The sequence below is a fragment of the Candoia aspera genome, chromosome 1 (assembly GCF_035149785.1).
Source record: "Candoia aspera isolate rCanAsp1 chromosome 1, rCanAsp1.hap2, whole genome shotgun sequence".
NCBI lineage: Eukaryota > Metazoa > Chordata > Lepidosauria > Squamata > Boidae > Candoia > Candoia aspera.
In genome coordinates this window covers 250,356,022-250,491,391 of record NC_086153.1, presented here as the reverse complement: position 1 = coordinate 250,491,391, position 135,370 = coordinate 250,356,022, and the positions used below count along the sequence as shown (strand labels likewise).

At 38.9% G+C, this 135,370-nt stretch overlaps 2 protein-coding genes across 4 annotated transcripts; one reads left to right on the top strand and one right to left on the bottom strand.

Annotated features, from left to right (window-relative positions):
- Positions 1-37,303: 37,303 nt before the first annotated feature.
- On the top strand, positions 37,304-77,269 carry DKK3 (dickkopf WNT signaling pathway inhibitor 3). Its single transcript, XM_063289475.1, has 8 exons — positions 37,304-37,500; positions 40,971-41,207; positions 47,630-47,767; positions 48,956-49,036; positions 59,272-59,364; positions 61,016-61,160; positions 72,356-72,512; positions 75,495-77,269. Exons 2-8 carry the CDS (start codon positions 40,995-40,997, stop codon positions 75,718-75,720), a joined length of 1,053 nt encoding a protein of 350 aa, XP_063145545.1. The 5' UTR covers positions 37,304-37,500; positions 40,971-40,994; the 3' UTR covers positions 75,721-77,269.
- On the bottom strand, positions 77,054-134,732 carry USP47 (ubiquitin specific peptidase 47). Of its 3 annotated transcripts, none has more exons than XM_063289472.1 (29): positions 134,474-134,732; positions 124,621-124,680; positions 118,728-118,931; positions 117,421-117,534; positions 116,148-116,286; positions 114,872-114,968; positions 113,779-113,924; positions 112,844-112,923; positions 108,417-108,566; positions 99,533-99,628; positions 99,285-99,437; positions 98,604-98,771; positions 96,992-97,123; positions 95,954-96,030; positions 94,790-94,845; positions 94,024-94,136; positions 91,845-91,949; positions 90,925-91,132; positions 90,613-90,728; positions 90,407-90,526; positions 89,360-90,140; positions 88,188-88,363; positions 86,811-86,891; positions 84,234-84,349; positions 83,604-83,722; positions 82,563-82,693; positions 80,831-80,878; positions 80,253-80,383; positions 77,054-78,528 (listed from the first exon to the last, which is right to left on the bottom strand). In XM_063289472.1, exons 1-29 carry the CDS (start codon positions 134,510-134,512, stop codon positions 78,354-78,356), a joined length of 4,131 nt encoding a protein of 1,376 aa, XP_063145542.1. In that variant the 5' UTR covers positions 134,513-134,732; the 3' UTR covers positions 77,054-78,353. The 3 variants fall into 3 exon arrangements, with proteins under 3 accessions (XP_063145542.1, XP_063145543.1, XP_063145544.1); XM_063289473.1 differs by having other exon boundaries at positions 98,604-98,768; XM_063289474.1 differs by lacking the exon at positions 124,621-124,680 and having other exon boundaries at positions 134,474-134,730.
- Positions 134,733-135,370: the final 638 nt, after the last annotated feature.

Genomic DNA, 135,370 nt, shown 5'->3' with positions numbered 1-135,370 from the left:
TTTTTGAAGAATGAAGAGATCCTTGGAAGAGCTACAGAAAAAATACTTCCTTGGCTGAGAAGTAAATCATTTGGGTAAGACCAAGCAAACTGATAATGGCCTAGTTAGGATCATTAAATTGTGATTTGTTGGAGCTATAATAACCTGGTTCACATATTTCACATATAATATATCTAATTTTTGCTCAGCTTGATATGTGAATCCATCCTTTATAGGTTGTTCAATAAATCCTGACTTAGCATAATAGTTTAATGTTATATGTGAATCAAGTAACATTTCAGTCTAGCTACTTGGAATATTAGAACTGAAGCTGCTGAGTTACCCCTGTAATACTCCAGTTGCTCAGCTAAAAGGAACATTTTACACTTTAGCTCTGTTTGCATAGCAAACTAGGCAAAAATAGAACTGGCTAGTTTATAGCTCAATGTGTTGAACTCAGACAACTGGTTTAATTCAGAACCATGGTTCAGTTGATTTGCTGACATTTTATATGAACACTGACAAGAGAAGAGAGAGATAGTTTTCCATCTGATGTTATCTTTTACATATTGTGTTGTGGGTTCAATACAATTGACTCACAAATTGTGCTGAAGGACTGATGCTTTCTTCTCTAGGTGATTTTCTTCACAGCAGTGATTTCTGGGAGTTGAAAGAAGAAAAATCCTCTGCATTTATGAACCCAGGCCATAAAAATCAGTATATATATTTAGGATTGATAATTAGGATAATACAGTAGATTGCAACAAATAGCTTCATCTAGACCATAAGCAGTCTGGGAACATGGATTTCTCATTCAAATACATGTCTCCCATTTTTGCATTACATTACAGCAGGATACCCAAGACACCTTATAATCAATATATTTTTGAAATGATTTCATATTTCCCTTGCACAGAAATTACATGTCAACTTGAGATTATTAAAGGCTCAGCTACAACAGATGTTTCTGAGCAGGTGTGGTCTTCATTGAAAGCAGTGGTTCCAAGACCACAAGACACTTATTTGCGTTCTTGCCTTTTTTGAAAAGAATTTTGGATTCTTAGCTAATTTTGTGGGGGTTTCCCCCCTTCTTTTTCTCATTTTGTATGTGGATGGTTACCCATGTATAGCATTTTAATTACTTATTGAATTTTTAAAAATCCAAATTTAACAATATCCCCCCACCCAATGGGTAAAACGAGAGTTATGGAAAAGTCAGAGCCAGATAATGCTGGAAGAAAACAGCATTTTCCTTGGTCACTATATTCATCAGAAAGAACCTATTACCTAATTTGTATATGAGAACTGATGTGATGGTTGCTGTCATCACATCTTTTATTGCTCTTCACTGAGCCTCAGTGTCAGGACTTTGTACCTGGTATGGTGATCAAACACTCCTTGTTCCACATTCTCAAGCCAGTACTAGAAGGTTAGATAAGCAGATTCCTTGCAGAGAATTAGGAAGCAATATATACAAGAAGTTCTTGCTTATCAGCACCCTGGAATCTTGTTTCTGATACAGTATATATTACTCCCTAGATTTAAATATGGAGCCTTTTCCTCCCACATTTTCAAATACATGGCCATGCGCCGCTTATTTCTCAGGCTTGAAGGTCTGCCATCCAACCCTCCTTCCTTACAAAATGACTTTCTCTGGCATAAGAGTCAGATTCCTGCCTCACCAGTTTCAGTCCTTTCACCCAGCATCCTGTTGTCTAAGCTCAAAATTGTTGTGTGAATCACTGCATGCCTCTTGAACCCACTTATTACAAAATAATCCATGTCAAGTATATCACCAACAGCTAGCAAGCAATTTCCCTACTGCAGCCAATGCTGACAAGATCGGTTTGAGTCACGTTCATTCTGCAGCATTCCTGGACTGACCTCTTACCCACAACTGCAGCTCTCTGAAACTCCCTTTCCCATTGAGTCTTTACCTTAATCCCTTCATTCCCAATAGAATGAAACCACTGCAGCTGCCCAGAGTGTTTAACCCAGCCTTCCCTAGCATGGAACACAACCTCCAGAATCTCTAGCAAGCATGGCCAACACATCTGCAGGGTATCCTGTTGAGAAATTTGGGTTAATCCCACATTTCTGTCAATTGTCTTCACGATCTGTTCTAGCAGAAGCTTTTTGAAAGATATGAAGGAGTAAGGGTGGAGTTTGGTCTATATGCTGTATAACGCATTAGGATTATGCAAATTCACTAAAAGCCACTCAATAACTGCTCAGGGGTGGGGAGAAACTGATTTCCACTCTACAATTTTTTTTCCTCCAAATGTTCTCTTTAAAATCTGGAGGAAAATAAGTATGAATTGAACTATTAGGGAGTTCATATTAGCTTCTGTCCCTTGTGTGTAGTAGTTGGTCGGGTAGTATCTTCCACTTTCCATCAAGATGCTTTTTTGCAGTACTTCCTGGAATGAGGCATGTAACTGCATGCCAAAAGACTCAGGAAGATGTTAGTAATTAGCTTCAGCTTTCTTTTCCTGGCCCACAGTTGTGATTGAACCTGGGCTCATGTATATTCAGAAGCAAAGTCTCCCTCAGATTGAGCTCAAATCTGGATAACAAGTTGGTTGCCTTTGAGGATGGGTGTGTTTTTTTTTACTCCTCCATTTAGCCAGTAGCCCTGTGATTTCTCCTACATGCAAACATGCTTAGATTTTTCAAGAATGGAGAGGTGGGATACATACTGTGCTATCTGTTGTAACTCAGCAGGATGTCATTGTCCCAGCCCTACCCCATCCTCATTCCTGGTCCTTTAAGAGTAGGCTGATCTATAGGCATTAAATGTCCTACTGTATGTGTAGTATAAAAGGTTTATCCTTCTGGAGTTTGGCCTATTCTTTTTCTTTTACACAAACTTTATTAAAATTCTACACATAAAATAAACATAAAAAATACAGTACATGAACATATACAGAAACAAACCTGGAAAATACAAAACTAAACATCTAGCTTAAAAAACATATAATCCACTTTCACCCTTCACTTTACTCACAGATCCATTAAACATTTCTTATTCTTTTATACCATTGTAATCACTATTTATATTTTTCATTACCTCCCCTTAATTAATCTATAAAATCTTTTATCAAGTATTTTTCTCTACTTTTGTAATATAATCCATAAACAGATTCCAGTCTTTAATAAAAGCCTCTGTAGATTTCTCTCTCATTAGACATGTCACTTTTGCCATCTCCGCCAAGTCCATAACTTTAAATATCCAATCTTCAACATTTGGAGCTTATTTTTCCATTTCTGCACATATAATAATCTTGCCACGGTGATCATATACAACAATAATGCAACCATACTTTTTACTCAGTTTTTCTTCCATAAACCCTAATAAGTACAGGTCTGGTTTCATCTGAAAAGGGATTCCTATTATTTTCACCAATGTCCTGTGGATCACTGACCAAAAATTTTTGGCCACTTCACAAGTCCACCACATATGATAATAGGTTCCATCCTCTTTTCCACATTTCTAACATTTACTTGAAATGTTCTTAGACATTGCTGATAGTTTCACAGGTGTCAAATGCCATCTATACATCGTTTTATAAAAAAATTCTCTTAAATTATTGCACAGAGTAAATTTAATATTTTAGTTCACATTTTCCCCAAATATCCATGCCAGTCCTGTGCCCAAAATGTAGCATCCATCTAATATTACATTCTTTAACTTGTTCAGCTTCTGTATCATATTTTTACAGCAATTTATAAATTCTTGCAATTAGGCTTGTCATCTTTGTATAATTCTATTTCAAATCCATTCTTACTCCCTCCTATATCTCCTTGTTTTATATCCTTTTCAAATAATGCCTTTATTTGTGGATAGGCAAACCAAGTCAGATGTATACCTTCTGTAGTTAACTGCACTCTAATCTTACATATAGGTTTGCCACCTATAAGCATCAGCAAATCCTCATAATTTAACCATTTTTCTTGGCCTGCTCTCTCTCTCCTGTGAAAAGCTTCTGAGCTGAAGTGTATATGACAATCTCAAGGACAACCTTTTCTTATATTTATTCCAATAAATATATGTTCATGTACTGTATTTTTTATAGGGAATCTCCGACATAGTGATTTTTAAACTCAACATTTACTTTAACCTTATCATACCAGAGATACCCACGTAGACCATATCGGAGGTTGTGTGCCTCCTAATTTAACAATCTTCTATTCCTCAACAAGATCCCTTCCTTTAACCATACCAGACAGCTTGCTACAAAATATAATTTGAAATTAGGTATTGCCAAACCTCCTCTTTCTTTAGCATCCTGTAACACTTCCATTTTAACTGGTGGGTTTTTGTCTTGCCCTATGAATTTACTTTTTGCCATTGTACCAAGGGCACATCATTTTTCAAGATTCTGGCCTATTTCTCAATGTCAGAGGCAAATGATTCTTTGTACCCAGCAGGAGGGCTAGAGATAGGGGGTCCTGACAGAGTTGCACTAGAGGAATCATCAGTCTGCTTCTAAGGGGTCTAACCAAGGGAGAGATTGCATCTAGAGCATGGCCTCTTGAATTCTTTTCAGACCCTTGACCAGCAGTGACCATAAAAGGCATCTGTATGTTCTTCTGTATAATGAAGTACTGTAACATATTGTGTGTGTGCACACGAGCATGTTCTCCCCAGGGACTAATCAGAGCATGGCTTCTGTGTGGGTTTTTCAGATTTCCCTTTGTGTTATGTCTGGTTGTCTTTGTATCTACTGTACATGTACACTGGGAGATGTGAGTGGGAAGAGTCAGCAGCTTGCCAGTTTGCTGCCCAATTGCCTCTCCTATAGGGAAGCACTGAGGAATTTCTTTTTCCTGGACAATGTTTCTCCCCATCCCTTCGATAGATCCTTCCCTTTTGAAACTTACTCTTTCTTTTACCAACTTTTCCTGCCGCATCAAGTTGGTTCCTGTTCTGTTCAGTTTTCAGAGTTATCCTGCTGGCAGACAGAGTTCGAAGCCCCTTTACATAATTTCTTTCCAATGTTTTACTGGGTTGGAAAGAAGGAAAAGGAAAAAGAGCATACTGACAAGCCCAATTCAACATCCCTGTCCTTAAAATGAGCAGGGAAATCTTGCATTCACGGATAAAGCAGGAATCCCAGCCACACAGAAACTTTTATTTACATTCAAGTGAACTCAACCAGAAGCTCCCTTCAGACCTTGACTAGATGAGGAAAGGTATCTTGGGGGTTGCATGCCTCACACAAACAGTCTGAAAGCCTGCGTGATGTCTGTCTAATTAAGGGGACTCCTTGTTACCTTGTGTAAAGTTGGACACTGCCTTAGATGTCTTTAAAGACAGATTAAACACATTCATGATAGATGAGGCATATTTTCCCAAGGTCAGGCAGCACCTATGATAAGCAGCTGTGCAAGGTCAGGAAAAGAAGCAATTGCTTTAAGGTGTAGCTGACATGCTCTGTGCATGCCCACACATGCTCCAAATCATATTTTGCCCTTTGAAGTGGATTCTGTGTACACGTGCTGAAGAGCTACAGTAGGAGATGACCTACTGTTGGGCTTTCCACAGGCATCAAGTTAGGCATTGTACATAATTGTTGCTGTTTTTTTACCTAAGCTCTTCATATGTTGTTTAAAAAAATTAGCAGAGTTCCTTATAGGTTCAGGATAACGTGCTAAAAATTTTCTGCAGTTTTCATTTGGTGGAAAAATAATTAAGTTACACAGTGTATAAGCAGACACACATCTGAAGTATGTTCCCCTTCTCCCTCTGAAGGGGAACATTTGGGGCAAAAACTTCATAGGTAGGATGTGAGGTTGAGACCAGGGCTGCAACTAGGGGGAGGCAACCGGGGCATGTGCCCCGGGCGCCGCACTGGGGGAGCGCCAAAATGAGCACGGGGGGCGCCAAAATGAGCACTGGGGGGGTGCCAAAATGGGCGCGGAATCCATGTTTGCCCTGGGTGACACAGACCCTAGTTGTGGCCCTGGTTGAGACACTTTATCTTAGTTACAAGGTGATGGTGTGTCTAGTGTCACTGTGTGTAGAGGGCATAGGGAATGGCCTTGAAGGACGGGAGGAAGAGCCACTAGCAAGGCAAAGATCAGACAAGCACGGCTTGAACCCATTCCATGAAACTAGTTTGAGACACGTCTCCAACAGGCCCTCCCTAGTTCGCACTAAGATGAAGTTGCGGGGTGGGAAGCACATTCAGACTTGCAAGTAACTTCTGTTACCACAGCTGTTGTAATTGAAGTAGTCCTGACCCACATGGCATTAGTTTCTTAGTCTGGTCTACTTTATAGGGCTGACACTGTGCAAGCATCTCTCCAGCCCTCTGCAGCCTTTCTGGCTTCTCCCACTTCAATTAAATCCCAGGAACTCCCTTCATGGACTTTGGGAAGCTTCAAAATAGCAGAGATGAGTGATGAAAAACAACAGCATCACTCCCTGATACCCGAAAGCATGGGAAAAAAAATAAAGCTCAAAGCCACCACCACATTAAATCCTATGGTACTTTAAAACACTCTGGAAATGACCTAGAAAATCAAAAGTCACTTTCAGAGCAGGAAGCAGAAGAGAAATTTCAAAACAGCATGTGCACATAATGCTATTCTGGCCATGACAGTAGCTAAGACTTGACCCCAATACTTTTTTCCCCCAAAGACACATTCCATGTGTGCATTTTAAGGCCATGTCATCACTAGTGATTACTAGCATTTTACGGCACCACTCTGCTATCCTTGTGTGGGATCAGCAGAGCAAGGGTTGGATGATGCTGTAAGGCGCTATAAATCACTACTGTAAATGTGTGTTTGCTGCTCTAGGATGGGATAAAAGCAGGGTCTCAAAATCAGGATTCAGGGATGAAATCCTCTCACTCCAAAAAGCCCTTCCTTAGTCTTTTCTGAACATATCCTTAAAATAGGCTGACCGTATTTCCTTGAGACAAAAATGGGACATTGGGATGGCAAAACGGGATGGGGTTAAACTTATGTAATATTCTGTATTCACAAAAAAGATGATTAAAAAAGTTATCAACAGTAAGCTGGGAAGGTGCAGGAGGGGGAGGGGGAGCAATGGTTGGGTCCAGAGAGGCTGGTGCAGGGCTGGCGTTGGGCGGAGAGGTTGCAGGAGGGCTGAGGGCGGTGGCGGACTGGGCCGGGAGGACAGGAACGGAAGAGTCTAGTGAATGGTTGTCCCCGACAACCTGTTCCTCTCTAGTGCGCCCTTTTATTTTATTTTCTTCCCGCCTTTTTGGCCTGAGAGCCAATCGGCTTCTTTTCTGCTGGGCACACTTTTCCGACCGTCTTCCACTGCACTGATTGGTGGCAGCGACTCTTCCTCTTGCTCACCGCTGATCAGCTGTTCCTGTGGTTCCGCTCTAGGTTTTCTGCTAGATTGAGAACTACTGCCAAGTCAGCCTCCTTTTCAATTTCAATTTCAATTTCAATTTTTTTCCTGCTTTTCCCAATAATGGCTCCGACATTTTTAAAAAACGGGACAAAATTGACATTTATATTAAAACAATGGGACAGTCAGGAAATGTTAAAAAAATGGGACTGTCCCATTCAAAACTGGACATATGGTCGGCCTACCTTAAAGGCAAGGGTAACAGACTACCGACAAGAGACACATGTTCACTGAAAACTATAAGGCTACCAGATCTGGGCTGCAAACATCCAGGTGACCATTACAAGGCAGCAAAGTTACAGAAACTTCGTTAGAACAGAGTTGCTACCATCTAGTGGCCATCTGGACATTTGTAGCCTATATCTGTAATCCTAGAGGCCTGTTTCTATGATACATTAAATCTGAAGAGTCCGGAAGCACCTTTTGAGACTAACCAATTTTATTATACGGAATATGCTTTCATCCACTGCAGTTTATAGCCTTGTAATATACTCTGGTTTCTCTTCAGATCGTATAAATCGCCTTGTAATAAAAATAGTCTTAAAAGGTGCTTCCAGACTCTTTCTGATTTTCAGCTACCATAGACTAACACGGCTTTCCTCCTACAATGCAAATACAGAAGAAACTTGCAAAACCACAAATGGCCAGATCCAGTAATCATTTTATATCAGAAGTCTGTTGCACCTTTTCTGATTAACGCATTTTATTAAAAGGCATCAGCTTTTCTGAGAGGCAACTCACTTCATCAGATGCATGTTGGAAAAGGTGCTACCCGACTTCTCCTAATGTATTGCTACTGTAGACTAACCCAGCTCTCCTCCCATGCTGTCATTTCACATAAAACGCTTAGAGTGAATGTTAACATAACACCAGAGCTAACTTCATCAGCCACGTTTCAAAGTCAGCTTTGGAAAATATGAAGTAATAAAAGCATAAGTAGACTAGAATGCCTTCTTCTGGCTGCTGATTTCACCACAAGCACTTCCCACACTTTCGATATAGCGGGAAATGCTGTCCAGGACTCCAGGTCAGAAAAGATGATGCCCAAACGGGATTTTCATTTTTACAGTTATGCACTTCATCCTTTAATCACCGTTCCACTTAGCTTGCCAACTTCTGACTCAGGAGATGCTGCTCATGGCTTTTAGGAGTTCCAAGGCAGCATGCTATTATCAAGAAACAGCCACTCTCACCTGCTGCTGATTTTTTGATATCTTGGTACTTAAGAAGTGAATATGATTGACTGCTATATCTTGTTTAGAGACCTCATTCACACAAGTATAATGCCATATTTGATTTTGGCTTAGCCTGTGAGGGAACTGTGAGCCGTGGGTTAGCATGTGTGAACCCAGCTGACTGTGGTTATTCAATCAACAGTGACTAACCAAACAATGATTTAGCGTGATCTGTGAAACCATCTCAAAATCAGACTCCTCTCATTGATTGCTGTGAAAACCAAAACAAAATGATCTGACCTTTTCACTTTCAATTACTGTCTGACTGTAACTGGTTGGATGGGTTCAGATATCATACTAAATCATGATATGCCACCATAATCAATCTACCCTCTGTTTGTCCTCCCTCATAAGCTTCAGAAATTAAAGGAATTAAAGAACAAATTCTTGCTGTATCCAAATCAGCAAATTATGGTTGCATCCATACATTGTATTAGTCAATTATTTACTTAATCATTATTTGATTAATTATTGTCAATTATTAACTGCCCAGAGTCACTGGGAGTCAGATGGCATATAAATTCAATAAATAAATAAATAAATAAATTTGCGGAATAAGCCGTAATTGGCAGGAATTGACATCACATGCTAGCCATAAACCTGAATATGCAATTTATAGACTGCATTCACACAACACAATGAGGCATGAAGGTAAAACTGTTTGGGTTTTGCACATTGAATGAACCCAAACGATGCCTTGCAAACTGGAATTGTAAATTATAATTTGACCCTGGTTTGCAAGGCATGCTCTTAAAATCATAGTTTGCCAATTCAGTTGTAATGGTAAATTTTGATTTGCCGCATACTAGGAAGTAATTAATTTACACTGAGACCATGAGCACTGGATTCATTTCCATAGTTCCAAACACAGTTATCTTGATGGTTGTGATTACACTAAATTAAGTTATTGACTCAGAATGTCATAGCAAACAAGCCATGTATAATGTGCACAGAAAAACCCTTTATTAAGCCATGGCTTAGTACAAGTGTGAGCCTGACCATCTTTTGGCTTGTTTCACACAGGTAAATGGCCAAAAGCTATCTGCTGCCACTGACCCGTTAACCTCGGTAGATGATTTCAGAGGTCACAGGCAGTTCAGCATAGAACAGGACAATGGCTTCTTGGCCTATTCCATGCGCATGAATGAGATGGTTCTCTCACTGTTCCACAGGATGAAAGAAAAGGAGCAGATGCTTCATCCAGTGAAATAATGCATAGCAAAATGCAGAAGTTGTCCTAGGTGAATCTTCTGTGGGAGTTTTTTGTTTTGTTTTGTGTTGTTTTGTTTGTTTTGGCAAACATTTCAGTTAATATTAGCTTTCTGAAACTGAATAAAAATGACAAGAGCCCAATAATTCAACTCTTTTTTATTGAAAAAAAAATCATACTAGATTTAGAAAATACGTTAAGTCTCACCATAGAAGCAAAAAAGTGGGAAAGTGGCCATTTAAAAATGCAACTAAAAATAAACACAAAGTGGAATAGAAAGATTTGAATAGACACATGCACTAATTATACTGTAAGTATTCACCAATGTCTTGTTTTGTTTTGCCTTCAGACCTAAAGCCAGGGGCTTGGAAGTAGACAGAATGCCCCCAAACCCTTTGAAATCGCTTAGTTTCAGCTGTAAAGACCCATCCTGTCTCATTACTGCATGTCAGCACATAGGATCTACAAAAAGTGATGACTCAGGAACATATGCACCACTTTCTGAGCTAAAGAAGCATGTGCTTTAAACCCAGCATTGGGGAATTAGCTCCTTTACAGTATTGTGAAAAACAAGTGTTTGTGCATATGAGTGAACAAGACAAGCATTTTTTTCCATAAATGGCAAAATAAAATACTGCAAAAATATTTGAAATATTTGAAATCAATTCTCAGATGATTAAGGACCAAATTATGAACACATTCTGAGCTAGACAGGATATAAGTAGCTGCAGCTACTTATTCCAAATAAAGAAAGAATCACGTTGGTTTCCAATATTATATTTAGCAGTGGTGACTGCCATTAATCGTTTCCTCCCATTATGAGTAATAACAAGGTCTGTTCTATCGAGAGGCACACAGAGCATCAAAACAGACTATTTGCTATTAACATAGAAAGCATCTCAAACTGAACTCCCTGCTTGCATGGTAGCCTTTCTTGCTATGAGGATTAAAAGAGTATTTTCACAGAACTAGCTTAAAAAACCCAGGACTCTTACTTTGATTTTGCTATAGCTACAACATGGATTATATTCTGAAATACTGTGATGCATATCAGGAAATTTACTAAAGTGATGCAGAAGACCAGAAAGACAAAGGAAAGATGGCATGCCAAGGAGAGGGCAGGGATACAGTACGGCAGGTATATATTGAAATGCACACAATCCCCCATCCATATTTTTCTACCCAGAGAAGTTTTATTCCTTTGACTGATTTTAACAATCCTACAAAAAATCTTATCCTCTGATGAATTCTTCACACTTCAAGATTTGACTGTGGCTTGTTCACATTAACAGGTAGTGTGTGCTTGGCAGTATTTTCTTTTTTTTCCCTAGTGAGTGTTATATGGGGTTCTCTATAAAGACTATGTGAAAGGTTCAACTGGTTCAAACTGCATCTGCCTTGCTACATGAAGGGAAAGGCAATGCTACTTCAATGGTGAAAGGGCTTGTGCTTTTCACAGCTGCTAAGATATCAAGTAATTTTGATCCGTTTTGGCTTAGTGAATTGTCCATCTCAGCACCTGTATTTTGGAAACATGACTAATGGCCTCTAATTGTGATTTATCCAATTAACTTGTCCCATCCAGATGCCAACAAAGGTTATACAGTATAACAGAGAAACCATTTCTGTCCTGCCCCATGACCAGACCTGAAACCTGACTAGAAAGATCCAGATAATCCATGACCCTCTGAAGTTGAATTACCATCACCTTCTCCACAACCTTCCTCCAAAAGAGGATGTTGGAGACTGGTGAAAGTTGCCAAGATCAGCTGGATCCGTGGAAGGCTTCTTCAGGACAGAGCACATTACCATTTCCTTGAAGGTAGGCAGATCACACCCGTCCTCAAAGAAGCATTAACAATCTCCTGTTTCCAGCCTCACACACCCTGCCTGGCCATCCAGAGAAGCATGGGTCAAGCTTACAGGTGGCTATATTCAAACCACAGAGGACCCTGTCCACTTCCTCAGACATTACAAGTTCAAAAGATTCCCAGAGAATTTCACAAGTTGGCATCCAAACCTAAGCAGATATGAGCAACTTTATCTACTAAGAAGTCTTCAGCTACATCCAGCCACCTGTTGGAGATGTGGTTTGCACATCCTTCCCTATAGGGTTTGGGATGATATGAAATAGGACTGCCTGTTGGATTCCATGAATGCAATAAGCATGGAGAAGAATTAATGTGCCACCACTCTTACCACCACTGGTTCAGTCTTCAATTCCTATCAGTCCTCAGTTATGTCCACTTTTGGTTTTACACCAACATCATTCTAGGTGTCTTTTCAGTTGTCTCATTTCTCTCTATTTCTCAGTAAACCAATGATCTGTCTGCAGCGATGCAGCACTGGAGCAATTGTATCAGCTGCTGTGGCTACCTCCCCATTCCACAGATAAACCAGGCATGAGACAGAACTGCCTGCCAGATTGTTGGAGAACCCCCCAAACACCTTCTGGAAGCTATCCAGATTCATTAGGCGTTTGGTCTGGACTCCTTGCAGAACTTTCACGGTAACCTTGATTCACAGTTTGACAAAGGAAGTGATCTGCCTATGGCAAAGGATAAACATGTATTGTCCTCCATCTTCACATTACATCTCATCTGCTCCAAGTTACAGTGTGTGCTCAGCCACATGTGTTGAGGCCAGGTTTCCCTGAGAGAAGCCCATGGTCATCATGGAGGCCATGAACTCACAAGCTACACCAGAACCCTCCTCTAAGGTATGGAGGTTGAAATCCCCCAGGACCAATGGCCTTGAGATCTCCACTAGCCTTGAGATAAGGGCAGATGGGCAGAGTACAGTTATGAATATGGCCCAGTTCCATGCAAAGGCACTCATACCCCATCACCTCTAGAGCAGTGCTCCTCACCACTGTGTGTGTGTCTTTAATAATTGCAGCCTCCCCTCCTTCCCATCTTTAGAGTCATGGCTTCTACAGACCTGAGGGCCAGTAGGCAGATTTTTGATACAGCTCTCTCCTTATCTTGGCCCAGCCAGATTTCAGTAATGCGTGCCAGGTCAACGTGTTCATCTATCACCATGTCGGGAACAGATGTGGTCTTATTATGTACCAACCTGGCATTAACCAGCAGCAGTTGGAGACTCTGGCCTCCACCAATTTGATCACAGGGCCTCTGGCTTAGAAGAAGGGACCTGCACTAATATGCAAATCCCCCTTCTTCTGGAACAACTTACCTAGTGCCCCCTGCCATACCATCCCCTGGAAAGTATGGCAGTCATGACAGCAGCCCCATCATAGAACCCCCAGAAGACATCCTAGGCCCTCTACCCATTCCTAGTCCACCATGCACCAGTACCTCACTCAAACCACAAACAGCCATCGTGTGCAGATAGGGCACTGCTGCAAGCCTAGCTTGGTGACCAACATTTCCAATCACACTAACAGTGTACATTAATTGCTACTCCTATTGCATCCCCATTCTTTTGCTTGGCCAGTTCTCAACATCCCCAGCCCTGGGGGCTCCTGGGGGCTCTTCATTCCCAGGCACACATCCTTCAGCCCCTCAATTTTCTCACAAGGTAGGGGGGGATCATCTTCCATCTTCCCCCAGCTCTCACACAGGGGATCATATTAAAAGAAAGTCCCCAAATTCTTCCATCTTTTGGGGGAGATGGGCGGTAATTAAATTTGAATAATAATTAAATAAAAATAAATAAGGTCTGATAAACTCCCTTGTGTCTGCAAAATCTCCTGTCTGACTGAACTTCTCCAGCCTGGAGCAGGAACACTTTTTGCTAGCCAATCCAGAGACTGCTGCCAAGGCTCTATTCACCCTCCAAGGCCAATGATTCATGCCACCTTGTCTGTAGTGTGGTCCCTCTCAGTGATATCTGTTGCAGCTTGATACTTGGAGCTCTACAGGATTTTCTCTGTCTCTGCCATGATAACCAATTTTGCAGCTGCCAGCTCCTCATCAATAGCAGCAGCAATGAAATCTTTGGCAAATTCATGCAAATTCATGCAGCAGCTGATCCATTTACCTCTATTCTGTCTTGTGATACCTTTTAAGGATGAGAAGTTTCCTCCAGTGGTATGCTCACAACCAGTCATGCTGGATCCAACCAGTCAGGCACAGTGAAGACAATCTAGCCAAGTCTCTTTCCTTTGCAATCCACTCTTTGTCCAATCACTTCCACTCCTGCCTTCATAATTCAGCCACCATTATTTTCCTTACACTTTCACAAATCTACTTTCCTTTCTCTCTTCCTTAAATAAGCACACGGACCCTCTCACTCCCATTAATCCTTCTCTACTCGTTCTCCGATCTTTCAAAAACAAAGCAAACAGATGCTTAGCCCCAAATCCAAAACCTGCCTTAATAACAACCCCCCAAGGAGCCAAATTACTAACCATAAGCATTACTCGCCACCTCCCCAAAAAAGAAGAATTATCCTGAGATAGGGGTATATACAAATCCAGGGTTCTAGGCAGTACAGTAGTGATAATACAGAGAAGTAAAGAGCCAGAGACAAGGTGATAATTACCTTCTTGACACAAAATGGGTGACATTTTTGCATTGATGAACTGATTAAAATATACCTCTATTCAATCAATGGGAAATAGCACCGAGCCTCTCTATGCATTCTAGCTGAGTTGTTTTTGAATTAAGCTGGCCTTTGTCATTCCCATATGCTTAGTTTTAACATCTTGCAAATAAGCATGTGGGCGTCATTTGGAATGTTTGTAATTTAGGCCAAGTTGTCTCCAACAAGGCAATAATCCTGCCACTGGGTTGCATTGCATCAGATAGCAGGTGGAGACTCAGTCACTGAGTACATTTCTCTCCCCTTTCTTCATAGAGGAAAGGGCAAAGCGTGAACTTAGCAGGAAAGCTGCCTGATCTCTCTGGAATACAAGCTACAGAGATACGACTTTAGAGCCTTACCTTAGAATGGGCATGGCTCTCCAGAATGGGCATGGGCATGGCTCTCACTGACCCGTTCCTCACAGAGAAGATTTAGAGGGGGGCGATAGGGCAGACCAGTGAGTAGTGGGTGAACATACGACCCCTTTCCACTCAGCTTCGTTCTCTTAATGATTGGACCAGCTCTGGCACAAGTTGACGCTTGTGTCCATGCTGACTTGTATTGTGGTGACTAACAGGAGCCAGATAACCAGTTCCATTGCTGTTCAGAGTAGAAAAGCAGGACACCTTGGAAGCTCTTGTAAGAAACAAGGCTTGGTCTGTAAAAATATCAGGCCTGTGGACATGTTCGCCGACCCATTAGATCTTCTGATGGGAATTTAAAACCAATTGGATGTACATAGGCTCAATCTCTATGCAACGTCTCTGAATGTTTAAGCACAAAGTCTAATGCCTAGAATTGTGAAAGTCTAGTTTTCTTTATTTTTATAGTTTTGACTGTGGATTAAGCATTATTTCATCTTTAGTTCTGGATGGGGTTGCGCTGCCCCATTCAGACCTGGTGCGTAACTTGGGGGATCCTTGTGGACTCATGACTCCTGCTCAAAGAGCAGGTGGCAGTCGTGGCCAGAAGGGCCTTTGCGCAACTCCGTGTTGTGCCAGTTATGCCCTTTCCTGGATCGAGAGGCCCTCCGAACAGTCACTCAAGCCCTGGTCATCTCCCACATAGACTATTGCAATGCGCTCTACATGGGGCTACCCTTGAAGAGTATCCGGAAGCTTCAGCTGGTCCAGAATGCAGCTGCGCGAGCAGTTATTGGTGCCCCAAGATCGGCACATGTGATACCACCGCTGCATGAGCTGCACCAGTTTGCTTCCTGGTCCAATTCAAGGTGCTGGTTATGACCTTTAAAGCCCTACATGGTATGGGGCCAGGTTACCTGAGGGACCGTCTCATCCCCTTAACATCGACCCATCCCACCTTGGAGGAGGAGGATAAACTACTGGCTGAAAATCCAAGTCTTTCCAGGCAAACTGACCCCTTTGGTTTTAATCGACAATTTCCTTCTCCCTGGAAACAGGCCGTGGAGCAGACGTTGGCATTATATGGGCTTTCTGTACCATTCCTAATTTCTGTAGGATATGACCAAGCCAAACAACTGCTCACTCAAAGAATAAGGGATATGGAATTTCAGACTGAAGTTAATAGGCTGCCCCAACATGGTAAAAATGGGATAAATAAGGGCACTTGGGAACCAGCAAGGTATCTACAAAATCTAACTTCCCCCATGCTGAGAATAGCATTTTTCAAAGCCAGCCATAACATCTTACCATCTGCATTGCTGCATGGCAGATACTTCAAAACCCCATTAACTGAGTGTACCTGCCCATGTAGTGACAAGGAGGTTGAAACCATTTCGCATGTGTTACATTGTAAACCCTACAGGGATATCAGGTCTGCTTATATTCTGCCCCTAATATGTGAATTTCCAGGAAGACCAGACAATTTCTATGTGAACCGTCTTCTAGAAGATTTGAAACCCTTTATCACCTGTGCAGTAGCCAAATTCTGTGTTGCCGCAATGAAAATAAGACATAACTGGTTACAGAAATAATAACTTCTGCTTTATTTATCACTTTAGATTTAACACATACTAGCTATTATGTTTTTATATGATATATATTTTACTTCATAGACTGTAATATTTTAGATTTACATTTGCACAAGTGATTATTACACCGTTATAGCAGTGTATGTCACATTTTCATGTGTTATTTTATCTTTGTTATGCTAATATTTTATCTATTCGATTTTACTTTGGTGTTATATTTAAAAAATTTTTTTGCTGATCATTGAGCAAATAAACTATTATCATCATCATCATCATCATCATCATCATCTGAGTTTTATCATCTGTTGTTTACTTTTCTTGGAGACAATACTCAGATTTCAGCAATAAAACCTTTGGGGCTTTTGCATTTATGTCAATGTGAGTCCCATCCTGTAATATTATTTCCATTTGGCTTTACACAGTGTATGAACCAAATGCTTGTGCTTTTGTGTACGAGCATGAAAGAGAGAAGACGACATGGCATATTTTTATCGTAGCTATATTGAGTTGTTGTTTAATACTCAGTAGTCGTGCTGTTATCAGTGATCAGAACCATAGCAGCTTCTCTTGCCTGATTTATTCCAGCCTTCCTCACCCTAATACCCTCTAGATGTGTTGGGTTACAACTCTTTTCATTCCTAACGAATTTGAGCACAAAATAACATACTCAGACAGAACAATGGTGGATACAATCAAAATGATAAATGGCTAATATGTATGCACTTCAGCAAATGTACTGAAGATAAAGGACAATGCTTGGTTAAAACAAAGCCTATCTTAATAACTAGTGAGCAGCTTGTTATGAACAAGACGACACTGCTGCTATCCAGCTATGGTTGCAAAAAGGCAGATTAAAAGATAGGACATTAAATAAAACAATTTCTAAAAAAGAAATATGGAGTGAATAAACCGATTGTAATGGAAAAGAATTTTAGCAAAAGGACTGGAAGCTATAATGAGGATGAATTTGAAGAATGAGTTAGACTGGATTTATACATTATCCTAAGAGAAGTTTGTTTAAAACATTGTTGACTGAGCTACAATCAGCTGGGTTCTCATACTTCAAGACTGAACAAGGCACATTTTGCTTTAGCATTGTATATGAACTGAACCCACTCTCCACCAAAGCTGTTCAGATATTTCCATTTACATGAGACAGAGTTAACAAAGAACAGTGAGTAGCAAAGCATCAAATAAGAATCAACTCCTAAAGCATTATGACTGGACAGTCACTGGTAAATTATTCCCTGTGAGTAGAAGACAGACTTGTCAGTTACTCAGCTCTTCTTTCTCCACTTTCTTTTTTCTTTCTCTTTCTTTCTCTTTCAAAAAAAGTGAAAATGAAATACTTTGCAGACAGTTGCCTTTCTGAAGCCCTTGGAAGTATTCAAGGGAACTTTGGAAGGGGCCAGATTCAATTCTAGTTCCAAGGGAATCCCACTTCACTTTGAAAAACACAAATTCTCTCTGAAGTGGCCTGATTCTGCTCAGGATTCAACTGAATCCATGCCCATCCCTACCTAACAAGAAATTCAGGCAAGAAAGAGGTGCAGTAGAATTCTCTCCCCTCATTTTCAAAAAGATGTACTGCCAAGTGATTGCAAGAATATCATGCCATCTGTTTCCACCCTGTGGAAATAATTTATAGCACTGTTGTTCTTAGCTAGTAATTTCATGTAGTTTCTTTTTCATGCTAATGTCAAGCAGTACTGTGAGATCAAGTTAGGGTGCGATTATACAACAGCATGGGAACAGTGAAGGAACTTGATCAAGTAAATGCTCATAGTTTCCACTAGATGAGAGAGCAAGACATATGCAACCAACACACACAATGCTGATGAAACGTGTTTGGCAGGTCTACCTTCTGTGTTACCTTTCTTCTGGAAGAACCACCTATCATCCATGTAGCAAACTACTCAAGAGATTCTTTGTGTGAATGATCTTGTGGTGAAGGCACTCATTCTTTCCATTCTATCTCTGAATGGAGATAGAACTGAGACCAAGCTAAAGAATCTCAGGATGCCAGGATATGAAAGCAACAGCAGTGACAAAGAGAGAGACATCAAGTCCTTTCTCCCCTTCTGTTAAAATCTATACCAACTGGACCTCTTGGATTTTAAAATTTTAAATACCTCTTGGATTTTATACTTACTTATATTGCATTTTATATTTGTAATTGTTTTTTATAGATTTTAATTGTTATTATTATAGTCTTAATTTTATTGTAAACTGCCCAGTCTCCCTTTTGGGGGAGATGGGCTGTAGCAAAATTTGAATGATAATGATAATGATAATAATATCATAGATCTTTAACTTGGGATGGATATCCCCAAAGGTTAAAGAAATGTAACATTGCTTTTTTTAAAAAAAATGGAAGGTTGATCTTTGTTTATTTCTTATCCTCACCCTCCTACTTTCCATCTTAAATATTAGCTAAATTCGGGTAATCCACCCCACTCCCACTGCCCATTGGCTAATCTTTGATCATAATAAACTGAAACTGAAACCATTTATCCCTTTCCTGGCAGCATTTCTAAAAAGCTCAGAAGTTTGTATGCTGCTATCTGATCTGATATTGGTCTATTGAATTTTTGATTTTTATCTTATAGCCAATGCTTGTAATAATTCTGATCAAAGTCACTGTTTGACAAGCAGACATGGTGCATAATTCCTGGGACTGTTTTCTGTTTACAGTTCCACTTGTACCTAATATTTGCTGGCTTAGCTTGCTTAGTCAATGAAATACAGTATCTTATAATATGCTTTAACTTAAGAAAGTGTCAGTAAGCCAGTATGGATTCTATTACATGTCAGCACAGCTCAAGTCTCAGTCAAAAGAAATCACCACTCACGCTGACACTCCACCCTAGACTCTTGGGTTTGGTTTATTCTTTGCCTGTTCTGGAAACGTCTAATTTAGAAGTTCCATCTGACCTGTTTGTGTCACAGCAAAGGGCAAGCATTGTGCAATATTCCAGGCAATCTAATCTTACTCTGGAAAACATTAAGTCCATGGCAGGCTGAGAAATGGGACTGAAATGACCTTTATAAAATTATCACACCTGTGATCAGGCACCATAGGGAAGACAGGAATGGAGCCAATGCTGATTTCCTACAGAGGGTCAGACCTTCCTTGCTGCCAGAAAGAAGCTCATCCACTCCAAATTGTCAAAAACCTTGCTGAAAGCAAGCCTTCAAAAGAGTAAAGGCTGTCTCTTTCACCTTTATCAGCAAATATCAAAAGGCAAATTGAGAACAAAGAAAATGATGCACATATATTGTAAAAAATGGTGCCCTGGTTATTAACCGGAGGAACTGTAACACTGCTTCTTGCCATCCCTTATTTTTTCACATTGTAAGGTAGCAAAACGTAAGTGAAATGAAGATGCCTAAGAAGAATTGTACCTAGGAGTAGGTCTCATTAAACCCAGTTGCATTTATGTCTGAGTAAATACACATAGGATTGCATTGGAATTCCCAAGCCTTAATATACATTTTTTTCTAACTAAATTAATTTCCCTTATTTATGTGTAAAATAATGCTATAAATCATCTCATAGGCTACAGTAGTGTTTCTCAACCTTGGCGACTTTAAGATGTATGGACTTCAAATCCCAGAATTCCCCAGCCAGCCTGGCTGGCTGAGGAATTCTGGGAGTTGAAGTCCACACATTTTAAAATTGCCAAGGTTGAGAAACACTGGGCTATAATAAAGGTATGCCAGTTTTATCTTATATTACATTATTTATTTAATAGAATAAAGGTAGGATATAAACACTATTTCATATTATGCAAAATCATATGCTAGTACATATTGTGAATAATAATATAAATAATGCTGCTTTATGTTGTATGAAATAATTCCTGCACAATACCCAGTCAGAATAAAACACATCTTAGCTCTTTGTACAGAATATTCTTAAACACTTTTAAACAATACATAATAGAGAGAAGTTCATACCTTATCATATGGTAATCAAGGGCAAAATAATCTATTGGTCTGAGTTTTTGAAGGTGGAGAAACTGGGGTATAAATACTATAAAACTGAATGTAGAACTTCGTATTTGCTTTTACACACCTTTGAAGAAGAGAAAAATTGAGTTTTCATTCTACTGTTTGGCACCACCCACTGGATCTCTGCAGAATTATAAGGCTAGAATTTTATTATTTTAAACTCGAAATGTGTTGGCAAAAATCCTTCTCAGGTTTTCAGATCGGTATGTTGCTGGTCTTTGGTGTTAGCACTGAAGTGTCAATTATAAACAAACAGAACACTGTATAAGGTAGGAATACATGGCCACTCGTCAATCACTGGGTTGAATTCTACTGTAAGTTCGAATATCCAAAATTGCTAAGAATCTTTCTGTAATCTTGTTTTCGACATACCAGAATGGATGGGCAGAGACTCAAAATGCTGCTGAGTGCTCCATTCTAAGCCTCCTTCCCTCCTTCCTCCAGGTAAGATGTCCCAGAGCAGTGAATGCAGCCTGCTCTGTGCTTCCCAGTACACACATACAGTACATACAAAAATATGGGGGAGAGTATAAGCACCCACATACAACATTTTACTCAGATACACAAGAGAAAATGCAGACTCCTCCCATGGCCCCTACTAGTACAGGGCTTGGGAAGAATTCCAGAAGCCATGCTTTGCAAACTTCACCAACCTAGTTTCCTTTGGGTTTATGCAATGGGTCTTGCATTTTTCTGTTTTTGCAGCCTTGATGAAAATAATGATTTCCATTCTTTTTGGGAGCCCCTTCTGACTGTGGGAGGTGAAAACTGTAAATAATCCCCTGCCATTTTGAGGTGGGTTACAAATGAAAAATTGTGGTGGATTTCGGTGGTGCTGCTGGTTCTCAGGAAGGAGGGAGCACATTCCAAGGAGGTGGAGGAGATAAGCAGAGGCACAGTCTGGGGCGCAATGGTGGGAGAACAAAGAGGTTCGGGGTAGCTCCACCCTAGAGTCTCTCAGGTCATTTCCCCTTAGGTTAGGTAGAGTAGCTTTAGTCTGGCAAGATTCTGTCTGTACAGTGTGAGCAAATAAAGAACTGGAGTTTTGAATGCACTGACTCTTCATTGTTCTTGGGCTGGGCCTGACAAAAATATAGTGTAAATTCTAAAACTGGTGTATCACAGTGATAAACTGCTTAAAAGTTAAAAAAAAAAACTGATGGAAGTGGCATAAAAGTACTTGCAAATTAATAAAAATTAAAAAAGAAAGATACCCTCCCTCCATGGCCTCAGTTTCCCAGAAAATGTTAAATTTGGCCTTTGTTCAGAACAGTTATCCGCTCTTGTGCTAAGCCATAATTGTTTCATGATCATTGGTTGAACAATCCATAATGACCTGATTATGCTGTTATACCCTATGATGTACAAACCACAGTTGCTGGAGTCACACAGTTTCACTCAGACAAAGGTTGTTGTGTGAACCTAGTTGTGTGGCTTGTGTAATGAACCATTTGTACTCATAGCTGGCATCATTGGTAGCAATGGCTAGCCATGCTTCCTTTTCAGAAACCTGAAAATCTGGGTTAATTCAACTTTTGCTGCAAGAAGTCATCTCTAAATGTGTTTCTGCTCAGTGGTTTTGCTCTGCTTCATTCTGGGGATGTAGGTTTACTGAAAGGTTGCCCATCAGCCCCACATACATCTGGAATGGCTTTTCACCTGGGATTGGTACAGATACTACGTGATCAATGGAAAGAAACCATACCCTGATTATCTTATAACTATCAGCTGCATTTGTTACAATTTGATCATGAACTGTTGGTGACAACTTCAGGCAGAACAGCTGTTTGCACAACTGCTATGGAAAGATATCCTTATAACTGGCAGGATGGCCTTTTCAACATAGGTCAGTGGTGGTTTGTTACCCCCTACAGATGTCTGTTATTTGAGCCAAGGGATTCTCCTTTGTTCCTCCTCAGTGAATAACGACAAAGGAAAATGAGATGCCAGATCAGATAAATAAAATCAGCTCCTTCATTGCATCTAACTTCCTGCATCCTTAGATTTATGAGGCATCTGCTGCTTTGAGGATTTGCTTAAAGTTAAGCAGCCATAATATTCACTTGGCTAAGGAGGTACAAAATGTTCTATGCACAGAGTGTTCCAGGCATGGATCAGGCAGTATTGAGCAGGCCTTGCTCAACTGAAGCACATGTGCTTTATCTTTGCATAGACCCAGAGCACATTTGTTTCATACATGGATCTGGAGCATACATATTCCAACAGAGATATTATGGGGTGGGAGATAGTAGGGGAAAAGAATGGCTGTTGGTGTATGATAGCAGGAAGGTAGAAAGGATGCATGAAAGCAGTGGGTAAACAGAAGCAGTGAGGTAGGGTGAGTGGGTGGGTGGGGATATATGATAAGAGGAGGCAGAGCAGCAATGGGGAGAGAAGATGCAGGGAATAAAAGATAGGTTCAAGATGGTCAGACAAGTATGCCACATGTGAATGTGAGCATGGTGGTGGCTAAGGAGAGATAAGGGGGAAGAAGACATTGGGAATATTGGCAGGCAGGCTGACATACAGGCCCTGTGGAAGAAGACCTGGGGACCATACTAGTCTTGTTCCATTTCCTCCTAAAGGGTTCTCCAGATTTGTTTCCATCAAAATCCAGATCAACCTCAATGATCCAGGTTTCACTTTGATTAGATCCTGACCTGACTGAATGGTCCCACTGAATTTCTGAGATACAGTGTGTTTGGTCTATACACAAAGCACATTTTTCACTTTGTGCACATCCCTCCTGCATCCTATCCTGACACTATTACGATTCTGCATGAAACAATAACCACTTATCACATACTTCCCTATCAGGAAAGGCATGAAGCTACAAAGCTCTTGCTTTGTTATTGGGAAGAGGTTGATACTTTTCTACAGTTTTTCTATTGGGTTTTTTTTTTTTTGGTGGGTGTGGATTCATGTGCTCAATCAGGGGAAAACATGAGTCTTCAAAGTGGACAAATAAAAAATTTAGAAATGCAGAGTGGGTAATTGAAAGTAGTACAGCAGTCTGTTATGCTTTGGAAGTAAAGTGAAGTATCATTTGACCTTCTGAACTCTGTTTCAGTCAGATGGAAACTGCTTGCATATCAGCACAATTTTTAGGCATGTATTGACTTTGCAGCAAACTGCTGCTGAGGGTGTCATTCAAACATGTGTAAAGCACCAGCCCTCACAGTTATTTCTGGTCTGGCAACAGTGTTTGTGCACACTGGAAGAAGAGACAGAGGAAAGCTGAGGCTGCATAGCACAGATGCCACAGACTGAGGATGATATGCTTTGGCAGAACAAAGATGAGAAACTTGGCACCTGGTGCTGCTGCATGTGAACCTCCCAGTTTTATAGCCACTGCTTAATATTCTAGAATGGCAATTACAAACTAAACTATTACTAGTACATTTTATTGATGGAGCCTTTCTCCCACTTGTATATAAACTCAGATACAGAAGACCATTAATGATACCTCTTCATATAGAATATGGGTTTTGGTCCATTATAAGCATGGTGACCATATTTTCTTGGAAAAATTAAAGGACAAACCTGAAAAAGGGACAAAACTGAAACAGGTCCATAAGGATAAAATTTTTAATTACTTATGTTTATAACTTTGCTTATAACTTTGCTTTACAAAGGAAATTCAAAAGCAAAACCAAGAAAACATATTTTCTAATAAAAATACCTGAAATCAAACAGTATATGTAAATGTATTTTAAAAAGACAATTCAATTTCCATATTTTGCACATGAATGTGAAAGACTGCATTAAGTGTGGAAAAAGGTAAATGATCAAAATAAAGGACAAAAGTGGGTTTTTGAAAAATAAATAAATCTAAAGGACAGCTTTCTGAAATAAAGGACTGTCCTTTATAAGTCTAACCATGATTAGACTAATTAACATACACCCTGCAGAAACAAAGGTGTATAAAAGTAATTTGGTATAAAATTATGTATTATTTGCTGTAATAAGATGATTTAAGCCCATGATCCTAAGGCTGACACAAGAATATTTACATTTTTATCTACCAAGTCACAATTAGATGGTGAAAATGTAGGAGCATATGCATGTCTTGTACTGAAAACATGTATATCAATAGTGATGTGATTAAATGGCAATATAATAAACAATATTCCATATGTTCAAATGCGTTGCCTTTTCCATAATGAGCTTGCAACATTTTTCTCTGGAGAGACAAGATATCTGAAAAACTGTTTTCCGATTAAACCCTACAATTATTATTTTCTGCTGAGGAAATGAGACATATGTTTATGCTGGTCTATGACCATAATAAAGACTTGATTTGATTTGCGACATATGCCCATGGATGCAAACCCATTAAGCTACTCCATTCCAACGTTTTGCAAATGGCACAAAGAGCAATAAGGAAAAGTAATTGGACAAAGGACAAAACGTACTAATTAAATTTAGTTTACACGTCTCCGTATCTTTGTGTCCTTGCAAGCCATCCTTGCTTCCACTGATGCCTACACTGTCTTCCGTTCATCAAACTTCCCACCTCTCACCTTGGTAGCTAAGACTAGGAGGCAACTAAAATTAGATAATTTCTTATGAGCAATGTCATGACCTCGTTGAAAGGCACAAAGAGCCTCACAACATAGATCATGATCATAAAGGAATAGAGGAAGGAGATAATTAAATCAGAGATTAAAACAAGCACCCAAAGCACCCACACCCATGGACTCATATACAGCCGAAAAGAAGGGCTTCCGATAAGCAGAGATAAGTCGCACCTGGTGCCCTGGAGGACACACCGGAATCAAGAGGACAAGGGAAGACACCGGGAAAACGCCCATGCAACCACCAAGGCACCCATCAAGAGGGATTAGGGACAATGAAGGGTGGAGAAGCACGGGACCCCGAAAGAGGGTATAAACAGGGCGCCTCACCACCGCACCCCCGTTCCCGTTTTTCGTTCTGTCAGCTACCATTCCAATAAACCGGAAATCCTTAATACCCATTAAGTGAGTCCGTGTCTTATTGCGAAGCGAGCCTGACCCTGACAAGCAAACACCTTGAGAAGGTGACTTTTTCTCTCACCTCAAATCGACTATGATTTTTCAGAATTCTCTTTCAGTCTACTCACTCTTCTGTCATATATTTGTTCTGTAATGTAATCTTCATTCATTCCCTCTATATGACCAAACCACCTCAATGTAGTATTTTAATCCCTAGTCAATCACTTTTGTATTCAACTCACATTTGTTCACTGCCCCTTTATTGTGGGCCATATCTCTTGTTGTCTTCCTCCACACAGACTGAAGTACCCCCTTCCACTGCATGTATTTCTGCTTTCTCCCAACATACCCAACTCACAGATAATAAAGGCAGAAGCACACTCATATACACAGCCATTTTTACTTCCATATCATCCAACTGCTTTCTCAGCCATGCTTTTTGTTAAAATAGCCAATTCCATCATATGGGTAAACAGGAAATGGCATCGAAACTTTATACATAGAGTCCACTGGGTGGCACTGCAGTTATAATGCTTTGTTTGTGCCTTTTTAAAAAAGATCGCTTTTATTAATTGAATACCAACAAAAAGAAAAAAAAATACAGTGCAGAAAGTTGTAAAGAAAAGAGAAAGGAAACAAAAGAAAACAAGCAAGCAAGCAAGCAAACAAACAAACAAAAAGAAACCAAAACATGCAGGGTGTATATTCATGGATGAGAGCCAGTTCATTAAAGGTACCAGGCTAGAAATCATGAGTTCTAGTTCTGCATAAGCATCTCAATGAATGGTAGCCCAGTTTCATTATAATCATACATAGCTCATTTACGTTGAAAATGATTCATTCATATGGAGCTAATAACATCAGTTCTGCAAACCACTGAGTGGTTATCTTTCCAATGCTGAAGAATAAGTCTTTGAGCTGTGAGCAGGGTGTTGAGAATCTGCTTTCTTTGTCCATTATTCTTTGAATAATGCATTCCCAAGAAAAAAGAAGTGTGTGTGTGTGTGTGTGTGTACATGAGAATAGTAATTTACAAGATGTGTATTGACCAGTGTTGGCAGCTTGAAGATGTGTGGACTTCAACTCCCAGAATTCCCCAGCCAGCAATTCTGGGGGTTGAACTCCACACATCTTAAAGTTGCTGATGTTGAGAAACACTGGTGTAGAGAATGGTTATGATTCCAGCAGAAATCATTTAGGTAGCTATGTCCATTCCAAGAAAAATGTACCACTGCAACTTCAGAGTGGCAGTACTTCGTATGAATACCTTTGATCCAATTTTCAGTGGTATATTAGCTCTGCCAGTATCCACACCCCCTGACTGGCATGAAGCCAGCCTGTACTTTCCATCTTTTGCTTGTTGTCACTTCTCATACTCTTCGGATCAGAATTCTTCTAAACATCTTTTCAGGCACCCTTAACAAGCTGGTCCCCATGTTGTTTTTACACCCACTTTTGCTACCTTTCTCTTTGTATACTATAGAGGATTAATAATCATATTCTTCCAATTGTCAGGCACAAATGTAGTCTTCACACGTGTTAAAAAGTTGCACAGCTATTCCATAAACAAGCCATGTTCATATTTTAACATTTCTCCAGTTACATCAGGTGCAGTCTTAACACTTTTCAGTAAAATGCTATTATTTTGTGGTTTAATTCAGGTCACACAGAGCTGTAGAACAGATAATGTCAGGCTACCCCACTACTGACAGTGATCAAGTGAGAGGTGCATCTCCAGTTACAGATGAGATATCCACGTTATTTTCGCAATTGATAAAAACTTTGAAGGATTAAAGTGTGACAGGATAGTTTTTAAAATGGAATTACCAATCACAGGAGGACTATGTCATTCTGCCAATGTAATCCAGAAGGACCCTCCCTATTAGGGTATTGCTGTGACAGCAGCCATTCTGGATTATGATACAATCTATTAATAACATTTCTGTCCCGCTATTTTTAACTTCAAAGATAAGAACTGAAGTGCCTGGCCATCATTCTGCTTTCACTGGCCTTATAATGAGAGAGATGCTAACAATGCTGCTGTCATCAGTGAAACTTCTGCTAACCAGCAGAGACCTTCTGGAATTGAGTAGGACACTTCTTGAACATTACTTCCTGCTTATTTTGATTGTGGTAGTTCTTGGAAATGAAGTCAGAAATCGTGCTGTGACTCTGTAGTCCTTCTTTGTCTATTTTGTGTCTCTGTCATTTTTAATATTTTTATCTGATGTTTTTAAATATTCACTTGATATCCAAAGATGATAACAAGCTCTTTAAATGATTGCAATGATTTGAACCCACAATAAACTATTAGGGATACATGAAGAACAGAAAAGCCTGATATACACCATCACATCCTGTATCTGTCACAGTTCAACAGACACAAAGCTCTGAATGTTTTAGTTGTTTTGGGTTGTGACTGAAACAAAATCTGCCAGAGCCCTGGGAGGATGTCCTGGGCAAGGAGGGCAAGACTAGTGTGCACCAGGCCCTTTCCTGCTTCTCCTCTGGCCAGCCTGTACACCAACCCCCTTCCTCAGCACATTCTCTTCTTTCCATCCCGTTCCTCTCTGACACCCAAGTTCCAGGGCAGCAAATCCCATCAGCTTGTCCCTCCCTGATCTACCTGCATCTTTTCCTTCCTCCCTCCCTTCAGCTGCCCAAGTCCAACAGCAGCATATTCCACCCTCCCTGAACCTTCCCAATGTCCTCCCTCCCCTCTGCCAATTAACTAGCCCAGATACCTATCCCTTTACTACAATGCCTCCCAGCGTGGCACATCCCATCAGCTCACCTGCCTCCTGAACTTCCCACGCTTTCTCTCCTCTCTCTCTTCTGCCACTGTCCTACACAGCACAGCTGGTCCTCTCCCTGTGTTTTTTTCTCGGTTGCATCCACTCAGCTGCCACACTGATGACTGTGTGCGCAACTGCCAAGGAAACCCCTCAGCCTTGGCTGTTCCTTGCTCTTACCTTCTCCTAAAATGGTTCTGTCCAGAACCACCACAAATTGGTCCATATCTGAACAAAACAGGATTGCCTTGTTTCATTTGTTTTTTGTTGTTGTTGTTTATTCGTTCAGTCGCTTCTGACTCTTCGTGACTTCATGGACCAGCCCGTGCCAGAGCTTCCTGTTGGTCGTCAACACCCCCAGCTCCCCCAGGGACGAGTCCGTCACCTCTAGAATATTGTCCATCCACCTTGCCCTTGGTCGGCCCCTCTTCCTTTTGCCTTCCACTCTCCCTAGCATCAGCATCTTCTCCAGGGTGTCCTGTCTTCTCAGTATGTGGCCAAAGTATTTCATTTTTGCTTTTAATATCATTCCCTCAAGTGAGCAGTCTGGCTTTATTTCCTGGAGGATGGACTGGTTGGATCTTCTTGCAGTCCAAGGCACTCTCAGAATTCTCCTCCAACACCACAGTTCAAAAGGATCGATCTTCCTTCTCTCAGCCTTCCTTATGGTCCAGCTCTCGCAGCCATATGTCACTACGGGGAACACCATTGCTTTAACTATGCGGACCTTTGTTGTCAGTGTGAGGTCTCTGCTCTTGACTATTTTATCGAGATTTGTCATTGCTCTTCTCCCAAGGATTAAGCCTCTTCTGATTTCCTGACTGTAGTCAGCATCTGCAGTAATCTTTGCACCTAGAAATACAAAGTCTTTCACTGCTTCTACATTTTCTCCCTCTATTTGCCAGTTATCAATCAAGCTGGTTGCCATAATCTTGTTTTTTTTTAGGTTTAGCTGCAAGCCAGCTTTTGCACTTTCTTCTTTCACCTTCATCATAAGGCTCCTCAGTTCCTCTTCACTTTCAGCCATCAAAGTGGTATCATCTGCATATCTGAGATTGTTAACGTTTCTTCCAGAGATTTTAACTCCAGCCTTGGATTCCTCAAGCCCAGCATGTCACATGATGTGTTCTGCATACAAGTTGAATAGGTAGGGTGAGAGTATACAGCCCTGCCGTACTCCTTTCCTAATCTTAAGCGAGTCTGTTGTTCCGTGGTCTGTTCTTACTGTTGCTGCTTGGTCGTTATACAGATTCTTCAGGAGGCATACAAGATGACTTGGTATCCCCATACCACTAAGAACTTGCCACAATTTGTTATGGTCCACACAGTCAAAGGCTTTAGAATAGTCAATAAAACAGAAATAGATGTTTTTCTGAAACTCCCTGGCCTTTTCCATTATCCATCGTATATTGGCAATTTGGTTCCTAGTTCCTCTGCCTTTTCTAAACCCAGCTTGTACATCTGGCAATTCTCGCTCCATGAATTGCTGAAGTCTACCTTGTAGGATCTTGAGCATTCCCTTACTGGCATGTGAAATGAGTGCCACTGTTCGATAGTTTGAACATTCTTTAGTGTTTCCCTTTTTTGGTATGGGGATATAAGTTGATTTTTCCCAATCTGATGGCCATTCTTGTGTTTTCCAAATTTGCTGGCATATAGCATGCATTACCTTGACAGCATCATCTCGCAAGATTTTGAACAGTTCAGCTGGGATGCCGTCGTCTCCTGCTGCCTTGTTATTAGCAATGCTTCTTAAGGCCCATTCAACCTCACTCTTCAGGATGTCTGGCTCTAGCTCACTGACCACACCGTCAAAGCTATCCCAGATATTGTTATCCTTCCTATACAGGTCTTCTGTATATTCTTGCCACCTTTTCTTGATCTCTTCTTCTTCTGTTAGGTCCTTGCCATCTTTGTTTTTGATCATAACCATTTTGGCCTGGAATTTACCTCTGATGTTTCTAATTTTCTGGAAGAGGTCTCTTGTCCTTCCTATTCTATTGTCTTCTTCCACTTCCGCGCATTGCTTGTTTAAAAATAATTCCTTATCTCTTCTGGCTAACCTCTGGAATTTTGCATTTAATTGGGCATATCTCCCCCTATCACTGTTGCCTTTTGCTTTCCTTCTTTCTTGGGCTACTTCTAGTGTCTCAGCAGACAGCCATTTTGCCTTCTTGGTTTTCTCTTTCTTTGGGATGTATTTTGTTGCCGCCTCCTGAACAATGCTGCGAACTTCTGTCCAGAGTTCTTCCGGGACCCTATCTACTAAGTCCAGTCCCTTAAATCTATTCTTCACCTCCACTGCATATTCCTGAGGAATATTAGTGAGCTCATATCTAGCTGATCTGTGGGTCTTCCCTAATCTCTTTAGTCTGATCCTAAATTGTGCAAGAAGAAGTTCGTGATCTGAACTACAGTCAGCTCCAGGTCTTGTTTTTACCGACTGTACAGATGTCCGCCACCTTTGGCTGCAAAGGATGTAGTCAATCTGATTTTGGTGTTGTCCTTCTGGTGAAGTCCATGTATAAAGCCATCTCTTAGGTTGCTGGAAGAGGGTGTTTGTTATGGACATTGAGTTGTCTTGGCAAAATTCTATCAGACTGTGTCCTGCTTCGTTTTGTTCTCCCAGGCCATGCTTACCTGTAATTCCAGGTGTCATTTGACTGCCCACCTTAGCATTCCAGTCTCCCGTGATGAAAATAACTTCTCTTTTAGGCATGTCATCCAGTAGGTGCTGCAGATCCTCATAGAACTGCTCTACTTCAGCTTCTTCAGCATTTGTGGTTGGGGCGTATATTTGGATCACTGTGATGTTAGATGGCTTGCCCTGAATTCGAATTGAGATCATTCTATCGTTTTTTGGATTGTATCCAAGCACTGCTTTAGCCACTTTACTATTAATTATGAAGGCTACTCCATTTCTTTTGTGGTCCTCTTGTCCACAGTAGTAGATCTGGTGGTCATTTGATGTGAAGTGGCCCATTCCAGTCCATTTCAGTTCACTGACGCCCAAAATGTCTATCTTTAATCTTGACATCTCACCAATAACCACATCCAATTTGCCCTGGCTCATAGATCTTACATTCCAGGTTCCAATGGTGTGTTGATCCTTAGAACATCGGATTCGCCATTCACCACCAGCACCGTCGGCCGCTAGCCGTCCTTTCGGCTTTGAGCTAGCTGCGTCATCACGCTGGGGCTAGTTGAACTCATCCTCTGTTCCTCCCCAGTAGCATTTTGACCATCTTCCGACCTGGGGGTCTCATCTTCCGATGGCATGCCGACATATCTCTGGTTGTACTGATCCATTTAGTTTTCATGGCAAGAATACTGGGGTGGGTTGCCATTACCTTCCCCAGGCATTACGTTTATTCTGACCTCTCTGTCATGACCTTCCCGTCTTGGGTGGCCCTTCACGGTTTAGCTCATGGCATCATTGAGGTGCTCAAGCTCCAGCACCACGACAAGGTAACGATCCTTTGCTGAAGGCCTTGTTTCATACAGAGACCAAAACATCCAAAACATGTAACTTTCAGTTAAGGCATGGATTATCCTAACCCACTTGTTTGTGCAGGAAATGTTTTTAATCTCATTCATTCATTCATAGCATTTATATAGTTGCCCATCGCACAGCAGTGACTCTAGGCAGTAATAGAGGATTAAAATAAAAAATAGAACACAATATAAAATACAATACTCCTTTTGAAGCTTGAAGCTTGTTAGCTTTTGAAGAAAAAGCTAAAAGACTTTTAAGAGTATGAATTGTAAACATACTATTCATACTCTTAAAAGTCTTTTAGCTTTTGATACAACTACCGAAGCACTTTATGCCAAAAATGTTTTAAGGAGCACTTTCACCACATGTAGTATAACAATGAGCTTTTAGCTGACATTTTAAATTTAGTTTATTTAGTTATATTTCGAATTTCATCACTGCCCATCTCACTTAAAGAGTGACTTGGACATTTAGTTGACATACCTGCTGCTTATAGCATAGAAGGAAGAATCTGCTCATTTCTGAACCATGCCACTTCTATGCTTTCAAACACCATTTTTTTCTGTTTCTACTGTGATACATACATATAAATATTCTGATGCATATATATAAATATTTTGGGGGTGCAAGGCTATACACTAGTTCTAGAAGTAAGGATTTGGGGAAAACTCTGCAGTTTCAGTGGGATTAGGATGAGAATATGTGAGCACCAAAACATCACAGCAGCACTGTGGTTCTAGGGCTTATGATATACTGAGAGAAAGGATGAAATACAGAGTTACATGGGCAGCAAAATAGAGTATTTTTGATATAATTTTATAGATTTTTGTAGAGGTACAGATAAAATTAGAACAAAAACAGATTGACCAAACTTGTAAATACAATTCAAACAGTTCAACCAAAACTATCTATTAAAAAAACCACAATAATAATATAAGCCAATTCCTAAGATATACTGTAGATTAAAAAATAAAAAGAGAAAAATGAAAAAGAAAACAAAAGAGAAAATAAAAGTGTTACACATAAAGTAAAATAACATACAATGACTCTATATTGCTAGAATACAAAATTTCTAATAACTTAATACAAGATAATACAGTTCAACTTTTAAACCATGAATGAAATCTAAGGCACATGGAATCATATTATCCAATCTTTCCTTTCTGTCAAATTTCCTTAAACCGACCTTTAGAACCTTTAGAATCAGTTTTAATTCTTCAGAGTGCATAATTTTTGTACAGTCCCGCAACATTGTACCTGAGGTTCCTCATAGATAGAGAAATTCCATATTTGGAGATATAATTTAACCAATATTAACATCTTTAAGCCTAAACTTTCTACCAAGAACATACAGGCAGTCCTTGTTTACCAACCACTCATTCAGTGACTGTTCGAAGTTATGACAGTTACGTACTTGAAGTTGCAGCTGTTGCAGTGTCCCTATAATCACATGATTACAATTCGGGTGTTTGGCAACTGGTGCACCATTATGACAGTCGCAGCATCCTACAGTCATGTGATCACCATTTCCAACCTTTACAGCCGGCTTCCAACAAGCAAAGTTAATGGGGAAGCTGGCAGGAAGTCGCAAGTCACGTGATGTCACGCTTAATGACTTGCAGTGGTTCATTTAACAACCACAGCCAGAACTGATGTTGTTAGTTGCAGTCATGTGATTTTTCACTTTATGACCACATTGCTTAGCGACAGAGTTGCCAGTCCCAATCGTGGTCGGTGAGGATGACCTGTAGTTCACCACAGCATTAATGCCTAACTGATAGGGAACTAAGGAAATAGGGATGCATGCTAACACTGTGCTCATCCATCTGACCTCCTCCACTACCCACAGGAATTAGCTAGATGGGACGCTGGCATACACCATGCAGCAATGGCTATTCCCAATGGCATTCATATTGTTCCTTCCTGCTCACCTGAGTCAATTGCTGCAGCTGTGTATGTGTGCATATATGGCTTTTTCCCTGCCCACCCTAATTTCCTTTTCACCCCCTACCATAAAAGATGGGTATTATGCTTCAGTACATTTTCTAGCCTGGGCAAAGGATGTATTTCCTTGACAGAAGCAGCCAGTTTTAAGTTGCATCAACACCCCTCTCTCTTCCTGGCCTCTGGGCTTCCCCTTCTTGCCAGCTGCAAAGGATGAGTGTGAAATGTTCCTTCTTGTAAATATTTCTGCATCAGGTGAGTTGGTACACTACAGTACTTAGGGATGTGTCTTTGAAGACCATGTTCTTCACCCTCATCTCTGCCTACCCACTCTTAGCTGTCCAGCAGTCTATGCCAATATCAATAATTAATCATGGGAGTACATTGGCACATATTTCTAGGCATTTCCAATCCTACTGGCTCCCCCTAAACCAGTTTTTCTCAACCGTGGCAACTTCAAGATATGTGGACTTCAAATCCCAGAATTCCCCAACCAGCATGCTACCCCTTGTAATAACTTTAAGTGGTCTATATATCATATTTTATATATGATATTTTACTCTTATTACTTTTTAATATTTTACATATATTTTATAGATACTTATATTTGATAGAATATTAGTCATGATACTCTAAATTAATAAGACTGTTTTTAAATTTGATTAAGGGGCTCATCTACATTGTGATCTAAACGTATTTTAATATTTAATTGGAACCTGTAAATTCAAATTTAAAATTATTTCAGATCAGATGGTTCATATTTTAAGGCTAATGTGTATATCTTTATAGAATTGTAACTTGTACTGGTCAGTGACCGTAATAAAATTGAACTGAACTGGACTAACTCAATTGTGAACAAACGCTATAAAAGGAAGGAAGAGTAGAAAATATTTTGTGTGAAATCTGAACAAGCTATCAATTTCATGAGCCTTTGTGACTAGCAGAGAAGATTGTAGAGCTAGCCTGAGAGTGGCTGCCAAATCTGTTTTCTTTAAGTCCATAAGGGAACAGATTTTTTTTTCTCATGGGGACCTTAAAATTAGTCATCCTTGGAGCAGCAAGCAATGACATATTGGGGTAAGGTGTTTTCTCCTCCAAAGAGTAAGGTTCAATGTTTTGTCTATGACAGTTGGATATCCTTATTTCATTGGAAGAATACAGGTGAGAGCATGAAGGCAGTCTAGGTCCATGCAGGGACCTGAGCTTACAGATGTACCACCAGAGAATCCATTTGTTGTCTCTATTTTCCTCTAAATGCCAACGATAAATTAACACTGATTGTGATTTTTATGGTGTACACTATGATTGTTGACACGGAGGTGTTGTAACGATTGCCCTACTCAAATAAAATGCTCAGACTCCAACTCGAAGTTTAAGGTCTGGTTTTATTTAGAATAAGGTGCAAACAGAGAGAAAGCTGAGAATGAGAAAAGCGCCTGCCTAAACTCAAACTAAATAGCTCCGTTTCCAAAAACGACCCCCCCCCTTTGCATACAGAACAACCCCACATTCCCAGGTGCTCCTAACGAGCTCTGCTGATCAAGGGGCAAAGAGACCTTGACATTTAAGAGATAACCCAAACACATTCCTCCCTGGCACAGCCCCACACATCTCCCCGTACAAGGCTTATCAGCAGCACCCTCCCAGCCAGGAACACGCATCAACACTCTGGCATGCGAACCGTTACGATGGAGCGAACATCGCAACGGTGACCATGACAGGTGTCTGTTTACCTTGTTCCATCTCTCCTTGGCACTTGGTGCTACGACTGCTCATCCTGTAAAAAGAAGCTATTAATAACTTGTCTCACAGAATGCCACGAGGATGAAGGATGAGAGAATAACTTGTAGATTGAAATGCACTTGTGATACGCAAAATAACTTGTGCATATCACAATGCACAACAGACATTCATAACAGTAAAAATCAGTGTGAGTATCACAACTGGAACTTTGTCTGTAATGATTTTGGACCCATAAAATGACTGCTTCTATATTTTGGATGGCTCAAACTCAGCTAGTTTCAAATTTCTTCCATATTAAAAAAAATCAGCATGAATAAAGACACAATTTCCTATGTCCATACTCTGGCTGCCAGGTTTCCATGGTTTGGCAGCAAGATAATTATTCAGAGAGAGGTTCAATATTCCTTTGCTGTACATAATTCTGTATTTAGGCCCACCAGAGAGGAAAAAAAGCTAAAAAAATCTCATTCAAGTTAGGGAATTTCAGCTGATTTTGCAACTGGCTAGAATTATGAAAAGTTTGGAAATTAATTATTTTGGGTCAGCTGGAAGATTCCAGAAAGATAGGTGCAAAATGTTCGTGGCCTTCCTGGTCTACACATTAATGCTCAGCATACGGAAAATGAACAAGATGAGATTTGGGTTCTTAACATAGAAATCTTATTTATCAGATAAAAAAAAAGACCGGGTGGGAAGACTCCCATGATTGGACTATAACAATTTTAAAAAAGGAACAGAACCAATTCTATGATTCTTTAATTTCAGTTTCTGTTTCCAATTTGATAGTCCTAAGAATTTTAAAGCATAGTTGAGCCTCAAAAATTTCATTCTGACATGTTATGCTTGCTGTGAGTGCATGCAGAACAAGATGTGTGCAAACTTTCTCTAAGGCAAAAGTCATCAGAGACAGATATATATAATATAATATATGTTTTATGTTATGTTTTATGTTATGTTATATGTTATGTTATATGTTATATGTTATATGTTATGTTATATGTTATGTTATATGTTATGTTATATGTTATGTTATGTTATGTTATATGTTATGTTATATGTTATGTTATGTTATGTATGCCTCCATACAACCACTGAGAATGCAAAGCTACTGACAGAGCAACACTATTGTAAATCACTATCAGACCCTATTCACAGCCTTCCTCAACCTGGTGTCCTTTGGATGAGTTGGACCACAGTCCTGGGCACTCCCCCAGGTCGCTCAACGCTTTTGTCTTCAATAGTGGAATTCCTCTGTACATGCTCCGTTAGGCATGTACTTAACCTTTCCTGCCCTGACTCTTCTTCAGGAGTGTTATTATTCAAACAAAATGAACAATAATAAATGTCCTTAAATTATGTTGAGGGTAGTAGTCACATTAGCCTGTTGCAAAGGAAAATGCTAATAAATGTATTATGCCATAAGCTTTAGTGTGCCTCGGTTTGCAAGGAAAACTCTGCCTTTAAGCCCAGGTCAAACGTTATTTTAAGTCTACCTTCTTTTGAGAAAGCAGAATGACTCAAATCACATTCCAGCTGCTGTTGGAGAGAGCAGCAGTCCTAACCGAACTTGCTAAAAAGTAACCTCATTAAAATCAATAGGCTTTTTTCCTCCAAGAAAACGAGGCGCCTCCCCCGCGTCTTCTAGGCAAGCCCGTCTTATACCACGGAAAGAAAACGTGGTTTATCGCAATGGCGTGAAACAACCTCGCGAGTCCGTCCAGACGACCTGCGACTCGTCGTTTTCGTCGCGTCAGGTCGGCGGTCCTCCTGGGCTGCAGCCTCGCAAGCGCAAACCCTCCGCTACCGGGCAGCTAATTAACGCGGCGGGGTGTGGGTGCGTGGGGCTGCCAATTGGCCCTCTGGTTCACCAGCAGTCCCCTGATCCCACCCACCTACTCCATTCACCTCCAGGGGCTGGGTCGGTCTTTGCCTGGGCAGCCAATAGCCGCGAGCGGACGCAGGAGCTGCTGCTGCTGCTGCTTTTGTTGGGCTTGGCGCGAGCTTTCCCGAGGCTCCTTCCTCGCCCCCCCGCCCGGGCGAGTGGCCCAGCCAGTCCGCGAAGAGAGGAGGCGCGGAGGTGCCAACGCATCCCTCGGTCACGCGGGCGAGGGGGACCGGTTGCAGACCGGCGAGGCAGGCCGAGGCGGGGCTAGCGCGCGTTTTCCCGATCCAGGAGATTGTCGGAGGGCAAAAGACCGGTTTCTTCAAGGCTTCCGCTGGTGGGTACTGTACGCGCGCAGCGGGGTTGTGTGATGGAAGGCTGCAATTTATTTACTCATTTATCGTATTTATATTAAATCCTGTGCTCGCTGCGAATGTGTCCCCGAGAGGAGTGGGAGGACGCGGTTAAGAGCTTTTGGTCTCGACTCTCATTAGGGACGAGGGGAGGCTTCCTTGAAGATTAGATTGAGCGTATCTGGGTTAGTCTGTTCCTGCATCCCTCTCGCCTCCCTCGCTGATTTATGCGGCTTGGTTCTTTGCGCGGCTGATGCTGCTCAGACGGTTCCGCGTCTTGGAACGGCACGCGGGCGGGGAGCCTTCGGGCGAGGGGGCACTGCAACATGGTTCTTACAGGAATGGCTGGCCATTAATTTTCTGCCCGCTTGGGAGGCGTGTTGCAGCGGTGATAGAGGCTATCGCTACAACCGCTGCTTCAGTGGAGCTGGGACAAAGAGCCGCTTCCTGGACTTCGACCCTTTTCTCCTTCTACCTTTTAAGGCTACTATTTGCCCCAGTAAGAATTCTTGGGGGTTAATTTCTAAGGGGACAAAAGCAGATTGAGGCCCCAAACTGCCTAGAAGCCCTTCCCTGGTCCCTAATATGCATAACTATGGGGATAAACTGTGCATATGTGGTGCTGTTGGTAATGCATCCTGAAAACGTTCTTCATACGTATTTTTTTTTTTTCTTGGTTCCTTCTAATCAGTGTGGACTGCAGTTTTTTTGGCAAGGTTTTCCAGAAGTGGTTTGCCATTGCCTCCTTCCCAGGGCTGAGAGAAAGTGACTGGCCCAAGGTCACCCAGATGGCTTTGTATCTAAGATGGGACTAGAACTCATGGTCTTCCAGTTTCTAGCCTGGTGCCTTAAGCCAGATATTCACCAAACCTGGGTAAATTACCCAAAATAGGGTAAAAGTGGTTTTTCTTAGGGTAAAGACACACAAACCCATTACCCAATCACAACAGGGACATTTGAATTGACTTAGTGTTTTACCTACATTTGGTAAAAAGGACTTCCTGCTAAGGTAGTTTTTGGGTAATGAAGGAAAAAGTTTGAGAAGCACTGCCTTAACCAGTACACCAAACTGGCTTTGTCTGCATACATACTGTCATGAGTAAGGATGGCGAGCAGGGGGCTCTCACCCAGACTGTCAAGCGCATGCGTAGCACTGAGGAACTGTTCAGCCATTCAAAGAGACACAGATCGGGACCGCCTTAACCTTTGGGGTTTATATGGCTGGGTTTTCCCACGCTTTCTCAGTTTGTTAGGATTCTTGTTAAGTACTACTAATAAATATTAGAGACCAAGTCCTCGCCTCAGTGTGTTTCCTGGTAATCAGGACACATACTGGGGTAAAACACTGATATACATACATACCTTTGAGGAATCTCTAAAGGGAGAGGGAGGAAGATAGTCAACAGCCATCTCAGAAACCTGCTGACTTGGACTCTTCCATCCCATGGGGCATTACCAAAATCTGTGCCTTGGGCAATATCCTAGAAGTTTGCTATTTGCTTTTAAATAATATCGAGTGCATTTTATTGATTATTTGTTATACTGTGTGTAAGTCCCTTTGGGAGAATGTTAACAGGCTATAAATAATTATAAAAATGAATAAATAAATTACCCATCTGTATTAGGTGGTACTGCAATTTCCCTAAATTGCTTGTTGGCCCTTGAATCTGATACATTTTGGATAGAAACTTTGGTACTGAGATGCAAGCCAGGATTGATTCTTAGGACAAATTAAATCCTTCAGCTGTGGGTCAGGATGCTTTGGATTCAAGTATGAATTACATTTGCCGCATATATGGAGAGCAGCATGTTTTTTTAGATGTGAAATGGCTGTATGGTTGGAATTGTCCATAAATGTGGCTAATCTGGGTCCAAAGAACAGATACATCTGAAATGTTTCATAATTGCCCTGATTGCAGAGATCACAGGAGTTCCTTGTAGCCAATTCCACATGCTGTTACTTCCATGGAGATGGAAATTGGAGAATATCCATGTGTAGAAAATCTACAGTACACAAGAAATTAGCTTTTGGGACAGGGTCATGGCTCTGCCCTTTCTGTCTTAGGTTAGCAACTAAGATGCTAAATAAAATGTAAACAGGCAGTCAAACTGTAGATGTATACCTCTTTTAGCCATTTATAATAAAAAAGCGAAAGAACACTTGGTACATCTTAAATACTTAAGTACAATTTAATTGTCCTCTATATTTGTGAATCAGAGTGATATTCACCCCTGAAACCTTAACCTGCAGTAGCTATTCATTTCCTCAACTGAAAGATTGAGTTCCAGTTCTTATGTAGCCAGAATGGCACCCTTCACTAGGTTTATATGAAATGGCTAGACATTATCTCAACAAGGTACTTCATATTGTAAAGATGATGCTGTTCTCCTTAAGAAAGACCTTCATATCACCTCCACCTCAGAACCTCTCTGCCAATTCCAGCTGCCTTGTAAATGCACATTTATACAGAAACCTCTTCCAGTTACTGAAACTGAGAAGCTTGGTGAACCAAACAAGCTGCTTTGCTGTCAAAAGTGGGGATGTTTACAGGTAGTCCTTGTTTAGTGACTCATTAGGTTTTCCTTCCTGGCCTATTCATCTTGGCTGCTCTCCTCTGGACATACTCCAGTATGTTACAGGTAGTCCTTGTTTAGTGACTACAATTGGAACTGGCACCTTGGTCATTAAGTGAAGCAGTCACTAAGTGAAACCATGACTGTGCTTATGATCTTATTTCAGCTTTCCTTTCCTCTACAGACCTGCAAAGGTTGTAAATGTGAGGACTGGTCATAAAGTTACTTTTTCATCACTCTTGAAACTGCGAACAGTCGCTAAACAATGCAGTCGCTAAACAAGTACTATCTGTATGTGTTCCTTCATGCAACAACTTCAGAACAGCACCTTTCTTAAGCACTGATGAAGGAAAACATCCCTTGCAGCTTTGCAAAACTCTATTACCCATGCAGAAGGATGGTTTTGCAGGCTTGAGAAAATCCTGAAGTTTGCAGAAATAACCAAAAGAATTGAGGGAGGGGAGAACCTATGGGGCAACTGTCCTTGAAAAGAATTTAATGTAGAATGGCAAGCTCAGTGGTAGATATTATGTGTATCTGGGTAGGGAGAGAAGGGAGATGGGAAACTGCAGAAGAAGAGAGATTTGAGTATTTCGGCACAGCTGGAATTCTGAACAGGAGCTTTCAGAGTTGCAGCATTTTGAAAGATTACACAAAGACTCCAAGGTTCCACAACTTCGTTAATGTAATGGGTAGAAGATCCAGCTTTTTGGAGAGAAAGCTAGATTAGTTTTCCTAGAACTTGAATGTGTCACCTTCTTGACCTTCAGTACTGGCCTTCTAATATCAGTAATGAGGATTGGGCAGTTCTTTTAAGACACGTTCTCCCGGGGGAAAAAAAAAAAGACGTTCAGGTTTTGTTTCTGGCCTTTGCCTGTAGGGCCTCATCGCAGCAGCTCTGAGGATGTTTCTGCTTGGCTGGACGAGGCTCCTGTTCTTGCTGGCTCTTCTTGGCATGGTCTTTTCAGCTCCTGCTTCAGGCAATAAGAAAAAGGAGCAACCCCAGGAAATAGTTCTAAGCCTTCCAAAGGATGAAATTAGCCTGAACGAAATGCTCCAGGAAGTCGAGGAGCTGATGGAGGACACTCAGTACAAGCTGACAAATGCGGTCAAAGAGGTGAGACTTTCTCCCAGGAGTTGGGGAAAGAATTTACTTTCTGTTTTAAGATGATGAAGACTCTTACTACACTTTTTAAGCTCAGGGGTATAGATTAACAAAAAAATTAAAAGATAACATTATACCAGTGCTCCTGAAATGATTATCATTTTAATTGAATACTTGAAGAAAAGGGTGTGTGTCTGGGTAGTGAGAATAATGGAGTATAACGAAATGGTGTGTTGGTGAAGAACCTACCCTGCTTAGGGTAGTATGGTGTGTAGGCTGAGTGACTTGCCTGGACAATGAGCAAAAGAGAACGTGAACTGCTGGGCATGTGAAGATTTTTTTTTTTTTTTGCTGCCCCTTTATTTAAGTAGCACCAGTATCAACAACTTTTTTTTATTAATATTTACATAGTGTTAGACTTCCATGAGCTAATTCATACTGTAAAGCATGTTTTATAGTTTGTATTTTTAAAGGACTGAAATGTAACAGCATTTTCTAGTCTGATCTTTGTCAAAAGAGTTCATAGATGTCAAAGGCAAAGTGGGTAGGAAGAATGGGGCAGAATAAAAGAGCATCTGTAAGTCTAAAATGCAGACCATGAGAATTTGTTTACTTATTCATCGTGTTTATATAGAAATATATTTGCAAATCACTTACAAAGAAGACATTAATTTTGTTCCTCATTCATACCTTAGAATGGGCCTGCAGTCCATACCTGTTGTCTTCTCATCTCTGCTTTTATTTCATATAAAAGAAAGAATATCGGTTTCTGCTTCTTTTTCATTTTCCTTTCCCTGGAATTGCACACGTATTTTCAGGCCAGTAATGTTAGGGTGGAGCTTGCTTCCCATCCTGATTAACCATTTTGATGATATGAAAAATTGGTGCAGTTTTTCTTGCATTTTACATACTGAAAAACAGACCGACCAGAGACCCAAATTGGCTAATCTTCCTGTCGCTCATCTTCCAATTTTAAATTGGTAACTCTGTGGAAGGAGGTCCATCTGCTTCATTAAACAGTGTTGGAAGGTTTGTTGCTTTACAGGCTAATAAAATGTACATGCATTTTTGAATTCTGGAGAAGTATTTGTGTTTTTTCTCTTTTCTGATATAGGAGATAATTATAGTTTAACAGTCTGACGTATCATCTTTCTTCCACCTCCAAAATACCCTTCCACAAGTATTCGGAATGTGCCATTTTGGACCTGATTTACAAATCATGCAAACTTACAATTAACTTTGCTTGGACAGGACTGGAAACCATAAATCCTGGTTTACAAAACACAGTGATTAGTTCATCTAACATAGAAAGGTACATCTGAATAAACTAGGTTGACCTAGCATAATATGGGACTCACAATATAGTGAGTTCCAATCTGATTTGATTTGATTTGGGACAAGAGAAATAAATTGTTCACCATCTTTTTCATGCTAGTCAGGCTGGGAAAAATAGGCTGCAGTACCAAACACTCTTAGAAGAAATAAGCCCTATTGAACAGGCACTTCACAAAATAGTGTATTTTCTAGTTGTCGCTTAAATGTCTGTGTCTTTTTAAATGCTTGCTAACTATTTTTCTTCTGCATCTTAGACTTCTTACTCATCTGCACTGTGGGGGGCTTAGCTTAGGGCATATCCTCACTGTATCCTGTAAGCTGCTCCTGTCCGATGCTCATGCCAACTTCTCTTAGCCAGCTGAGAAAATCCTAAGACACTTGGGCAACGGCTTGCAAGGTATTCAGTCCACACAGCAGGCTACTACATCCTCCTACTCTTATATAGCTTGGAATTATTGGAGCCTAGCTGCTAAGAAAATAACAGTTGGGGCATAAACTGAGACAGCTGCTTGGAACAGACCTAGTCTTGGTTTGAGTGTGGCCTAGATGTTACTATTTTATAAAACTCAAAGCAACCTACCCTACCCATTGCATTCAATTAATTTTTTTTAGTAATTTTTATATTAATTCAACAACTTGCTACCAATTACTCTTATGTAACAATATTTTATGTAATTGACCCAAATAATTAAGGCACTTTCCTGGTGGCATAACAACATGAATTTTGAGAATATGTTGTAATTGCAGCAAAAGAATTTCACACATTAGAAGTCATTACTGTTTTCTGAATTTTCTTATTTGAAACATTTGTATGCCATTTTTCATTTAAAAACAAAACAAAAACCTTGATGTGGTTTTGAATAAACTCCAAACAATTCAAACAGGTTAAAACAATTGCAAATATACACTAAAACGTATCAAATACACAAAAGAAAAGACAAAAAGAAAATAATAAACAATAACAAGAGAGTAGAAACATCAGTAGAGAAGTAAGGCTCTAATGCTGGGAAAGATGGAAGGAAAGAGAAGGACAGGATGACCAGCAGCAAGGTGGCTGGACTCAGTTACAGTGGCGATGAGTGCATGTTGAGAGACTTGAAAGAAGAGGTTAGGAAAAGATCGTCATGGAGAAGATCTATCTATGTGGTCACTAGGAGTTGAAAATGTCTTGATGGCACATAATCAAGGAAGTTAAAATGTCATACAGCACTAAAACATTCAACAGCCTGGAAGAATAAATGTTCCTTTGCTTGATGTTGAAAAGACCATAAAGATAGCTCTAGACCTAACTTGCTTGGGAAGGGTGTTCCTTAAAAGTGGTACGGCTTTATAGGTTAAAGCCAGCACCTTGCCTTGGGACTGAAACCGGACTGGGAGACAGTGAAGAACACTGGAAGACTGTGAAGAATGGTGTGGCACATTCGTATTGGTTCCCGACACTACTATAGCCTCAATAGAATAGCCCTGGCATTTATTGCTCCAGAAATCAACTAGAGTTAATAAATCAACTAGTTGCTGAATATTTGCCTTCAAATGTCAACCCTACTAATTGTGCATTATTTATGATACTTGGGTGGGGAACCCATCCTCTTCTGTTTGTTTTTGAGTGTCGTGATGTTTGCTTCCCTCCTCTTCCCTGCTGCTTTCCTGCTGGCTGGGGGATTCTGGGAGTTGAAGTCCACACATCTTCAAGTTGCCACGGTTGAGAAACACTGTCCTAAAATAACAAAATATGATCCCGAATCTCAAAGCAGATTTATATCTATGTTATCCATTTCCTTTGCCTTGTCCTCCCCTTGGCCACACTCTGGGGAAAAACACTTTCGTGAGTTTGAAAAGCAGCATGCTTTTAGAGAATGGAGACAATACAAGGAAAGGTCCTGCTGTGTAAAATTAAAGGCTTTTTGTTTTTATTTTTTATTTTTTTTAGAATAATTTGTTCATGGATTTATTATCATTTTCTCTTCTTTCCCTTCCTTCCTACACACTCCTTTATTCTGACCGAAAACGCTGTTAGTTTGTCTTCAGTATTTTTGATGGTGGTGCAGTGGAGCTTTTGTTTACATAGCTGAAAGTGATTCAGCTGCTTCGAATTTGTTTTCCTGACAGACTGAAAAGAATGTAATTGTGCTTTCCTTTGTTCTGAGAACTGGTACATTTTATTTTCACAGATAACTCTTCTCCCTAATGTTCTGTTTTGCAAGTATATGTTCTTGCTTGAGCCTGCAGTTTGCCTCCAGGACTAGAGTTAAGGCTTGACTTAGTGACCAGTGAGTGCTGTTGACTAAGGGCAGAGTGTCTTCTCACTTACAGATGGAAACAGCAGCTAAGGCATGCATCTGGGATGAAGCAAAAACAGCTTTTTATCAGAAGACAGGTCTGGGCACGGGTGGTGCCAGCACTTTACGTTAGAGATTAAGCATAGCCTGTTTATAAACAATCTTGTGTTTCTCTGGGATACAGTCTTGGTGTGACTTCTGCTTCTGATTTCTGTCACTGGCACATTGCACTACTTGGACAAATGACACTGGAATCAGTGCACTTGCTTTCCACTGATGTTCTGAGAATTTTTAATTGCTTTTGAAAGCCAGAATTACATTGCTCTTCTTCTCCCGCCTTCCATTATATCTTATGAGAAGCAGCAGCAGCAGCAATAAAACCTTTCTTCCATGTTGGATTGACTCATAATAAAGAGGTTCTCTGTATTAATACAGACATTCTCATTAAACTATAAATGAGAACATAATGGATTGATTTAAAGTTCTGGAAAGTACACTTACAATTAATTTCCATGTAGGCCCTATTAAACATAATCTGAGCTTACATTTTTGTGTCAGTTCATAATCTTATATTTGATCCCTATTGTTAGCTGAATAGCTGTATTGCAATGTTTATTCTGACCAGGTAGTGTTCAAGTATTACAGCTGAATCATTGGTGCTAGTCAAGCTTTTTATTTTGCTTACAGTTGTCAGCGTTGTGCCTACTTTTTGTTTATCTCTACTGTAAAATGAAAGTGAAAACTGTCTGCCTAATAGCCTTAAAAGAGATTTGTCTATTGCCTGTCTTAAGAATGTGCTGTGGAATAAACCCAACACTGAAAATAATTGCATTAACATGCAAATGGGGGAAGATGGGATAATTCTCTTATGAACAGAGTTTGACTGGTATTTGGCAGAATTATCTGTGCTGCCAATAAGATCATCTGGACTGGTATGCCATTTGCATTCAGATTTGATCCCTAATTTTATGACAATCTTCTTTTCCCTCCCCAAGAATTACGTTCCTCTGTAATCAATTAAATTGTACTCTTTAGCTGTGAGTACAATCAGATTAAAAAATAGTGGTTATTTATTTATTTATTTATTTGCAATATTTCACCATGTTTCAAAATGGCAGTTCACAGATAAAATCATAACAGGAAAGCAATTACATGAATTAAATGATGATGATGATGTTAATAATAACAATATCATCCACAGGTGCCCAATCCCACTGGTGATAATCACAAATTATCTGTGAAACAAGACAGCTTTCAAGCTTTCACAGCCTGACTAAAGAATGTCAGGGTGGGTGTCAGATTAATTATTGGGGGAGACTAGTTCACAGAGAAAAAACATTGTGTTTAGGACACCCCTCTCCAACCTCTTGAATGAGCATCCCATTATAGTATGAGCAGACATGATGGGCCAGTTCTCCTTACAGGAGATGGTCCTGGACATACCTGGAAGCCAAGCCACGAAGGGCTTTATAGATGAGGGTTTGGGATAACAAATTAAGGATGGATAGTAAACTACATAGCTTACCAGTTTGGCTGTGTGCCTGCTTTAAGTCATATGGAAACTTCTTTATCCTCAGATAGCCCAGAATAAACAGCCTTGGGAGGGTCATCAGATGTTTCTGGATGAAGAGCAGTTACTCCTGAATGCATTTCAGCAGCTGAAATGGTTTATTTTATTTATTGATTTATAAATTTATTCATTGCCCATCTCTCCCCAACGGGAGGACTCTGGGCAGCTTACAATAAAACAAGATTAAAATATAATGGTTCCTGGCTTACTGTGTATTTGCTAAAGGCAAACATAATATTGTACATTTGTTCCTTTGTGTTAGGACAGGTACCAAATATTGAAGAGAAGGTGTGGATTATTTTCTCCTAACAGTCAAATAACAGAATCACTACAAGCTGTTCCTTTTCAAAAATTGAGTAAGATAGCAGCACAGAGAAGAGGGCAGGTGTGATTGCAGAAGCCTTTTTAATCTCTTGTCAGTGGAATGAATTCTAGAATGTTCCTGTTTCTCTATTTATATTCTTTTCTCTAATGTCCTTCATGAATGAATATTTTATTTTACTGCATGTCAAATGTGTTTTCCTCCTGTGATGAAAAGTGTAAATTGCAGTATTTTTAGTTTTACCATGGTCACTACTGAAGTAACAGTATAAACCTGTATTCCATACTCTTTTGAGTTTACGTCAAATATCTACGTACGTGGAACAAGAATGTTTTTGTTTATAATGCAGACATACATTAATTTCTGGTATAAAGTCTGGAGAGCAACTTCTGATTATATCTATATTCATAAGGATAACACAGCTGCGTTAAGTTTACTAAATTGCTAATATAGCATCAGGAAATGGAAGCTTGTTCAGGTAATTAACATGGGTGTAGCATAGAAGCTGAGAGTAATGGAGGAAGAGTTGCAGAATCCAGAAAAAGTAATTAGGAATAGAATCTTAAGAGAAAATTGTTTCTGGATTGAAATTGGTTATTACCAATAGGTCCTTCCTTTCCAAAACGATCACCTTTCACCTTCAAAAGGATTCTCCATATTCTTTGCCACCAAAATTGCATAATACATTTCTCTGTATCGGTAAATAAATATTCTGCATTTTCAGACATGGCAGGCTGTACCACAAGGAGTAAAGTTTTGAATGAGGTTTGTGTGTGTATATATATATTTTTGCTCTGTAAATTTGATAGCTGTGCATGGATAATGAAGTCAGTCACTTGTTATATACAAAGCTTAGTGTACCTGGAAATGAATATTTACGATGTAGATGTTTATATAGCATTTGTAACTTTAATTGTAATCTTTCTAGATGGAAGCAGAGGAAGAAGGTTCTAAAAAGATAATGGCAATTGATTTTCAGAAGCTTCCTGCCAACTACCATAATGAATCCTACACAGATACAAAAATTGGAAATAAAACAATACATAGACACCAAGAAATTAGTAAGGTTAGAAGCTTTCACTTGATGCAATTTTTATATGTGTATATGTGAGTCCCATAGTCTTCACTGATCTTCCTATTGGTAGTATGAATCTCAGAATGCAGTGGCAGCACCTGTCTGCAGCTTCTTAAAGATGTGTTTGAGTTAAGGAGGTGCAGAGTTTGCGGACTTATGCTAACACACACTCTGAAACACCTTTTTGCCTCCAAATCTAAACAGCAGCTGAATTTGGTACAATTTTGTGGCTTGGCTCTTCCGTTTGTATTGAGATCTCTGGAAATCACTTGAAAGCAAGTGTAGGCAGCATTTTTTAACTGGCTCCATACTTCTGATTTGCTGTCTTGGTTCCAAAGGCCACAGGAGAAAGGTTTAATAACGTTGTAAACCGCCCAGAGTTTCGGGAGAGGTGGGCAGTGATAGAAATTTGAAAAATCAATCAATCAATCAATCAATCAATCAATCAATCAATCAATCAATGTATGTTGTTAGGTGGTTGGTTCATTTGGAGACATTTTGACAAATTCCAAGGGTAAAAATGGAGGTGTTTTGCCTCATAGAGGCTTAATGTACTGATTTCCACTTTATTTTTTTCAAAAAATAGAGAGTTGCACAGATAAACTCTGGCCATTTTCCCCCTGAAGTATGACAGTATAGACTAGAGTTGTTGTATGGATTATGTAGGCTGCTCTAAAAAAGCCTCTCCAGTTGAAGCAGACTTTATCTCCCATAAGTGTTGACCAGCATCAAGCAGCACATCTGGAGGGCACCAGGTTGTTAACTCTTTTTCAACAATATTAGAATCCAACAGTCTTGGATTCACATAGATCCCCTTGCTACAGTAAAATTGCAGAATGGTTTCATGACAGATTAGTCCTTGTTTTTTTACAAGTATTGGCTAAGTTATAACTTCATAAATGTGTGGTTCCTTCAGATGTTTTATATATAATATCTTGTGTAGGAAAACTGGATGGGGTTCTGTAAGAGACTAAGGCAATTTTTTTTTTATTGAACTTGGCCAATTTTCTATCACTAGAGTTTAAAAACCTCTGGTTTAGGGCAATTTAAAAATATCTGTTTCACAATAATTATAAAGTGATAGTTCTGTTCATGGAGGTGAACAAAAAACAGCAGTGGAACATTATTAAAATGGATTAAAATCATTGCTTTAATGTGTAACCTGTTTTACTCTCTTAGGCAACAGATAACAAAACTGGATCTACTAGCTATTCTGAAACTATTATTACATCAATACAAGGAGACAGAAAGAGAAATCATGTAAGTAATTCTTCTTTTGAAAAATAGCTTGTGAATAACTTTCTTAAGTAAAAGTTCTCAAAATCTATATGGCATAACTAAAAAGTTAGGGTTATCTGACAATCCATTGTAATGCACATTATTTATATTTATTGGCTACTCTGGTGACTGCAAATTGTCAATAGTTATAAGATAGGCCGTCTTTCCAGGCATACTGTAGCATGTGTTTCAAGGTAATTATCGCTAAAGGGAGAGCCTGAGATAGACCCAGGGGTATAGGCCTTGGTGTAGCAGGCCCGGGGACGTGGAGGAAGCTGGGCACAAAGATCAGGGCCATCCCCTCCCTACCCGCCTGGAAGCGGTGGAGAGCTGTTGGGGCCCCTCCAGTGTGAATGAGGACTCCCTCCTGGGGTGAGAGACAAGGGGGGGAGTCAGGGAGTGTCTGACAGTGTGGGAGAGCACTCACTTCCTGAGTGAGAGGCAGGAGGTGAGCGGGAGCGGATGAGATGCCCCTGGCCGACCAGTGAGAGAGGCCGAACAGGGAGCAGTGTAATTGAAGAGTGAATGGGTGGGTGATGGCTGGGCCCAGATGGCGCCAGAAGGTCTGCCATTGCCCTGTGGGTAACTGTGTATGTGTGAGGGTGTGTGAGTGTATGGAGGGACCTCTATTTCAGGCTGGGGACTCTGGTGGTGCAGGAGTGGGGCTAGGTGGATTTGGAGTCTCTGGGGATTGTGGGGTGGGTTGTTCTATTGCGGTGGTGACAGGTAGGGGACGTTATGATGGGAGCCGGAGGGCGGGCTATCTTCGGGGAAGACGCCCCTGGTGTTTGTTACCAGTGGCGTGTTCCGGCCCTCTGTGCTCAGACCCAGGCCCCGGGCAGCAGATACATAGGGGCCCTGGTCTCTGGCTGCTGCTACTCAACGCCAGGTCTCTTAAAAAGAAAGCCCCCCTCATAAGTGACTTGATCACTGAGGAGGGGGCAGACCTGGCATGTATTACTGAAACCTGGCTGGGCCCTGAAGGGGGGGTGCCTCTTTCGGAAATGTGCCTGGCTGGGTTTACGGTATGGCACCAGCCGAGTCACCAGGGCAGGGGGGAGGGGTGGCAGTTGTCATCCGGGAGTCTCTGGTGGCCTTCAGGGGCGCTACCCCACAAGTGGCCAGCTGTGAGACCCTGTTTTTCAAGTTGGGCTCCCGAGAGCAGTTGGGAGTGTTGCTGCTGTACCAGCCTCCCTGCTGTGTGGCAACCCCCCTGCCTGAGCTGCTGGAGGCCGTCTCAGGGTTGGTGCAGGAGTTCCCCAGACTTATGGTTCTGGGGGACTTCAACTTGCCATCCCTGGGGTGGGCCTCTGAAGCAGCTTGGAAGTCCATGGCTACCATGGCAGCCATGGGCCTGACTCAGATTATTTGGAACCCACTCGAGACAGTGGCCTCACCCTGGACTTAGTTTTCTTGTCGGAGCAGTGGCAATGTGACCTGAGGGGAGAGTTACAGCTGTCCCCATTGTCATGGTCAGACCACTCCCTGGTGGCCCTGAGATTCTCCTATGCTGCCCCCCTCCACAGGAAGGCAGGACCCATTCGATTGGTCTGCCCCCGGCGACTGATGGACCCGGCAGGGTTTCAGAGGGAGCTGGGGGTTATACCCGGGGATCTGCTGCACGGTCCAGCGGAGGCCCTGGCTGCCGCCTGGAATAGGGAGGTGGATGGGGCCTTGGACAGGATCGCGCTGTGCGACCTCTCTTACCTCATCATACTCGATGCTCCCTGTGGTTTAGGGAGGAGCTGAGGGTTTTGAAGAGGATTAAGAGACGTCTAGAGCGCCGCTGGAGGAAGACAAAGACTGAATCCGACCAAACGCTGGTTAGAGCCGCTATTAAGGCCTACCTGGTAGCGATAAGAGTGGCGAAGTGTCAATACTTCTCCATTCTTACTGCATCTGCAGAATGCTGCCCAGTGGCTCTATTTAAAATCACTCAATCCCTTTTGGGGAAGGTGGGTGCAGTGACCCACCTACAGGGCCATGCAGAGGAGTTTTCGGAGCATCTGCAAGACAAAATTGCTCGGATCCACTCTACGTTAGATTCCAAGCACAAGGCAGGGTCTGTGGAGATACCAAGGGATCGTACTTACCATGTTATCTGGGAACAGTTTGATCCTGTTGGACCCGAGGAAGTGGATAGGATCCTCCAACCAGTAAATGCCACCGCTTGTCATCTAGACCCATGTCCCTCCTGGATGGTGAAAGCAGCTTGGTAGGTGACGTGTGGATGGGTCCAGGCGATGGTTAATACATCCTTGAGGGAGGGGGTGTTTCTGACAGCCTTTAAGGAAGCACTGGTGCACCCTCTCCTCAAGAAACCATCCCTGGACCATACTATACTAGACAATTTTTGCCCAGTCTCCCACATCCCATTTTTGGGGATGGTGGTTGAGAAAGTGGTGGCATTACAACTCCAGAGGATTCTGGAGGAAACAGATTATCTAGACCCCTTTCAGTCAGGTTTCAGGCCTGGATATGGGACAGAAACAGCATTGGTCGCACTTATGGATGATCTCTGGCGGGAGCAGGATGGGGGTAGTGCATCCACCCTTGCTCTTCTTGACCTCTCAGCGGCTTTCGATACCATCAACCATGGTATCCTTTTGGGTTGGCTTAGGGAGTCAGGGGTGGGCGGCGTAGTTCTGTGCTGGTTCACCTCCTTCCTCCAGGGCCAGTCCCAATCAGTGGTGATAGGGAGTGAGAGATCTGACCCTTGACCCCTCCTTTGTGGGGTGCCGCAGGGTTCGGTTCTCTCTCCTCTCCTATTCAACATCTGCATGAAACCGCTGGGCGAGATCATCCATCACCATTTGGGTAAATGATGCTGTGACTGCCCTCTCTCAGTGCCTGAGGGCTGTAGGGGTCTAGATGGGGAACAACAGGCTTTGGCTGAACCCTAGTAAGACGGAGTGGCTGTAGGTTAAGGGTTCCTCAGTATCTGGGACTTCGTCATCTTTAGTTCTGGATGGGGTTGCACTGCCCCAGACAGGCCTGGTGCATAACCTGGGGGTCCTCATGGACTCAGGGCTCCTGCTCGAAGAGCATGTGGCAGCCGTGGCCGGAAGGGCCTTTGCACAGCTTCATGTTATGCACCCAGTTACGCCCTTTCCTGGATCAGGAAGCCCTTTGGACAGTCACTCATTTGGACAAGCCCTTGTTATCTCCCATATAGACTATTGCAATGCACTCTACATGGGGCTACCCTTGAAGCGTATCCGGAAGCTTCAGCTGGTCCAGAATGTGGCCGCGCAGGCTATTTTTGGTGCCCCTAGAAGGGCGCACATAACACCTTTGCTACGCGAGCTGCACTGGGTACCAGTTTGCTTCCGGGTCCAATTCAAGGTGCTGGTTATGACCTTTAAAGCCCTACATGGCATGGGACCAGGTTACCTGAGGGACCACCTCTTCCCCGCATCATCAGCTCGTCCCACCCGATCTTGCAGAGGGGGCATGCTACAGACCCCGTCGATAAGAGAATTCCATCCAGGAGGTGGGCCTTCTCTGCAGTAGCGCCCGCCCTTTGGAACATCTTGCCCCTGGAGGTGAGATTAGCTCCATCGCTCCTAGCCTTCCAGAGGAAGTTGAAGACCTGGCTCTGCCACTGGGCTTGGGGCAGGGAGAATTGCCATACTTGGGATTGGCTAGTGCCTTGAACTGCCCCTCCTACATAATGACTGAAGGAGATCACAGCCATCTGGATTTTATTAGATGGGGTACTTGAGAAATAGTTTTAGAGGGATTTTATTGGAATTTTATTATATATTTACTGTTTTATATTGTAAACTGCCCAGACTCCCTCCGATTGGAGGAGATGGGTGGTGACAAATGTAATAAATACATACATACATACATACCATTCACTCAATTGCTGGGAAGTTTGGTGGTTGTAGACTGAAGATACTTTGAGGGAAGTTTGCAATATAATATAATTAATATTGATTTTATTGATTGATTTTATTTATTTTATTTATTAATCAAATTTATCACCGCCCATCTCCCAATCACCTTGCCTGTGGCTTTGAGATCTAATTTCTGATTGTATGGATATGAAATCTTGGTGCAAATAGCAGTATCTCTTTAAGCAATGTGGAGTTATATTAATGTAAAAACTTAATGCAACGCACAAACATGATCAGAAATTAGGTTTGTACTGCATCAAGATGTTTCTGATTACAAAATAACCAGTAAGCTTTCCTCTGTGTTCCTTGATAAGCAGAGAAAATGTAGAACAACCACCCATCCTTAAAACTGTAACTGTCCCTCCTTGTGAGGGGAGATGGGTGGTGATAAAAATTTGATAAATAAATACATAAATAAAATAAAGTGGTATAACTTTAATTTATAGGGTTATATATAAATTTAATCATGGTGTTTTTATTTGGAATTTTCTTGAATTGATCTGCTTTCAATGCCAATTAATAGAGTAACTCTGTCTAGACCACGGTTTCTCGAACAGGGTTCTGCTAGAGGTCACTAGTGGTTCTGTGGGAGATCACAATTTATTTTAAAAATTGTTTCAAATTTGGGCAACTTCACATTAAAGAGGTAAGTTTCATTCTTTATTTTTAGTTTTTTCAGAACACTGTTAATGCATATATACAGGCCTACACATGAAACAAATGTAATAATTTTGTAGCTTCTGGCCTATATTTGAGCCTATATGTCCAGGGGTTCCCTGAGGCCTGAAAAATATTTCAGGGGTTCTTCCAGGGTCAAAAGGTTGAGAAAGGCTGGCCTAGACAATTCACTTTTTGAGGCATAGTTTTATTTATCTGAACATTTTATTAGATGTTTGACAAAACTTATCTTGTGTTTCTGCATATATGATAAATCTGGTGAACTGGACATCTGCCACTTGTTTATCATTTCCAAAAATAGACTTTGCAAGGCCTGTTAAAAATTAACTGTATTTCTTTATGTGTGAGAAGACCAGACACCAGGAAAGTAAGTTATTAGAATTGCTTGAAGAAATAACTTGGAAGACCCATACCAAGAAGGAAAAAATTATATATACTGTAGGCATTATCTATATTTACTTGAGAGGGGCTATTTTTTTTCCTTAAATAATTTAAAGCAGGAAAATCATATTAGATTTTATGAGAATTATTTTTTCTGTCTAATCTTCCTTTCTTGGGTAGCATCATCTTTAACTCAGAATCATCTTTCTTTCAGGTAAATATCCATCAATAAGTCATTAGGAGTGTAGTGATATATGTAGTCCTTGGAACTAATAGCTTATGTATGGTATTAAAACTGTGATGGAAAAAAAGCAATTAAGTTTCCATGCATTTATTGCTTACTGCTTCCTTCAATTTTGATTTCAAAGTCAGCAGGTGTAAACAGTGTTGAAAACTGCTGTAGCTCACCAAAAATAATGCCATCAAACTAAAATGCTTTATTATTTGCTGCTTCACTTAAACAAGAAGCCAAGCCTGCAGTAATATACTCTCAAGGTAGTTAACAAATCAGTGCTGAAATGGAAGCAATGAAAACTGAAAGCAGCAAATTAAAACCATACATTCATGTATTTTTTTTTTAGAAAGATGCATGTTTGATAGAATGTAATTAAGACAAATAGCACATGCAGGAGAAATAAAAAATCAGAATTCTTGCCATGGAAGAAATAATTTGCAGTGGGAACAGAATTCTGAACTGCAAAAATTTAGTTTCTCAACCAGCAATGCCAAAGTGAGTATTATTCAGCATTCAGTATGTTAAATAATTATCGCAGCTTTAAGCTTAGAATATTGCTTGCAAACAAGCAGTACTTTTAAGCAGAAGTGTTCAGGATTGTCTTGTTGATGCTTGTGCTGCTTCAAGCATTAATTCAATTATGTTGAGCAAATGTTTTTTTACTGACACGCATTCAATTTCGTATACTGTGTTTTTGGCATTGTAGGCAATTTGTTATCCAAATACAAATAGTGAAGGCAGAGACATGCTTAGTTAGAAGGAGTACTTCCACAGTATCTCTATGCTAATTACAGCTGATTATACCATCCTTTGATTACCTTTGATTACCACATTCATATGGGTGAATTTGAAAGTACTATTTTGCTGACAGAATGCAGCCTACTACATCATATTGTATTTTCTAAAATAAAAGTTTCTATTTGTGGATGTCACATGGTGGTTAATTAAAATACAAAGCTTTGGATTGGAATACTCAAGTGATCTCCAAATCATAGTTGAATCAAAATCTCAAAAGTATTATCTTTTTTCATTTTTTGTTACTGTTTTAACTTCTTTTTGCCATTAAAAATATTGAGAAAGTGTTTTTTCCTTGTTTGTATTAAGTTTTATGTCTCTAATAATGGCCTCACTTCCCATTTTATGATCAGAAAAGAAAGTAATAATGTGGACTTAGTATCTATTTTTGCATTTCTGCCCTGCCTTTTTGTAAGGATGCTTCTTAATTTTCCTTTAAAAATCATATAGTTTTCAATAAAACCAAAAACTATTTCTCAGTATTATTTCCACCAGAAAAAATATTAATTGCTTAAAAGAAAAGGCACTCCATACTTTTATTTCTGTGGTGAATTCTGGAAAGTTCTAATGAGGTTTTTAACAGTGGAAAGCGTTTAAATCATATTAGTAGGGTTGCATGGGTAATGCTTGTGTAAAAAGGAAGCTTTTAAACTTTGTAAGTTAAAGATTTTAGATTAGATGTTGTAAACATGCTCTGGTGTTCAAGTTCTTACAGCATTTTTAGTCACATGGATTCCATTTTATATCTTCCATTGAAGGATACCCTTTGTGATCCGCAGATTCTTGTTGACTACAAGATCTGCTATTGATTGCCTGCAAATATTGTCACAGAGCAGTTCAGCTGAATGGATTTCTCTTCTCTGAGGCAAAGTAATGCTATTTTATGGTTCATTGCTGCTTACTGAGAGTGCTTTTTCAGTGACTTTATTCTGTGGGTTTGTGCATATTGTGCTTTTGAGCAGAAAGAACTGGTGTGTTGATTTTGGAAAAAAAACATATGTTTCAAGTTAGACTGGACTAGGTGTTTAGGCTTTGACAGTAAGTTGCTCATCTACTATGTCTCTGTCTTGCAAATCTTAGTGTCTGTAAGGAAGGAGTCCTGCTTTTCTTCTGACCTAGGAAATAAGTTGGAAACCTAGTTTTTGATGTTTAACCTACACTGAAGGGAAGAAAGAGTCAATCCATTGATTTCTCTTCATTTTAGCCAGTATTATGATCTTGTTCTCATGCTGCCTTGGTTACCATTACACCACTAGGGCAAAAGACATCTACAGTCCTCCCCACCTTTGGTTTTGATGGAGAGAATTTGATGCCATTTGTAGGACTAATGTTGAGTGGTAAATATGCACCGATAGGGAATCTCATATGTGCGTGTGTCTTTTTTTCTAGTGTCTGTTTGCTTTCAAATCCTACAGGTTTTGATATTGTAAGGGAATAATATGAAACTATAGTTCTGTTGTAGAGTTCTCCAAGGAGTCTAGGGTCCTTTCTGATGAGTTTTTAATTCCAAACATATATCAGAGAGGGAACTTTAGGGGTGGGGAGATATAGCTTAATAATGTTCTTCTCATTGGTAATCCTTGCATGTTTTTTCACTGATGCCTTCCTCTTATAAAGAATGCATTAAGGTAGGCTAGAGGGATAGTTATACAATGCTTTTTGATCAACAGGCCTGGGAACCGTCCAGTCGGAAGCTCCCAAGGGAAATATACAAAGAAGTATCCTATCCTGCCCTCAAAACATGGTGGCAGCTTAGAGAGAGAGAGAGAGAGAAATTCCAACTTTTTGACTTAGCTAAAACACATATTCAGTTTCATGGCCGAGATGGAAAAAATTGGAACTCTGGTCTTACTGGTAAAATAGCGAATGACTTTATCAACAACTCCACATTTGGCTTTATTGTCACTAATATAGGAAAGCTAATCAGACATAGCTTTTTGATGTACCTTTGCAGGAAAAGGGGTTATTCATTCTAAGAGGCAATCTCCACGCCTGGGTTCTTGGGTCTAAAGCTTCCGTGACATGCTGCTATTGACATAATTAACATAATTAGCAGCATGTTTATGTAGCCCAGCATTTGAACAAAAAGGATAAAGTCATGTGGAAATATTCTGCACATTCAATATTCTAGGGAATATAGCACTGCAAGGATCTAAAAAGTCAACACCACATTTTTAACCAGAGGCTAAAACATTTGGGACAATTCTTTAAAAAAGCCTTCATTTTGATTGCCTTCCTTTTCTGAGGGGGATAATTCACACCTGGATTACAACTTCTAACATAGCTGTGTCTCGCTTACTTGTGAAACTGATAGAAGCAGGCCAGGATTTTATTGGTTTCGAGATTGTGACTAGATTGTCCCTCCGTCCATCCATCCATCCAGAGTTGGATCAAACCACAGTAACTGCATTTGTAATTTGATCAATTGTAATAACTCTACTGCCTTAGCAGGTGGCAGCCTGTACCTGATCTTAGCTGACCTTGGAAGCTAAGAAGGGGTTGGCCCTGGTTAGCATGTGGGTGAAGGATGCCAAGAATTTTAGTACAGTTAGCTGGTCTGGGAAGTTGCAGAAACATTTTAGAAGAAGGCTGTGGTGAGCCTTTTCTGTGGATGCAATCTTCAGGAGGTGAGCTTGATTTGAGGGTGTCTTTACTTTCTTTTTCTTTTAGTGAACACATTGTGACCTTTATCCACATACGCAGTTCTTAATAATTTTTGCAATGGGTCTGTGCCAAGACAATTTTCATGCTTGTGACATAGTTAGCAGACTTACCCATGGAGACTTGCTGAAACCCTACCTTGCTTTAAAAGGTCTTGCAGGAAAAGTACTTTTGATTTTTACAGGAAACACAGCATATTTCCGAAATATTCAAGGTAGTGCCTAAAACAACAGCACTAGAGATGAAAGGGCAAGGGAAAATGCTTTAAACTATGAAGACCTAAAAATACTTAGTTGTTCAGATGAGTCAAACAGAATGAGTGGAAAACTTAACAGCTAGCAGCAGGAGACTTTTGGTCAAGAAACAGCTGCTGCAGAGAATTAAAACAGACATGATTGCTTTTCTCCTGTCTGAAGAGAGACAGATATTGAGACTGACAGCATGAATGTTGGCTATAGAATGAGTGCATCAGGAATATAAATCAGGCAAACTCGGACTTTGTGGTGGTGGGGAGTTTGGAAGTAACTACTGTACTACGTAGTGGCAGCAGGGCTAGAAAAGCCACAGATGCTCAAACATGCCTAAATAAGGCTAACTGTAATAGGATGTAAGAGTTGAAAAGGAGAGTCATAGGCCTGCACAGGGGAGTCACAGTTCGGTAGGGTCAATCCAGAACTGTTGGGCTTCAGTTCTGATAACCATTTTGCAATAGGAATTGCCAAATGTAAACTTTCTTGCACAGTCTGACTGAGTATGTTGAGAGCCAGTTTGGTCTAGTGGTTAAAGCAACAGGCTGGAAACCAGGAGACTGGGAATTCTAGTCCTGCCTTAGGCATGAAAGCCAGCTGGGTGACCATGGGCCAGTCACTCTCTCTCAGCCCAGCTCGGTGCAATGCAGACTAGCCTCCTCGTGGTGCACCCCGGGCAACGTGACTTGTCACGGCTAAATAGTCTACACATCTGGCTGCTGGACCTCACAAGGATTTCCCAGCAAGAAAAGCAGCATGAACACCAAACTGCTATGCCACACGATTAAAAAAACAACAACTGAGTATGTTCACAATAATAATGCAGGAGATGGGTGGGGGGACCCATTTTTTATTTGATAAAATCCAAGGCAGCTTGGGTCTGGCAAAGCCATAATTCCTTTGGTTTATCCTGAAAGTTCAGCGATTTGTTCAGTGAATGCAACAATGTTATTGAATCAGTAAATTTGAACTCTCAGTGAAATTCTTTGGTCAGAAATTTAAATTCGAGGCAAAACACTTCTTTCGTTTTTTTGGTATAATTTCAATGTTCAGTGACTGAATGTGACTTCGTATTTTTCACAGTTAGAGAAAACTGGGGTACAGAGGGGTATTCTTTATTCCTATTTAAATTGATTGGAGATTTAGCTAGTGACACTCAGGGGACTATAGGAACTTACATTACTTTCATATGGAGACTGTGGTCTAGTCTTTATTTTGTAGCTAGAATCTTTATACTTTCCACACAATGCATTACTGTACTGTGGAATGTATTTGCACAACATATATTTACTGAAGGCATGTTAATCTTTTTCTCAGGAGTGCATTATAGATGAAGACTGTGAAATTGGAAAATATTGTGCATTCTCTGGTTTGGAGTACAGCTGTCACATTTGCAAACCTCAACACGCAGTGAGCATTTCATCTTTATCCGCTTTCTTTTTCTATCCATCAGTTGATAAGTTAGGGTTAAATTGTTAATTGATTGAATGTCGAGTTATGTTTGTTGCATTATGCCTGCACATAATGCCTCACCTGAAGGCTCCAGGACCAGTTGATTTTCGGTATAAACAAGACAGTTCTAAAGCTGGAAAAGCATGGATAAAATGGCTTCTGCAATCTCGCATTTTATTACCTGGTTCCCAGTTCTGTAAAATGTTAAACGTACAAGAAAAACCTTCTAGGACAGTGGTTCTCAAACATTTTGGTCTCAACATCCCTTTATAGTCTTAAAAATAATTAAGGACCCCCAAGAGTTTGATTTATGTGAATTATATCTATTGGTATTTACTATTAGAAATTAAAGCTGAGAAATTTTAAAATATTTATTGATTTGATTTTGTGGACCTCCTGAAAGGGTCTTGGGTACCCCCAGGAGTCCCCAGACCATACTTTGAGAACTGCTGTTCTAGATCTACCACCAAATTTTGATGCCTTCCAGGTATATAGCCTTCTAAAATTCTCAGCAATGGCTATGTTGGCTAGAAGATTTTGGGAGTGGAAATCCACACATCTACAGAATACCCAGATTGGGGAAGCATGCTGTAGGTTTTATTAAATCAGTCTGTTTTAATGAAACCTTTAATAAGTTGAGGTCTGTTCAAATAAAATGAAGCTTCTGTGGGGCATACAGAGGAGCATTCTTTATTCCTATTTAAATTGATTGGAGATTTAGCTAGTGACACTCAAGGGACTATAGGAACTTAAATTACTTTCATATGCAGACTGTGGTCTAGTCTTTATTTTGTAGCTAGAATCTTTATACTTTGATATAGTTGAAGTATCACAATTATCAATACTAATTCATAAGTAGGCTAGGGTTTGAAGAGCCCAAAAAGTCCTTTTAAAATTTTTTGTTGCATTGGCCTAAAATGATTATCACCTTGGAGTTTGATTCATGAAGATGTCTTGTTTGACTTACATAAGAACTGATAGTTCAAATTGCACTGAATAGTTTTCAGAAGATATTTAATGACAGAGTAAGTAGCCTAAGATATAGAAGGGAAAACTCAATATTTCCTCTCACAAAATGTTCTCCCCTTTATCCTTGCTTGCTTGAAATCCTTCAAAAATAACTTGCTTTCCATTTTGCACAGCTATCTAATAGCATAGTGAATGTTTAAATCAGTGTAGCAATTAAAATTGCATGTTATGTTATTTCATTGGAATGTAATTCTTTGGGTGCTATTTTTTATGAACATTTTTTCTCTTTTCCACAAACAGACTCTCAGATGATGGCATGGATATTTCACCTCACTATCATTGCACTGTCATCGTACTATCACTGCAAATTTCATCATGCTCTGTTCTAAAACAATAAAATTACAGGCACTTTTAAAATCTCTCAACTTCTATGACATTTGGCATGTGTCATGCTATGTATGTCTGTTTGCCTGCAGATTTCATTCCCTTTTGTTTGTAGGGGGAAAAACAGTTTGTCACCCTACACAGTGAGACCCACAGAGCTCCATTTTCCCAAATCTCACTGTAGATCTAGGCATTAAATCATATCAGACTACTTCCAATAAGTTGTTCCTATGGGCATGTTCTTATTTTTTCTAAGCACTGCTTTCGGGATCTGGAGTGTTGTGGACAACAGCTCTGTGTATGGGGTGAGTGCATGAAAGCTGTCTCAAAAGGAGAAAATGGAACCATTTGTGAAAATCAACATGACTGCAATCCGGGAATGTGCTGTGCATTTACGAAAGGTCAGTCATTTTTACCTTTTAAAATTATTCCTCTCCTTTCCTGTAGCTAATAAACAGAACAGGTTACTATATCAGCATGTGAGTTTGCATTTCTGTTAAGATGTTGATCAAATATTGTTAATATTTAAACACTGCTTTGAATCAAACAGAGATGGTCTAATATAACATTCTTCACAACTGAGCATCATGTTATAAAAATCTGCAGGGTTTTATATCTTCTAAGATTTCCTTTCAGTGAAGAGCAGATTCCTTACAGGGAAATTGAGTGAGTTAACAGGGAGAACCAACAGGGATTTGCCTGTGGAGTTCAGGGGAATTTAAGGGGGATTCTGTAACAAATTTACCCTGAAATCAGGAGTTAGTGCTTAACCTGAGCACCTGAGAAATGAACAAGTTAACAGTATACAGCCAATAGAAAGGTTTTTAAGAAGTGAAGATGAATGGACAGAAATCTGTAGTTATGACCTGCAATGCTTGCAGCATGTTTGTTTTCCTGCCTGAAAAAAATCCCTGGGATATATTTGCATCAAATCATGGTTGTATCTCTCCTTGAAATAAAAGTCAAAGGATTGGAGTGCTGAGTGACTATACTTCACTTGTTGTAAAACGGTGAGGATTTATCGGTTCAAAGAAAGGAGGCTCCACAGCAGAAATATACAATGGAAGCAACCCTCCGTAAAAAAGGCAAATAAAGAATGCTGCAAGTGCAGTAAATGAAAGTAACAGTCAGAAGCAAGAGACATACAATATATTCCTCACTGCTGGAAACCAGGGATGGTTTTCAGGCCCTCTGTCATGTTCACTGTTTCAATGTAGTTTCTACATCGTAATGTTTCACATGCCATGGCGCTGACGTGCCTTTCTGTTTGGGAGGGAGCTGCTGGGAGACCTTGTACCAAGCTCTGTATGTGAAATCAGTACAATGGAATGTGTTTGGGTTATGTTATCTGTTCAAGGCCTTTTCCCGCAGACCATCAGAAACCGTTAGGAGCACCTGGGATTGTGAACTTGAGAAGATTCTACAGGGGAAGGGGTTTCATTTGCACCGAGGGTTTTTACTTTGAATTTCGCGCTTTCATCATTCTCAGCTTTCTCTGTGATCCTGCATACTATTCTTTAATAAATCAGATATCTTTGAATTCCTACTCATGAGCCTGATGGTGCTTTCGAATAGGCAACCATTACACCCTCACAGATGAAATAGGCTCTGAATGTTCAGGGGAAGAAAAAGACACAGCAGAATAAGAGACAGGATCATAAATTTCCAAAGGGCAGAAAGGATAGCTGTGTCCTACAAGAAGATAACTTCAGCAAAGGATTGTTACCTTGTCGTGGTGCTGGAGCTTGAGCACCTCAGTGATGCCATGAGCTAAACCGTGAAGGGCCACCCAAGACGGGAAGGTCATGACAGAGAGGTCAGACTAAATGCAATCCCTGGGGAAGGTAATGGCAACCCACCCCAGTATTCTTGCTGTGAAAACTAAATGGATCAGAGATATGTCGGTATACCATCGGAAGATGAGACCCCCAGGTCGGAAGATGGTCAAAATGCTACTGGGGAGGAACAGAGGATGAGTCCAACTAGCCCCAGAAGTGATGATGCAGCTAGCTCAAAGCCGAAAGGATGGCTAGCGGCCGACGGTGCAGGTGGTAAACGGCGACTCCGATGTTCTAAGGATCAACACACCATGAGAACCTGGAATGTAAGATCTATGAGCCAGGGCAAATTGGATGTGGTTATTGGTGAGATGTCAAGATTAAAGATAGACATTTTGGGCGTCAGTGAACTGAAATGGACTGGAATGGGCCACTTCACATCAGATGACCACCAGATCTTCAACTGTGGACAAGAGGACCACAGAAGAAATGGAGTAGCCTTCATAATTAATAGTAAAGTGGCTAAAGCAGTGCTTGGATACAATCCAAAAAACGATAGAATGATCTCAATTCGAATTCAGGGCAAGCCATCTAACATCACAGTGATCCAAATATACGCCCCAGCCACAGATGCTGAAGAAGCTGAAGTAGAGCAGTTCTATGAGGATCTGCAGCACCTACTGGACAACACGCCTAAAAGAGAAGTTATTTTCATCACAGGAGACTGGAATGCTAAGGTGGGCAGTCAAATGACACCTGGAATTACAGGTAAGCATGGCCTGGGAGAACAAAACGAAGCAGGACATAGGCTGATAGAATTTTGCCAAGACAACTCACTCTGCATAACAAACACTCTCTTCCAACAACCTAAGAGACAGCTTTATACATGGACTTCACCAGATGGACAACACCGAAATCAGATTGACTACATCCTTTGCAGCCAAAGGTGGCGGACATCTGTACAGTCGGTAAAAACAAGGCCTGGAGCTGACTGTAGTTCAGATCACGAACTTCTTCTTGCACAATTTAGGATCAGACTAAAGAGATTAGGGAAGACCCAGAGATCAGCTAGATATGAGCTCACTAATATTCCTCAGGAATATGCAGTGGAGGTGAAGAATAGATTTAAGGGACTGGACTTAGTAGATAGGGTCCCGGAAGAACTCTGGACAGAAGTTCGCAGCATTGTTCAGGAGGCGGCAACAAAATACATCCCAAAGAAAGAGAAAACCAAGAAGGCAAAATGGCTGTCTGCTGAGACACTAGAAGTAGCCCAAGAAAGAAGGAAAGCAAAAGGCAACAGTGATAGGGGGAGATATGCCCAATTAAATGCAAAATTCCAGAGGTTAGCCAGAAGAGATAAGGAATTATTTTTAAACAAGCAATGTGCGGAAGTGGAAGAAGACAATAGAATAGGAAGGACAAGAGACCTCTTCCAGAAAATTAGAAACATTGGAGATAAATTCCAGGCAAAAATGGGTATGATCAAAAACAAAAATGGCAAGGACCTAACAGAAGAAGAAGAGATCAAGAAAAGGTGACAAGAATATACGGAAGACCTGTATAGGAAGGATAACAATATCGGGGATAGCTTTGACAGTGTGGTCAGTGAGCTAGAGCCAGACATCCTGAAGAGTGAGGTTGAATGGACCTTAAGAAGCATTGCTAATAACAAGGCAGCAGGAGACGACGGCATCCCAGCTGAACTGTTCAAAATCTTGCGAGATGATGCTGTCAAGGTAATGCATGCTATATGCCAGCAAATTTGAAAAACACAAGAATGGCCATCAGATTGGAAAAAATCAACTTATATCCTCATACCAAAAAAGGGGAACACTAAAGAATGTTCAAACTATCGAACAGTGGCACTCATTTCACATGCCAGTAAGGTAACGCTCAAGATCCTGCAAGGTAGACTTCAGCAATTCATGGAGCGAGAATTGCCAGATGTACAAGCTGGGTTTAGAAAAGGCAGAGGAACTAGGAACCAAATTGCCAATATCCGATGGATAATGGAAAAAGCCAGGGAGTTTCAGAAAAACATCTATTTCTGTTTTATTGACTATTCTAAAGCCTTTGACTGTGTGGACCATAACAAATTGTGGCAAGTTCTTAGTGGTATGGGGATACCAAGTCATCTTGTCTGCCTCCTGAAGAATCTGTATAACGACCAAGTAGCAACAGTAAGAACAGACCACGGAACAACGGACTGGTTTAAGATTGGGAAAGGAGTACGGCAGGGCTGTATACTCTCACCCTACCTAATCAACTTGTATGCAGAACACATCATGCAATATGCTGGGCTTGAGGAATCCAAGGCTGGAGTTAAAATCACTGGAAGAAACATTAATAATCTCAGATATTCAAATGATACCACTTTGATGGCTGAAAGTGAAGAGGAACTGAGGAACCTTATGATGAAGGTGAAAGAAGAAAGTGCAAAAGCTGGCTTGCAGCTAAACCTCAAAAAAACCAAGATTATGGCAACCAGCTTGATTGATAACTGGCAAATAGAGGGAGAAAATGTAGAAGCAGTGAAAGACTTCGTATTTCTAGGTGCGAAGATTACTGCAGATGCTGACTGCAGTCAGGAAATCAGAAGACACTTAATCCTTGGGAGAAGAGCAATGACCAATCTCCATAAAATAGTTAAGAGCAGAGACATCACACTGACAACAAAGGTCTGCATAGTTAAAGCAATGGTGTTCCCCGTAGTAACATATGGCTGTGAGAGCTGGACCATAAGGAAGGCTGAGAGAAGGAAGATAGATGCTTTTGAACTGTGGTGTTGGAGGAAAATTCTGAAAGTGCCTTGGACTGCAAGAAGATCCAACCAGTCCATCCTCCAGGAAATAAAGCCAGACTGCTCACTTGAGGGAATGATATTAAAGGCAAAACTGAAATACTTTGGCCACATAATGAGAAGACAGGACACCCTGGAGAAAATGCTGATGCTAGGGAGAGTGGAAGGCAAAAGGAAGAGGGGCCGACCAAGGACAAGATGGATGCATGATATTCTAGAGGTGACGGACCCGTCCCTGGGGGAGCTGGGGGTGTTGACGACCGACAGGAAGCTCTGGCATGGGCTGGTCCATGAAGTAACAAAGAGTCGGAAGCGACTAAACGAATAAACAACACAAGAAGATAAAGGCAAGAGTTGTGATACCTGGTGATTCACTACTGTAAGAAATTGTATGGCAGCTGGAGCCATTGGCTTGTGAAATTGTCTGCTGGAGCAAGAATAAAGGTTGTGACAGAATAATTTTCAAATCTGATCAAGTCTGGGGACAGTTATTTCTTCCTGCTGATATATGCGAGGACAAATGATACTGCAAAGAACAGGTACAACTATATTAATTCTAGAAGTCTTGGGAGAAAGTTAGGACAGTAACAGCTCAGGTAGTATTCTTACTGTCCTTCCAGTCTATTGAAGATGCCCAGAAAGAGAAATAATGCTGCAACTCAATAACTGGCTAAGCAGATAGTGACAACAAGAGAGAGTTGATTTCTGGGACTGTGGTCTGAGTTATCTAGATGATGGGGTACTGGCACCAGATGGGTTCACCTCCCAAGGGCTGGCAAAAATGTGTTTGACCAAAGCATAAAGAGGTCCATTAGGGGGTTTTAAATTAAGTCCTGTGAATGGAAGAAATGTAAACCTTGGTATATGGATCTGAGATAAATGGGGCTTCGTAAACTACTCAATGAAAAGCAGTGGTTTGATATATAAAGTTCATAGCCTTCCTGCAAGCTACTGATCAACATATAGGAAACTAAGATGTTGGCACAGAATGCTAAATCTCATTTAATAGATATAATAAGGACCACCTGGTAGGATGACTCCCATGATGAGAGCCATAAACAGGGGAAGAGTCAATAATATTTATTCAGTCAATGATCAGCAAAATTTAAAAGGAGAAAAACAAAGTAAAAGAAATACAATAATATACTACCAACTAATAAAATAGATTGCATAATATAGCATTCAGTCCTCTATTACTATATTAATACATTTGTAACCCAGGTAGTATGAATCTAAAACATTAATAAGTATAAAATAAAAACATAAAATGTTGGCTACTGCACACATAATGTACGGTTTTAGATCCTGAAGAAGATGGTTCATGTAAAAATTATCTGGATTCCCAGGGAATTTATCTATTAGAGGCAAAATGTAGATTGATGTCCCTATAAACTTGATTGATTGATTGCTCTCCTATAAAATTTACAGTGTAACAGTACATGTGAGATGGTTCCTCTTCACTGCATGGGCAGATATGCTCAGCTATAGGGATTTTAGTATACCTGCCTTGAAGAAGTGGAGATGGAAGAATATTGAATCTAGTTTTAATGTTTTGGCTTCAAAAAGTTTTAAACCCGCAGGTACTAATTGTCCTCTACCAGTGTAAAAGAACTGGCATTCATTGGCCTAAGGGCTGATTGCACTACATAATTCTGGTGTGCATTCCAAGTACCTTTTGAGTGGAAGACCACCCCAAGAAGAACAGGCAGGTTTCAGAAAAGAGAGATAAGCAGTAGATCACGTACTGGTGCTGCATCGCCTTGTACAAAAATATATGTACAAAAAGAAATCATCCCTTTTTTTAGCCTTCCTTGACTTCAAGCCTTTGACTCAATATCCAGAAATGTTATTTGGGAAAAATTAAAAAATACAAGTATCGATAGGTGCTTCCTCCATCTCATACAGAAATTATATTCTGTATAATCCCTGCGGTACCCTCTCTCACATAGTAAACGTGTAGAAAGGAGTGTGACAAGGATGTATTCTTTCCCCCTCCCTTTTTAATCTCTATATTAATTCATTGGTAGACCTCTTACATAGCATGGATATTCACACACCCAGTCTAGCACAGTGCAAGAGGGGAGGAGCTGTACTACATGTCTAAATATCAATTCTTGCTCAGAAATCTAAATGAATGAATTTGGCAATGTTATAAAAATCATTTGAATTATTATAAGTGGAGGAAAAAAGCAATGTTGACATCTACTACAAGCTGTCCAACTAAGGTGAACATATGAATGATAGCTTCCAAAAACAAATTGCAGATATTTCAAAGATGCATGAAGGAGGGAAGCTAAAACTGATAATAGTCAAACATAAATCTTGGTCTTTAAAAAGCAGATTTTAATACATTCAGAGCAATGAAAATTTGGATTGCATGGCAGGAAAAGTTAAAAGAAAAAGGAACTCAAGAGGAGTGGAAGTTCCTGAAGAAGGATGTGGCACCACAAGAAGCTTCATGAAGCTCTGAAAACAAGTAAGGACACAGAAGGAAGGCCAGGTCACAAAGCAAGTCAGGTAGACCAGCATAGTGCAGCTGGTGTCAGTAAATTATAACAAATTGGTCCAGCTTACTGTGCCTGACCTTACCTGTAGCTGGATAATCAGTTTTCTAACAGATAGGAGACAGCATGTAAGGTTAGGCAAAACTATATCCAGTATTCGGTCAATTAGCACAGGTGCCCCTCAGGGATGTGTGCTCTCCCTGCTTTTCTTCTTCTATACCAATGACTGTATTTCAAAAGATTCTTCTGTTAAAGTTCTGAAATTTGCAGATGATACAACTGTTATTGGTCTCATTTGGAATGGTGATGAGCCAGCATATAGACGGGAGGTACAACAACTGGCCCTGTGGTGTAGTTATAACAACCTGAAACTGAATACGCTCCAAACTGTAGAGATGGTTGTGGATTTTAGAAAGAATCCTTCTAACTCCCCTTTTCTTACCATATTCAATAGCCCAGTATTCGTAGTAGAGTCCTTTAAGTTTTTTGGGCTCCATAATTTCTCAAGACCTGAAATGGACGCTTAACATCAGAACTATCATCAAAAAGGCACAACAAAGGATGTTCTTCCTGTGTCACCTTAGGAAGTTTAATCTATCTCAGGAGCTTTTGGTACAGTTCTACAGAGGAATTATTGAATCTGTTATCTGTTCTTCTATAACTGTCTGGTTTGGTTCCGCAACCAAGCAGGACAAATAAAGACTTCAACAGATAGTTAAGTCTGCAGAAAGAATTATTGCAATCCGCCTGCCTTCTATAGAAGACCTGTATATTGCAAGGGTCAAAAGGAGGGTGGAGAAGATATCTGCAGATCCTTCGTATCCTGGACATAAACTGTTTCAACTTCTACCATCAGGATGGTGCTACAGAGTACCATATGTCAAAACATCTAGACATTGAAACAGTTTTTTCCTCGTGCCATTGCTCTGTTGGAACTCCTAATTTATGTAGCATGATATAATGATTGACAATATATGGTAAAACATGACTGCTAAGATGTGACTGGTAATGCTGTTAAATGTGAACATACGTTAGACAACAGATGCAGTATATTGTCCCTTAATTCTCCCTTTAAATATGAGTGTGTGTTAGTTAATAGCTGTGGTATTAATTCTTTCAATTTTTTTTCTTTCTTGATTGCATAGTTTTAGTAAATAACATTATTACTTTACTATTGTTTATTTTTGATGTTATGTAAATATATTGAGAGCTCTTCCACCGAAGTCATATTCCTTGTATGTCAAATCATACTTGGCCAATAAAGTATTCTATTATCTATTATTTATTATCTATTCTAAAGTGAAAACTCAAGAATGAGCTGAGATTAGTAAAGGATTCTAAGAATAACCAAAAAAGGCTTTGTGAGAGGACAATATTCATTCATTCCGCTTGTCCCCCACATCATTCACATACAGCTTAGCTTTAAAACTGTGTGCAAAGGGAGAGAGGATTGACCTCTGCATAGCATGGGACTCAGGTCAGAGGTCAAGGTTGGGCCACTATGTGGATCTGGGGGATTTCAACCAATAAACTGGTTGGCAGCTGAGCCAATGAAAAGAAATGGCTTTTATGTTACGACTAGTTACAGCCTTGCCTGCAGCAATTGAGTTTGCCAAGTGGAGAATGGCTGAGGCCAGAAAAGACTCAGCTTATGCAGGGCTCCAGTTGAGGCCAGCCAGGATCACCCTTGCTGAGGGCAAGAGAAACTCAACCAAATAAGCAACCACCAGTCCAGTCCACCAGCCTTCCAGTCCTGCTCAGCAACTGGGAGCATCCACTGACAAGAGACAGAGAAAGGGATGGTGAGGGGAAAGCGATAGAGAGCCCCGGGAAGCTCCATGGTATAGACCCCAAAGATTGGAAGATCCTGGCATGAACAACCTGATGATAGCGAACAGTAGCCTGAGAAGGAGTAAGGCTAGAGAGAAGAAAAGAGATAAATCCATGGGTACCTAGCATGGAAGAAGCCAAGTTCTCTCAAAATCAGATGCTCAACCCACTGGTGGCAGCTGTGCAGACACCACCCTTTAAGAGGGAAAGAAAAGGAAATCTCCCAGTTTCAAAGTTCACAGGCCATCCTAAAGGGGCAGGCTAACTGATCTCCATACAAAGTACCCAGTGGCAAAGTACCTACCTGCATACCCTCGCTAAGTTCCTCATCCTTGGTGAGGAGCCAGCTTTATGAACAGGAGTAAAGTTTAGCTTCTCGGTGAGAAATTCAGTCTGGGAAAACAGCCAAGAATGAATCAGCCCAGCATGAGATAAACAGGTGCAGGTTTGGAACATTTCCCAGAAAGTTAGCTCAGAGTGGAAACTGAAAGTTAGAAGCCCTCTTCATGTCTTTGTAACAACAGAGGAAAAAGAAAGATTCACTGACAGCTGATCTGTGTATTGCCTGAATTTTTGCACCATCCTGAATTTATGACAGGTTTATTTATGTTCAGAATAAAAGGAAAAGAATCAGTATACTAGCTGTTCAGCAAAGGAGGCAAAATGCTAACAAGTAACAAAGAAAAGGTAGACCTAGTAAATTCTTACTTTGGTTCAGTTTTCTTCAACAAAAAACTGTTCCACAGAGAAATTGCGAAGGACAGGATGAAAGGAGAAAGATTGATAGAAATATGGTCAGGAAGTGCCTCTTCTGAATGAAGTCAATTCTCAAGGACCACATGAATTGCATCCTAGGTTACTGAAGGAACTGATAGACTAAGTGAACTTCCATATATTACCTTTGAGAAGTCCTGGGGAACTGATGAAGTGCCAGATAACTGAAGGAGAGTATGCCTCTGCCGTCAAAAAAAGGAAGATCCAACAATCCATCAGTTAATCTAACGTTAATATCTGGGAAGATTCTAGAGCAGGTATAAAGAGATTGATCTGTAAGCACGTTGTCAACCATGTGGTAATTATCAGAAATCAGCATGGATTTATCAAGAACATATCTTGCCAGACTAATCTTATCTCAGGTTTTGAGATTTATTTCTGTAATAACTGTCAGAGTGCTGGAGACATACCTGGAGTTCAGCAAAGCATTTCATAGAGTCAGCCATGGCACGCAACTTAGCAAGCTATTTAACCATGGATTGGATGATGTGACAATCGAATTATATAAGATATAAGTACAAAGTTCTTCCCTAAGGAAACTAATAATCAATTGTACAGTATAGGATGGAGGATACCTACAAAAAGGGTCTTGTAATAGTAGTTGATTGCAGATCTAAATGTGAGTCAGCAGAGTGATGTAGCTGCGAAGTTGACAAATCCAATTTTAGGTGGTTGTACCAATAGAAATACATTTCCCACATCCCAGAAGTAATCTTTGCCCTCTTTTGCTTTGGTTAGATGCCACCTCAAATACCGTGCCCACTTTTGGGCACCACACTTGAAACAGAATTTCAAGAATTCAGAGAAGTGCAGTGAATATGATTGGGGACTGGAAACTAAACCCTGTGAAGAAAGATTGAAGGAGCTGGATATGTTTAGTCTTGAGAACAAATGACTGAAGGGGAAATAACTCTTCAGATAGATGAAAGGATGCCACATTAAAAGTTATGATCTATTATTTCTCATTCCACAGCGCAAGATACAGAATTGCATATTTTAAATTACAGGGAGGCACTTTCAGGTTGAATGTCAGAAAAAGCTTCCTAAGTATAGGAATTTGATAGTGGAATCCAGACAGTGGCAGATACTACTTCATTGGAATGTTCAAGCAGAAGCTTAATAGATTCCTACACTGAACAGGGGTTGGGTTTAATGCTTTAAATGGCACCTTCCAATTCTGTGATTCAGTTAAACTTGTCTGTAACAGGAACATTACCCATATGTAAGGCTGCCTAGCAAATGAGAAGTTGTGAAGCTAGGAAATGTGTATATGACAATGGCAAGATTTCCTTTGGGCTTTCTTGTCATAAATACTATATTGTGTCTGCATCTTAAGTGAACCCCGAAAGCTTTTTCCAAAATTAATAAATAATTCCAAAATTAATAATTGTTGGAGAAAATACCCGACATTGATTTGCAGTTATAGTGTAATTTTAATTACACTAAATTATAGTGTAATTTATCTTATAATAAGGAATCAGGAGATTACCAATGAGGCCTTAATAATATAATGGTATTGACACATCCACACACACCTCTTCTTCCTGCATGCAAAATGGAAGAGACAAGAAGCATAGTTTTCCCAATGCTTCAGGAGCAAGATAACTACTGGAGTTTTTCAGGACCATTATTATAACTAAGAAATCCTTAAAGAGTGGCTTTTTGTAATGTTCTCTTGAATTATCCTTCCATATTATTGCAATGGTTTCTGATTTTTAGCATTTTGGATAGAATGTTTGTTACCAGTGGCTTTTATCTTGATCCTAATATTTATTTTGAATCTTCAGTTTGGGGGAGAGGGGTTGATGAACCCTGAAGGGTGGGCCAAATTAAGTAACATGAATGATGAGATAACTCAGCTGTTGCATATAATAAAAATAACCAGGCTCTTCAACTTTTCCCTACAGACCTTCTGTTCCCCATATGCACTCCCTTCCCTGGTGAGAGAGAACCTTGCCACAATCCTTCCAATGGGCTTCTCAACCTGATTACTTGGGAGCTGGAACCAGATGGGGCTCTTGATCGTTGCCCGTGTGCCCACGGGTTGGTTTGTCGGATGCAGAGGTAAAACTTCAATTTAAGAAGGATTAGTTAAACCCTCCCCAGAACTTTGTTGGTGAATTAATATCAAAGAGGAACAGACCAGTGCCTATTCATTCAGCACTGCATGTCAGAGACATCTGTGTTGGAAGCTTGCAATCAAGGCAAAGCAAAAATCAGTTTAACTCCTTACTAGCTGCAAAGGTCTATGAATGAAACATTGTCCTCTGGTAAAAGTTCTGTCCTCTTATTTGAGGGTGGTAGTAGTGAGAAGGAGATTAAATGTTTTAGAATATCTCAAAGAAACCTTGGCACTGGGTAGGTCATGTATATTTCAAACATTTCCTTGGTGGCTTCAAATCTCAACTCCTGACCAAAATCATTGTTCCCAACCACATGCATTAAGACTGTCTTAGATTTTGGAAGAATACAGTGAACACATACATTCTTGTAACTAGTAGTAATCAAGAGTAACTCTGTGTAGCCTTGAGACTGTAGGAGCATGTGGCAGAACAAAGACATTTAATTCTTCTCCCTGCTACTTTCTGAGGCTGCTGCTTGCATTTCAAGGAAACTTTCTATTGGTGTTGATTTTCAGGAGGAACATAACCATAAAGACATAAGCAGAAATAGTTGAAACTACAAGGAAGTAGACTCTGATTAGATATTAGGAGGAGTTTCTAATGGTGAGAGCTGTGACCAGTAGAATAGGTTGCCTCATGGAGGTCTTCAGACAGAAGATGGATAGCCATCTGTACAAAATACTTTAGCTGATCCTGCACCAAGCAGAGGGTTGACCTAGATGACCTTCCACTTCTCTGATTCTACAAAAAGGGGAAAATAAAGCTACCCATTTACATAGCCCGGAAGCTGCCTAGACTTGCTCTTGGCTGCTGTTATGTAACAGAGGTACGTGTATTTGTCACATTTGTACAATTTGTACAGTCCCACAGTGGGAGGATGGTCAAAGTGGTCTAAGGGTCTGCCACAGAACAGTGTGATCATTGTCTTTTTGTGAGAATGTCTTGGTGTGCTTTGCTTAGGGGTGTGTGCGTGCGTGCCTTTCAGTGAGTTTTTGACTCCTGGCAACTGCCTGGACTAGTCCTTGCAGTTTCCTTGGCAAGGGTTTTCAGAAGTGGTTTGCCATTGCTGCCTTCTTTCTAGGACTGAGAGAGAGTGACTGGCCCAAAGTCACCCAGCTGGCTTTGTGCCTAAGGCGGGACTCTCAGTCTCCCAGTTTCTAGCCGGAACTATTACACAAAACTGGCTCACTTTGCTTAGTAACTGTAAAAATATTTCCTTGAAGAGTAGTTGATTCCTGGTTAACCATTGTTCAGGAATTTAGAAGCATTGCATAATGTCGGAATTAGCACTCTGTAGTCTGTTCCAGTAAATATGACTGTATTGAATAACCCTGGGGAACTGAGGCTGAGTTGCTCTGCATGATTTGTGGCTGATAGGTGAGCCTTCACAGTCTCTGGATTCACCCCATGATATAGCAGGCTGAAAGTAGAGCAGCAAGGAATTATTAATATAACTTGGGTACAAATCAGACTAGGCTTTCATAGGCCCAAGATTTCAAACCAGGTCAAAGGCAGTGATTGCTAAGAGATACCATTTTATTCCACCGGTATAAAGTTTCTGTATATACTACCAATCCCACATGGAAGATCTCTAGTGTTACTTGCATCACTGTCCTTTATATTCATTTATGTGGAAAAATATCCTTAGAGCACCAGGCTCCTATCTAGATTTTTTACCATCAGATCATGTTGCTCAGGAGGATTAGTATGTGACTGCCATGGCTGTTTTTAATTGGTAGTAGCCAACTCCACTTGAAGGCCATAGCCATTGTTTATAAAGAGGATTCCTTCCCTTAACATGGTGAATTCACTGCATTAATTGGATTGTTTCATATCTTGCTCATTATGTTGTCCACATTTTATAAACTTCAAAGGTTATCTTCACATCTGCTGTGGTATGAACAAATTATTCTTTCCTATCTAGTACAGAATGATTTAAAAACTTGTCTATGATTTAATTCCTGAGTCCATATATTTGCTGTAGTAGAAAACTTCGAAGAAGCCAACATAACCTGCTTTACCTTATCCTGAAAGGGTTGGGGAATCAAATTTCCAAGTAAGGTAGAGGGAATTTGAGGTCTGGATGGGAGGTTGGTCTCTAGTGGATGAAAAGATTGGCTTTGTTTGGAAGGCAGACATATTCCCAAGAATTGGACAGAGCAAACTACAGATGCCAACAAGTATCATGAAGATGCAGTTGAATCCCTGTTGATCTTAATCAGGACTATGAAATGTGTGGGGACATGTAAAACAAGGAAGTTTCAAGAAAAGAGATGTTACAGAGAGACTGGAAATTTCTCCCACTCCTTGCTGTGAAAAATGAGGCATTGCTTGTTGTCCTGTGAGGTAAATAGATCAGCCTCAGAGTTGCTTTAATAAGGGCCATCACTGATGGATGCAGTTTCCATTTGGGGTGGCTGTTGTCATGCAACTCAGCTTTTCAGCGAGAATACTGTTTGCAGACTATGGATTGTCAAGATAGGGATGAAGTGGGCCAGATAAGACTGAAGGCTGCAGAGACAAAAATCCAAAATCCCCCCAATGCATCCCTTAGGGAGAAGCGCATGGTTAGAATGTCGCTAAGCCCCCACTTAGTTACTTGAGCCAAAGCAGAGCTTTTATCAAGAGGCTGGAAAGAATTCCAAAAGCCAGGCTCTGTGTGCCCCTTGTTGGAGCTTTAAATCACAACATACCCAGCCCAATTACTAATTCATGCTCAGGTCTCACTGACATGTACTCATGATTAAAAGGTTCAAGTCTGAACTGTACAAAGAGCATTTAAAGGACATAAGCCAGGTAAATGTTAAATGTCAGAAAGTTCAAACATAGGTACTCTGAAATGTGGCAAAATTATTAAACATATGCATATTTATCCAACTAACACCAACATGTGATGCTGAAACCTGGAATTTGCTTTTCCCAGTCATAGCAGTGAATCTCTTTGTGAATTATCATTTAACAAGACCCAAAGCGAGGACAAGAAACCATTGCTAGCGGATGAATTATCACTTCTGGACTTTGTAACCCAAGATATTCCTGGTGATTATGGAGAGAGACTCATCAGAGAAGTGCAGAAAGAACTGGAGGATGCAGCGGCTGATTCAGGGGAACTAGCTGCGGCTAGTGACTTTTTTGGAGATGGAATATAAATCCAGCAAGTTACCTGATCACTTGTGCACTATTATTGCTGTTTTAAGAGCTATCATACACACACGGCATACCTGGGCCTCCTCTCTGCTACATAGAAGTGCAATAACCTTTTCCACTGCATGATCAGGAAACAGATTCCTATGCTAAATGGGTGTGGCTACCAGATCCTTACATTTTAAGTACTGTTTTGAGCTGGTTAAGAAATAGGCTTGAATTAATCTAAGGCTGGTGGTTTGAGTTTGTATTTTTTCTCTCTATGATAAATAGCCTAATTGGACATCAGCTTAATTTTATAAAATGAGCCAACCTTACAGTCCAACAATACTGAAGGATACTATGCTCTTAGCCATGGTGAAAGGAACTTACAGGAGCTTGGTGTCCAGTATGTGCAGAGGGTATCAGGAGAGTCTCTTTTAGTTAGTTATATTGTCCACGTCAGATAGAAGTGATAGTAACTTAGCTGCGCATCTTGATTTAGAATGAACATTTCCTGAATGGCAGAACGGCTGAAATTGGGTGGGTTGTCACGAAAGTTTTTTTTCAAATTAAGGGCGATGAACAGGTACTGCAATAAAGCTGACATTTCTCTTGCAGTAGTCATGCCCAGAGGCTTGTGAAACATGAGTTCATGATGTACACAAACATTAAAAGTTGATCTAGAGTTTCAGGAGGTACATTTTTCCACAGTACAGCTCAAATCAGCCTTAGCTATTTAGCTTCTTCAAATTCTTAAAATTTAAGTGCAGCCCCATGAAGGGGAAAATGTAATTACAGTAGTTATTTTAGGGTATCTGAATACTTGGGAGTTTTTCCTGACTTTTTTTTTAAAACCATCTTACTATGCCATGGAAACCTATTTCCAACCCTTACATTTTTAGCAGCACTGGCCAGTCTTCAAAAAGGATGTACCAGAGCCCTGGTCAAAATTTTGCCTGGGTGTGTGAGGGTTTCAAACATGGCAGGGATGAATATGTGTACTGGCCTTGTCTACCATATCTGCCTATACCCCAAAGGCCTCACCAGAAACTGTATTCATGTTCTCCCTGAATATGCATATATCTCAGTACCTGATCCTGGCCTCCTGAATTGGACAAGAAACTAAACACAAAGAAACTGTTCAGATTTTTGTGCAGCACCTGTGCAAAATGAAGCTTCGTGTGTTCAAGCAAAAACTTGACATCCTTCCACAATTAGCGGCAAGTATTCAGGGCAATTTGAAGTCCCATCAGCCAGGTAATATTTGGAAGTCAATTCAAAAGGCTCCCCCCTCCTGAAGAATTTCTTGCAAAACAATCCTGTATTTTGATTATTACAATAAATTTCAAAGTGTGATTAAAGTAACAACAGAATGAACAAATGTTTTATTTGCATGTTCATTGTTGTAAACAGCATCTGGCATGGAAAAGTTTACCAAAACCTTTTACTGATATAAATTAGATAGTATTTTCAAAACAAAACAACAAAAAAGAAACCCTTCTATGGTACTGTATGTAATTTATCTTATCATGTAGCAAATTAAATCTCACTTATATACGCTTTGCAATGAAATCATATGTACTGCATCAATCTGTACCACATTATGAGCTACTGCAGACTTTATATTGGGAGGTGTTAAATGAAGGCCATTCATTTTAAAAAAGCTACATATAAAAACTATGAATCAACACCAAGAAAAAGTGTGAGTTGCAATGAGGCTAGAAAAAGCAAACGTGAAAGAGCCCTAGACCAAAAATGTACAAAAATAAGTAGCTGACCAAACAAAACCCCCAAGAACTCATTAACAAGGAAACATTACAAATCAAAGTACCCAACATTACTCAAAAAACAAAAGGAATACAAATTTAAATAGGCAGCTATACTTTTAAATGTACACAGTGAATATTGGTATGTGGAAAGAAATCCCATAGTAAGCAGCTGAAATGTAGTTCTGGTAACTCAGAAGAGCAAAATTGTATTTACACACTGAACAGAATAGTGACATTGCCATTATTCATAATCTAACTAAAAATCAGTTACAACACTTCTGCAAAATAAACACCACCTGCTGGTAATGGTAACTTTTACTAAAAATACTTTTTCTCCAGATGTCTTGCTTCATGGAAGATGAGTCCAGTGAGACTTAAAAGTTGAAGCTTTTAAGGGTTGGGTTCTGCCAATTCCATCACATTTCTAGTCCATTTCCACATCTCTGCTTTCATAAAAACCACTGTCACATCTACTTCAGAAATCTTCAGTGAGGTAATGTGTGTATCAGTGAAGGAAACAAAAATATTCATGGCCTTTGCACAGCTTTTATTAAGCTATGAATATCCTGTCCGTGGCTAGTTGACTAGCTACTGCTATGTGCACATTTATCTCCAATTTTTGCCAATTACCCTCCCCGCCACACTTTTCTGTGTGTTTATTTGCACATCCCTTTTCTCTTTACAGTACATTTGACTATAGTGCACAACATGATTCCAAGTCAAACGGGGACTTGACTGGGCACTGAACTGGCCTGGGCCGTCCTGTACCCATCAGTGCTGGTGCCTTTTCTGTATACCTAATGTCCTGCCGTAATGGCACTACACAGTAGTTGTGTACCTTTTTCACACTTAAGAAAAATTCCCCAGAGAAAATGCTGAAATAAATATCAGTCTTGAGTCAAATCTTTATTTGGCGCTCCATCAAGATATATTTTTAGTGCTTTTTCTTTACGAGGGGAGTAGGTCACACGATGTCCAGTTTTCTGAAGTCTACTGCTTTCTTTTTTCATGAGCTCATTTCTCTGTTCTTCAGTTAATTCCACCATTTCTTCGGTTTTATCCCTTTTATAAAAACAGAAAAAGATTATGTTGTATAATAAACACACAGATTTATTCATTTTTAACCAGGCAGTATCAATACATTCAGTGTCCTAAAAGAAAAAAAAAAACCCTTCTGGACAAGGTGTTCTAGATAAAATCACCTGTACTTCACATGATTTTGGGACAGAGTCAAGAACTGACAGCTCTTAATGCCAGATAACTATTATCAAAGTACTTCAGGGCAGCCAGGTAAGAGGCAGAAGATGGGAAACTGGAAAAGATCTTTGCTATCCAAAGATCCAAGCTAGCACATTAGTACTTGGCACTGTCTTACTGGAATGGGAAAAAAAAATTAAAAAGTGTGAATCTGCCAAATGATCAATAACATTTAAAAAACCTCATTCTTTCATATATTTGCATGCGGAACTCTGAAGAAATTTACTACGCATGGAGGAAGAAACAATATGGAGGATGGAGGAAGAAACTATTATACTAAAACTCTACTATTCTTGACAATATGTAAAGTGGTCGATCACACAAATGCTACATAACCTGCGTGTTTGTAAAAAAATAATAATCAGCTTTTATGTAATGGAATGTGTCCCTGAAGTGGGGGGTTGATGTGGATTTTGGCGCTGCTGCTGATTCTCAGGAAGGAGGGAGCGCATTCCAAGGAGATAAGAGGACTCATAGTCCGGACAGCGTTCAGGGAGGCCCCGCCTTAGAGTCTCCCCAGTTATTTCCCCTTAGGTTAGGGTAGCTTTAGTCTGGCAAGATTCTGTCTGTATGGTGAGAGCAAATAAAGAACTGGAGTTTTGTATGCACTGACTCATCGTCATTCTTGGGCTGGCCCTGACATTTTAAAATTATTTCAGCAGAGCTGGCTTGTAATTTGGAGACTCTTTAAGACTCACAGCTCCTGCTTGAACAGCACATGGAGGCCATGGCTAGGAGGGCCTTTACATAATCATATCTAGTGTACTATTCCTGGATCAGGAAGCACTGTACACTGCCAAAGATCCCCTGTCACCTTGCGGTTGGCCTGCTGCAATTCATTTTATGTGGGGCTCCTGTTGAATACCATTTGGAAGTTGCAGCTGCAGCAGCATATGGCACCTTGGGTAATTATGGGCCGGCCTAGATTTTCCCATATGACCCCAGGACTACAGGAGCCAGCTTGGCTGCCAGTCTGCTTCTGGGTGTAATGAAAGATGCTGATCATCACCTTGAAAGCCCTCCAGGGGTCAGACTCCGGACACCTTTGAGACCCCCTGCACTGAGCTGAGACTGCCTGTCCAGTAAAAGCTGAGAGAGGCTTGTTAAGAGTCCCTTCTCCAAGAGAATGCCATCTTGCAGTCAACTGCACACACACTTCTTGTACAATGACACTTAAGTTTACATAAAATATTATTTCTGTATTACATTTGCTTAGCTGCAAGTCACAATACTTGTTATTTTAGACTCTGCTAGCCTACAGCTATATGCATCTTGAAAGCATTAAGAGTAAAATTGGGTTCATTTTAAACAAGATTAACAAGTTCATAAAGAGGATCAAACTCATGCAATCAGAATATTTATTTATCAAACTTTATCACTGCCCATCTCCCCCACATGGGAGAATATGAACAATCTTTCATTTGTACCTGACTCATGTAAATCACTGTTCCAAAATTCCTATCCTTTCATACTGGAAATTTCTGCAAGGTTTTTCAATATATAGGAGGTAATGGCATAAAAGGATATACCTATAAAATATTACTGCTCCATCATCACAAATGTAGAGAGGCCATACATTCAGTGTGGAAACCTTAGGATTCCAGTCCAAATCTTGATGTATCTCTAGAACCGAGATCTCACATGGAAATGTCCCTCTACCCTGGAAAAGATAAACAGAGCATCTTAGTAAAATGTATGTGTATATGTATGATATGGCCCAACACAATTATATATACTCAAAATGTAGGTATGATATGACCATCATCAATATTGCTTTCCATTTATATCTCTATTTCCAAATCAACCCCTTTCTCAAACACACAACTCAATTACATTTTCTAATGCTATAGGAAATCAAAAATTAAATACATTACTTTCACACATTAAAGAGATAAGTACTTTCATTCTGCTTGAAGGACACATCTAGCAGAAATGCCTACTGTAGAAAATTGACAGGAGAGGATATCTTTTCCAGTCCCTCACAAATTTCACCAAAATCTCCTTCAGAGGATTGAGAGTATTATAGCAAAAAAAGGGGATACCGGTCAGTATTTGAGAGGAAATCTGAACCACCTTCAACAGCTTGAAGAAATAAATAGCAACTCACCTTTGCAAATTCAATATTTTCTGAAGGGATTCCACTTATTTCACTAAGCTGTGAAAAAGATATATCAGAATGAGTTTATTTCCAAATTGTAAGGCATATGCAGTTTCATATACGCTTCCTGGTAGTTTCCCATTTTATGCACTATGTTCAGGTTCCTAGCTTTTAATTTTTTAAAAAAATAAACTAACATGTCACTTGTAGTTCACTAGTGGTCTCCAAACAGAGACCAGATGGTCATCTTTGATAGATGCTTTAGCAGATTCTGAACTGAGCAGGGGCTTGGACTAGATGGCCTCTAAATCCTTCCCACTCTGACACACATTTCTATCAGAGATACCTTAAAAATATGCAAAATTACTAAAATAATTTAACCGTTTGAAGTAACAGCTTATCTTTCTTTGTTTCTTCAGCTCAACGTCTGTCATTTAGCTCTTGGTATCCTACCACCCTTGGTATTACAATGTATTTCTAAAGTTCAACATTTAACTATTATGCCTAAAGCACAACGAATATAGTTCTTTATAAACGAACTACGATTTGTAAATATGGAGTAAAATATGTACTGAAAGTCAGGCCCACTGGAACACTTTCTTCTCCCATAAACAGTAGCAATCAGATCTCTCTTTCATTCCTGAACTCATTCAAGGTAAGTCTACAGCGTCACCTAATACAGATGGAAATGAGACACTATCATACAGCTATCTGACCAATAGTCCTCAGCTCAATTTCTCCAACCGTTTAGGCTATAATTCCCATTGGCAATGCTCACTGGGGCTGCTGTGAGTTGCAATCTAAAACATTGGGAGAATTAAGCTGGGAAAGTTTTGTTAGGACATAAACTTCTGTTTATGCTTGCTTCCTTAAATCCTGTGAAGCTGAAGCAATCAATGCCCATGTACTCCAAAAACCTAATTTGTATATTTTACTTTCAAAATATCATCAAGCAGACATATTTCCTTGTTTACATTTATAACAAAGAAAACTGGTTCATACATTCTACTGGAATATGTTTGTTTAATCATGGTTTATGAATAACCCACATTTGACTGGGTTCATATTACAGTATAGGCTAAACCAAAACCAAACTGTATTATGACACAGCATAGCCTTTCCCAAACTCTGTGGACTTTAAATTAGAGCATTCTTAGCAGCATCCATGCTGGTTGGGGAATTATCTATACTTTTGGAAGTTACTCAAAGTTGAGGAAACCTGGCTTAGCATATTGTATGATCCTTGCAACACTGTGCTATAGCATAATGTTTAAACATGCCAATAAGCCACAAAATGTTCTTTTAATGATCACTGTGACTCTGTTTGGAAGCTTTTAGTAAAGGTAAAGGTTTCCCTTGACGTAAAGTCCAGTCGAATCCGACTCTAGGGGGCGGTGCTCATCTCCGTTTCTAAGCCATGGAGCCGGCGTTGTCATAGACACTTCCGGGTCATGTGGCCAGCATGACGACACGGAACGCCGTTACCTTCCCGCCGAAGCGGTACCTATTGATCTACTCACATTTGCATGTTTTCGAACTGCTAGGTGAGCAGGAGCTGGGACGAGCAACGGGAGCTCACCCCGCCGCGCGGTTTCGAACCGCCGACCTTCCGATCGACAGCTCAGCGGTTTAACCCGCAGCGCCACCGCGTCCCTTATTTGGAAGCTTTTAGAACATCACAAAAGAAAGTAACTATGAATCCTATAAGACAAAGATATTTATATAAATGAGGGTGATTTACCTTTTCTTTTAATTCATCAACACTACTGCTCTCTAAAACTACTTCTTGAAAAGGATCTAGCTTCATCTCTGATGGCCTCCATCTTCTTGACAGAACAGCAAGTTGTGACATCGATTTCATTTTTTCTGCTCCTAAAAATCATTTGGAATGTAAGGGTGTTCAGTAAGGTATTTCAGGAAGAGATGTTTAAATGTTAATTTGCAGCATTTTCTTTAAGATTCAAGATTGTCTTGTTAATTGTGTATGTATAAACTAAATTAGGTATAAAAAGTAAAAAATGTTTGCAACACAAAAATCCACAAGCTCAGTTAGGACTGCCTTACAAACAAATGATGTTTTAAGCTTTGTTTCAGATTTGAATCCCTGATCTGGTAAACCTCCATAAAGAATTGTGATATTCAGGATCTGGGTATATAAAACATTCTAAGCTCAAAACAGCTATTTTGACTTTTTCAAGCTCAGAACCAAACAATTTATGTTCCAAAGTGTATACATGGCATTTTATACCACATTGTTTCAAGTATTCCAACATCCCACCTTTGGCTCAGTGTCCTTTTTAAAGATAAATAAATACATAGTTAAATTTTAAACGGAGGGTTGAAAAGCAAATTAGTTAATTAAACTGCAAGCATAACTTCCATACCTGCTGCCATGACTAATATAACTAAGGAGGAGGGGAGTGAGTGAAAGACTGAGAACAAATTTGAACAAAAGAAAAGGACTGTTGCCTGCCTTGCTGTTTTGTATAAATTTGGCATTTGTACTGCTGCTGAGTTTTCAGGTGGCTAAATAGAGAACTGTTGCTTTATGTAGTAAATGGGGAGAAACCTCATCCCCAAAGTTTGACACATTAAAGAGTTAAAGGAAAACCAATTTGATCTGTCAATCTAGGTAGATTGGGTTTAATTTTCACTAGATATAGATTTGCACTGTAATTTTTAAAAATATGTTTACTTTTAAGATAGCACCGTTAATTTTTTATACCAATTTAAAGATATTTGTAAAGCTTAAATTAAATAATTAACTTCAAAATATTGTTACCTTCAAGTATTTCTAGGAAAACCTCCCAGTTACTTGAAATATTAATATCTTCTTCATAGACATGATAATCCAGAAACACAGTTCCTGGATTTTTCCAGGTCTTCTTTCTTAGGCGGAATCTATTAGAAAAACAGTAATTGAAAGTATTGGTACATGTTTATACATGTATAAAATCGAGTCACAACCACATTTAATTTAGACACCATGTTTTCCTTAAACAGGCAAAAGGCATGTTTTTATCACAAGAACCTGAGCTAACAGCCACAAGGCAAAATTTTCAGTCACCTTCCTTCACATTGAAAGGAAAAAAAAAAGCCAAGAGTTTCTATCTTAGAAAATCTATAAAATACTGGTTGTATAAAACTTAAAGACTGGTGCAAAGATTACTACTGTGTGCTACATATTAGAAAGTGTCAATAACAATACTGGTTCATTTCAGTTAGGAAACAAAACACAGAAATATCAATAAAATAAAACATGATTATAATGACTTATTTCTAGCAAAAGACTAAAAAAATAAATGTATGATTATTTCTTTTTTTAAAACAGGGTAAAAGCAATAGTTCTCATCTCAGAAGCTTTTTCAGTTGTCAGATTAGGAATTTTGAGATTCATTTTAATGACGTTTACCTGTCAACGGTCAAATTCAGCCCACACTGCTCCCTGAGCTGAGGAAGTAACTCCTCTTTTGACTGACGCACAGTCATTCCCTTGGCAAAAACTGAATCTATAAGAAACTTGCAGGGCTGTGAAAACACATTTTAAACGGATAAATAACTTGTTAGAAAGCTTTCGTATTGGCAATGTCACTTCTTTCTCTTTGCACAAAATAGAGTAATAAATATTTTTCCCCACCAGCAGCAGTGAACTCTGTCTGTGGGCCGTGTGCGTTTTGAAGTAGAAAGGAAGCTATGTACAACACAGCGTCAGGACAGGAAAGAAAGAAGTAGGTATGGATTACTTATTTGACTTCTAAATCCCCTAATTCCAGAGCTTCTAGGCAAAGCACAAACACAGTACAAAGCACAATGTAATTAAAAAAAAAATCAAAACTGAAGCAATAACAAACAATAATGGTGTGGATCTTCCTCTAGTTGCTGCATCATCAGAGGCCTTCTAGGAAAAAAAAACCCTTGTTTTTAATTATTTAACTAGTCTTTGAAAGGCCCTAAGAATGGGGGAGGCACTTTTTTTCTCAGTGGTAAACTGTTTCAAAGGAGGGAAGCATCCACCAAAGAATGCCTACCTCTGCACCCCGACATCATACTTCAGGAGGTGCTCCCTATTCAACTAGGCTGAGGGGCAGAATATACTGTTTAAGTGCTGTCTAAGATACCCAGGTACTGAGCCATATAAGGCTTTACGGGTAATCAGAAGAATCTTAGATTGCCCTCGGAAACAAACTGAGTGTGCTAGGTTGAAGTTTGCAAGTATTCTTCAAGGGCAATCCCATGTACAGCTAATTGCAACAACAACAGGCATGAGATGACAAAGAAAGGAATGAGTATCTTCAGAGTGTCCTGTTCTAGGTAAGGCCAGAACTGGTGCACCAGCCAAAGCTGGAAAAAGGCCCTTCTGGCCACGGACTCGTTTGAGGGCTTTACTGGTTTAGAATGTAGTAATCAAAGCAGCTTCTAATTTTAATTATGGCTTGTCTAAGGGAGGAGTAAAGGAGTTGCTATATAGACAAAAGACTTGTGCAAATTGCTTTATATGCCAATATTATGTATTATATTTGACTAATAGTGCATATCAACCTTCCACTCCATCTCAGGAGATTCTAAAGACAGTACTCCCGTGGATCAGATATACATGACCACGATCCTTTAACAATTAAAGAAACTGAGTATTATTATTTTGTTAGCTAATAAATATTAACAGGGAAGACCCAGTATTTAAACCAGATACAGAAAAAACTGATAGCCTGGATCTCTTCTGACTCACATAACTGAAACTTCCTTTGTTTAAACTACATTTTATTCTGAAATTATATCAACATATGCACTTAGCTAGGAATATCACCTTAATTACTTATTTTGCAAACATTTTATTCTAGCAACTAGTTTTATGATTGAATTCATGCACACACATACACAAAACATATACAGGCCAGGAATGCTAAAATCATTTTTTCACATGCTTGACATTCCACACTCACTTTTTTAAACTTAAAAATGCTTTCCAATTATTTTTTAAATCAACATTAAAGTAAGAGCTAGGCTTACTGCACTTACTTACAGGAGCAAACCATAAGCTTAAAAAGAAAGAACTTATTATTTATTGAATCTTAGCAACCAAAATAATAATTGAGGAACATTGGAAAACTCTAGATAACATAACTGAGTTGTGGATTAACCAGGCCTCTTCAATTGCTACATTAGAAAAAATCATAGACAAAGTTAAATTAATGAGACATTAGAGGCAGGAACCACAATTTTATCAAATTTGGGTGGATTTTATGGTTTATCTCAACAGCAATAGACTATAATCTGGTATACTTTATATTTGGCACATTTTCATATGTCCAGTACCTGTCTCTTTATTCACAATGCAGTAGATCTCTTTTGTATTGTCTATATTTTTGTTTTTTTTCTCTATCTCAGATTTATGTTAATGTAGTTATCTGATATTGTTAAAAACTAATATATTAAATAATAATAATAATAATAATAATAATAATAATAATAATAATAATAATAATAAACATTTCGCTCCTATTCTCTCCCACAGAAGTTTCTGAATGTCCCCATGAAGAAGTGGGGGAGTACTCAGAGTCTTTAACAGGAATATCAGGATGCAAATGTACCTTCGTCATGCAAAGCTAATGGAAATCAGATGAGAAAATGGAATGGCCCTTACTTTTCTTACAGTTGTCAAAAGAGTTGCCTTTGGCACCTAAAACATCAGTCTTTTGCTACTTTAAAGAGCCATGTCCCCTCAGAATATGTTTACATATTGGAGAAACTGTGAATTAGAGCACAAGAGTCTATTTCCCTGAGATTCTATTTTGTTAGCTGCTGCTAGAACTTGCTGCTGCTATGATGCCCACACTGGAGCTGTCCAGCTTTTGCTAAATTATACACCTCTCAGCCACTGGCTATGCTGGTTGGAGCGCCTGAGTTATAGTTCCACACCCTTGGTGTAGAAGGTTCACCTTTCAACTGTTAAGTTGTTCAAGATGTTTTAGGAGTTTCATGCCTTACTTACCTCTGGATCATTTACCAAAAGCTGGTAAACCTTGACTCTGTATTCCCCTTTCTTCAGTGCTCTTCCAAACCTAATGGTTATCTTTAAATTAAAAAGAAAAAAGAAAAAGCTTGCAAGAGGTTACCTGTCTTTTATCCTTAACACAGAGTGCTGGCAGTTAAACCACCACCAAAAGTTTGTATCTGTGACAATGTAATCCACTTCAAAATTTAATAATCAAGTTTGAGAAAACTGGATGCCTTCATGGATAAGTATGTCAGAAATTGTGAGTACAAGAATTTGTACAATTCTGTTCCTATAAAATACTGGATTACTCTTGAATCAAGACAAAAACTTTACAGGGAAAAGAATGAGACACAGGCAAGGACAAGTGTTAAATAAATTCATGCGATATTGATTACTTTAACCACCTTCCCACCATCCCTCTACAATTTCACAACTCTCTTCTAAAGTTTCTTCAGTGTCAAGAGAACCTTTCAAAGATAGTGATAGGGTGTGTGTGTGTGTGTGTGTGCATGTGTGAGTGAGAATCCAGTGGGACAGTCTTGTTTGACTGGAAATGAAAAGCCACCTCTAGATTCAAATAGTTGAACTATTGACTATGGAATACAGTTCAAAAGAGAGAGTTCAAAACGCATGGGGATATGAAAGCAACACCTACCAGACTCTCATTAAAATGGGATATGGGATTTTTTTTAATTACCCGTCCAACTTTCCTAGACGCAACTATAACAACAAAAGAACAGTTTAAACTCTGCAATAAGTATTTTGTAACTGGAGTACACTGGAAAGATTTAAGAAATATACAGGTAGTCCTCACCAACAATTGGGACCAGGAACTTCATCGCTAAGCAATGTGGTCGTGAGGCGCTGACTTACGACAGTAGTTCCGGCAGTCCCAGTTGCCACTGTTAGGTGAATCCCGCACAGTTGCAGCATCCCACAGTCACATGATCACCATTTGTGACTTCTTGCTGGCTTCCCCATTGGCTCTGCTTGTCAGAAACTGGTAGTGAAGGTTGCAGGTGGCGATCATGTGACCGCATGATGCTGCAACCATTGTAATTGCGAGCCAGTCGCCAAGTGCTTGAATTGCAATCACATGACCGCAAGAACACTGACGGCTGCAGCTACAATGACCCATCGTAAGTATCCCTCATTCAACGCCATTGTAACTTCAAACAGTTGAACGAGTGGACGTTAAATGAGGACTGCCTGCATACAAAACGTTAGATATTAATCTAGTTGTAAATGGTAGATTTTTAAAAAGATACCACCTTCCTATATTAAAAGAACAAAACATTATCCTGAAAAATAACTGCCAATCACTATATTCTGAATGTTTTCCACTAGTATTCAACAGCATATTTTGCTAACCTTGTTATCATCTGAGAAGGATGAAAGAGTCTCATTCAACCGAACACTCTCAAACTCTTGATTGCTGGCATAAATTCGAAAGACCTTAAACTGAGAAGATGGAACTCCAACAAAGGGCTCCAAGAGTTGTTTGAAGGCAGAGAGTGTAATTCTTTTATCAACATGAACCAACAACCCTAAACCGAGAAAAAATTTAATCTGAAAAACTCAGTTCTCATCCTGCATGTATAGTCACCAATACTATTTCATTCATATAATTAACAGTTACACATATTCCTTTTTCTAGGTTAGTTTCTAATTATAAGGCTTCAAGCGATTAACACATTAACACTGCATTCTCTGTAGCTTTACACATAAGGAGGTGATTGGTGCATATGCGTGAAATTGTAAATAAGAATTTACTAAGCTGTGCTACTTAACATTTTAAAAAGGAAGTCCATCTATGGAAAATTAGTATGTTTTAAAAATACACGTAACAGTTAAACTGCATTTTGAAACTGCTTTCTTTTTAACATTTAATTTATACTCAGTGCTGTTATAGTTTTCAGAAAGTGTCACGTTTAGGAACATAGCAGAAACTGCACACAGTGTGTCAAAAATGTGCAATGGTTTTGTTAACTATGTACGGGCAAATACAATTTCCCCAAAAAACAAATATATTACCAAAGAGTAATACAGAGCAACTATTCTTGCCTAAAAAGTTTATTGATTTATACTCTTTCATTTAGGATCCCAAGATGGTATTTACAGTGCTGCCTCACCCTAAACTCATTTTACAGCTTCCTCTATTTATTAAAAAAAAAAAAAGGACTAAACTTTTTATTTCATTGTGGATCAGATGGTAGAAGCAGCTGGCTTTGTTTTCCCCAACTTTTTTTAACCAAGAGAGGAAGTCATAAAACAGAGTTTCAGTAGCACATCCTTCTCTACTGATGAAGGAAAATACTGTAGCTTTTCTTCTTGCATTTAACTTAGTTCCACTCCCATTTTTAAAATGTGCAATGTCTAGTATCTGAGCATCTAGAACCATCTTTCATTTTATGTAAACAAACAGCAAGCCTGCATGTATGAACACACTTTGCAGAAAGGTATACAACATACACAGATGTAAATAAATACGCAATCTACATTTCTAGAGACTCATCTTGCACATTACCGCATTCCATACGTACATTTCTGCCCCTCTCCTGAACCTTCTTCTGCCACATAGGGCTCTGCCTTGAAGTACATAAACTGTGCTTCTGCCCTGCTTTTCCCACTTTCATCATATTCGCTGTCAGTTCCAGAGTCCTCTTCAGCCGTATCCCACGTTTCCTTTTTCCCTTCGTTGGCTTTGGATCGCCTACTGCTTGTTATGCTGTGTGAATCGAGTCCATTAGCCAAGGATATAGCGGCATTATCGACATTGCACAACGTGTCGCTGCTGTGGCTGGAACTAAGAATATCACTGTCCACTGAACTTGTACTCCTGTCATTATTCACATCAGAATCTGACCGCTCCTCTGACTGGAAATTATCTGTATCAGAAACCTGAATTTGGTTTTCGAGTTCTCGGTTTTCTGTTGATGCTGATGAATCTGCCTCATTGGAAGGCGATTCAATATTTTCAAAGTCACTGGCCTCTGTGCTCCTGCTGCTGTCACCATTATCTCCTTCCTGCTGCTGTTGCTGTAAGGACAAGGTTTTCAGTTTTTCAGTGCTCTCTTCTAGGATAGCTTCTACAGATTTTATATTAGGTAGAGATCCTTTCCCTGCTTCACAAATTGCATCTAAGTTGCCTGAATCTCCACTCGCCTTTTGAAATATTGTCCTTCTGAACTGTGATCCAGGAGATTGTTCTGGTAATGAGACATACAGTCTGATTGTATTTGCATGACGATCTAGGAGTTTCCATAACAGTGAATCTGTAAATGGCAGCTGTCTATCTTGAGAATCTGAACTTTCAACAAATACCTAGATTGTAAAACCAGAGAGTAAATGTCAAGGAAAAATCTTAACATCTTACAGAAATTATCTTTAGCACATAAACAGAGAAAACTTACCTGCAAATCAAGATATTCCTACAGGACAAATTAATTATATCAACTCTATTGCCTCCAACATCCAGAAAAATGTTATTACTGGAAACTATTTTGCCTCAGCATTTCACTATGTTTTTGTAGACAGTCTGAGATCAATACAATATTTGTATTTATACTTCGAAAGAAAAAATATCTTACTTTATTGCTCCTAAAAAACCCTTCAGCTTTAAGTGTTTTGTTGGCCACACTGAGAAGACGCAAGTCATTATAGCAACGTTCCAAAACAACACGCATTGTTTCGGCAGGCAAATGTACAGCCTAGGATAATAGAAAATGAAGATAAAATGAGCACTTTTAGTACTCTAAAGAAAACTCAGAAAAAAAATAAGATGCAAGTTATTTACCTTTGAAATGAGATACTTGAACTCTGTAACTGTCTGGTTCAAATAAGCACGGACACTGATTGGAGGAGCCACTGTGTCCTGTTTTAGGTCAACAACATGAACCTTTACCATGACTTCTGTCAAAAAATAAATTTAACTCATGAAGAAGGTACAACAAATGGGAAACAAAGGTTAAAAAGAACACTTGCTTCATAAATACTCAATTTAAAGATAATATACTTAGTATAAGATGTATACTATAATGTATAATGATTATCAAAAATAGTTTTGTTTTGCATTCATAAAATAATAATTTTGTAAACTATCACTTACCACCGGGTTTATAACACTGGAAAGACTGATCAGGTCTCCTGGTTTCCAGAAGAAGATCAAACATGTATGTTGATTTAACACCGCCAAGCAAGATTCCCATTGCAGTGTCATCTTCTCCTTCATATGATCGTTCCAGATAATCATGGAACTCATCATACTTAACAAGACGACAGCAATTCAAAGGAATTGCCTCTTCTAAATCCATTATCTATAACCATTGCAAAGATGAAAAATAATGTTATTGAAATGCTGATCAAATGTTCAATCAAAACTGAAGAAAAACATGCCAATTTCAAGTTTTCCAGACATGTTGTTTTAACAGAAATAACATTTCTAGTAAGTACATGCATGCCCACTAAACTAAAAATAATGCCAAGATTATCTTTATTCTCCATTAATAAGTGACATGGCAAGGTTCTATAGGCATGATTGCCACAAATGTAATCATTTTATTTATTATATTTGTTTCTTCCCTTCCCTCTAGGAGCTCAAACACTAGTCCAATACCTTCATTACTATACCACAATGGGTTTGTTGTGGCTTTCAATTGACAAAGAGTACTAACAGCAGCTATAGTAAGATAAAATACTGAAAAAAAATATTTATTTAACTGATTTTTATAACTGCCCTACTTGGTACATGACTCAGAGAGCCAATATCATTCTATTATTGTCCACTGCAAACAGAGCCAACAATAAGCAAACACATGGCATTGAAAGAACCCCATGCATATGTTGAAATCATTTCCGTAATGCTTGAGGAGTAACAACAACATCATCACTAAATTGCTCTATTCTGCATACCTAAAATACTGTAGAGAAATATAGCCCCCTCCCCCCAACTGCCATAATGGATGTAGAGGTCTCATGTAGCCCTTGGGATCTTGACTAATTTATCAGTTATACTGTAAACTACTGTACCTTATAAGCTATCTCCACTGCTTCCTTCAGAGTCTTATCTTTATGAACCTCCAGTTTATTTTCCATCATTATTTGTTTCACAGGATGCATACAGAATAATTTTATCTGTAATTGCCATTAACAGAAGGAAAATATCAAACTGATTTTTCAATATATTTAATAGTTCTGATTTAATAGAAGTATTACAATATTCTGTGCATGAATGTTTTTGTTAGAAAAGGAGATATCCAACAATTAAAAGAAAAAAAGAGAACTGGAAAACAATAATCGTTGTCTTAAAGGTAAAAGTTTCCCTTGACATTAAGTCCAGTTGTGTCCGACTCTAGGGGGCGGTGCTCATCTCCGTTTCAAAGCCGAAGAGCCGGCGTTTGTCCGTAGTCACTTCCGTGGTCATGTGGCAGGCATGACTAAACAGAACGCCGTTGCCTTCCCGTCGAAGTGGTACCTATTTATCTACTTGCATTTGCTTGTTTTCAAACTGCTAGTTTGGAAGGAGCTGGGACTAGCAACGGGAGCTCACCCCATCACGCAGACTCGAACCACTGACCTTCCGATCTGCAAGCTCAGCAGCTCAGCGGTTTAACCCGCAGCGTCACCGTGACCCCTAATTGTTGTCTTACATGCTTTTATATTTCAAAAACTGTTTCAAACATGACAACTTATATCTCACAGCTAATATTATGTCGATGAGTAATCAATACACACGATGCTGTTCAAAAGCTGACATGAAGAACTGAAACACAGTATTAGATGAGCAAAATTCCAAGAATATATATTATGTTACTTTACCTAGGTTCTAAAAGCATACATTTTCAAAATTTTAAAACTAGTACATCAAAAATCCAAGCCAACTGTAAAGAAAAATCTTTTTAAATTTTAATCAATGTCAAGTAAATTCAGAACACTTTACATAATTTCCACCCTAGGATCTTTGTAGAAGCTCACACTTCCAATTCATTCAGTCTTCACTTACAGCAGCTTTTTCATCAAAAGAAAAAGTATACTCATCACTATGTATGATTTTTATTGCAGAATGACTATTTACAGTCTTAAAATGGAGTGAACATTCCTGCATTGGCTTACTGGTAGACAGTTAATATATGACGAACACCAAGTGCATGTTAAGGATCTGCATTTATAGAAGAATGTATTATTGAATATATTTTATCCATAAAGAATTAGTATGGAACTCATATGCTCCAACCTCCCCATTCTTCCTCTGGTACACCATGACCCAATGACCTAAAGAAACTGTGACTAATGTTATGTTTTGCTGAAACAAGCTACTTTCATACCATGGTTTATGAAATCAACTTATTTCAATAACCTGTATTTAAGCATAATCAGTTTGTTCACACATGCACAACACAGTAAGCCTTAAGGCTTCATCTGGAAAAATGCCCACTGGCTCTTCCCTTTAGTAGAACAGCCATCAAACTATTTGTCAGTTGTTTGTTTAGTTAAATGTGTCATAAGCAAACCATATGCCTACTTTCTACAAATAGTTCCAATAGGTTGTATAATGTCTCTTCTGCTTGGATAATACTTACAACTATAAACAAGTCACAGTTTCGGGAAATTGGTTGTTGTACCACTTAGAAAGGAGAAGGCAGTAGGCACATTTGCACTAAGACATGTGGTTTACTGTGTTATGCCAATGGAGTACATAATCATTTTTATTCTTAGATGAAAAAAAAAAACCCTAGGCCACTGCTGAAAGCCAAGAACTTAATTTTCTCCACCCAGTTTAGAATAAACCTGGTTTAATAAACAACAGTTTTTTCCAACTTGCCCTCCCTTCAAACTACATTTTCAACCTAGTTTGCTAGAAACCTTAACCCAGAGTTTCCTCATTTGAATGTCATGTAAAAGTCCTGATTAAGAAGCCAAAGTACCTAGTTGGGCACATAAGGGGAGGACAAACATACAAACATCTGGCTTGATCCTGGCTGTGCTTTTATCAGGCTTAGATTATTCAATCTTAACCGGTCCATTATCAAACAAGAGGGTAAAAATTTCGATCAATGTTTAGGAGCAATCGACTCTTAGAAATAAACAGCCTAGCAATAATTTGGAGGCACTGTGCCAAGTAAGGACATGTAAAGAATTCTGATACATCTATCAATCATCTGTTCACCTCGCCCTAAGCAAATGTTTGAGGTGAAATGTGCCAACATACCTTGCAAGTATTGCGCTCTATTTCACGCTGCCTCTTTTCTTGTTCTTCCAGCTCCTTTTCTTTTTCTACTAATCGTTTAATATGCTCTGGATATTCACTGACTTCCAAGAATTCTATCAATGCAATAAGGATTGAGCTTTTTTTAAAAAAATATTTGGTTTTGCAGCATTTTGTTACTTTGTAACCTAATCCTACTTTAAATCAGACATGCACCTTTATGTATACTCCTCAAGCTGTGCTGCCTAGCAGTATGTCTGAAATGGACCCACAGCAGAAAAGTTCTCCACATGCACACACACAAATATGCTATGCTGTGCTGCGCTGGTCAAGATCGTCTACGTAAAATGCATTGTCATGCATATTAAACTACTTACTTGTAAAATCATGTACCTCACATATCAAACAGTAAAATCTTTAGCTTAATGCATGATATTTAGTAAAGAAAGCATTGTTTTACCCTTTCTTCCAAAACAGCTAATTATCTGGACTAAAATATAGCTTTCAACAGTTGTGTGTTCCAACATTTCAAATCCATGTTCATAAAAGCTGTTTCCTGCAGCATGTTATCAATTTTATCAATTTCATAAAAAAAATCTGTGTATGCTCAGAGTCTTCCCATTAATTTGGATTAATTTTTCTCCTCTCATGAATTGGAGAAAAGAAAAGCAATTAGTCTAGATTTTATAGAAATGAGGTGATCCAATAATCTGTCAGAAATATCATTAAAACCATAATCAACCTGTGAATAACGGAAATGTGTACTTACTTGCATTTCTAGTTGTATCCTTCAGTCTATATATAAGCATATATGCATTTGTAGAGCTATTGGAGATTTAAAACAAATAGTATTTACATCTTGAATGTTAAAATACAGATGCATTTAATAGCCAAAACTAACATGTATTAATTATATCATAGTAAAAGTAATTTGATGCATTAAACCTCTATAGTCAAAGGATCTAAACCCGGCACACTATTCAAATCAAGAAGCATTTCTATAGAACTTAAAGCACCAAAGTAACTCTTAAAGGTACAATACACCACTGCTTCAAATGAGCTACATCCCATTTGTCAAGGCAGGAGAAGATACGGAGCCTCACTCTTTATGGAATGATAAAAGCGCAGCTATCCTTTCAAGAGTGCCAAGTAATCAAGGATAATGTTGGATAATGAAGACAGAAGTGCACTTGCAGGTGCTACACCAGGTTGCTTACAAATGCAGGTGGACTGGTCTTGGCCACACTTCTTTAGGGAAAAAGCTGACTTCCTGAGACAGAGCAACACTCATAGGTTGGTATAGCTGGGGCTCTTGCAACTTCTGCCTTGGTCACTGTTGCCAGGTGATTTTTTTTTTAATCATCAATTCAATCATGTCCAATTCTAGGAGATTGCCTGGACAAGTCCCTGCACTTTCCTTGGCAAGTTCTTTTCAGAAGTGGTTTGCCATTGACTCTTCCCAAGGCTGAGAGTGACTGGCCCAAGGTCACCCAGCTGGCTTTGTGCCTAAGGTGGGACTAGAACTCCCAATCTCCTGGTTTCTAGCCCAGCACCTTAACCACCACACCAGACTGGCTCTGCCAGGCCAATACAGACCTGCTTTTCTCAAAGTCTGTCAGTCTGCTGCAGGTCTTCAGAATGGAGGCTCCCCAACCCTGTGCTGCAGACTGAGCAAGCATTTCCATTTCTATCAACATTCTGAGACCCCCTCTATTCCTCATTCTGAACAAAAGTCAACATATTTATGGATTTTATGTTGCTGATTTTTAAATGGATATATATATGGTTTTAAAGATTTATATATTTGCATTGTAAGCCAACCAGAATCACTTGTGAATGGGCAACATATAAATCTGCAAATCAATAAAACAAATAACTATATTCATTCATTAAAAGGGTAAAGTTAATCGGCTAGAGGAGTAAAATCTCCTACCTTGCAAAAGCACTGGAGTAATACCCACGGCTTCCAGATGTTCCGCCGTAAGTTTTCTTTATGTCTTCCTGAGTTATCTAATTGAAAATTAAGATGGCATACACTTATTTAAATGCATTACATATTTATTATATAATATGCCAAGAAACATAAGCAAGCCCTACATGGAAATCATATTTCTCTGTGAGTTAGTAGCTTGAATATGGATCTACATAAGCAAAGAAGAAGGGAACAATATATTGCACTGTTGAACAGTGGGCAACCTCCCACAAAAAGGGAAATCTCATGAAATGCTAGTGGTTTTACAAGGATTTGACCTTTAAAGAGTTTTTAAAATATTGTTTATTTTAAATTTAAATTTAAATTCATAGCATCTGTATCAGAACTACTACTTTCTTCCACATCTTGGGTAGTAGTAGAGTTACATGGAGTCCTGTAGAAGTATGTGTAGTTATTAAACACAAACAGCAATATCTTATGTAGATAAACTGGAAGCCTTACCTAAAATAAGTAAAACTATTAAGTGTGACCATTACAACATATACCGCACTTCAGAATTTTCCTCTTTGAAGAATCCTATTCCATTTCCCCATGGCTTCCCTTCAGCATGTTAACATGTTTTGTTTTCAATTTGCCTGCTTATTTTTTTCCCCTTCCTAATGATTTCTTTAACTTGTGTAAACCTTGAGGTTCCTTTAGCCACACTAAAGCCAGAGATGACCTTGGAGAAACTATGCAATGACAGTTACAAAAGTATGTTTTTAAGCCTGGGAAATAAAGAAAACACTAGAAAGAAACTCAAACTGTCTCTGCCAGAACGCCCTGGCATATAAGAGGGAGGGAAAGGAAAACCCAGTCAGGCTTTCAAGATTCTGTTACTATAATAAAGTAGAGTTTCAGTCATTCTTGAGGAGTGTTTCCTGACCTGGCCTACTTTGAACAGCTGACATGCTGATGCCACTTTTTAAATCATGGGTGTGCTGTTTTGTTTCATTATAGGCACTCAAGATCCTTGTTGGGACCACTATAATAACTTACCTTGCTAACATGTTGATCATTGAAACTGTACCACTGGTCATCACTAAAGGATTTTATGCATGCATAATAGTGACCGCCAGCTGCACTTCCCGAATGAACCATAACAGAAAATAATTCATATAATAATGAATTCTGTGAGGTAGAGAAAATAGCAAATATAGATTGGTCAGAAAATGTTAATATTTTTCAGTTACTTAATTTTTTTCACTGAGTATTTTATTTTTCATGCTATCCAGATTTCATGCCCTTTCTTTTCTTACTTACAGCAACTCTCAAATGTTAATGCTAACGTTTAAAATGCTACTCTTGCAACTTGCCCCATTAATATGGGAGCAAATTTTATTTATTTATTTTATTTTCTATCCCGCCTTTATTATTTTTATAAATAACTCAAGGCAGCGAACGTACCTAACACTCCTCCCTCCTCCTATTTTCCCCACAACAGCAACCCTGTGAGGTGAGTTGGGCTGAGAGAGAGGGACTGGCCCAAGGTCACCCAGCCGGCTTTCATGCCTGAGGCGGGACTGGAACTCTCTGTCTCCTGGTTTCTAGCCTGTTGCCTTAACCACTTTGTGAGACAACTAGCTCCTTTGACTAGAAACAAAACAAAGCCTGAGCATTTATAAGAATATTTTAGGAATAACAAGTTTTTATAAAAATTAAAGATTATTAAATTATCCACCAAAATCACCCTAATTCTAATATTACCTGCTCATTTATTACTTGTATTATTACTTTTAATAATATCTGCTAATTTTTATTTCTTGCCATAACATTTGTATTTTAAACAGCACTTTGCTATGGTACTCTCACCAACAATTGACAACAGAATGTATTCCAGCAAGTTGGGTATGACTATGAAGGCCAAAGCTCTACCTTTTTTTGGTCTGCAATTATTTTACTATTGAGAAGACCCTTCCCTTCCATGCTTGCTGGAAATTGTTCGCTAATATTATTTTCCTTTTCTTTGCATTAGGCAAAATAACTTGCTATTTTAGAAAGTTTTCCTACAGGTGAGATCAGCTAGCGATATTCATTATTCTAAAATCATGTAATTCATGTTCTCATTATGGCAGGGTTTCTCAATCAGGGTTCCGTGGAACCCTAGGGTTCCGTAGGAGGTTACTAGGGGCTCCCTGGGAGATCACGATTTATTTAAAAAATTATTTCAAATTTGGGCAACTTCACATTAAAGAGGTAAGTTTTATTCTTTATTTTTAGTATAAGAACACTGTTAATGCATACACATGAAACGAATATAATAATTTTGTAACTTCTGGCCTATATTTGAACCTGAATGAGCAGGGGTTCCCTGAGGCCTGAAAAATATTTCAAGGGTTCCTCCAGGGTCTATTGTCTTTTGTAAAATATGTACATAAATATGAGCACAGTGACATATATTTTTTGAGCCTTATTGGTCTCCCTCAGGTTGTTTTGCAATTAATTGGAAACGAGCTAATATTGCAGTATCAATTTACTGACAAATTTTGGTAAGGCAAACAATATTTTGTCTTACTTTGTAAATTACAAAATAATAATCTTGACTATGCAAATACGGATTTTATCTTTAAAAGGCATACCAAAGTAGCATAAAATTATTTGTATAGAGTACCTTTTCACTGACAACTTTTGAAATTCTTTCAGCAGCACTATTGCTTTCAAGACATATTCCTTCATCAATGCCATCATCATTAGAAAAGTCATTACTCATCTGATCACTGTGACAACTGCCTTCATTCTCTGCTCCACTATCAGTGCAGCTCTCTGTTTGAGGAGACTTCTTAAAACAAGTCATAAGATTAGTTCATAAATATTAAAGATCTGTACATCTTACAGAATAACTGAAATTGTAACACGGAGTGAACAATGCACGCTTGTGTACGACATGAGAATTAAATTCCTCTATAAAAGTATTCTACAGACTTAGTTCAACCATTGATGGATTCTTATGTTCTCGCTTTCTACACACTAATACCTAGAGATGAGCACATTTTACAGATGCACGCCAAGCAAGAATTTCAGGAAATATAAGGCCTGCATACCTCTCCCTATTGCTTGGTACCTTGCACTATTGCATATGGGTCTGTATGCACCCCTAGCAGTCACAACTGAAGTCTATGTTTTATGCTTAAGAAGTTTGAATGGGGAGAGAAAAGACAATACGCAGGAGCTGATCCTGACTCTGTGAATAAATTTCAAATTGATCTGTATGTGAAATAAGTTTACAATTTATAGTCAATTAGGGAATTTTTTGGGGAAAAAAAACATAATCCAAGTGTATACTGATTATTACCTCATCTTCAATATCAATGAATGAGCCCATATCTAGCTCTTCAGGAAATGTCATACGGTCATTAAGTTTTATCCTATGCATAGTGGTATAATCAAAGTCAAATCTCTTTAACTGCAAGGTCAGCAAATAAGGAAAATGCAAGAATCGTAATCCCTGCAAGATATAAAGGAAATTCAATTGTCAATGATGAGTTGCATTTCAGATATGTAAGTACAGCCTCTTCATTATTTAGGTTAAAAGCTGTTTACCTTTCTTGCATCACATTTCTTCTTGCATCGTTCACAGAAATATTGATTGGCACCATCAAGGATCTCAGGCTGAATAAAAGCATGTAGAGCTTCCTCCTAATCAAAAATTTAAAAAAACGTTAGCCTGGATAAAAGACCAGCTGTATGCACCATGCTATATTTAATAACTTGGTATTAAAAATCTTGAATTCTATCAACACAAATAAATATAAAATTCCTCACACAAGTTAGTGAAGAAAAATATATAACAAGTGTCAATTTCTTTTATATTTTCCCTTCAGTAAGCAGCCAAATCATGATCCATAACACACTGTTTATTAAATAATTGGTGGTTCCATCAGGTTTAGATTTTGTGAACAGTCTAAAGCAAAATCTGTTATCTTGCACATCACATTAAGTCACAGCGGCATAGTGAGTCATCCACAAAAGTAGATCAGTTCCAAATCCTCAGCCACTTGATTTAAAGCTGGCTTTATTTTATTGGGATCAGGTACCTAATTAAACATAGCATATATTTTTAATTAACACAATCCTATCCACTCTGGAGAATATTTCCACATTAACCTGAAAATTTAAGATTTAAGCGCTGGATGCAATTCTGTAAGTTTCATTAAATACAACTGGCTTCCTACAAAATATGACGTGAGAAAATTTCTTGCTGTTATCAAACGAACTTGAATGGTTTCTCATCGATTACTAAACTCAATTCAAAGTCTTAGTACTGTCCTATAAAACCCTACCCAGCTTGAGATGCAGGTACTTGCACAGAAGTCCACTGCCATGTCGATTACCCTGATGTCACCTTTAGAACATCCATACTACCTAACCCGAGGCAAGTGATGGGGCAGGAGGAGTGTGTCTGTGTGTGTGTGTGTGTGAAGGGGGGGGAGGTATGTCCTATTTCCAGAAGTCCCTCTCTATAGAAAAGCTTACCTTTTTTCACCAAGGTTTTCCTTTTGGCATTAGGCCAATACTGCTTATCCTTATCAGGTTTATAAAATATATTTCTGGAAGATTTTTAAAGCCGAACAGTGATGATGCTTTTAATGACTGGCCTTTTTCAGCATTTTTGTATTAACTTTCTACCATTTTATCAGTAAAATTTTCTGAAAAATGGATGCTAAAGATATTATTAAAATATCTGAAAAACCTTTTAAAGATGTAAATTACTATCCTGCAAAGCTTAAATGTGACTGGACATATTTTGAATACCTTGCAAAAAGCACTAAATAAAATGTCCATTTAGATTTCAATGCAATAACCCATTTTTTCACAACAAATATTTTTAATAATGAAAATTAATTCAAATAGTAATCAGTTGTATCAAAGATTTTAATGAATATGGAGGAAGGTTAGCGTTGGTCTAAATTCAATTCATATTCAAAATTAAGACATTGAACCAGATTAATGTGAAAGTTGAGAGGAGAGGAGACTGGGTTCATGACCTACTTAAGAACCTTTGCTCACAAAGGTTAAAACAGACACAACATTAGCCTGCTATCAATGTGTAATTTAAAGGAAAATGAAGTCATTTTTTAAAAAATAAAAATTCTGTGATTCAATTCTCTCATCAACAGTTGTTCCCTGGTGTCTAAATAAATGAAAGGGGGCTTAGTTGGGCAGAAGACTCACCAATTGCAAAATGACTGGTGCACAGCTTATAAGATTACTATCTAAAGCATGTTGTTTGATGGATCCCACTTTGGGAGGAGATCAAGGATATGGGAAGGTCTTCAAAAAGCCTCCAATTCATCCCTTCTCCCTCCTTTTCTGAGAACTCAGAGAAGCACTAAGAACAAACAAAACAAAACATTTACAGCCCTTGCTTTTTCACATGGATAAAAATTCTGTCACTACTGAAACAAAAGAAACTCTTTAAAAAAGTTCCCAACTCCAATACCAGAGATGGGATGGTGGTCATGAGGCTAAATAAAGAAATATGCTATTATTTTCTCTGTGATTGCTCTTCAAAACAAACAAACAAAAAATCTAGAAAATGACCACATACTTTACCTAAATACTTTGGAATGGAAAAAATACTTTTTACAAAACAAAATTTATATCAAAAAGGGTTGCTACTGAAAATTCTAAAGTGCATGTAATTTTGAAGTCTGACCCATACCACACACCTTAAAAATCTAAAGCCAACATGCACATTCCTTACACATACTGTAGAAGTTTAGATGATAACTACAACTTAGTATTTTTAGGGGAAATTGGCTAATTGCAATTCCGAAGTTGGGCAAAAAAAAAAAAGCATTTTTTTTCCAGAAATGATATTGAGGTAGGTATACAAAACAAGAGCTATATCTCCTTAATTAACAAGTAAGTCACATGTGAATGACTGAAAAAGTAGGTATGTGAAATTTACGTAAGCTCTGTGTGATGTGCAAGTCAACAAGGAACCATACTGTTCTATATTTATATACAGACAGAGACAAAAAAAGAAGTGATGCTCCTAAAGCTCTTCTAAAACTGGATGAAAATTCATGAATGGTAATGCATTATTTAATGGCTTTATTGCTTACTAAAGAGAAAATGATGCTTCAACTGTTTTAATCTTCTGACTGTTCACTTTTGTAAAAGAAATCTACATAGTTCTTAATAATCTTACTTATCATTCTGGTATTTTTATTTCTACACATTTTGCAATTCTATAAATACAAAACTTGTAGTTTCTATAATCCTTTTAGTTTTATATTCTTAATATTCCATGAAAATATCTCTATAATATATAGTCAGGACCAAGTATTTATTTCCTCAAATCATTAAGTGCAACAAATTAGATCCAGCTATCTGTATTGTTCTTACCTGCAGACTATATTAGTTGAAATTAGTCCCATTGGAAAATCAGTGGAATTAGTGGTAGACTTAATGGTAGGATAAGACCTTTCCCCCCAAACATAATGGGAAACAGTATTTGAATAACACCAATAATGATTTAATTAAAAGAGCAAAATATAACATTAAGGCAGTCTTTATTGTCTTACAATAAAATTCCACAAACTACTGTGATATAATAGGTCTATGCAAACGGGCATTTTACAAAGTATACTGATAGAAGGGAAGCACTTTTTTTGTTTTTGGAACTACTGAAGTAACTGTATCCTCTGAAAAGGTGTGTGTCAGCCCTATACGGTAGAGCAGACTAAGAAACTGACACCATGTAGACTTAAAGCTACTGCTATACTGTAGCTTCTGTTAGAGAATCTTACAAGTCTGAATGTGTTTCTCCTTCTTTTATTTTCATGTGAATTGGGAGAGGGGGGCTGAGGGGTTTTTGTAAACCACTTTCTTGGCCTGGGCTCATGCCTTCTTTATCTGATCATTGCCTTGGTAATGGATCTTCCCTCTGCCCTTCAAGGCCATCCTTTATACTCACTACAGTGTGGCTGGCTGGAAGTTTTTCCTTCTCTCTTTCTTCCTCCTCCCACCCCCACGTGCATGTAGACAACACATCTGGGATGAGAAGAAAAGTGAAGTGGCTTTGGAGGACACAGCTACTTTAATACTTTTGGGACAGGTACTTTGCTCACATCAGTCTGCTTTCTGAAGCATCCCTTTCAAATGTTTTTGAACAACCTTATTCTTTTTAAAGTATAAAGCATTATGTAGGAAGCAATCATTATGTGTTCAACAAACTAGAGTTTAGAAATTTTGGCTTAACACTGTGTTAAGCTGCAAGATTTGTCACTTCTGGCTATTAGCAATTGCATCTTATTTCTACCATTTTTCCATGATGTTCAAAGTGGCACTTGGAAAGTCTAGTCAGCCTCCTTTCAGACCAGATCTAAATATGCTTAACAATGTGTAGTTAAAGCATCTATAGTATTTTAAAATACTTAAATAGACATATTTCCAAAGCTGAAAAGTTGTTTGTAACCTTTGTTCTGGGTAAACTTTTAGGCAAGCAAATAGATTGTTCTTTAACACCTGTCAGACTCAATCCTTATATACAGCTAACCTTAGTCATAAATCAACAACTCTTGTTTGCTTATTCAGAAGCTGACTAATTCCTATTCATGAGTAAAATGTAACCATTTGGCTGCTTATCTTACGTAACACGAGAACAAGAAGGAGTAAAATAATGGTATATTTTGGATCTGCTTTTGTTCAACCTGAATATTATCATTACGATTAAAAGTTTGACTTGTGTGGACTTTCACCCTAAGTTAGTAGGCTGTACTTTTCTATGAAGCTGACATAGAAAAGTATGTTGTACTTTTCTATGAAGTTTTTTTCATGACTCCTACTGGTCTAAGAAGGGCATTACAAGCTCCTATCAATCAGAATTATTAAATACTAATTAGCAAAAGATAAGGTCTTTTATCTTTGCTATGAGTCCATTTAAATACAAATCACAAATAGATGTATTTCAATCCTGTATTTAGGATTAAGTGTACATTTAGAATTAAAGCTAACTAAGTTAGCTTTATAAACATCTGGAGTATTTTTTTTTTCAAGTTACAAAAGGATAAAAAATTCAAATTAAATATGCAGATAAGAATACTTAATGCAGCACAGCTGCTATTTTAAAAAAGAAAAAGTCTACTGTATTTCTTTGCAACTAAGGTATCCAAGGCAAAAGTAATGACCAGTTGCTATATGACTGCTGTATATTTTCACAAGGATTCTGGCTCATTAGAGATGGTTTAGGCTACATTTTTAAGAATATTCTTTACAATCCTCATGTGTTGAATGCAATTTGCAGTCTTTGATGGGGAGAGCTAATGCTTGAGCTTGCATCTGTTTATTTAATCTGGGGCTTATTTTTTTCCCCACCTTCAACTTTGTTGAGCCATTTTCAAACAATCTAGAACTGAAAGGACAATTATGATACTATAGGTTCTTGCCTGAGTTTTCACTGGCACTGCATACAGCAGAATGCATTTTCAGACATGACATTTGGAATTTTGTATAAAACTCCAAAAAGATTCAAGTGTGGTTTCTAATTATGTCAGAGGGTTCTAGGATGAGTTTTGTATTGCATGTTATCCTTTTAATTTTTTATCTACAAAGCAGCAAAGAGCCTCGAATCTGGTCCATTTTATTATGGACCAGATAAGTCCATAATAAAATGGACTTAAGACGCTTGTTCTCAGCGTCTTAAGAACAGGTATCAACATATTCCATTTTGTGAGTATATGTGCCCTTAGGGATCATGTTAGATATAGTGAGGCATATTCTCTGATATTATACTACAAAGACACTCACTCTTCTCTACTCTTTCTATTTTGGTGAATATTGCCAGGCAGATTCAATAAATGTTATGAACCTATTAGGTTAGAGTCCAGCATTTATTGAAAAAGATAGCATGTTCTGTATCACTGCTTTTAAGATTCATCATAAACTGTCCAACTGTCTTGCTTATTACTATATGTTCTGTATTTATACTGATGCGTGCTAAATGGTTTGATGATTTTAAGTTATCATTATCTCTGTCCATGTATTTTTTATTCTTTGTGCTTAAAATCAATCTAAAATCAGTCTAAAATCAATATATCATAAATGCAAGTGAAATGCAAGTGAAAGCATTTTGTAAGAGTGTAACATATTAAGCCTATATTTAAATAAACTTTAAATTTAGGAATAGCATTTTTACTTAAGTTACATAGACTCGACTTTGAAGATATTTTAAAGAAAAAGTTCCATCTGGGTTGCAGTTAAGCAGACTGAAAATGAAAATGCTACCAATAATAGTGATATTTTCAACAGTGGAGCTATCTGTGCAGCTATGCATCCAACTACTGGGCATGTACAAAAGTACCATTTGGATTTCTCTGTTATGCCTGCTGATGTATTATTAACCTAATCTAGCAAGAAATTAGTCCCTCTTAAGATAACAGTATTTTTTTTAAAATTACCTCTATATATCTCTTTGCATGGAATACAAACAAACCCACTGTAATTTCAAATACAAATAATAGTATAGCTATACTCTGGTGGAACAAAATGATGACAGCAGAACAATGAAATAAAGCATTTCTTCAGATTAACAAGATTATCCTTAAACCCAAAGTTAAGGTCTTTATCCTTAAACTCATAAACTCAAGATCTATTTTGAAGAGCCAGGAATAAACAACTGAATATACCTAGATCAAATTAAGTATACAACTGTACATTCTTTCAAAATTCTTTTCCTTTAAAATACTACTAGATATTGTAAATATTTACAGTAACAGAGACAGTGGCTGGATTGGCTTTTGGGAAGGGGCAAGACAGACCAGTAACATTCATTCTGACATGTTTTAAAGAAATAGGAAATCACTTACCTCTAACTAGAGTTCTTTCAAGGTAGTATCCTCCATAGATCCCCTATTTTGGATAGTGCCGTCTGTGGCAAGTCCCCTCAGAAACACACCAGCAAGATTGAAAGAGTTTTACAGTCCCTTCCACAAGCCCTATTAGCGCATGTGTTGATCCAGTTCTGATTATTCTGGTCTCTGAGTCAAATCCTTACTTACTCTTATTAATGGAGGATCAATGGAGGATACTACCTTCAGAGAATTCCATTTAGAAACAGGCGATTTTTCCTTTCTCCAAAAGCAAGTATCCTCCATAGTTCCCAAATGTCGAAAACTACAACTATGGTATTTTTCTACTAGAGGATCAGCCTTGCAATATAATGTAGGAAAAATCTAAAATATTTCAGATCGATAGAATATCACCACAGGTAATTTAGTAGTAGGATAACACACAATTAATACTGATTCTCATGTTCAGATGATTGTTAAGAAAAATAGACAATACTGTCTGAACTAAACAGAATAAATAAGGGATTTGATATCAGGCAAATTTTCAGTAGTTAGGATGTATGAAGAAAAAAAGTATCCTGTATTATTTACCAAATTGTTTCTTTGTCAATGTACAAGCCCTTAACATTTTACCAACAGAAATACAATACAGAAAAAGCAATTTATTCAATTAGCTCCCATTATCCAATTGTATTTATTAAAAATATGAAACTAATCAGAGTATGAAGGCACTAAAATATTCTATTTATAAGAAACACTTTATAGTCATTTTATATATTTCTAAAAAAATAGATATTGAATATTTGCTAAGTTGCATACCAAATTTAATACAAGTTTTTACAAACTTTTCATTTAACATCAGACAGATTATCACAGTCCACTGGCTGTCCACTGGCTGATTAGATAGTAAAGATTCTTCAAGCTGATATCATAGACTAGTCCATGTCATTTTCTTGGCAGCAGGACAGAAGTGTCTGCCTTTGCCTTCTTCTAGGATATTTTTTCAATTTCCTATCTAGCTTACAAGTTTGGTATCTCATGGTGGTCTCTCTTTCAAATGGTAAACAGCTGTAACTGTTTAAATGTTCAAGATTAGCAAAAGTGGGCTAGGAGCTGAAATCTAATTAGGCAAGAAGTTAGCAGTTGCTTGGATTGAAATTCTTGGGGAAAAAAACCTGAGTAACACAAATCTACAAGAACATGTCAGTAAGCATCATGTATCTATCTATCTATCTTGTATCTTAACTGTGAAAGATTATGAAATATACACTCTTGTTTTTTAAAAGAATGCAACTGGAAGCCCAGAGGACCACAGAAATTCTGGGTTTGTTGGTTCAGCAGATTACATCACTGAAATCAGTGTAAACATTTAAAATAATAATTTAATGAATAAAGTATCCTTTCTTTGTTTTTAAAGCTGTCTATAAGCCTTGTTTTGCAACCCAACCCATACAAACTCCTTTTGCTATTGGCCAAAAAATCAAATAAATGTAGTTATACACTGTAAAAAAGCATCAATTCAGGAAAATGGTATTTTAAATCCATTAAATGTTTTAAAATTTTAATGATCTAAGAACCGTATCAAAATAATATGCAAAAAAGAATGTAAAAAATTACAACCCAGACAGGCAGATAGTAGGAAAGCATGCCAGCTAGTACTCTCTTGGAGATAAGGCCAGCTGATGACTTTGGGCCAATCACTCTCTCTCAGCCCTAGGAAAAATGGAATGGCAAACTACTTCTGAAAATATTGCCAGAAAACTGCATGGACCTGCCCATGTATTCATCAGGAATCAGGGCTGACTCAAAGGACCAGGACATAAAAAAACCAAAAACCACCCTTTACTGCTTGCATAGTGCCATCATAGGGAGGTAGATAGGAAGACTGGAGTGATCAGCATGTCTATTTTCAATTCAGAGCAATCTTTCCTATCTCACTGCTATTGGTCACTGTAATCAGAGTAGTCCTAATAATCAGATAAACACTGGTTATCTCAATCTTGGCATCCTGGATAAGGCAAGAAGACCGGAAGGAGAGGTTGGAGAGATCTATATACTGCTCAATTACTGATATGGCAATGTGGGTCCAGTCAGAGAGATACAAGTACAGCAGAAGTTGGTCTCAGTCAAACTGAATGTGCAATAGCTTATTGGGACTTTAGGGAATATTGCAGAAGTACCTAAATACATTCACCTTAAAGTTCTCCTTCCCCCAGTCCATCCAAAAGCATATTTGGAATTCCAAACAGGAATTCCCTTATTTGCTATATCTACCAATTGTTTCAGAATAATTTATTCACCTAAAGCCCATCTAAAGTCCATATTATGTTTCATTCCTTATTTCAAAAGTACTTTTTACTACAAGAAAGACAGAACATGTGTTATTTTATTACATCTACAATGTAAAGATTTCACATGTTACTTGACTGCTTTTCTTTCTCTCTTAAACATGCACCAGTAGGACTCATTGAAGGGTCAAAAATCTTCTATAACTTGCTAGCTGGTTTACTGCACAAAGACGGACAACCCAAGATGGAGTTTCTAGGATGATGCTTACCTTTAAAGAAAGTGACAGTACTGTGGTATTATTATATATATAGATGCAGTAGCATTCAGTTTAACATACACACCACGCTAGCAAAGGCCTGATTGGCGCCGTAAGGCCGAATAACCAGTGGAATATCCAGGTAAGTATCAATCCTCCAGCTCTCGTAGCCGCATTCCAGGCATCTTACATAGTCCTTCAGCTTGCCTTGATAAAGCTGATTTATTAGATCAGCCTGAATTTGAGGAAAAATAATAGTATTTCAGCATAGCCCAAAATAAGATTTTATTTATATTTATGTAGCATTATTTCCTTAAGAATTTAAATCTATCTGGCTTATCTATTCTAAATTGCAAAAGAATACGTTACAAAAGTAGTTCAGGATATGTATTGTAAACTCTACCTTTCATCTTTAAGCTCATTAATGGTATTCTTTAAATTAAAAAAATTAAAAAGTATATATAGAATATATTTGGAACTCACTGCTATTGCTATTCATTACTTCAGCCTACCTACAGTTACTTTCTAAATTGAAAATAGAACTGAATACAAGATTCATGACAGATATTTCTTTATCCCATCTGTCTTAATCATGTTTGATGAAAATTCTGATTATTTCCATTCCAGCTAAAAATAAATGCCTAATTCTATGAAAGCCCACATCAATTTCGTATCTATTCATAAATGCATATGGTTTTTTTTTTTTTTACAAAAAAGTCATATTCATACATAAAAATACACATTTTGAATGTATTTTTTTCTCAAAATGCATATGCAAATATATTTTACTTAAATGTATACATTTCAAAATGTTTTTTTGATACATTTTTGAACTAGGCAGGAAGTACTGGACATTTAGTAAAGATTGGTGTAATGGATCTATACAAGAATGGGAAAAGGAAAGTCGTAACATCCAGATTTAATACTGAATTATCCCAGGCTTCCAGGCCCCTCTCCAGTTCTATTATGTGCTCAAGCATACCAAGTCCATGAAGTAATCCGGATAATCTAGTCAACTTTTAGGGAGGAAAATGATTTTCCTACCCCTCTTCCATAGCGTGCTGAAAGAGGGGCAAACAGCAGTCCTCTTCCCCCTCAAAAGCAGGTCTATAAAACTAGCAGATACCACAGGCAAGAAATTTTCTAGGCCAACCTTCTTCAAACTATTTCCTGGATGTGCAAACAAACCTTTAGAAAAACTGGAAAACTGAACATGTACCAGGTATCTCCATTTTATCAAATAAAAGGCTCAATGCAGGTATCCAAGTGCAGAAGATATCAAAATTAACCAGTGATCATGCTTCAATAACATTATCAAATACAAGAAAGAGTCATCTCATTTTTTGAACTTTAATAGATATTCAATTAAAACATCTATTGATTTCACAGTGAGATTCAGATGTAACAGCAGCATATAAAACCCCCAAATTATTGTCAGTACTGCAGTGTTTTGGAAGATTCTGTATCTATAGTATTTCTGTTATAAACACAGTATTGCTAAAGTGGATATTAGTTATTTGTAAGAATTCTGGAGTGAAGAGCTGGAATATACCGTATTAACAAATTAATAGCTAAAATTCTTAAAGCATATTAAGTGATAGTATATTTCATTTTTATAGGAATTCCTACAGAATGTTTAAAATGGGTTGGTTTTTTACCTTACTACACTGAAAGTATAAAAGTATAGTATAATACTATACTTAGTATAAAATGTGTGAGGGGACACTTCGTCATATGATATGGGTTTGTCGCCTTACTACCCTGGTTTGCTTTAGTATCTATAACTCTGTGGAGTATTATCAACCAATGAAGTTTAAGGATGGAATATACTTTTGAAATATATATGAGAATTTAGCACAATATGACTGAAGGATTTACCAAGCATGGGACACAGCAAAAAGTATTACTTTGCAATGTTCGAAAGACATTATGACCCTGGATTTACAATCTTTGATCGACAATGCATTTGTTCTCCAACAGTGTAATGGAAAAAAGACTGAACAATATTATTCCATGTGGTCTTTAATGATATTTTAAAATTGGGCTGAATTATTTTCTCTATATGCATTCTAGTCAATAAAGTATGTTTTTGTTCTTTTCTATCATTTTTTTCCCTGTTCTCTGTTTCCTCTCTTTTGTTTGTGTATCTATACCTATATCAGTAAGTAGACCGGTAGGTAATCCTACAGAGTTTGCTAGGGGGAATGCTAAGGGAGAGTGAGGTGTCTAATGACAAGTTTTTGTATTTCTACACCATGGAGTACATGACTACTGGGCAGTGTAGTTCATCAAAGCATTCTTCCCAAGGTAAAAAAATAACCCCACGGTGTATTTGATGTTAAGTATAATATATATGCCCAGTTTAGGACAGGTCATTTGTGATGGATGAGAAAGGGTTAATTGCTGAGACCTAATGAATGAAAAACTCATTTTGGGAATGAAGATGTTATTCTAGATAGTATGATCTTGTGTCTGGGTGCCCTTTCTAACTAGTGATATGAAATGTTTTGCATCTGAACCCCCTCAAGTCAAGCACAAGATGTCATCTCAGGTTCAAAACATATACAAACTACTTGATATAGCTACTTTATACTCAATAAGGGTTTTTTTTTTAATTTAGTTTGATCCAAAGCATGTTGCACTCCTCTAACACTAGCCATTTTAATCAGTCACTTCAGGATGATATACAGATTTCATGAACAATATAGAGGGACTCACAAGTAACAGCTTTTTCAGGAACCGCTTTGTGTGTCAGCCAAATAGCAATCTATTGGCTGGTTCAGACACCATTAAATAAAGAGCACAGACCTCTTTGTGCAAGAGGTCCACATTATGATTAGGATAAGACAGAATAACAGATATTGCAGGATTTCCTTTGGACAACAGCTATGACATTATTCTCTACATTTATAGAAATGTAGTTTGGTCTAGTGGTTAAGGTGCTGGGCTAGAAACCAGGAGTTCTAGTCCTGCCTTAGGCATGAAAGCCAGCTGGGTGACCTTGGGCCAGTTACTCTCTCTCAGCCCAACTCACCTCACAGGGTTGCTGTTGTAGGGAAAAAAGGAGGAGGAAGGAGTATAAGGTATGTTCGCTGCCTTGAGTTATTTATATAAATAATAAAGGCAGGATAAAAATTAAAACGAATAAAATAATAATATAAATGGAAGTGTACTTAAAGGATAAAACGATGCAGATACTGCTGAATAGCCTAGACCACCTCAGTTTTCTGTGAACAATATCAAATCGAATTGCCAGTTAGTGCTCAAACCTCAGTAATGAAATCAATTGCTTCCTCCAGCAAAGATGCTTTGTTTTCACACGAAAGGGTATTGGGTCTGCTCTTCCTGAAAACTTAGGTAGCGGTTGTTGTTGTTTATTCGTTCAGTTGCTTCCGACTCTTCGTGACTTCATGGACCAGCCCACGCCAGAGCTTCCTGTTGGTCCTCAACACACCCAGCTCCCCCAGGGACAAGTCCGTCACCTCTAGAATATCATCCATCCACCTTGCCCTTGGTCGGCCCCTCTTCCTTTTGCCCTCCACTCTCCCTAGCATCAGCATCTTCTCCAGGCTGTCCTGTCTTCTCATTATGTGGCCAAAGTATTTCAGTTTTGCCTTTAATATCATTCCCTCAAGTGAGCAGTCTGGCTTTATTTCCTGGAGTATGGACTGGTTTGATCTTCTTGCAGTCCAAGGCACTCTCAGAATTTTCCTCCAACACCACAGTTCAAAAGCATCTATCTTCCTTCTCTCAGCCTTTCTTATGATCCTGCTCTTGCAGCCATGTGTTACTACTGGGAATATCATTGCTTTAACTATGTGGACCTTTGTTGTCAGTGTGATGTCTCTGCTCTTCACTATTTTATTGAGATTTGTCACTGTTCTTCTCCCAAGGATTAAACATCAATATATAGGAATGGGGGAGGTCTCTGTTTACTTTAGGCATGTATGTACAGGAGTACTGTGGGACTCACAGGAAGAACTCTGGAAGCAGAAGGATTTGCACTTCCTTTTGGCATAACAAGAAAAAAGGGCATAGAAAAGCTCTTTTCATATTTTTTACAAGATACACAGAATTGCAGAGGCTGGGAAGAAACAAAAAAGGTAAGCTGGAAAGAATTAGGATGGCTCCTGGGTAAAAGAGATTTTACCAGGAGACTCCAACCTGAAGAAAGATTGTAAAATATAAGTTCCAGAAGAATCACATAACTCTTGCTTCTCCTTGATGGCAGGAGACTACAATCTACTTCAAGATGCCTCCCAGAGTATTACACTGCAAAATCATGACAGTTCATATCAAAATGCATACAGATTGGATTCCTCAAGTTTCAATAGTTCCAGATAAACAATGCACAATTTTTTTTCCATTTCACCTCAGTGTTTAAAACTCGGCTTTAAATCTAGGATTAGTACAATACTGTTTTATTCAACTATTCTAGTCAAGTTTCCACTCAAGTAGTTTGTTATTTCTTGTCATCCCACTACCACAGGAACAAACCCAAAAATATTATACCTGCTCCGTTTGTTTCCATTTTTGTTCCAAAGCATCAAACATGACTCTACAGAGTTCCTGCACATCATGCTGCTGCCATGCTATTGTAAAACAAAAGTGACCTTATTTAATTAACAAAGGCATACATCCTATCACAGCAATTTGTTAGCCCAGTTACAAAAGCAAGAGTGTACATTACACTAGATTTATTTTACCTGTGACACTACTAGTTTTGGAACTGAAATTTCTCTACATATCTCATTTTGGCTGATCTAACAGTTACTTTCAAACATTATTTTCAAAAAGAACATAGGATTCTTAACTGTAATTTAATATCGTTGTCATGATACTTAACTTTAAACTAAATAATAGAATCCCAGAAGTGGATGAAATTATTTAGGCCATCAACTCTGCTCAGAGCAGAAAAACAAATTAAACCATCCCCAAGAAATGTCTTCCAACGTGCTTGAAGAAAGTAAAAGCCCACCATCTTGATACACAATTTGGTCTATTCTTGGACAGTTCTTACCATCAAATAATTTTTCCTAATATTCCACTATAAACTGCCTTTCTATACTTACATTACTCTATTACTGTGAACTGGGAATTAAGGCTAATGGTCTGTAATAACAATAATTTATTAAATTTGTATGCTGCCCAACTCTCAACTGTGTAAATAATAAGAATGCAGAAGCTAGTTTTAAGCAATGGATATCCTCACTTTTTGAATGCTATTAGTCACAGATATTTGAGATACATGAGCATGCCATGGTTTAATGGTGGCTTTTCTCTTTCTCCAGTTATACAGAAAGGCTAAGGGGTTATTCTTTACATGACCAAACAGGATTAAAGCCCATCCTGACTAAGTACATAATTGATAATCAGAACACAACCAATGTCAAGCAATATATATCCTAATATAATTATAATTTAATCAAATATTTTGTTATCATTACCCTCACTACTATCCCATCCAAAGCTTCGTGTAACATCTGTAGTTTCAATTGCTCTCTTTTTGCTGGTCTGTAATAAAACAAACAATCTTTGAAGCTGGTAAGGGATGCTTGTCACTGGATCTTCTTCAGATTCTTCAAATTCCCATCTATTAAAAAAATAAGACATCTTAGTACCATCAGACAAAGGAAATTATTTTATAGCATACTGTTCAAAATGAAATGTTCTCAACATTCATTTCTAGTCAGAAGCAATATCTGAAAGGAAAGTTGATATGGAAATATTTCTTCAAGATACAATTTCAAAGTAACTATCAAATGTATGATCTTTGTACCCCAATACTAAAACATTTTAAAAGACATAACCTCCATACTTGAATATTCAAGTATGAATATTCCATCATCAGACCATTTTCTAGAATAAATACAATCACACATCATCATTCATCAAATCAAACTCTTCAGAGACATTCTTCCAAAAGTTATCATAACACCACCTACAATCCATAATATACATATACAACCATATAGCAGATAACAAGTAAGAAGCTGCTGCATTTTTGGCTATACTATTAAATAGAGGAAACATTTATGGTAGGATTATAGTTAGTCCTGTAAAATCCTTTTAGAATTACAACAGGCAAGATTTTAGTTCTTACAATTATTTGTTATGAACTATTTTTACTATTTACTATTTCAATTCTAAATTCTACTATGAATCCACATTTAAGCTTAAGGGAAAAAAAAGACGGCATAGGAAGTTTCTTTATCAATCACTGCATCTATCCTACAACTAATGATATATCAAGTAGTTTTACAATTATGTTCCAATACATCCTTGCCTTGAAAAGGAATGATTTATCCCTATGTCATACTACACTTTGAAGAGCTCGTGTGGATTAAGTTCAGAAGTATATTTATGAAGCTATTCTCAACAGCAATAATCAACTCTGGAACAAATTTCCCTGAATAGCTTGCAAACAACTACCTAAGCAACAAAATAATTTGTAGTTGCAGCAGTCTCTCAGTTGTGTTCAGCAAGACTTTCACAACTTGAGAAAAGGCAGTAACAAAATTAACCAAATCATCTACTTACTTATATAATGCATTTCTAAATTCAGGAGTCATATAAAGAGTTTGTAGAAGGCTGTTCAAATAACAGGTCATCGCCTGATTTACTAGACCCACATATCCTAAAAAAAAGTATAAGGTAATTATAACGCTTATCTTAAAAAGGAGTAAGACTATGACTTAAGAGGAGTTAACATTACATTATTGGACATACTCATTACTGTTTCTATTGCAAATTTTAAAAATTAAAATGTTTGCTATTAATTTCTATTCATAAATACTACTCCAAAGCCTTAATAGATATTCATAAAACAAATTTCTTGAGAATTGTAAAAAACATACTAAAACCATGGTTTAAAGAGAGCTTTTGAATAAATTACAATGCTGAGTTAGCATAACTTATTAAACACCTTGTAATTTAGCACAGCATTATGTATTTCCTCAGTGTTAATTATTTATCCTTACTTGCCCTGCAAACAACAACTTAGAATCAATACTAGATACTAGCAAATGTCATGCCCTGCTAGTATGATTGCAATGGTCCTAATTATTCAGATACACAACAGCAAAGGTGAACTGGGTAGGGGAGTATGAGGATGGATTTCTTCTAAGTAAGGACTTTTATCCTATTAGTCATACGTTGAAAAGAAATTTGTGCTGGATTGTTCTCTACCAGAAATAAACTCCTGTATTTCACTAAGTGGAACAAAATGAAAGCTTTATCTATGAGTAAAAGTGAGGTTTTGTTTGTTTAATAATAACAATCTAGTATTAAATTCAGGACTGGGGATTTAGAGGTATTAATGTTTTCTAATATTGTATGAAATAGTGTTAGGAAGCTAACAATAATCCTTAGTTTTTAAAGAAGTTATTCAGGGACATTCTGTATATGCTTAGATGTACTTATATTCCTGATAGCTAGAAGTAATTGCTGGCTACCAAGACTGGCTACCATTTACTGATTGCTAACAAACTTCACATTACAGGGAAAAGCTGTACACATATAGCTAAGGAAACAGGCAACTATGCAGCTTAGGTATTTTTTTCAAAAAAATAACAGTCTGTAGGAGAAAAAAAAATCCACTCCCCTATCTAGTAGTTATTCTGTCATCACTTTCTACGCACCCACAATATTCTTAGCAGCAACTATAGTACCACCAGTTCTGCAATCCTAATTCCCCATTGAAAATCTTACATAAACAGTGGGATTTACAACCCATCTTGCCTATACCTAAATTGTTTTAAGACAGTATTATAACACTGCTATATCCAGGGGAAAAGAACAAAAGACATCTCCATACCTGTTTCTGATTTACTCAGAATTGATGAATAGGTGTAATTCTGACTGACATATTCACTGGAGCAACCAACTGAACCTTCTCTTGGTAGAGGACCTATAAATCTATCAGGATTATGGTCATCTGATCCACCAGACTCCTCCTAAAACATTGGACACACTTATTAATGTATATTTAACTAATGAAAAATAGCCTATTAAAGGAAGTCCATGTTCTCACAGGACATTTCACAGAAAATAAGAATCCCATCCTTTCTACTGCAGGTAGTTCCATACAAAGCCTCAAAGAGGAAATGAGTTAAAGAAACAGATGGGGAGTTGCCTATAGAGTGAATCTAGGTAAGGGTTGCAAGAAGTGCCTACATTACTTTTGCTGTCTACAGAACCCCTGACACATGAGGTCAAAAATTTTGCTATTTTCTTTAAAAAGTGATTAAGTTTAAGATTTCAAGGGGCAGAACAGGTGCCATGAGAATGCCAATAGAAATTGCACACTCTTGGTCTAGCTCTTCAGTTCCTGCCTTAAATGCAGTACATAGCCAAAGTATACAAAACATTTCAAGGAACATCCTGACCCTGAAATCTCCTGTTTCAAGGTCAGAACAAGCAGCTGCTATCTTAGTGCAGTCTATCTAAGGTCATATTGTGCTGTTCCAACCATACGAGAAATGTCTGCTCTTGAGAGATGCTGTTCCCATTGTAAAACGGAGGTCAGAATGGCAATTCCATGACTGGATCACTTCTGCTAAAAACAGATCAGGCCATTCTGAGGTTACAACACTTCTGATGAAGTAATAGTAGTCAGAATGGGCTGACTGATCTCCAAACTGGCTGTTTTTGCATTAGTTTTGCCCTCAAAATATTTTGCAAATATGCCGTCCAAAACTGATAATTTAATTGGAAAATAACACACAGGAATATCTTCTCCAAACAGTTGTATGTAGGTATTCATTTTGTTTGCCTAAGTTGCAGTCTTTGGTGCTCCAATCTTGAATCAATCACTGTGCATCTGCATTAAAACAGCACTAGCTGAATAAGAACTGTCTTTTTTCTGTACGGAAATGTATTATGATTCTATAAGGTCTATATACAGTATTGTGTTTAAAATCTTAGCAAGCATTCATGAGTGCATGTTTGAGAACCAGAATGATTTTGTTTCTTAGAAAGGATTTACTCAATGGGGATGAAAATCAAAGATAAGCATTAGATCACTCAGAACAAAAAAAAAATTCTTAACATGTGATAGACACAGAAACAGCAAATTAATATGTCATTACCACTACTACTTGAGGTTGTTCTCCATCTTTATCTGTCAAATGCAGAAAGTTCTTTTTCCCAGGCTCAAAACCAGCATCAACAACAGATTTATCACTCGACTGATCCAGTGGTGTCTACAGTACACACAAAAAAATTGTTTATTTAATAGAATTGTTATGATTCATTTTGTAAATTCAGGCATCAGAAGAATAGATGCATATTTCCTTTAACTCTCTAGGAGTAATATAATATGCTGAAATATCACTGTCAATTAACACATTTTCTTTATGTTGAGCACAAATGAGAGACATACAAAATATTTTTCTTAAAAGAAAATCCACATTTCTCAAGATTCTGCCAAAAATTAGTAATAATTTAAGCATGTATTACTATATATGCTTGCCTGCCATTTAATCTACAATTACTAACAAATCCCCTAATACTGATCTAGTTAATAAAATGGTAACACACTGGAACTTAAATACTGAATATAAAGTTCACAGGTATTAAAAATGCAGTATATATAAGGCCGTTAGGGAGAAGGTAAAAGAAGTCAGAGCATTTAACCCATCAACTTCTAATTATTTTATGCTTTAAATGTGAAAATTGATTTGATCTTTTGAAAAAAACAGAAGAAATAAAATATTTATTCCATTCTTATCAGTTCATAAAAGATGTTCTTGGCTTTATATCATATATCATTCATATATATATATATATATATATATATATATATATATGGAGAGAGAGATTGATTGACAGACTGACTGATTCAGGGTATGCAACAGGCGAATTTAAGAAAACAATTGGCAGAAACCCATTTAAAAAAACAGATGTTTTCAGTAGAGTTTACCAACTATTTTTTTAATGTTTGATTTCAAAAAAGCTTTCAAACAAACAGCAATGTTTGTTCCTTGTAGCAAAACTACTACAGGATTGTTAAACTATAGTTGTATTTATGCCGATATTAATACACAGCAGTACGCCTTTAAGGCATCAGAAGACTCTTGGGTGGGTGTTGTGCTGTCTTCAGAAAACTCGAAGTCAGAAAATAAAAATGAATTAAATAATTGAAAATAGAACCTGCAAATACTTTATCTTTTATGATTTAATGAAGAAAATAGCATTTAAAATCTTTTTCTACACTACAACCAACCAGATAAAACAAAAGCAGACACTATTAAATGAAAAAGGATTATTATGGTAAAAAAAAAACACAAGTGCTAATTTTCCTCAGAAATACCATCAAGATGAACAAAAATATTGTACATCAGCCATTTAAAAGTATTCCACCAAAATGCCTAAACTATTAGATATTTGTTTTTACCGTATCAGCAACACTGACTCCATTTCCCCAAATTAAATCAAATGTTCCATTAACATAGCCCACTTTGGAGGCTACATCCTCAAATAGCCTTTTTACTGGAGTGGAAGCTGGCAAATTCAAAGTGATGCGCTCATTCACTGTCTTAGCATTAGTAGTATCTTGTATTATACAAAGAACTCTAAGTTCATCAGCAGCACTTTCAATCTGAAATAAAAGGAACAAACAGGTTACAAAAATATGATCTATTTTAGAGAGTGCTTTAACCTAAGTATGCAATTTCAGTTGTTAACACAGACAGAACACTGCAATTTAAGGAATTTAAACAAAGCAATATAAGGAATTTTCAAAAACAGGAGGACATAAACATGTTCCCTTGAATGCAGCCTTTCAGTCCTAGTTGTCCTTCTTAAAACTACATCATCCAAATTGTACAGCTTCAAGCAGAATATTCATTAACCAATTTTATATAATCAACTCCTATAAAACCTCAATTATGCACTGATTATATTTAAAGACAGCTACGAAGTGTTGACTGGTACAGCATGCAGCTGCTTAAATGCTTACTGGATGTAGACACTATTATATAAAGTCTGCATAGCTTATACTGACTATCAGAACATCCCCAGATACAACTGAAAATGTAAATGATTTCTTCTTTTATGCCACTTTTTCCACACATATTGAGAAACATATCCTGTAAGCTGCCCAGAGTCACTGTGTGTGAGTTGGGTGGCCATGCAAATTCGTTTAATAATAGTAGTAGTGATAATACACAAATATATTAAGAAGAAGGAAGCCAGAAACCAATGCTAAGTAAACCACAGAGTCATGCTTGCTGGCAGGAAGACCCAAGCATGAACCCAGTTCATGACTACAACATGTTCAGATATAGCACTGAGATTCCATATTAAGACACCATGCTGGATTAAGCCACTAGTCCAAAGACAGATACTGCGTAAGTTCCAAAACCACGATAGTTGGGAGAATGGAAAATATTTTGTGACTGCCCTGCCCATCAGGCAATTAGTCTAAATGCAACTGCATTTATGTCTTACCGTAATCATTTAAAAAATACAACCATTTGGATGCATTAACTGTTTTTCAGCATAACCACATTCTCAAATATTATAGGTGAACTCGAGATGGAGTCATATCAAACCTCACGTTATCACAAAGCTTTTAACATAAATCAGGCCTGCAATACTTACTTTTAATCAACCTGAAGACAGCTAAACTTGCAATCTAATTACAGTCTATTAACAGGCTTATTATTATTATTACTATTATTATCTCATAATAATTCTATGGCAATAGAATTTCTGGTTCTGCAGCCTATCTGGAACTGACAATATTATGGACTGCGGGCCAAAACTTTACAAGCCTTACTTTACCTCTTAATATTTTGTTAATTCAAAAACTACCTGAAGTGGCTTGGATATCCTAAAACTCGTATCTCCTGCAAATAAAATCAACAAATATTTTTCTCTCCTTACTTCTATACCTTCAATTTTGTCAATATTTCTTACAGCTATTACTAATTATTCCATAACAAAAAGGAAAAAATAGTGATGAAAGACAGCCCTGTTTGGTATCTCTTGTTAAAGATATTTTATGTGAATTCAAAGAATCAATGCTAATGATGGCTAATAGACAGGTCAATAATTTTCATAAACTATGGCCAAATTAACACAAATTATCAAATTACTAGGAATGACATCTTGATCTAAACAAATCAATTTACCAATTACAGAATCTGTCTATTTGCAGTTAGTGTAGAAAAAAATTGAAATCTACATTAAAAGGGAAGTAGGTCCATATAACAAAATTTGCTGCAAAATTTTATAAGGGTTGGGAATTACAATGACTATTTATTTTTTCCAAGTTTTAGGAAGTAAAAAAACCATTCATCAAATGGTTAGATACCTTATATACTAATTGTATTGTTCAAATAATAAATTAGAGCTTTATGTATTTACCTGTCCTTTTAACAACCTTTTTGCAAACAAAAGCCTAAAGTCTGATTCTGGTTGCTATTTTTTTTAAATCACACCTTCTCATTTGCTATGTTTTTAAAGAAAAATTATATAAACTACTCAAAATATTGTAAATGATTCACTTTTGGGGGAAGTTTGTTGAGAAGGTGGTTGGTCTGCAGGTGATGAGAATCCTGGAGAAAATGGATTATATAGACCCGCTTCAGTCGGGTTTCAGGCTGGGATTTAGTACTGAAAACTTAACTACCTGTTAATCCTGAAAATAAAATAATCCCTCCCTCTCTCCCTGTCTATAAAATTATTAATGTATTAAACAAGGCTGAAATATGACATTCACAAGCTAGAATATAACAAAATGTTTGTTAATTTTGCAGCATAAAACAAAACTATCTACAAATTAACTGACAGAAAATTAAAGAATAAGATTTTAATAGAGCCCCAAACAAACAGCAGAAAATAAATCTAAAACAGAAACCAGTTAAATATGTTCTAATAATAAATAATTGAATTACATATTCAAAAGGCAACGATTTAACAAGCTTCCCATAATAAGTCACTGGATATAAGTTCCTTGAATGCCCTGCAGAATAGGAGTTTTTTAAAACTGTCTTCCAGAATATTAACCGGGAGGGAGCCATCCTAACTTTGGGGGGGACAGATTATTTCAGAGGGAAAGCTTGTTTCTAGGTCTCCACTCCATCCATCTCCCAAAGAGTGGGGACTCGCAGCTTGCTCTTTCTGCTGATTTGTATTAGGCATACACACTCTATATGGGTACATGTCTCAAAAATATCCAGGACTTAAACCATATAAAGTTTCATAGATAACATCCAACACCTTGAATTGTACCTGGAAACACAGTGGTAGCCAACACTATTTCTACAATAGTATAACATGGCTCTAATGGCTCTCACCTGTTAGCAAGCAGGCAGATGCATTTTCTATCACATGAAGTTTTTGAGATGTCTTCAAAGGCAGCTCATGTAGAAGTAATTGCAACAATGAAAGCAAGAGGTGACAAGGGCCTGAATGAATATACCTAGTTCATCCCATTCCAAGAATAGTGCAGCTAGCACACTAGCCAAACTGGGGCAAACACAGTCTCTTGGCTACAACTCTAGCAGGAGCGACAAGTTCAGGAGAACCCTAGGTTGCAATGGAAGATGATTGCCCTCCCTCTGAAGAAGCTGGTTTGCTGTAGGGGTGATTTCTATCCAGAGTGAATGAATGGGATGAGAAAGCTTCTGAACCAACTTTTCCAACTTCTGAACCTTTCCATCTCACTGGAATGAAGTTTTTCCACATCTGTCCTCAAAGCCTCTAGACACCCTGTCAAGACTTTTACCACATCTTCTGCTTGGCCCAGGGAGATACGGGAGATCATCTGTACTTTGATGACTCACACATGCCAATGGATGACCTATTCCACAAACTTCATACAGGTGTTAATATGAGGGAGTGGGCAGAACTGGGGGCCCACCACAATGAAGTGGCCAATGATTTCATCTCTCATTCCCCCCACCCGCCGCAAAATTGCCCAGTGAGGAAGGTGCAGAGCCCTGCAGAACAGCTCCTCTAATCCCTAACCAATGTAGACAACTCAGAAGGAGACTACCAATGGTGTTTCCATCCATGCCTGCACCTGAATCTTGAATGGATCCAGGTACTCTGCATCTCTGTCATTCTAAGTTGTGCTAACACTTTCTTCAACACCTTTCCTAAAAAGGGAAGATTAAAGATCAGGCAGAAGTTGTCCATGATGGCTGGATGGAGTGGCAGCAACCTGAGGAAGAAGTATAGCACTGCCTCTTTCAAGAGTGTTGCATTTGAGAGACAGTCACCATCTCTTGAATCCATCTTCTTGTGCCCTGATTGATCTAGCAGGGGCAAGGATCCAACTCACTCAAGGCAAGGCTTATCCCACTGAGGACCCTACCCACTTCATAAGAATCCAGGTTGTTTTGAATAAAGCTGCTGGACAGCAGTCTGGACAGATGCAATAAGGATAGAGTAGTAACCATGTTTTTCTGCCCTAACCACCATGGTATAGGCACAAATCTGGATTCATATCCATGTTCATTTGATTTGCTCTTTATTCTCTGGCAGCATCACTCTAGACAATTATTCTGTTGTTTCATCTCTCAGAGCTCCTCAGCTTATCAAGGAGAACCCCAGGATCAACGAATGGCAGAGACCATTTGGAGGCAATTTTATTCAGAGGTTGACTAGGTACATAATAAAGCTGCCCACTAAACCACTGGGAAATTCCCCAAGCTTCCTCTGAAAATCAGAGGAATTTATAAAGTGGACCACCTTAAAAGTGTCCTTTTTCCCTGCGGAGATTGGTGGTGCCTACAATAAAAATACTATTTGTTAATAATATAATAAAGGGTGAGAAACTAATTACTAAAATCAGAATAGAAAACTAGAAAATGAGAAATCAAAAGGCAAGACATCGTATTTTTAGATTCTATAAAACTAAGCAAGTGTACTTCTAAGTAAGTCAAATAATTTATCTTCGAGTTTAGGCTGGGCTTAGAAATTAAAAAAAAAACTTTAACTGAGACTTAGCATTATTATGTCTTTTCTAGAAAAGTAAGGCATCATCTAAGAAATACATTCTTGCCCGAAATGGCATGTTATTTTATAATGATCAAATAAGAGGATGCAAGGTTCCTACTGACTAATAATTCTACTGATGTATTTAGAAGACTATCAAAACAGTCAGTCTGAAAACAGTTAATTATACAGACAGAGACTTGTTTAGCTTTGAAAAAATGATGCTATCTCCTAGCCCCCTTTCCATTTGGTTCTTTCCAATTAGGAAAGGACACATTGCAACTACAATGAAACTGAATTACACAAAGACAAGAGAGAATTAAAAATTAGAACACAGATTTATTAAAAATTGATCATATCAGTTACCTTTCAGAATGGGTAATTTCAGGACTATGTTCATCCTCATTCTTTGTTTCTCTAATTTGAAATACTACGTAATGACATATTAAAGCTATTAACCCTGCTGTAACAACATCTCATTACAGGTAGTCCTCATTTAGCAACTGTTCACAGTTATGACAATGATGAAAAAGTAACTTTATGACCAAACGTCACATTTACCACCTTCTCAGGTCTGTAAAGCAAAGGAAAGTTACAAGAAGATCATAAGCAGAGTTGCAGTTTCACTTAGTGACTGCTTTGCTTAATGACTGAGTTGCCAGTCCCAATTGTGGTTGCTAAATGAGGACTACCTGTAAAATATTCTAACCATAAAAAATTAGTAGAAAAGAAGCTAGACATTAGGTAAGCCAAAAGAAATGCTATTTTACTTTTTAAAACATATTCAATGTCTATTCTATTGGTAGAAAAGCCATGCACCCACCAGAAAGATCAGATGTATTTGTGCACTGAAATGTGTGAACACTGTAGATTTTGGGAAAAGCAGAAATAAAGCACACAAGGTATTTTCATCAACTATTTCATACGTCACATTTGTCAATTAACTGAAACACAATTTAATATAAAAAACATTCTTCTGTTTTGACTAGAATTTCAAAACCTATATTAGAGCAATACCTTTACTAAATGAACTGAAAATAGAGGATATTTTTAAAAATTATCCAGAATACCTTATGTTAATATAGGTTTTGAAACTATTTTTAAGTCATGCAAATTATCTTTTATTAGAATTTTCAAAACCATGCTTTTGATTCTTGTAGATATTAAAATCAAGGCTTACAGTTTAATATAATAGATACCAAATCCTCTTCCACTCTTAGTAACATATTAAAAATTAGTACTCTAGTGCATTTGTAAAACATTTTATTCACTCATGTGCACAGTGCTAATCTCATGCTATCACAACTAAGCTGTTTTAAAAATTTACTTCGACTAACTACCTGTGAAAATTTCTTCTTCATTTCATCAAATATACTTTGTCTGCATCTCCAAAGCATCTCCTAAGATATATAAACACAAAATAGTATGATTATGCAATGCTGAAGTGAATAATAATCGTCAAATATTTAAAAATCTATTCAGCTTTTAAAGAAACTAGTATGTCAACATAAAATTCATGCTGTTACAATAAACAAACATTTTAAACCCAAGACAAAGGAGAAGAATGATTTAATTTTCCAGAAAAGTACATGGGAGTATAATACAGGACTAACAGACTAAGGACATACAAAATTTACCTAAGTCAATATACTAAAAACATTTGTTTCTAATGAAGAAACTGGTATCCTAAATTCAATCAACTATGTGGGGAAAAAGGCATTACTTCCTAGATAAGAGGGAAAAAAGGAAATATCTGAAGGATGCCTTTCTCATTAGGAACTTGTTTTAAGAACTGCAAGATAGGTCCAGCTATTCAGCAAATGAGAAAAAGGCTTTCTCCTGCATCATTCACAGTGACTGCAATACATTTATTTTTACCTTCATAATTTGTATTTTGTGTGTGTTGTAAGCTGCCTTGAATCTTCAATTTAAACAGAAATATGGCATTTAAAGAAAAACTAAAATGGGAACTTCAGACTTGTAATAAAAAGGATCCACTTGTCTTGTAATAAAAAGGATCCACTTCTTCCATCTGAAGTACTAAACTTTCTGAAATACTTGATTATGAGTCCCCCAAAAATGGGACAGGAAAATCCCAAAACGTAGTATCAACCCTAGTATTCCATACATTTGAAAGAAATGCATTGGACAGCTTTCCAAACAATATAGATAGTTCTTGTTTGGGACCCTTAACTTGGTCGTTTTTCATCACTGTCACAATTGTGAATGGTCACTAAACAAGTCAGTTGCTAAATGAGGACTACTTGTATTGTGTGATGCACTGGTAGATCTAAACAGAAATTTTCTGAGCCAACTGCCAACATTTTGGTGATTCAAATTTCTTCCTTTCCCATACTACAACATGACCATCGCAGCGGCACTGCGGAGCCACACTCATATTATCAAATCACAGAGCATCTCTACCCATCATCCATCTATTAGGCATCAATATCTACAAAGTAAAGCCTAAAATTTCATACTCTCCAATTGTTTTGGAATACCAATAATAGGTTTTTAAAAGAGGATGGAAAGTGTACACAATACACTGATTAATTGGTAGGTGTAGTAGTAAAGTATGCATTTATGAAGGGGATATTAACTCCTTCTTCCTAAAAAAGCAAGACTTTTTGTGATTAGTCAGGCCCATCAGAAGCAGACAGAAAAACAGGTTATCACTGGAAGTAATTGGATATTATTGGCTCAGATATGAAGTTGGAAGCATTACAGCAAGAATGTGCTTGGGCCCAGAACCAGGTCTTTAGGGCATTACAAAAAGCCAGCAGTGCCATCCTCATCTCCAGAGGAAGAATGTTCTATAGGGTGGGTACTATGGCAGAAAAGGCACATCTTCTGGGCCTCACTAACTGGCATTCCTTAGCCAATGGGACCTGAAGCATGCCTATCCTGCCTGACCAGACTGGATGGGTAGAAACAACTGAGGAGAGACAATCCTTCAAACAACCCAGCCCCAAGACATGAAGGGCTTTAAAAGTAACAACTAACACCTTGAATTGCACCCAGAAGCACACCGGCAATCAATGCAGCTCTACCTATGCTGCCATATTCTGAACCACTGAAGCATCCAAATGCTCTTCAAGGGCAGCCCCATGATGGGCACATTGCAGGAGTCCAGACGGGAGGTCACAAGGGCATGAGTGCCAGAACAGGGCCTCCCGGTCCTGGAACAGGCGCATCTGGCACAAAACCCCAAGTTGTAGAAAGGCCCTCCTAGCCACAGCTGCCACCTCCTCTTCAAGCAGGTGCTATGAGTCCAGGAGGACCCCCAGATTGCACACCAGGTCTCTCTGAGGCAGTGCCACCTCATCCAAGACCAATGATGGAAGATCCTCAGCAGTAGAAGATCCAAACACCCAAAGCCACTCAAGTCTTGTTTGGGTTGAGGCAAAGCCTGTTGTGCCCCATCCAGGCCCCCATAGCCTCCAGACAGTGGGACAGGACATCCAAGGCATCACTCAGGTGGCCTGGGGTGGAGATGAAAAGCTGGGTATCATCAGCATACTGGTGATAGCTCACCCCAACCATCAGATGACCTCTCCCAGTGGCCTAATGTACTTGTTAAACAGGAAGAGAGAAAGGACCAAGTCTTGCAGCACACCACAAAGGAGGGGCCGCAAGCTGGCATTCTCCCTCCCTAAAAACACCAAGAGGAAGGAGAAGAACCAGCACAGCACAGTGCCACCCACTGCCAACTCCTGGAACCGGTCCAGAATGGTACCATGACTGATGGTATTGAAAGCTGCTGAGATCTCAAGAAGAGCAAGGATGGATACACTACCCCCATCCTGCTCCCCCAGAGATCATCCAAGGGCATAATCAATGCTGTCTCAGTCCCATACGCCAGTCTGAATCCCGATTAAAAGGAGTCCACGTAATCTGTTTCATACAGAGTTGTTTGAAGTTGCAGTGTGACCACCTTCTCCACAACCTAGGGAAGGTTGGAAACTGGATGAAAACTGTCCAGACTAGTTGGGTTGAGTGATGGCACTTGAGAAGGAGCACCACCACCTCCAGGGAGGGTCTGAGTCACCTGAAACAGGGCTGCCAGGTAGCTATCTGTGGATGCAATAACGGTGGAGAAATAATTATGTTTCACCTCCTTTACCACCACGAGGTAGGCTCTAACAGTGGCTCAAGCCTGTGTCCACTTGGATTCGCTCCCTGTCATCCACCAGTAGTACTCTAGATGTCTTTTCACCTCCTTTATCTCCCTAAACTCCTCCATAAACCAGAAGGAGTCCCAGAACCCATGGGCATGGAGAGGCCACTCAGGCATGATTCGATCCAAAGCCTCAGCTGCCCTCTCATTTCAGGTGGCCACCAGGGCTTTGGTTGGGACATGCAGCAGACCTTCTGGAACAACCTCAAACTACCTCTGGAACCCAACCAGGTCTATTGCCTGGTGTGGACTGATCTAACAGCTCCAGCCTCCCTGTGGTGAGGGGTGATGCCAGAGAACTGCGGGTTCACCAGGGAGTGATCGGACTATGACAGGGGAGAAACTAATATCTCCCCCAAATCCTGAACACCTTGCCACTACTCTGACAGAAATAACAGGTCACGTGTATGACCATTATTATGTGATGGGCCCTGGATGACCTCAGACAGGACCCTAGCTGTCATGATGGTCATGAACTCCCTAGCTACCTCAGAACCTGCCCCCAGAGAAGGCAAGTTGAAGTCCCCCAAGACCATAAGCCTGGGGAACTCCCCTGCCAACCCAGCCATGGAGTCAAGGAGCTCAGGCAGGGAGGTTGCCATGTAGCAAGGAAGCTGAGACAATAGCAACAATCCCAACTGATCCCTAGAGCCCAAGCTAATAAAATAGGATCTTGCACCCAGCAATCTGTGGGACAGTGCCCCTGGATGCCTCCCAAGTATGTTGGATAACCACTGCCACTGCACCCCCCTTATCCTGCGGTCTCAGCTGATGACAACCCAGCAGGGCACATCTCAGAAAGGGGAACACCCCATTTCGGTCCTATCCAGATTTCGGCGATACACATCAGGTCACCAGATCAAGTCATGGATGAGGGTGGCTGTCTTACAGGTAGTCTTCACTTAACGACAGTAATTGAACCTGAAATTTCCGTCACCAAGCCATATGGTTATAAAGCAAGATGGCATTGCTTAGTGACGGCAATCCTAGCAATTCCCCTTGCCATTGTTAAGTGAATCTTACCTGTCATTAGCCTGAGCACCCACGCCAATACAAGCGATTCCGGGCTTGGTTTCTCCCAGCCCCCAACACTGCCTTCAACCCCATGCCTATCTCCCCCCATCTCTGCCTTTTTGGAAGCCCTGCACCCTGCCTTGCAGGGTGGCAAGCCCAGTGGTGCAGTGTGAGGCCACCCGTCCTGTCCCAGCTGTGTGATAGGAGACCACCATAGCAAGCTCCAGCCTCCCCAACCTGCATTCCTTCACCCAGCTGCCTCCTCTCCCAGAGTCTTGAAGGTCTGCCAACTGGGTCTCAGGAAAGAGATTGTGGGGGTGGAACGCACCACAGGAACAATATACCTGTGGAGTGGTCCCTGAGAGCAGCCCACCCCCGTCTCCCATCATATTTCCCCTTACTCATCACTACTGAGATGTTATAGCACACACTCACCCCTCCAGTGACTTCCCCTCTCTTCTGCCCAGTTTTGTCCATGCTCAGCCCCCCCCCCCACACACACACACAACCAACAATCAACCATAGCACCTTTCTCTTAGCAAGTCACATCAATTAGGATATGCAAACTGGGATGGACTCTAAGTTTCTACTACAATTACCAACGATTAAGGATTTTTGTGCTGGGTATTTCAAATAATTTTATTAAGAAAACCAAATGAAGTTCAATAGTACATCACACATTTTTCATACAGAGAGCTCCATTAGTTCCAGGACTATCATAAAGCATGGCTGAGAAGAGTCTGCTGAAACTACAAAGAAATGTTGTTCTCATGTGGGTGGTATACCAATCAACTGTTTCAGCTGACAGCAGGAATAACTGCCCCAGCTTTCCTATACACTCCAACCAGTTGAAGTCTACAGCTTTCAAGTCTGTTTCCAAATCATATATAGTCCAGAATTTGCTACTACTTAGGTTAAGGCCAGGGAACTTCTGGCTCTCTGGACGTTGTTAAATTATCCCTCTTAACATTTCACACTATCATGCTATAAAGGCTACTAGTCTTGATTACTACTTACTGTCACCAAATTGTAGGCAGTATGTCTTAAATACTAGCGGCTAATGAGCAACATGGAGAAGGACTTTGAACCTGTTGTCCATATTTGCAAGTTTCCTGAAAAAATCTGATTTTCACTGTTTGACATCGAATGCTGGACTAAGATGGCCCAGTGGCCTAATTTAGTGGGCTCTTACGTTCCAAATCCAAGATATTCTTCCATTATGGTTGCCATCCTAATATTCTTTTCTTATAAAGAACGATTCCTTTAATAAGTCCTTCTTTAAATTATTTTATTGCAGTTAAATAACTAAAGGCCAACTGACATTTGAAACCACTTCTTTGAAAAGTGTATGAATTTAAGCAAATGGAAACATCTATTGGGGAGTGGGGAGATAAACTCCCCCCTCTTTGGGGGGAGATGGGTGGTAATAGAAATTTGAATAATAAAATATATAAATAAATAAACTACAAGAGCCAGAAGCATACAGCAAAGCTAACCTTACATATATTAAAATATTTTTTAAAAGGTAAACTATTAAGTCTACAGAGAATTGCTGCAAATTTAAACCTAAATATAGAGAAGAACAGTTACAATTCTTTCCGATCAAGATGCTTCTACTATTACAGGTCTTATTTTTAATATCCTGGCTTTTCTAATAATTTATTTCAAAAAATTCTTGTTCTTATTACATGTACCAATTAATCATACACTCTGACACTGTCCAAGTCATATCACTGTCTCTCTCTTTTTTAACATGTTGTACTGGCATTTGTTCTGCAACCTCAGAATTTGTTAAAGTTAAAAAAAAATCAGCAATTTCTTTTCATTCACATTGTGGAACAGGTATTCAAAGTTTAACACATGCATTCTGAACGACTGCTTAGGAATTAATTACATAGGAATTTATTAAAGAAAAGCATTTTTGGTTGTTATAAACTTTTTTACCATGCTTAAGTAATCAGTGAAGTGTCTATGACAACGCCGGCTCCAAGGCTTAGAAACGGCGATGAGCACCGCCCCCTAGAGTCGGAGTCGACTGGACTTTACGTCAAGGGAAACCTTTACCTTTACTAAGTAATCAGTAAAGGGAGAGAGTAAAGTATCATACTCCATGTTTTTCTTGCCTGTCATCATCATTAAACAAATATGGAATAGTGTATTTTTCTATTTTCCTATACATAAAAATACTTTTAACACTAGACTGCATTCATAAGCACACATACTTGAAAAATAAGCTGCAATTTAGAAATCTTTTTGATTCCATTCAGAAAGTATTTCTCAATAAACATAAACAAGATTAATTTCCAAACAGGATTAACTCAAATTAAGAAAACTGTTAAGTATATATTTTATTGGTTGGTGTGTTCTATTCTATGTTCCTGCCTAATAAAAACTAGAAAGACAAAATTATGAAACACAATATAGTATTGCTTTCTTTATATTATCTACAGATATAAGTAACTGATTTCTTCAAAACATATGATTTGGGAAGATTATTATTTTCTGTTTTCCCAGAATCCCTTTCCCAAAAGGGGAAAGCATTTGAAATCCTCATAGCTCATGCTGTTTAAATTGATAGTCTAAATGCATTTTATAACTAGAACAATGATCACAGCCAGACTCTGCCATTAATCATTCCAGCCTGGGCTAGTTATCTATAATTACTGCCAAACACCCCCTTTGCTTCTTGGACATCAACTAATGCTGAACTATTATTATTCATTTCTCCCTCATTGAGAACATATCTGTGATCTATGTATGTCATGTAACACTCATGTATGTCTAGATAATCATTACATATTATTAAGGTTTTATAGGCAGAGCTGTCCATTATTTTAAAAAATAAACTTGCTGCCAAAATAATGTCCTCTCTATCTTTTAGTACAGCATTCCCCAAATTGGACACTCTCCAAATGGGTGGACTTCAATTCTCTGAAGTCCCCAGCTAGCATGGTCACTGTTGAGAATTCTGGAAATTGAAGTGCACATATCTGGAAGGAATCCTAGTTGGAGAAGGCTGATTTAGTAGCAACGTATCAAATTAATGGTTAAGGTAGAAAAATGGTAAATAATGCTGGCTAGGGTTTAAGAAATCCGTAACACTGTAACATCAATGTAAAAACTATAAAAAACATTATGGGGGGTGTGGGGGGAGAACAGGAAAATACTGTTTACAGCAACTGTCATGAGTATTGAAACAGCTATTTTATTTATGTGTTTTTTATGAAGTTATGTATTTATACTAATGCCATAAAACAGATGCATTATACTGAATGTGTTATGTAGTAAGTTTGAAATCAGGATTTCAGTACAGCAATGAACTGTGATTATATGCTGTGTCATCATCCAACTGTTAAAGTTCCCCCTCTCAGTTCCCTCTAGTAGGTTTCAAAACAATTAAATATGAGACTATTTTTACTTTAAACAGGTCCTCTAATTGTTCCTGCAATCCCATGATAAATTCACATGCTATATTAAGCTGCCACACACCTGTAGGCTGCTTCAGTATCAAAACCTAACATAAGACGTCTACGTATTTGACCAATACACTATCATGCAAAGTATTCAGAGTAGTTCTGTACACTTTACCTATGTCTTCTCTTACAGTAACAAGCGCATTATTTAGTCTGATGTACAAGTGACATCTACAGGTGATTAAAACTTTAAACATCAAAAATCCTTATTACATTTAAAGGGCTGTATCAAGGTTCTGTGCCATTTTCTTTATTAACATCAAAGTCCACTAATTTGAAATTTGCTTAGGAGAACAAGGACTTATGAGTAACAAGATTAAATCGCAGTAGATCAGCTTCCCTGAGAATTACATCGTCTATATCTGCTTATTTTTCAGTATGACACAGTTGGAGAGGGAAAGTAAATTGAGAGTCAGTTTCGTGTAGTGGTTCAGGTGCTGGCCTAGAAACCAGGGGACTATGAGCTCTAGGCCTCCCTTAGGCATGAAAGCTGGCCGGGTGACTTTGGGTCAATCACTTTCTCTCAGCCCAACACACCTCACAGGGTTGTTGTGGGGAAAATAGGAGGCAAGGAGCATTAGGCATGTTCATCGCTTTGAGTTGACCAAATACATTTTTAAAAGGCAGGATAAAAATATAATAATAATAATAATAGATGAATGATATAGTCTTGGTGCAGAACACACCAGATTTAACTGTGGTTGAAAAGAAGAAAGTATGAATAGTTGATGTGGCAATGCCAGGGGATAGTAGAATAGAAGACAAAGCATTGTAGAAGTATCAAGATCTGAAAACTGAAGTTGAAAGATTATGGCATAAACCGCAGTGGTGGTCCCAGTGGTTATTGGCATTCTGGGTGCCATACCAAAAAGCCTTGGACAGCACTTAGAACATTTGTGCGTTGACAAAATTTCCATCTGTCGATTGCAAAAGGCCTCACTGCTTGGAACTGCACATCCACTACGCTGATACAACAACATCCCTAGGTTCTTGGGAAGAACTCAATGTGAATGAAGGCCAACACCAGCTAAAGAACTGGCAGCTGTGATTTTATGTTGTTGTGTATAATGATAAATATCACATGTCTGCTCAAACGAACTTTCAAATCACAAGGGACAAATATGAGATCCACCAAGCCTAATTCCAACCCCATGAACTAAGCATACGTATGCTATATGTATATAAGCAATCACAGTATCCTCTGCTATGCATAGGGATTCTATGGCAGACAAGTTGAGTGGATAAGGTTCCTTCAAAAGATAAAAAATTGACAGCTACAGTTCTATGTAGAATGCTGCTGCTGCAGCTGCTGCTGCTGCTGCTTCTACTACTACAGTCCTATTGTTATGGTCAATCAAGTCTGATTCCCAGTTACTGCAGGAACAAATCCATGCATTTTTTTCTGACATTTTCAGAAGTGGCTTGACAGCATCTTCTTTCTAGGGCTGAGAGAGAGTGACTGGCTGAAAGACACCCAACTGGCTTCTGTGCCTAAGTCAGGACTAGAACTCAGGGTTTCCATGCTCTCCCAACTTCTAATCCACTACCTTAACCACTAGACCAATCTGACTCTAATACTATTACTATCATCACCACCACCACCACCACCACACTGTTCTTCCTCTCACTGAAGGCCAGAATACTTTACAAAAGGAGTAAAAACTGTCACTAAAACTATCAACAATAAAATCAATAATCTTAATAGATAATAAAAATACAAAATTATTAAGTGCAATCTATAAAGCAATTAAACATAGCTTAAAAATTCATGTGGGGCAATTGCTACCACGTGAATTACATAATATAAGAATATAAAAAACACACACAAAAACTATCCACTCTAACTCACAAAACTCAGTTCTTAAAACTACCTGAAAAGAAACTTCTCTTTCCAACAATCCTTCAACTTTTATCTACATCTGCAAAACAGCATCCATGCCGGCAAACCTGTGGCCTTATTTTTTCAGAGTTCTTACTAACATAATGTCTTTAACTCTTCCAAGAATGCTTTCTATCCGATCTCTTTGAGCAAACGCAAAGCCAGCAAATGAATCTGCGTTAACTGCCGTCATCAAAAGTTGAGGAGAGAAATGGAAAATCCTCCACAGGTCTTCCTTGTCCCCTAACCCGAATGAATATCCCTCAACCTTTCCCCACCCCAGGCTTCCCACTGACAGTTCTTCCCCCGATCCCTCCCGCCCGCCGCCTCCTGCGAGAGGTTTTTAATCGTCCTTTTCCAGCGCCTGCCGCAGGGCCTCCAGCGGATAGGCCTTTCCTAAAACGCCGCTCACTGGAACCTACCCGCTCTCTCCGCCCGACTGCCAGGCTTCGCAGCGAGACCGTCTCACCGCAGCCAGCTCGCTAGCGGGTAGGGACCGCCCGGAGCTCCCTTGCCTAACCCCAAGAAGGCCTTCGCCGCGCGCCTCTTCGGCCTCGCCGGCTTCTCCAGCACGGCAGGCGTCGCTCGCCTCTCCTCCTTTGCCGCCCGCAGGCGCGGCCTGCCCGAAACATGCGCGAAGGCGCGCTCACCTCTTTAGGGACCAGCTGGTTGTCTTCGCTGGGCACCATGGCCAGTGGCGCAGCCAGCCTGGGGCCGGCGGGGCACTCGGGCGGGGAGTCGTCGTCAGCAAGAGGAGCCTCCGGAGGAGGAGGAGGGAGAAGGTGGCGAGGGGGGTGGCGAGAGACTCATCCTCACGTTCCTCCCTCCTCTTTTCTCTTCCTAACCGTCCTTCCCTTATCGCCTGGCCCCTACCCTTCCACTCAGTGAAGGCGCCCTGCCTCCCTCCCTCCGTCTGCGCCAATCAATGGCAAAATGGCCGACGACTGGTTTCTCGCGAGAAGTCGCCGGAGTCGTTTCTCACGGCGGCCCCGGTTGTACCTCTCTCCTCCCCACTCCCGAGGCTCCGAAGCGTTTCTGCTTGTCCGGAGGCCACCTAGCTCCGCTGCTCTCGATGGCAGGGACGCGCGCTCTCCGGGGGGTGGGGAGGCAACTTGGCCTTGTTTTCTAATTAAATAAATATGACGACACCCATCCCCCTCAGGCTAACAACCGCACGTCTTTTTTTGAAGTTTACTCTCAGTCACTTGGCGCTCACGTTAGGCATACCTACCAAATCTTCCATGTTTCACTGCGCTCAAAGGAAAGCACTATGCGCGTCTTAAATGTGTTTGTTCAGTATTAGTTTGCAGTGACAATTTGGGAGCTAAATTACATCTAGGCACATACACACAAAGCCATTTTTCAACTCCAAGTAATAGGAGAACGTTTCCACCTTATTTACCACTAACTGTTTAAATGATACTATACATGTTATTCTTACACATTCCTAAAATTAAAGGCTGGTCCTTTTAAAAAAAAGAACTGAGATAATGTGTTTGCCATGCAGAAAACGTTTTGCAAGCCATAACAGACCTATATTGGTTTTA

Bases quoted from the DNA above. Each gene is read 5' to 3' on its own strand.
- USP47 (XM_063289472.1), bottom strand. From the start codon at position 134,512: ATGGTGCCCAGCGAAGACAACCAGCTGGTCCCTAAAGAG. The intron at 112,924-113,778 runs GTAATGATAACA...GTTTTACAATAG, and splicing joins TGGATGGGATAGTAGTGAGG to CATGGCAGCAGCATGATGTG. The intron at 80,879-82,562 runs GTAAATCACCCT...TCTTTTTCACAG, and splicing joins TTGATGAATTAAAAGAAAAG to CTTAGTGAAATAAGTGGAAT.
- DKK3 (XM_063289475.1), top strand. From the start codon at position 40,995: ATGTTTCTGCTTGGCTGGACGAGGCTCCTGTTCTTGCTGGCTCTTCTT. The intron at 41,208-47,629 runs GTGAGACTTTCT...TAATCTTTCTAG, and splicing joins TGACAAATGCGGTCAAAGAG to ATGGAAGCAGAGGAAGAAGG. The intron at 49,037-59,271 runs GTAAGTAATTCT...TCTTTTTCTCAG, and splicing joins GAGACAGAAAGAGAAATCAT to GAGTGCATTATAGATGAAGA.